Here is a 144,179-nt window from a genome sequence, read left to right on the forward strand (position 1 = left end):
GATCTTTATTGGAGTATAATTACTTCACAATAATGTGTTAGTTTCTGTTGCACAACAAAGCGAATCAGCCATATGTATATACATGTCCCTGTATCTCCTCCCTCTTGAGCCTCCCTCCCATCCTCCCTATCCCACCCCTCTAGGTCATTGCAAAGCACTGAGCGGATCTCCCTGTGCTATGCTGCTGCTTCCCACCAGCCAACAGTTTTATATTCAACAGTGTGTATAATGTCGATGCTACTCTCACTTCGCCCCAACTTTGCCCTCTCACCCCATGTCCTCAAGTCCATTCTCTATGTCTACCTCTTTATTCCTGCAACTAGGTTCATCAGTACCATTTTTTTTTTAATTCCATATATATGCGTTAGCATATGGTATTTGTTTTTCTCTTTCTGACTTACTTCAATCTGTATGACAGACTCTAGGTCCATCCAACTCACTACAAATAACTCAATTTCATTTCTTTTTATGGCTGGGTAATATTCCACTGTATATATGTGCCACATCTTTTTTATCCATTCATCTGTCAGTGGACATTTAGGTTGGTTCCATGTCCTGGCTCTTGTAAATAGTGCTGCAATGAACAATGTGGTACATGTCTCATTTTGAATTATGGTTTTCTCAGGGTATATAAAACTCTTAGAGGAAAACATAGGAAAAACACTCTTTGACATAAACCACAGCAAGATCTTTTTTGACTTACCTCCTAGAATAATGGAAATAAAAACAAACAAATGGGACTTAATGAAACCTAAAAGCTTTGGCACAGCAAAGGAAACGATAAACAAGACAAAAAGACAATCCTCAGAATGGGAGAAAATATTTGCAAAGGAAGCAACAAAGTATTAATTTCCAAAATATAAAAACAGCTCATGGAGCTCAATATCAATAAAACAAACAATCCAGTTAAAAAATGGGCAGAAGACCTAAATAGACATTTCACCAAGGAAGGCATACAGATGGCCAAGAGGCACATGAAAAGATGCACAACATCACTAATTATTAGAGAAATGCAAATCAAAACTACAATGGGGTATCACCTCGTGCCAGTCAGAATGGACATTATCAAAAAATCTAGAAACAATAAATGCTGGAAAGGGTGTGGTGAAAAGGCAACCCTCCTGCACTCTTGATGGGAATGTAAATTGATACAACCACTATGGAGAACAGTATGGAGGTTCCTTAAAAAGCTAAAAATAGAACTTCATCAATGTTTTAGTGAATTATTTTACAAGACATTGAACTGAAACTATAGTAATTTTTCATATCGTCTCACCAATTTACAAGGTCACCAAGTATAGAAAAGCCATGCAAATCATATTCTTAGGCAATACAGATTTTTCAAAGTTTTCACCAAATATTATTAAGTATTCTTAAATTCTTCACTCTACCAACATTCTCGACATTGAACATTCTCCTTAGAGCATCATATCTTCAGAAACCGTAAACATGCCACCAATTATGCACATAATGTGGACTGAAGAAAGTTCATTTTTTTTGTATCTTAACAAGTGATTCAGCAAAAGATTGATTATTCCAAGCAATTTCAAGGCTATAACCAGCCCTAATGTCCTTAAAATGAAGTAATTGGAAATTCAGCAACATTTAATTTGGTGATAAGACAATTTAATTTAGAACTTCCTGATTTCTGTGTCTTTAAAATTTCAATAATTTCAATAGTGAATTTACAAACTTTGTTTTCTAATAGAGTATATTTTTTAAAGAATAAAAGGGAAAGGAAATATCAAGATCAATTTAACAGGAGGGAATTTTGAGCTTATGTTTCCCATTTTGCACAAGTTCTCCAAGCTGGAAATTCCCTATCTTTCTACTTACAAGATATCACAAATGCTTAATTAAGATAAAATAACCCAAACACATAATTGCCCTTTAGAAATATTCCATCTCATGTAAAATATTTTTAGGTGATATATAAATAGATACATTTTAAATATAAATACTTTGATTCTGCTCAACAACTGTCCATAGATTTTTAATATTTAATAAGCATTTTATTTTAGAAAAGTTTTTATTTGCAGAAAATTTTCAAGGATGGTTCAGGCAGTTCCCATAACCTGATCCAGTCTGAGAATGCACTGATGTAAGGGAGGACAGCCTCACTAAATCTGGTATTGGTTCTTTTTAAAATAGGATTGCTGGTAGGGGAGGTAGTCACAAAGCTTGGCTTGTTAATAGCAACGCGGCTGACAGCTCCCCAAAGTAATAGAGGCCAAATGGCAGCCCTTAACTGCCAGAAGCCACAGTGACACATTTATCATAACAATGACAAGGTTGCAGGTGCTGCCATGGGCCTGCACCTGCAGAGAGTTCTGGAGATGGTTAATAGAACATGGTAGTCTGTTTCTAGGGCAAAACATGTGAAGCAAATGAAGATGCAGCTTAACATCTGCAAGTAGTAGAAAGCATACATTTAGGAGCAAAAAGTTTAGAGCAATTGCCATAATAATGTCACAATCCCTTTTTCAATTCCTTAGCCTGAGCCAATATTCAGATATGGAATTCATTGACTGAAAAGGTAGCCAGTTCCCAAGAGGAATGGCCCCACAACATTTCAGCAAGTATATCTCGTAACGATTATTCCAGCTCTGCCCCAGAGAAATCTACAGCCGTTTATTTTGTTGAATTTATTGTTTGGACAGGGAAACACCAGGACATTTCAAGACTGTTGCACAATGGGTCTGAGTTGATATTGACCGTTAGAGACATGAAACATCAATCCCACACCCTGTTAGAGTAGGAGCACACAGGGGCCAAGTAATAAATGGTGTTCCAGATAAACTTCACTGGTTCAATGACCCACCCACTTGTAATTTCCTTAGGCCCCAAATGAATAATCCTCACATTGGGTCTTTGGCATGCTGTATAAGATCTGTCATAGTGAGGAGGCCAAATGGAAGCCTCTGAATCTATTCCTCTCACCTGCCAACATAGTAAATAAAAGTAATATTGCATCTCAGAGTGGAAGAAAATGAAGATGATGGGCATAAGTACCACCTTTAAAGATCTGAATAATGTAAGGATGATTGTCCTTATCATATTTACATTTAGTGAACAAGCCTGACTTCTGCAGAAACCAGAAGGATCCAGGAGGGCAACTATTCAACCAATGACAATCCACATCAGAGTTATCCTACAGAACACAGTATTGTTGCTCAAACAGATTAATAAGACCTCAAGTATATGATAAGTGGCCATTGATATGACAAATGTATTGCTTTCTAGTTAGGAGAGAGAGTCAGAATCAGTTTCCATTGTGCTGAAAGGACAACAGTATTTATTCATGGTTTTGAACTAGGGATCGCTTTCCCTCTGCCTTAACATAGTCACAAAAGATCTAGACCACCTAAATATCCTGAGAAACATCGTAATATCACATTAATGTAATATAGCAATAACATCATGCTTATTGACTGGAATTAAGCAGAGGTGCCTTAGTATTCTAGATGCCATAATGCCAGATAGTGGGTAATAAACCCTGCAGTTTCAGGGACTTGCCCCCTAAGATTTTAAATGTTGGATTGCACTTGATACATATATTTTTTACAGTAAACCCTTAGAATAAAAATATCCATGTTCGGGCTTCCCTGGTGGTGCAGTGGCTGAGAGTCCGCCTGCCGATGCAGGCGACACGGGTTCATTCCCCGGTCTGGGAGGATCCCGTGTGCCGCGGAGTGGCTGGGCCTGTGAGCCGTGGCCGTTGAGCCTGCGCGTCCAGAGGCTGTGCTCCGCAGCGAGAGAGGGCACAGTGGTGAGAGGCCCACGTACCGCAAAAAAAAAAAAAAAAATCCATGTTCTTACACTTATAACAAAGGCAGAGTGAATCATAATCTTATCAAATAATATATGTGTGATCCACTAATTCATTTACTTGCTCATTCAGCTTTCTCAATTTGGATATGCAAATAAATAGATACAACAATAAAAGTATATCAAATGTCCTTCATTTGATTAGGGATATTATTTTTTGATATTAGGTTAAGTTTTAATTAAAAATTAAATTTACCTAATCTGAATTTTTTTGGCCTGATTGTCATAGAAATTCATTGTGCAATTTGTTAGAATCTCATTCTGTTTAGATCAGCAAGGACATAGATATCATTTATCGCTTTTAAAATTAATTTAACCAATGGAACTGTTATTTCCAAGTGAAATATTTTCCAGGCATTACAGAAGGTAGATCAAAGCATATTTGCTCTTATTAAAGCAAGGGTAGAAATTAATTTTTCTCTGGGGACTTGGGAATCTCTGGGCAATCCTAAGGCTCCTCAGACATTGATCAATTTCAGTGAGCCCATTTTTAAAAAACAATTTTTAATTTAATTTAATTTATTTTTTTTATACAGCAGGTTCTTATTAGTCATCAATTTTATACACATCAGTGTATACATGTCAATCCCAATCGCCCAATTCAGCACACCACCATCCCCACCACCCCGCCGCTTTCCCTCTTTGGTGTCCATACGTTTGTTCTCTACATCTGTTTATCAATTTCTGCCCTGCAAACCGGCCCTTTTTTGTCTCTTTTTTATTGCAATGATTCTAAGGGAATTAATTAAGTTTACCTTCTAAAATTTCTATACCCGTTTCTTCAACTTTCATTTAAGATTTTACGCCCTCCAATGAGAGTTATAATCTTTATTGCATTTCCACTTCTCTGCATCCTGTTCTCCTGTTTAATGAATTTTATTTTATTTATTTATTATTTATACAGCAGACTATCAGTTACCTATTGTATACGTATTATTGTATATATGTCAATCCCAATCTCCCAATTCATCCCACCACCACCACCACCCCACTTTCCCCCTTGGTGTCCATACGTAGGTTCTCTACATCTGTGTCTCTATTTCTGCCTTGCAAACAGGTTCACCTGTACCATTTTTCTAGATTCCACATATATGTGTTAACATATGATATTTGTTTTTCTCTTTCTGACTTACTTCACTCGGCATGACAGTCTCTAGATCCATTCACGTCTCTACAAATGACCCAATTTCATTCTTTTTATGGCTGAGTAATATTCCACTGTATATATGTACCACATCTTCTTTATTCAGTCATCTGTCGATGGGCATTTAGGTTGCTTCCATGGCCTGGCTATTGTAAATAGTGCTTCAATGAACATTGGGGTGCATGTGTCTTTTTGAATTATGGTTTTCTCTGGGTATATGCCCAGTAGTGGGATTGCTGGATCATATGGTAATTCTATTTTTATTTTTTTAAGGAACCTCCATACTGTTCTCCATAGTGGCTGTATCAATTTACATTCCCAAAACAGTGCAAGAGGGTTCCCTTTTCTCCACACCCTCTCCAGCATTTGTTGTTTGTAGATTTTCTGATGATGCCCATTCTAACTGGTGTGAGGTGATACCTCACTGTAGTTTTGAATTGCATTTCTCTAATAATTAGTGATGTTGCGCAGCTTTTCATGTGCTTCTTGGCCATCTCTATGTCTTCTTGGGAGAAATGTCTATTTAGGTCTTCTGCCCATTTTTGAATTTTTTTTTTTTATATTTAGGTGCATGAGCTGTTTATATATTTTGGAGATTATCCTTTGTCCATTGATTCATTTGCAAATATGTTCTCCTATTCTGAGGGTTGTCTTTTTGCCTTGTTTATGGTTTCCTTTGCTGTGCAAAAGCTTTGAAGTTTCATTAGGTCCCATTTGTTTATTTTTGTTTTTATTTCCATTACTCTAGGAGGTGGATCAAAAAAGATCTCACTGTGATTTATGTCAAAGAGTGTTCTTCCTATATTTTCCTCTAAGAGTTTTATAGTGTTTGGTCTTACATTTAGTTCTCTAATCCATTTTGAGTTTATTTTTGTGTATGGTGTTAAGGAGTGTTCTAATTTCATTCTTTTACATGTAGCTGTACAGTTTTCCCAGCATCACTTATTGAAGAGACTGTCTTTTCTCCATTGTATATCCTTGCCTCCTTTGTCATAGATTAGTTGACCATAGGTGCGTGGGTTTATCTCTGGGCTTTCTATCTTGTTCCATTGATCTATGTTTCTGTTTTTGTGCCAGTACCATATTGTCTTGATTACTGTAGCTTGGTAGTATAGTCTGAAGTCAGGGAGTCTGATTCCTCCAGCTCCGTTATTTTCCTTCAAGACTGCTTTGGCTATTCAGGGTCTTTTGTGTCTCCATACAAATTTTAAGATTTTTTGTTCTAGTTCTGTAAAAACTGCCATTGGTAAATTGATAAGGATTACATTGAATATGTAGATTGCTTTGGGTAGTATAGTCATTTTCACAGTATTGATTCTTCCAATCCAAGAACATGGTATATCTCTCCATCTGTTGGTATCATCTTTAATTTCTTTCATCAGTGTCTTATAGTTTTCTGCATACAGGTCTTTTGTCTCCCTAGGTAAGTTTATTCCTAGGTATTTTATTCTTTTTGTTTCAATGGTAAATGAGAGTGTTTCCTTAATTTCTCTTTCAGATTTTTCATCATTAGTGTATAGGAATGCAGGAGATTTCTGTACATTAATTTTGTATCCTGCAACTTTAACAAATTCATTGATCAGCTCTAGTAGTATTCTGGTGGCATTTCTAGGATTCTCTATGTATAGTATCATGTCATCTGCAAACAGTGAGAATTTTACTTCTTCTTTTCCAATTTGTATTCTTTTTATTTCTTTTTCTTCTCTGATGGCCATGGCTAAGACTTCCAAAACTATGTTGAATAATAGTGGTGGGAGTGGACATCCTTGTCTTGTTCCTGATCTTAAAGGAAATGCTTTCAGTTTTTCACCATTGAGAATGATGTTTCCTGTGGGTTTGTCATATGGCCATTATTATGTTGAGGAATATTCCCTCTATGCCCACTTTCTGGAGATTTTTTATCATAAATAGGTGTTGAATTTTGTCAAAAACTTTTTCTGCATCTATCGAGATGATCATATGGTTTTTATTCTTCAATTTGTAAATATGGTGTATCACATTGATTGATTTGCGTATATTAAAGAATCCTTGCATCCCTGGGATCAATCCCACTTGATCATGGTGTATGATCCTTTTAATATGTTGTTGGATTCTGTTTGCTAGTGTTTTGTTGAGGATTGTTACATCTATATTCATCAGTGTTATTGGTCTCTAATTTTTTTTTGTCGTGCATGCATATTTATAATTGTTATATCTTCTTCTTGGCTTGATCCCTTGATCATTATGTAGTGTCCTTCCTTGTCTGTTGTAACATTCTTTATTTTAAATTCTATTTTACCTGATATGAGTATTGCTAGTCCAGCCTTCTTTTGATTTCCATTTGCATGGAATATCTTTTTCCATCCCCTCACTTTCAGTCTGTGTGTGTCCCTAGGTCTGAAGTGGGTTTCTTGTAGATAGCATATATACAGCTCTTGTTTTTGTATCCATTCAGTGAGCCTGTGGCTTTTGGTTGGAGCATTTAATCCATTCACGTTTAAGGTAATTATTGATATGTATGTTCCTATGACCATTTTCTTAATTGTTTTGTGTTTGTTTCTGTAGGACCTTTTCTTCTCTTGTGCTTCCCACTTAGAGAAGTTCCTTTAGCATTCGTTGTAGAGCTGGTTTGTTGGTGCTGAATTCTCTTAGCTTTTGCTTGTCTGTAAAGCTTTTGATTTCTCCATCGAATCTGAATGAGATCCTTGCTGGGTAGAGTAATCTTGGTTGTAAGTTCTTCCCTTTCATCACTTTAAGTATATCATGCCACTCCCTTCTGGCTTGTAAAGTTTCTGCTGAGAAATCAGCTGTTAACCTTATGGGAGTTCTATTGTATGTTATTTGTCATGTTTCCCTTGCTGCTTTCAGGAATTTTTCTGTGTCTTTAATTTTTGCCAATTTGATTACTATGTGTCTCAGCATGGTTCTCCTTGGGTTTATCCTGTATGGGACTCTGCGCTTCCTGGACTTGGGTGGCTGTTTCCTTTCCCCTGTTGAAGAAGTTTTCAATTATAATCTCTTCAAATATTTTCTCTGGTCCTTTCTCTCTCTCTTCTCCTTCTGGGACCCCTATTATGCTAATGTTATTGCGTTTAATGTTGCCCCAGAGGTCTCTTAGGCTGTTTTCATTTCTTTTCATTCTTTTTTCTTTATTCTGTTCTGCAGCAGTGAATTCCACCATTTTGTCTTCAAGGTCACTTATCCATTCTTCTGCCTCAGTTATTCTGCTATTGATTCCTTATAGTGTAGTTTTCATTTCAGTTATTGTATTGTTAATCTCTCTTTGTTTGTTCCTTAATTCTTCTGGGTCTTTGTTAAACATTTCTTGCATCTTCTCAATCTTTGCCTCCATCCTTTTCCTGAGGTCCTGGATCATGTTCACTATCATTATTCTGAATTCTTTTTCTGGGAGATTGCCTATCTCCACTTCATTTAGTTGTTTTTCTGGAGTTTTATCTTGTTCTTCTCATCTGGTATGTAGCCCTCTGCCTTTTCATCTTGTCTATCTTTCTGTGAGTGTGGTTTTTGTTCCACAGGCTGTAGGATTGTAGTTCTTCTTGCTTCTGCTGTCTGCCCTCTCCATCTCATTTTTTTAAAATGAAGAAACCGTCTTCCTGAGAGCAACATAATGGATACTGACTGGCAGGACTGGGTATGGAGGCCAGATTCTTGCTTATTAATTCTAATATTTACATTATATCAGACTTGACAGGCAGTAATGATTTCAATATGATAAAAGTTTGAGGGAAAATTTTTCCAATATGTATCTCAAAATAATTAATTTTAAAATGTATTTATGGCTATAAATATCATTTCACACTCATAGTTTTACTCCCTATAAACATTTCCCAATATAGTAATCAGCCCCATGCAAATTATTTCCAGTATTATTTATTCCACTAAACTATAATTAATCCTTTACTTTTCTGTCATTATCTGCAGTAGAAACATAAAAAACATGAAAACTATTATTTCATGTTTTAACTAACATAGAAATTAGAACTTAGAGCACAAAAATAAATTTGTTTAATCAATTAATTAATCTTATAGTTTCTGCCATTTCTTTTTAACTTGTATATATTGAAGGGATATTGACAAGGAAAGTAATCATTATTTCTTAGTTTTTTGTTCAATTCAATATTTGAAAATTTTAATAGAAATAATTTTTATTTTATAGAGTATCAATTTATATGGCAGCTAATCTGTCCTAGTATTCCATTCATCCCGTGAGTCAAACTCCATTTTCAGACATAGTTTAAAAATACTACAGTGACTTGTATGCGAAATGCCCTTCCTGTACAGATCCTGAGCAATGACAAGGGAAAGCTATTTTACATTCATACTGGTTTCTGGAAGAATAACACAAAAGCAGTGTATAAAAATGTAGCTAATAAGCAGCTTTATCCTAAATTTGAAAGCCAACAAAGAAAAGATGAAATCCTGTTACTGGTTGTACATTAAGATTTAGGCATGTGTTTTGTATTTGTGTATGTATAAATATTAGTTAATGCACATGAATAAGACTAGATTAAATTAATGTGCTGGAGAATATTCAAAGATAGGAGGGATACCTAAGAAGGTGAATTATCAGTGGTCCAAAAATTAATGTCATTAAATTTTGAAAAATTCCAGATTGGTCACCAAAGGAAGACATGGCTAATATTGTCCTAATCATACCAGGGATCAGAGTATCCTCTTCTACAAGAAAGTTACTTTTCTTGTTCTCTCACAGCTTTCTTTGTTCATGATAATAGAATGTGTGAATTACCTTGGCAAATATATAAGTGCATTTAAAATTAAGAGTCCTTTACTTAGTAGTTCTTGCCAATAAATCAGTTCTATTTTTTCTCATAGCTATGCGTTTAGTGCTTTTTGGAAAGAAACACTTTTGCTGAAAATTCAAATGCATGCAAATTGTAGCATGGATAAAGAATAGTTTTGTATAGAATTATGACCTAATCTGTTTCTTGGATTTGGAAGAATGGAGTCTCATGGTGCTTAAAGAGAATATTATTTTGAGCTAAGCAGCACTTTTATTTTTTTTTCAGAATAGCTAGCATTCTAGCAATAAATTTCAATATACATAGCAAAACTATCCTTCTCCTACCTTACCCCCACCATCAACAACAAAAATCAACTATGGAAATTTAAACATGCTTTCAAATATTAGTATTTAAAGCATAAACATCCATCGCTGGGATACCACCTCAGCCATCTTACCCTATTGCCTTCCACCTCACTTTCAATTCTACTTTAGCTATCAGGAAGTTGTACCTTGGCATCCCTTTGTAAAATCAAAGAATGATTGGTCCAGATGCCATCTAATTCCACAGCCTGTAAATGTGTAACCCTCTCTTTGCATTTTTGGGATTTCTGGTGTTCATTTTTCTATGGGGAAAAATGTATCCTTGTATCCTGAGGTCTTCTTTATTTTCAAAATTCACCACACGGTGCAGTTGGCCCCTTTAGAGATGTTTGTGTGAAAACCACTTTGTGAGTTTTAGTCTAATTTATTTGTAATTTGGGGGATTAAGTAGAGGTACTGATAACTGTCTGTTCAGCCTTCTTTGGATTTCACTTTGCTCCTTATGCCTTCTTTTCATTTACCTCCTTTCACTTTCCAGGTGCTTGGAATTTTTCCCCCATTTTATGTATTTTATGTAAGAACTCTTTCCATTCCCTTGAAGCTTTGATATCAAGGGACACCAGGAATTTCACTGGGATTGGATTTTCGTTGGGAAATCCACTACTTTCAGATTTGTGTGTATAAACCCAATGAGGTGCTCAGCAAAATAGAGCTCTTCATGACATCAGTATCTTTCCTCCTATTAATTGAGTGGGAGATGGAAAAGCAAACCAAGAAAACAATGACAAAACTTTTTCTATCACAGGGGTGCAGACTGTAATCTTGAGATGTTTCTCTAATACTTTACATCAGCACTCCCCAACCTTTTTGACATCAGGGACCGGTTTCATGGAAGACAATTTTTCCATGGATGGTGGCGGGGGGAGATTGAGTGACGGTAGAGGCCGTAATGTGAGCGATGGGGGGGCAGAGGGATGGTTCAGGGGGTAACGCGAGCATTGGAGAGCAATGGGGAGCGAGCGGCAGATGAAGCTTTGTGTACTCACCCACTGCTTACCTCCTGCTGTGCGGGCTGGTTCCTAACAGGCTGCTGAAGATGGGGGGTTGGGGATCCCTGCTCTACATTCTGAGAACTACAGTTCTACTTCAGCAGCTTAGAAATTCTTGAGGATTCTCTTCTTTGTTTAGAGTTTAATTCTGTATTGTCTTATTCTGCATCATATTTCATTAAGCCTTATTATTTGTGCAACTACTGCTGTGTCCTCACATCACCCAATTCTATTTGTAAACGACAAGGATTTTGTTTTTTAAACTCCCTTCCTCTGACAACCTGATCTTCTTAGAACTTTAATAAACCCCTCTCTGTAAATATTAAATTCCCAATTTTTGTAAGTTGCCCATACCTCTTTATAGAATTCTGGGCAATTACTTTGAATGGCTTAATAAATATTCATTTAGTTACTTACATATCATATTTGAACTGTGTAGACATCACATTCATCAGTCTGTACTCAAAAATTCTCTTATAATCCTGACTTTCTTTTATAGTTCTAAATATTTTACCCTTGAAACTTCAGAATACCCATCAACACCCATGCTTTCTCTGCTGGTATTATACCCAAAATGTCCTTCTTCTCCTTTGTGGTCTAAATGACAATGTCAAATATATACAATATCTTTATTCATTCCACACATACATTTATGTTTCCCTTGACTATATTGTCAGCAGGGCACATGCTACTCATCTTCAGGATTTTCTCCTTGAGTATACAATGCTGTTTAAATTCTTAGAGGAGGGTTCTGAGGTGTCTTTGAGCATTCATTTTTCTATTAATTAGAGATATAGTAGATGCTTGAACTATATTGCCTTATTTAAATTTCCCAGAAATATTAAAAGATATATAGTATTATTTCTTTATCTGTAGTGCCAGAATTAAGGTATAAGAGAGGTGTATTCATTTGTTAGTTGTGCCATAACAAAGTACCACAGATTGGGGGACTTAAGAGAATTTATTTTCCTCACAGTTCAAGAGGCTAGAAGTCTGAGATCAAAGTGTAAACAGGGTTGCTTTCTTGAGTACTCAGTGTTTTGGTTTATAGGTGACCACCACCTTTGTGTCTTCACATGGTCTTTCCCTGTGTGCATATCCATGTCCTAATCTCTTCTTATAAGGACTCCACTCACGTTGGATCAGGGTCCACCCTAAGGACCTCATTTTACCTTTTTAAAGACTTTATTTCCAAATACAGTCACATTCTGAGCTGGTGGAGGTTAGGACTTCAGCATGTGTATTGCCCGGGGAGGTTGGGGAGGACGGTTCAGCCCATAACAAGAGATCAAATTTCTTCAACAAACTGTCAAAGACAGAAAATGGTAGAGCCAGACTGAGTCACAGTTCTTTGCAACAGTCCCTCTTGATAATCACTAAAGTACAGGTTAGGGTGTTTTCTCTTCATTAAGAAAAAAGTAAACTATCAATTATTTCCTAGCCCATACGTACTGGGGATATTTCTGCCAATTATTTAATGACAGTTTCTGCCTTAGCATATGCAGTTTATACTTTTCCGCATCAAAAAAGGCTAAAACAAAAGCACTGTATTTTGTTTGTTTGTTTTAAATATGCATTTCAAAATAGGACAATTCTTAAGATGACTTGCTCCATTGAATTCTGGCTCTGAAGTAGTAATTCATGTAATTACGTAGATCTCAATCAGTTTGTCATTCAGCTGAAGCAATTTTTATTTTTACTATGACATGTCCATTTGTTTTTTACTAAATTTCAAAACTTCATATTTAGATTGTAAACTGCAGCAGGCTTTGTATATATTATAACCACTTATTTGCACTTTTTTTTTTTTTTCCAAATTTGTTGTCATATTGGGTGGTTTTCTAGTTTTCTAGTTTTCTAGTTTACCATCATCTGACAACCACTGCATATTTCAGGAATTTATATATGGGCACTTTCAAGGACCTCAGAGGGTCTGAGATTTTACTTTACTTACAAGATAACATGTTACCTTGACAGTTTCATAAGGTACTGACAAGAGACGTGAGATTCCTGGGTCAGAGACAAAGATTTTTATTTCTCACTGCACAGCAAGCAGCATGAGCCTCATGTTCATGGTGGCTCTTCATGTCTCCTCAGTCCCATAGTGGAGACTCGGACGAAAGTATGTAGGTACTGTGCACACAATAGATTTGTGTCACAGCTAAAGAACCTAATGCAGCTGACAGACGTTTGATAATAGGCTTTGATAACACTGCCTGATCTTTACCCTGGAGGGAAATATGAGCCCTTTGGTCTGGAAAGTAACACTATTTCTATCATCCAGGTTTTCACTATTCAAAAGTTATTGAAAAGACAATGTGAAATGGAAGTTGTCAGTGCCTCTGCTTGTAAGATATGCATAAATGCAAGAAAACAATAGAGAATTGTGTCCCAATATGGAGAAGCTTAAATTAATAAAAGGTATCTTGTAACTGCTCATCAACAGTCATGCATCATCTAGTATTTGCCCACTCTGATTAAATTTGGTTCAAAAAAGTAAATAGCTTATTCTTCATTTAATGCTTCTTTTAGGCCAGGTTTGAATGATTTGAAAACCAAGCCATTTCTCAAGTATTCAACCAAAAAAAAAGTAATATATTACAACTTCAGTAATTGCTATAAAGAGGTTATTTTATTCATGCACACCCCTGTATAAAAGGCAAACAGGAGTTTCTCTGTATTTCAAAATTCATGTGTGTAGTTAATGCATCATTTAGTTCGGCTCTTCATCTGAAAGGTAATATTTGGATAAGATCATATGTGAATCATTTTTGCTCTAATAGTCTTCTTCTTACCTTTAGTTAGAGCACAAAATCAAATCTCTATTTATTGAGGAAGTGCATTCCTTATTTTGTCTATTTAACAATAAGCTGTAGTTTTTAATTAATTAGATATTTGGGAAAGAAAGCTACTATTTTCCCTGTTTCTCTGTACCCATACTCTAATTTCATATTGATTTCATAATGGGGTGTATGTATGCCATGCAATTAGATGCTTTCAACAGAATTGTTTTCTACTTAAAGCTTGTGAGGTCAGCAATGTAACTGCTTTAATTTGGTTGACCAAATGAGCCAACTAATTGGACAATGATGAATGATGCAATATCTCATTATTGGATGAAATTACTTGAGGCTGAAAAAGTTGTAGCTTTTTGTTTTTTATCTGTTTGTTTTGGGAGCACCTATAAAGCTCTTTTATATTGATGGGAGAAATTTGTTAGTATTCACTGCTGGTCTGTAGTAACATTTGTGATTTTTTTAAGTTCTGAAAAAATTTCTAACTGTAATTAATAGTTCTCATTTCTTTATGAGCCTCCAGTTCAACTAGAAATTTACATGTGTTGACTGAACCATATGTCAATATGTTGCATGGACAACTGTATGTTTTTTTAAATGTGAAAGTGGTTCATTCTGGGTGCTACTTTGTTCTGAAGGTAACTCAACAATATTTCCTCCGGTCCTTGTTTTTTGTACAGCAATTTACAAATTGTGGAAAAATTTTATCACAAACATGTCCCCTTAAATGTATTACACATTATTATAGGTTATTTGGCTTTCATAAATTTAAATATCATGCGGAAGAAAAGAAATACTTTTAAATTCCCCAATTTCTTTGAAGGTTCAATTATCTTTTAAATTATTGGGACTCAATATGACACTATAACTTTGATCTAAAATTTGATGGGTTACTCAGAAGCAGAAATGTTACAATGTTTATGTGTTTTACCACATAGATTTTTTTTTTTTTTTTTTTTTCTGTACGCGGACCTCTCACTGTTGTGGCCTCTCCCGTTGTGGAACACAGGATCCGGACGTGCAGGCTCAGTGGCCATGGCTCACTGGCCCAGCCGCTCCACGCGGCATGTGAGATCTTCCCGGACCAGGGCACGAACCCATGTCCCCTGAATCGGCAGGCGGACTCTCAACCACTGTGCCACCAGGGAAGCCCTACCACATAGATTTTTATCACTTTAATATGATAATGGGTCATTCTCCACTCAAACACTGCCAAAGCATGACATTTTTACAATCTCCATTATCCCTGCAGTACACTTAAATTTGATTTATAGTTAATGTTTTATGGCATGTTTGTCCTTAGGAGGCACTGAGCAATGAGATAGAGAATATTAATGTGATTAGCTTTCAGAATAAGTAAATATCTTGGTTGTCATAGTCTGGCTATGCAATGGTGACAGCAACAACCAAAATATCAAGTTGCAAAGCAAGAGAAAACCATCATTTTGCTTATTCAGAAATGTTAAACAATAGGGGCTAACACACAGAAACAGCTGGGAAAAAATGACTGAGTTATAAACAGCATTTTTTGAATTCTAATACCCTTTTCTTTCGTTGTCTCCCTGCTTTGTATTAATTTCCCTGTCTAATTACTTATTGGATTTTTATACTTACATTGAAAGTTGGCTGACTTAAAGGAGATCTATGTATTATTGGCTTACACTTGAATGAAATGGCCATGGCTTGGACTTTCTGTTTTTCCCAGTGGACTGTATATGAGCTCCATGTTTCCTGTAGCGAATTGTTAAGCGTTGTTTTTCATTCAGTCAACTTGACTAACAGTCATTGGTTTCAATTTAACTGATGCATATGCTTAGGTATCTAATAGTTACTTGTGAACAATATTTAGAACTACTAGGAGAATAGAGTCTTTGCTTTCGGAGTGTGCATTATGTTACAGGGAGTAACACATCTGGTCAAGGGTGAATGACAAACAAAAGTGAAAACATAAAGTGGGTTACAGTAAAATAAGGAACAATTTATCATTGGTTTCCATTTTAACACTGATTTCAACATCTGCTGTTATTTTGATCTCATATTCTATGATGAAAAGACATACCGTATACCTGAATATCTGTTTGCTAATTTATTGTGAAGAGTCCCTGCTCCTTGAAAAATGTGATGTGGATTTAACAAGATCATAAATATAGGTATAGGTATATGTAGGTATATATCTGTATTTCTGTATATACACACACTACCACAGGTCTGTGGCAACATGCTGATATTTAGATAGGTAGGTAGATAGATAAATAGATAGATAGATATAGATCTATATCTATAGCTATCAAAATATATCTATATATAAATATAGAGAAACAGAGAAAGAGAGAGCCAGACGGATAGATAGAAAAGGAGAGAGAGAGAGATAGACCTAGATATACAGAGATATGTAGACATAGATCTATGTGGATATAAATATATGCTTTAATTTTATTATATTGTATCTATGTGATTATATAATTAGTTTTCCAAATAAGACTAACTCCATAAATATAAAAACATGTCTAATTTGCTCACTACTGCATCTAAGTACTTAGCATATTGCTTCCAATCTGTGAGTAGATGATGAACACCTGATACCTGGATGAATGAATGAATGAATAAATGTTCACATGTATGATCAATAGTATATGAAACGGCTTTAGGAAAAAACAAAAACAGAAACAGAGAACCTTTCAGTTCCTCTAAATGGAATCTTTCATTTAAAAAAACTATTTTAGAAATCAGTCTACATAAAGTTTTTTTCTCTTAATGTGCATGTCTGTGAATAAGTGTATGCTAGTGTGTATGTATGTTTCTGTGTATGTATGTATATATATGTGTGTGTGTATACCCATTATATAGCCCTGAGGAAAATAATGTATATCTATGATCTATGCACACCAAACACACACACACACACATATACATACATACATACATGTGTGTATATACATATAAACATTTTTCTTCAGTGAGACAATTTTAAATTTGAGATTCAAATATAAAAATACCACCAACCCTTATATTCTAAATCTGTATGAATGCCCCTCCTCCTGCCCCAATTCTGGCTCCTATTCTACATTTACATGTTTTAGACACTTAAGTTTATATTTTTCTATTTATATATATGAAGTTATTGAAAGTGGCTTCAAATCATTTCTTGAAATTGAGTCTGGCATGCATAAAAGGATTAAATAATCAAGCACAACAAATAAATGCTCTCTTATTCCAGTTGCATTTTACCTACAGTAATATTGGAAATTACCAAGTTAAACATTATGAAATATAATCTGTTCGACTGTTAGATTAACCCTTCTACTGTGAATCTCTTTAACTCCTATGGTCAATAATGCATAAAATAAAATAACTGGAAGTACTTCCATACCAATAATTTATATTGTTTTAATTTTAAAATTTCCTGGAGTTCCTGTCTTTGGTTAAAACATAACCTACCCTCTCCTCTTTTAACTTTATTGAAGTGGCATCATCTAGAAAATGTGAGAAGTAAGAAAACCCTTTATCTTTGGGGTTTGCAGAGATTCAGTTTATGCCTGTTTTCTTCTAATCTTGTTAGTAAGTACTTTCTTTTATTTTCAAATGTGGTTTACACTGTGTGATAAATTATATGGTCACATTATTTATAACAAGTGCTAATTATTTTCTATCTCAATCTATCCCCCTTTCATTTTTTTCTCGCTATTCCACTCAGCATTTGTTTAATTTTCATTTTGAGGGGAAAGGCGGTTATAGTGCTGATTCACTGGTAAATCTTGAATAGTCAAGATGCACCATCTTGGAAGTATATCCTCCTAAAATAAAAATTTCCACCTGGTTCAAACTTCCAGCATAGTGACACCTAGTATGCTAAACAATAATTAGCAAAACAAGGCGAAAATCTTCTTTCAAGACTATTTTTTTTCTTAAGCACAAAATAAGAACATTCATACATAATTAGGCAAGTAGACTTTTTTCCCAGGAGCGTAGATCTATGTCTACACTTCAGGGATTCTGAGGTTAGAATGTAGCCATTGATAGCTCTGGTCCTTTGCCAGATCCAGATCCTTTGCCAGGTCCTTTGTCTTGTTGTTATTATCAGAAAATAATATTACTGGGTTGGCCAAAAGGTTCCTTCTGTTTTTTCTTAAGATGTTAAGAAAAACCTGAATGAACTTTTTGGCCAACCTCAGTATAATTGGAACTAAAATTATTTAAAACAAATTTATGTAGGGTTCAAATTTAGACCTAACCATATGACTGTTTTGTCATACATAAACTTAACAATATTATTTGGTAAAAAAAAGAGTACCACAGGTTTGATAGCATTAAAAATTTAGAAAAGTATAGAGAATTATTTAATGAATTACAGAGTATTGATTGCCCCAAATTAATGAATATTGATATTTTATTTTTTCAAATATTATTTAAATACATATTCTAAATATTGCAGACAAAATCTAAATAACACCATTTCCCTCCCTAAATTTACTCCCCTCCTATCAACCCCAACATAACCCTCAGGCATTGTAGGAGTCTTGCAAGCCCAATTTTGTATATTTAATACATAAAGATATATACATAAATAATAACAGTTACCATCTACTTTCCTTGCTACCTTTATTTATTTATTTTAACATTTGATATTAAATAAACATTTAATATTTATTTTAATATTTTCAGGGTTCTATTTGACAATGTTCCCTTTTCCTCTTTTATTATACTGGTTTGGAAGTCATTTGACTTATTTCTCATTTACAAGTTGTTATGTTTATAATTTTAACCTGAATATTTTAATCAAATTGCTCTCATCTTACTCAATTTATGTAAGGACCTTAGAATACTTTAAATCTGATCACATTCCTTCACATCATTTTATTAGCAGCATATCCCAGATACTAGTTATACATTGTTACACCAATATTAATTTAGGGTCCCCAATATTTGCCAGTTTTATTATCCACCACTGGTTCTTGTAATGGCTTCTTCCTCACTTGTTTCTTTCCCTCTGTGAATATTTGTTATTAGCTCCTTTAGCAAGGATCTCTGAGTAGAAAACTGTTTTTGTTAGTCTAAAAATGTTTTTATTTTTTTCTTCAGTCTTGAATGACAACTGGTATAGAACTGTAGGTCTATAATTATTTCTCCCTTCAGGCTTTAGAGGAGATTATTCCAATTTCTAGGCACATGGAGTTTTGGTGCAGAAGTCTACTGTGTTTGAAATGAGAGGGATTCTTATTCTTTTTGTCAGTTCAATCTGCCATATGAGTGGAATTGCTTATCAGTTCTTCAGTTTTCTATGCACCTGATATACTTAATATTTTTTTTTGATCAAATGATTAACTCAGTCACTTGAGCAGTTTGGATGATTAGGTTGAACACTGGCAGATGACAGTCACGGTACAGAAACATCTAATGTGAGATGTGACAAAAAATAACAAATACATACAACTAGTCAACATGAAAGTTGAATGTCTAAATAGCATGGCATCTAATAGAATAACATCTATTTACCATCTAAATAGCAATAGAAGAATAATATACAAAATCAAAACTAGAACCTGACAACTTTTATCCCTCACAGTCACCTGCATGCATGTGAGACTTGTAAGAGGAAATAAGGCAGTAGCTATAAGAAAAGCTGGCCTTTAAAGCATCAAGGTCTTCAATGCCCCCCCACCAAAACATGAAATCTACCCAATTATAGCACCTAAAGTTACTGAAACAAACTAAAATTAGAGTTCCAGTAAACTTTGGATATAGGGAACTCAGAAGGGATTAAAAGGAGATGTTTTATCTATAAAGTCACACATTCTTGATATGTTAACCAAATACCCTAGGTCCAGTGGTCAACTTAATGCAATGAACCATAACATTAATTGGTGGAAGGTATCCAAACATTGTCTATGGCAACATCAAGGGAACATAATAAAGTTAGTAATAGCTGTTACCTCCAGTAATGTTTTCTACTCAATTCCCTAACATTTACCATTACACTGTAAAATCTTGTATCAATATATAGGCTCTCTGAGGGAAAACGCTATGTCCAGTAGTCATTGTATACTCAGTGTTTAGTATGAAGTACATAATTAATCTCTGTTTAAATTAATTGAACCCAGGTTTCTTATCTTCCATCCCCAGAACCTCAGTTGTTCTCTTGCAAGGAGGGAAAGCTGAATACCCAAGTAATACTAAGAATTTAGAGGAGTAGTAGAGAAATGTATCAATAATTATTAAGAACAAATGTTAGCTGTACATTGTAAGTGCTAGATTATTTTTATTAAATAAATAAAAATAAAATAAACATGAGATTTAGAGTCTGCAGACATGGAAATAATTCTTGTCAAATCATTTTAAATTTCTGTGAGTTTTCTCATTATAAAAATAGAGTAATAATAATGTTTCCCCTGTGTAAATCTTAAAGTTATTACAAGAAATCACTTTGTAAATTATAATATTCTTGTTAAGTATTAAGTTGGATTTGTCTTACAGTTTGCCTGACAATGTTATTTACTCCAGAACCATTTGGATTTTAAAAATAGGATATCTGTCATGGGCACTGCTTAACTCAAAGCCACAAATCACTAGACAGTGAAGGACATACATCTTTTTATGTATTTCCATATGGCCAATATTGTGGCCATAAAATGACATAATTAGTCATATTGTCACACTCTTGCTTGAAACCTGCTTAAAAATGATTCTACTTCCCCTAGGTGTAAGTCCTCTTGGAACTTTAAGGTGCTCTAAGGCAGTGGGTCTCAAGCATTTGGTTTACTAAATCACCAAGAGGGTGTGTTAAACCTCAGATTGCTGTCCTCTCCACCCTGCAGTTTTTGATTCCATAGCTCTGAATAGGATCCAAATACTCCCATTTCCAACAGTTCCCAGGTGGATGCTGATGCTCCTGGTCAGGGAATTACACTTTGGGAATCACTGCTTTCAGGTCAGTATGATCACTTTGATAAACTAATAAGAGACAGTATTAATTGCCTGACAGTATTTTAAGAATTTTAAGAATTCTTAATTATTATTTTAAGAATTTTAATTATTTAATTAAATTATTAATTAAATTATTAATTAAATTTAATTAGATCAGTGAACCTTCATAACAACTTTATGAAATAGGTATGTGATTTTCCTACATTTAAATAACTTACCTAATTTTAGCTCGCTAGTAAATGCCAATGCTAAGAATGGAACCCAGCCAATCTGGCTTCAGAATCTTTTCAGAGCACAGGACTCCATGTGCTTTATCATGACTTTGAGCTGCTTTTCGTGCATCAGAAGAATTTATCTGAGTAAACCCCTCACTGAAGGTTACTCCCATGTGCTATTTCTCTTCCCTCTGATATCTCTAGCTCAACTTTGCACCTGGTTTCAAATTACCCCTGGAATGAATCACTTCAAAGTTTTTATTGACCCTTCACTGCCTGCCTAGGGCAATGGAGTTTAAGTCACATACTAAATCTGACTGTGATCAGAAAATTATTAATTCCCAAGCATGCTTCCAGCCTTCATTTCTGTCACATTCTATTTCAGTGGTTCCAAGTAATATTTCTGACCTCATTTTCTGTCATTCAACTTGATGTCCTTATGCTTGTAATTTCAGGACTTTTTCTTCAAGATACCATGCTGGTTGAGGTACCTCAGCTTCCACTTTATCTAAGTGATGAACTGCCACTTTTCTCTATAGCTTTAAACGCTATGTCATCTCATCTCTAAAGCTTAAGCCTTCTCTCTCAGGTAGTTATTTGTTACTGCTTCTCGATTCACACTGCAGATTCTAGAAGTCAAAGGCTAATATCAGAGCAGTGTGGCAGAGAAACATCAGAGAAAAGAGATTTGGTATCAAACTGCAAGAGTATAAAACAGACGTGATAGTGGGTCTCTAGGTCCCCTTGCCTTGAGTCCTTGCTACTTTTTCCTTTTTTAAAAAATTTATCTTCCCCACCTCCTTTATTTTTGAAATCCCCCCTCACTGCTTCTGAACTTTGATGAACCATAAGGCTTGTCAGAAATAAATAGATAGATAGATAAACATTTTTTAAAAGCTCTTGAAAGGATTATTCTGTCAATTAGCAGGATGGGACTGTGTCAGAGATACCAAGTAAGAGGCATGAAAAACTGGAAAAATACACAAACCTGCAAACATTTCAACCACAAGTTTCCTAGCAGTTAAAGATGAAAACTGCTACCTGAGCTATATCACCACAATAAGTACCCCTCTCTTCTCCTCATCCTGTAAAAATCCAACGCTGCTTCTACTCAGAGAGCATTATTTTCTGAATACATGCATGAGTTATGGATCATTCATCTCTGCCACTGATGTAAATAGTCCCGATACATATACATATAATCATTTAACAAAAGGAAATGTTGAAACTACTAGTTATTATAGATGTATATTCCTGAAATAAACTTATGTAACATTTATTGGGAAGAATTGAAAATGTCTTATTTAGTTTTCATCTCTTCCTTTCTATCTCTTTTAGTAGCAAAGGAAGCTTTCCAATAAGCAGCACCAATCCTTCCTGTCCTGCCCAAACATGCATAGATTCTTCTCCATTGCCACTGATTAGAAATTAATCACATGCTGAATCCTAAACCCATCACTGCACAGGCAAACCCAGGGCCATGAAGAGGAGGACAGGATTGTCCAAACACAACTGGGAAGGAGGTAAATTTAAAAAGCAGGAGGAAGGATCATACTTGAGCCCATAACACTCATTCGCACTTCCCACTTTCTCCTGGACAGTCTCATCTCTCCCTGTGTCTTCAATGACTGTGTATATGTACGCATTTGGATGATTTCAAAATCTACTTGTCTCATAATCACAACCCTCCTGGATTACAGATTTCAACTCCTGATTTGAACACCTTCATTGTCTTCCTGGAAACTAATTTTTTATTTTATTCGTCTTCTTTTTTATATTCTTTTATTGTCATGATTTTCAGTTGTACAACATAATGATTCAGCATTTGTATACATTGTGAAATGATCACAGTAAATCTAGTTACCGTCCAACACATGCTTAATTGACAGTACAAACAAAGGCATTGAATTAACAAATATCAAACTTAGCATGTCCAAAACTGAACTTATATTTATCTTTCAAATGTCATATCATCTACATATTCTACATCATCTGTATATCTAGATTCTGTGCCCTTCACAGATCTCTACTATCTTATTTCAGCCCTTTATCATTTCTTTTTTTATATATAAATTTATTTATTTTCTTTATTTATCTTTGGCTGATTGGGTCTTCGTTGCTGCGCATGGGCTTTCTCTAGTTGTGGCAAGCGGGGGCTTCTCTTGTTGTGGATCACGGGCTCTAGGTTCGCGGGCTTCAGTAGTTGTGGCACATGGGCTTGGTAGTTGTGGCTTGCGGGCTCTGGAGTGTAGGCTCAGTAGTGGCGCACGGGCTTAGTTGCTCCGCGGCATGTGAGGTCTTCTTGGACCAGGGATCGAACCTGTGTCCCTTGCATTGGCAGGCAGATTCTTAACCACTGCACCACCAGGGAAGTCCCTCAGCCCTTTATCATTTCTGACACGGTATTTTACAGTAATTCTCCAATCAGTTTCTCTGCTTACATTTAAATATAATTTAAATTTTGCCCTACTTCTCATTTACTATAGTTTCATGGTAACTCCCCCTCCCTCCATCCCTTTTAGACATAGTCTGTGTTCTGGTCATATTTATCTATTTAGGATTCCCTGAGTGTCTTGTGCCCTTTGACGAATTATGCCCATTAAGCAATGTTCCCACTGCTTGGCCTACTTTACATTCACATTCTGCTGGCAAGATTTCTAATTACCCTTCAGGAGTCAGCATTAACATCACCTTTCTCTGAAATGTTTCTTAGTACCCTTGGCAATAATAGTGTTTCCTTCCTCTGTATTCTCAGAGTAGTCTGTACATATATCTACCATGGAAACTATCAAAACACATCATAGTGGCTTGCTTATGCACCCTCTCCCAGTTTGACAGCTCTGCTGTTCTCTGAGGTTCTGGCATGTGTGGACTATATATTGTTCAACTTTTTCTCCCCAGGGATAAGCAGAGAGCTTCAGACAGAGTAAGCTCTAAATTAATGACTGAAATGTACATGAACACATGCCTGCTTTCCTCTCCCTAATATAGTCCAGTGTAGACAAACAGTGAAGCTCTTGAAAATCTTCACAAATTTTTTTTAAATAAGAAGGCTTTCCTATGCTATGTTATGGTCAAATATTCCTTCTCTGAAGCAATAGCCAACTTTACATGCATAATAAATGATCATCTTTCAGACAGAATTCTATCAATATCAACTTTATCTACATTGATTTTTAAGTTTTTCAGACTTTTATTTTAATCTATTTTCTAGAATAACATCCCAGATATATTTTATAACCTTTTTTATATTAATTTCTATATCAAGTCATGTTATTAAAATTACATTGTAAGAAATAAAATTTCACTGGACAAAAAATAATTCCTTAGAGTTTGATGTATAAAACTATAGAACTATTGCAAAGTTAGATTCCATACCACTGCCAGGCAAAAAGTAGTTCAGAGGGCACACAGGTGGCAACTGTTATCCTACCACAGACGTAACTGTGGATCTACTTAGACAAGACACAATCTCCTGGGCACTAATGCCTGATTGTGCTTGAAACATCGACTGTGGGAATTCTCTGATGATCCAGTGGTTAAAACTGGGCACTTTCACTGCCATGGCCCGGGTTCAATCCCTGGTCAGGGAACTAATATCCCGCAAGCCATCCAGCCGACGCCAAAAAAAGAGAGGGAAACATCCAGCTATGGACTGTTCCTGCTGCTCCTGAATGGGCTGTTTTGACAGGCAGCACCACCTCCTATGGTCATTGACCCTGCAGCTAGATAGCATTACATCCCCAGGTATCACTAACCTCATCCAGGAAGGTTCACCACTCCAGAGGTCAAAGAGAAGACTTCTAACTGCTTTGCAGAGCACTGGTGCATCACTGGTGCATCATACTAGGGACCATGTCTTCTTAGGCACCATCACAATGGCTAGCTGCCCTTTCTCTTTCTTTCTTCAATGCACCAAGACTCCTTCGGAAGACCAAGAGGTCTACCAAGAATCAGTACACCTGGTTCTAACTGCATGGTCCTGGGTATCTCAGTACTGTTGTTTGCTGCCAGCTTTCACTAGACATTCCACTGCTGTGCAGGACCTTCCTAGGTGCTAAGGAGATAATGTTCTCTGGAGTCATCGTTGTCCTGAAGTGGAGCTCTGCAGGGAAGCACTAAAAACCTAGCAACATTGGTCCAAACAGAGTTTTTATTTATTTATTCATATTTACTTCTATTTTTGGCTGTGTTGGGTCTTTGTTACTGCATACGGGCTTTCTCTAGTTGCAGCGAGCGGGGGCTACTGTTCGTTGCAGTGCACGGGCTTCTCATTGTGGTGGCTTCTCTTCTTGTGGAGCATGGGCTCTAGGCGAGAGGGCTTCATTAGTTGTGGCACACCGGCTCAGTAGTTATAGCTCATGGGCTCTAGAGCACAGGCTCAGTAGTTGCGGTGCGCAGGGTTAGTTGCTCCACAGCATGTGGGATCTTCCCAGACCAGGGCTCGAACCAGTGTCTCCTGTATTGGCAGGCGGATTCTTAACCACTGCGCCACCAGGGAACCCCGCAAACAGAGTTTTATAGCATCGCTTATGCCCCATCGTCACACAGTTCTATGAACAACTCAGTATCTTCTCCTGCTTTCCCCTCATTGCTTCTTCCTCCTGTAACCTGTACTCAGACACGAGTTCTTACAGGACTGAGTCAAGAAACACGTTTAATTCTTAAAAATCCCTGCCATGTTAAGACACACTCCATCTTCTATTGATCAGGACAGCATTTCCTAAATGTTGTCCTGTGACATACTATCCATCAGATCAGTTAGCTGGGATATGGCATACTATAGCCTAATCATGGACATTCTTTATACAAACACACACACATGTGCTTATAAAAACCTTTGTGAAATGCTGTGAGAGGAAATCAGAATGTCTTTGTTTCATCCATTACATTGCATAGTTATTTTATCCCAGAATGCTCTGTGTGTGTGTGTGTACCTAAGCATATTGATAGAGTCAATGTCTGTGGAAACACGGCACTAGGGCTTTTCTATGGAGCCTCATTGTCTTCTGGACAATTTTCTCTACTAACACTAATCTCTCATAGGTATATAAGCAATCTGTCCTGGAGAAAGACTTCTGAGAATTCCAACCCACAAAGCCATTCACCAGTTATTGCCCAGACATGGTTAAAACTTAAGAATTTAAACAAACTGAGATTTTCTGTATGAAATTTTATACATATATACTCTCTCTCTATGCATACACACACATATATATGTATGCATATGTATATATGTATGTGTGTACATATGTGTCTATATATATTCATATGTATTTGTCGCTATGCATATATTTATTTATATACACTAACACATATACTTATATACCCACACATGCAATGTATGTAAAAACACCCAAATAATGTCTGCTCTTTGGGGAACTACACAAAACAATAAAATTGATTTTTCTCTCTGCAGCTCACTATTGTTTTGATCCTAGATGAAGGATGGGGCAAAAAAAAACAAACAAACATGATTCTAATAGGATTCTTTTCCTCTTAAACTCACAGGGTTGACAGATTGCAACGTCAGTCCATTTAATATCTCAGCCTTTGGTGTGTTCTTTCTTTTTCTCTGCCAGCTGGGTATTGCATCTTTGGTTAGGTTTTACTTCCCATCATCGAGGAAGAAGAATCGTCCCTTTGATTCCATGCCAGCCTGGAAGGCCTGGAGTGCAGCGTTTCTACAGATGTCCATTTATAAGATGCAGCTGTCCCCACATCTTGCTCTGCCAGCTGGCCTTGAGTAAGCTAGCTGGCAGTGTGCACAATCTCAGGCTGCTGGCCAGCAGGCTACAGCCTTAGTGCCCTGGCTTCTAAGCCTTATGGCTCATATCCCTAAGGATATGAGGGGACTAGAGGAACTTGGGAACGTTTTAGAAATATTGGCTCCAGAGAAGTCACCTCATGTTACAGGAATATCAAGAAATATTGTCAGTTTGACCTGAATGTTGGCATAGGCACTGGGAACTATATTTAAAAAGCAATCCAGACCAATTGTTATAAGGTAGTTGTGCATGTATCACAGCTTAGCGCAGACAGAATCCTGTCATGACTTTGAGGAAAACGTCAAATGCATGTGATATGGAAAGGAGGCAGAGACATAACAAGGTTCCAGTGTCAGGCAGACATAGACAGGTGGTGTTTCTCCGGAGAGATTTCAGGATAAGCATCACAGAATTGTTGGCTCAGCCTTCTTAAGTGTGAGCCCTGACTCATCTTCTATTTTGCTGAAGAGCCAGAAACTACTGAACTGGAATAAAGTCCAAGGTTACCTTGACCATCCCATTGGCAGAGGCAGTCTATAAACTACATCAGGCAGATGGACATTTATGTTACTACCTAGGCTTCCAAGTGGAATATGATCCTCTCCCTTTACCCTCTTATTTGCCAACGTTACCTAAAGATGGTGTTCAAGAAACCTGTCTCTGTATTTCCTTGTCATATGCAGGTGATGATTCAATGAAGTCTAGTTGAATTTTATTCCCTCACTTGGTTGGGATATGTAAAGGACTACCTACTGCATGCCAGCTGGTGGCAGGAGAAGCTGAATGTAGAAGTTAAATACCAAATTTCAAGATCTAAGCCCTGTTCACACTCTAAATTTTCTGACCCATTCTCAAACATCACAGTAGTCTAATCTTAGTTTAGGATTAGCAAGTGTGCTTTTTCATTTGAAGCATTAATAAGCATGATATGCAAATAGCAAACATTTTAAGCCAAACCATAGCTTGGGCACAGCAATATCTCTTTTTGACCCAGACACAGATGTCCTCTAATCCTCTGTCTTCTATCATTCGGTGCACAGACTTCCCTAGGGCCACAAGGTGGCTTTCTGTTTTTTGGGGTTTTTTTTGTTTTTTCCTCCCAGTTAGCAGGGATGCTTAATTTATGTTGCTGTGAATTTAGTTGCAGTTTAGTTTTCACTTGTCACCGAGATGAGGAAAGACAGATGGACCTACTATTATTAGCCATTGACAATAACTAATCATGTCTTTGGACAAGCTCCAGAGATAGACCTGGGGACATTGGAAGGCTGAGATTGAAGAAAATTGCATCTGAAAGAATTTTGAATATTGCCTTAAACTTTGAAGCAAAAGTTTGCTGCATTTCTTTAAGTGGCAGGCACTTGGACTCATTCTTCCACCTTTCTGGGTTTCTATGAGGATGACATGTGGAAAGTCTTTATAGAGCATTTTTGTACAGCAAACTCTGTTACATAAAACTGAGAGGTAGCTTTTATTTTACATAAGAGGCCCCCATGAGGAAACTACCTTATCATATAGTTACTGTTTTCAGTATAATATAAGTGGGATCCCCAGCAGCATCAGATACCAAGAAGACGAAAGGAACGTTGCAAAAACTCTGAAAATTAAATGGGTCATTGGAACCACAGCACACAAAAGTAGGCCAAGACCTGTCTGCTAAATTTAAATGGGGTGACTTCCTCTTAAAATAAAAGATTTAAACAGGAGCCAGAGTCTCCTCTAACATAAGAGAAAAAAATGTCCAGTATACATAAAAAATCATCCATTATGCCAAGAACCAAGAAAATCACAGCTTGCATATAAGACAGTCATGCAAACACTAAGATGAATCATATGATGGAATTATCTGACAGAATTTTAAAGAAGACCTCATAGAAATTTTTCAGCAATGAATTACAAATTGTCTTGAAACACATGAGAAAAATAGAACATCTGAGCAAAGAAATGTAAAAGAAGCAAATGGTAGATAAATTAGGAGTTTGGGATTAACATATACACATTACTCTATGTAAAACAGATAAACAACAAGGACAGGGAACCATACTAAATATCTTGTAATAACCTGTAATAGAAAAGAATCTGAAAAAGAATATATATATATAGAGAGAGAACTAAATATATATATATAGAGAGAGAGAGAGAGAACTGAATCACTTTGCTGTACACCTAAAACTCACACAACATTGTAAATTATACTTCAATTAAAAAATTGTTTTAAAGATTAAATAAAAATCTCAAAAAAATAAAATGCACATTCTCAAATTCTGATTTAAAAAGAAGCAAATGGAAATTATGGAAACTAAAAAATATACTAACAGAAATTTAAAAAACAAAAAACAGAGCTTCAGGGACCTGTGGAGCAACAAAGATCCAACATTTATATCATCAGAGTCCCAGAGGAAAGGAGAAAGAGAGTGAGGCTAAAAGAGTATTGAAAGAAATAATGGCTAAAAGCTTCCCACATTTGGCAAAAGACAAAAGTATATAGATTTAAGAAGCTGAGTGAATTCTAAAGAGGATAAACCCAAAGAAATCCATGCCAAGATACATCATAATTACAGTTCTGAAAACTAAAGACAAGGAAAAAGTCTTGAAAGCAGTTAAGGAGAAACAATGTATTGCTTATAGGGCAATAGCAATTCACATAACTGTTGATTTCTCATCTGAAACCATGGAAGCCAGAAGGAAGCTCTACAGGAAAAGAACTGTCAATTGTGAATTCTATATCTACTAAAACCATCTTTGAAAAATAAAGAAGAAATAAAGACATTCTCAGGGAAAGGAAAATAAAAAGAATCTATCACTAGTAGAACTGTCCTTAAAAATTGTCTGAAGAGGGCTTCCCTGGTGGCACAGTGGTTGAGAGTCTGCCTGCCAATGCAGGGGACACGCGTTCGTGCCCTGGTCCAGGAAGATCCCACCTGCCGTGGAGTGGCTGGACCTGTGAGCCATGGCCACTGAGCCTGCACGTCCAGAGCCTGTGCTCTGCAACGGGAGAGGCCACAACAGTGAGAGGCCCGCATATGGCAAAAAAAAAAAAAAGAAAGAAAAAAAATGGCTGAAGAGAGTTCTTCTAGCAAATATGAAATGAAGAGAGAAAGAATCTTGTAGCATCAGAAAGGAAGAATAAACATTGGAAAAAACAAGGGATATTTGTACTTACAATAGACTGTTCTTTTTCCTCATAAATTTTACAGATTATATTTTATGACTAAAACAAAAGCAGAAGCATCATTGGATACTCAAAACAATGGTATTTAAAAGTGAGGAAGATAAAGGGACCTAAATGGAAGTGTGATTTCTACACTTCACTTGAAGTGGTAATCTGTTGACAGCAGGAGACTGCATAAGATATATATACATATAATATACCCAGAGAAAGTATACAAAACCATACACAGAGATATACTCAGAAAAGTCTATAAATAAATCAAGACCAAATACAAGGCAGAGGGGAGAGTTAAAGTAAGAAGAAAGCAAAAAGAGAAACAGGGGGAAAAATTACCAAAGGAAACAAACAGAAGAAAAATAATAAAAGGGTAGACTTAAGCACAAACATATTAATAATTACCTTAAATGAAAATGGTCTAAATGCATCGATAAAAAGACAGAGATTGGCAGAGTGAATGAACTCATGTGAGCTCTAACTTAGTAATAGTAGACTTGGCAGGATTTAGAACTGAATGCTTTATGGACATCTGCTATTCCAATCTTTAGCTTTTTCTGTCCTGCATCTGAGTAGATAGCTGTCTCTTTGAATCTTGCCAAAGGTGTCCCCTAAACACTTTTCAAAGACTAATTCCACTTTCCTAGACCTTATAGTTACTGTGAATAAAAGAAACGGTGGGGAGATAGCCACATCCACCAGAGGGCAGACAGCAGAAGCAAGAACTACTATCCTGCAGCCTGTGGGGAAAAAAAACACATTCACAGAAGGATAGACAAGATGAAAAGGCAGAGGGCTATGTACCAGATGAAGGAACAAGATAAAACCCCAGGAAAACAACTAAATGGAGTTGAGATAGGCAACCTTCCAGAAAAAGAATTCAGAATAATGATAGTGAAGATGATACAGGACTTCAGAAAAAGAATGGAGGCAAAGATCAACAAGATGCAAGAAATGTTTAACAAAGACGTAGAAGAATTAAAGAACAAACACCTAGAAGAATTAAAGAACAAACAAACAGAGATTAACAATACAATAACTGAAATGAAAAATACACTAGAAGGAATCAATAGCAGAATAACTGAGGCAGAAGAACGGATAAGTGACCTAGAAGACAGAAAGGTGGAATTCGCTGCTGTGGAACAGAATAAAGAAAAAAGAATGAAAAGAAATGAAGACAGCCTAAGAGACCTCTGGGACAACATTAAACATAACAACATTCACATTATAGGGGTCCCAGAAGGAGAAGAGAGAGAGAAAGGACCTGGGAAAATATTTGAAGACATTATAGTCAAAAACTTCCCTAACATGGGAGAGGAAATAGCCACCAAAGTCCAGGAAGTGCCGGGAGTCTGAGGTAGGATAAACCCAAAGAGAAACATGCTGAGACACATATTAATCAAATTGACAAAAATTAAAGACAAAGAAAAATTATTGAAAGCAACAAGGGAAAAATGACAAATAACATACAAGGGAACTCCCATAAGGTTATTTCTCAGCAGAAACTCTACAAGCCAGAAGGGAGTGGCATGATATATTTAAAGTGCTGAAAGGGAAGAACCTACAACAAAGATTATTCTGCCCGACAAGGATCTCATTCAGATTCAACGGAGAAATTGAAAGCTTTACAGACAAGCAAAAGCTAAGAGAAAGAAAAAAAAAAAACTAAGAGAATTGAGCACCACCAAACCAGCTCTACAACAAATGCTAAAGGAACTTCTCTAAGTGGGAAACACAAGAGAAGAAAAGGACCTACAAAAACAAACCCATAACAATTAAGAAAATGGTCATAAGAACATACATATCGATAATTACCTTAAACGTGAATGGATTAAATGCTCCAACCAAAAGACACAGGCTCGCTGAATGGATACAAAAACAAGGCCCTTATATATATGCTGTCTACAAGAGACCCACTTCAGACCTAGGGACACATACAGACTGAGAGTGAGGGGATGGAGAAAGATATTCCATGCAAATGGAAATCAAAAAACAGCTGGAATAGCAATACTCATATCAGATAAAATAGAGTTTAAAATAAAGAATGTTACAAGAGACAAGGGAGGACACTACCTAATGATCAAGGGATCAATCCAAGAAGATATAATAATTATAAATATATATGCACCCAACACAGGAGCACCTCAATACATAAGGCAACTGTTAACAGCCATAAAAGGAAATCGACACTGACACCATAATAGTGGGGGACTTTAACACCTCACTTACACCAATGGACAGATCATCCAAACAGAAAATTAATAAGGAAACACAAGCTTTAAATGACACAGTTGACCAGATAGATTTAATTCATATTTATAGGACATTCCATCCAAAAACAGCAGATTACACTTTCTTCTCAAGTGCACACGGAATATTCTCCAGGATAGATCACATCTTGGGTCACAAATCAAGCCTCAGTAAATTTAAGAAAATTGAAATCATATCAAGCATCTTTTCTGACCACATCGCTTTGAGGTTAGAAATCAATTGCAGGTAAAAAAACATAAAAAACACAAACACATAGAGGCTAAATGATACATTACTAAATAACCAAGAGATCACTGAAGAAATCAAAGAAGAAATAAAAAAATGCCTAGAGACAGGGCTTCCCTGGTGGCACAGTGATTGAGAGTCCACCTGCCGATGCAGGGGACACGGGTTTGTGCCCCGGTCCGGGAAGATCCCACATGCCGCGGAGCGGCTGGACCCATGAGCCATGGCCGCTGAGCCTGTGCGTCCGGATCCTGTGCTCCACAACAGGAGAGACCACAACAGTGAAAGGCCTGTGTACCGCAAAAAAAAAAAAAAAAAAAGAATACCTAGAGACAAATTACAATGAAAACACGATGATCCAAAACCTATGTGATGCAGCAAAAGCAGTTCTAAGAGGGAAGTTTATAGCAGTAAAAGCCTACCTCAAGAAACAAGAAGAATCTCAAATAAACAATCTAACCTTACACCTAAAGGAACTGGAGAAAGAAGAACAAACAAAACCCAAAGTTAGTAGAAGGAAAGAAATCATAAAGGTCAGAGCAGAAATAAATGAAAAAAGAAACAACGGGTTCTCTATACAGAGTGTCATATCATCTGCAAACAGTGACAGTTTTACGTCTTCCAATCCAATTTGGATAATTTTATTTCTTCTCTGATTGCTGTGGCTAGGACATACAATATTATATTAAATAGAAGTGGTGAGAGTGTAATCCTCATTTTTGTTCCTAAATTTAGCAGGAAGGCTTTCAGCTTTTCACCATTGAGTATTCTGTTGGCTGTGGGTTTGTCATAAATGACTTTTATTATGTTGAGATATATTCCTTCTATACCTCTTTGGTGAGAATTTTTATCATGAATGGATATTGAATTTTATCAAATGCTTTTTCTGTGTCTATTGAGATGATCATGTGGTTTTTGTCTTTTCTTTTGTTAATGTGGCCTACCACATTTATTTGCCTATGTTGAACCATCCTTGCAACACTGGAATGAAGCTTACTTGATTGTGATGTATGATCATTTTTATGTATTGTTGGATTCCATTTGCTAATACTTTGTTGAGGATTTTTGCATCTATATTCATCAGAGATATTGGCCTATAATTTGCTTTTTATGTGGTATCTTCATCTGGTTTTGGTATTGAGGTGATGGTGACTTCATAGAAGGTATTTGCAAGTGTTCCCTCTTAAATCTTTTGGAATAATTTGAAAATAGGTATATGCATAGGGAAATATATTCAATATTTTATAATAACCTATATTGAAAAATCTTAAAAAAGTGTGTATGTGTATATATATATATATATATATGCATATATGTGTGTGTGTGTATATATATATATATATATACATGAAAAAAATTTCTAGAGAGGGAGTAAGAAGCCTAGAGAAAAGAGTTTTAGTATGTAATCTACTAGATAAAGGTTCTTTCCACAGCCTTGGTATCTAGATATAACCACTTTGCCTAGCTAGGGTGTTTGCTCCTGAAAAATAAATACCGCTGATGTTTGTACGGGATGGATATCAAGTGTCATCTCCCTTTTAGAGTGTGGCCCACTAATGATAGAAACAGATCTTGGGAGAATATTTCTTATTTTTATACACCTGAAATAGAATCCAGGTCTATCATATGTTGAAAGGCAGCATAGCTTTCTGGCTGGCTTCAAGGGAAATATGCAGAGTAACAGAAATGAAAATGTGTATATCCTGCTATATTACAGGCTGCAACAGTGGCATATGTTTGCATAAGTGATACATCAGTCCCCACTTTTCTCATGCAGATTCAGTGAACAACAGTGTCCATTGTGCTTAAAATACAAAGAGATAAGGTCTGGAAGACAAAGGTAAGGTGAGGAAAGGGACTAAAGAAGGCTAATGGGAAGGAGGTACTTTTCAGACAGGACTTATTTAAGCAAATTTATCCAGAAAGGAAATAATTTAGAGAAGAGCTCCAGAAAGCACAATTCACTTCAGAACCTAGAGTGGCAGACCTCACAACCTGGTGGTACAAAGATGAAGTTACAGTGGAGAAGGGGTGAGATATCCTAATCTCCTCCTGGGTCCTGATAAGATGACTTCTCTATCAGGGAAAAGCCCTGGAGTGTTATCCAGCTGGAAACCGTAACCAGTACCATGAAAAACAGTCAGATTCCTTTTGAGGTCTCCCTGGATTCAGAGTTATGAGGATACAGGAAGATTTCCTAGGGATTTCAAAAGCAATGAAACATGGAAGAAGCACTAGACTTGATACAATAAAATATTAGTTCTAGGCAAAAAAAAAAAAAAAAAATGAAAAAGAAACAATGGGGCTTTCTTAATTTTAGAAGATAGGTATTTAGTTACAACAAGCTACAGTGCAACAAAAAAGTATAATTCTGTAAGTAAGGTATTCTTAATTGTTTTCTCTTGGCCTTCCCTGGTTATCCCACACCACAGAAAGTCAAGGACTTCCACAATTTTCAGACTGGACAGATTGAGTTCAGAAATTTTATCCCTAAATAGTGGGCAATATGGAAAGCGTAGTCCTCTTAATTGGTCACCCTAAATATGGCTGTATTTAACAGATTTTATTTTATCATTTTTGCTTGAAAAAGACTACTATGGAAAAGTGATGCTATTACTTTTACAACAATTAAAAGATAATTATGAATGCTTTCTGGAAGTTTAGAGCCGTCCTAGCCCTCTTTTACTACTCTGTTTTGTATAATTTCCCCATTCTTTTAAAGAAAGCTTAAATGGCGTATAGCAGGTGACATAGTACATCACTGGAATTCCACCATCAGTCCTGAGATACTGAGCTGCTAGAAATGTTGCTTTGACAGGCTTAGCCAAATTATTTTGAAACAGTCCAATTGAAAGACCACTTTCCAGTATACAAACCCGCTAGAGAGCAGTCCATATCAACTGAGTGGCCACAGTGTGGAGTAAAAGGGCTAAGCCCCCTGCACTGAGGAGGGACAGTTATGAACAAGATCAGGTGAGGTCTTTGTTAAACCTGCATCACAGTCCAATACCTACCTTTGCTCTGTATCCTTTCTGTCCCTTCCTCATAGGCCTGAGGCACTCCTCAGTATACCTCCTGCCTGTGAATCTTCATCCTTTTCTCAGGGAACTGAGACATACAAGTGGTATCAGACATGGTCTGGGTAAGCAAACTCTAAAATGGGATTTTGTGGATTTGTGTTGGATCACTTTCTAAATGAATGATAATGAGGACCATGTCATGGGTGAAACATGCAGTCCTGAAAGCCTTTATGCTGTAACAATGCATTAAAAATAAATAAATAAATAAATAAATGAATAAATAAAGTAGTAGATTATGAAAGGATTCCAGTGCAAAGAATGCACTGACAGACCGGGCCTCTCACTGTTGTGGCCTCTCCCGTTGTGGAGCACAGGCTCCGGACGCGCAGGCTCAGCGGCCATGGCTCACGGGCCCAGCCACTCCACGGCATGTGGGATCTTCCCGGATCGGGGCACGAACCCGTGTCATTTGCATCGGTAGTCGGACTCTTAACCACTGCGCCACCAGGGAAGCCCATCACTGACAGATTTTTAAAGCTAAAGTAAAAAGTAGTAATGTTAAATACAGTGGAATTTAGTGGCACTTACTTTGTAGATTTAATACATCAAAGATAGGCAACAAAAAACTGAAGGTGATTAGCTACCAACCAAAAGTAAAGTGTTTGAACTAGGGCCCTTGAAATACCATGAGGCAACATCAAGAAGAAACTTTCAGCATATTCCATCTTAGATCCTGAAATTTAGTATTAAATTTATTATTTATTTTTTCTAATTAGATCCATACAAGGGATATCACCAAGTTCACAATTTTAATTTTTTCCATTCAAAATTGTTTTGTAAAACAGAATAGAGTTATTTGGAATTCCATATCCAAAAGTAAAATGGATGAACATTTTGTTACTTTATTATTAATGAAACTCAGTTTAATTGATGCCTAAAATGGTAAATCTTTACTTTTAAGTGTGTATTCATTCATGTTAATCATTAAATTAAAAGTACACTTTCGGAAACAAAATATTCTATTGCTCAGAGAAGTTGCTCATAGTTTTTCATTAAGTTTCAATTGTTTTATTACCCTCTCATCACTTTTATCACGAGATGGAATAATATATTGAAAGCTCTTTTTGGGAAAACGAAGCAAAACTACTCAAATTGGATTTTAAAATGAGATAGTTTCAATTTACTTCAGATTTCCATCGAAAAGTAAATTGAGTTTGGTAAATGTGAAACTTTTAAGGAGTTTTTCAAAGTGGACAATTACTGCTTAACCTGCCAGAGGCAATTAGAATTAGCAAGCTGTGGCCTTATTTAATACCACATTCAGTCAAGGACTCAACAGCGTCTTAAACAACGCCCCTAACAAATCCTCATATTGATTCTATGAAAAAGGTATGGTTGTAATTCTAATTCTTAGCTTTGAGCATGAGGTCAATTCTTCTTTTCAAGGCATGTAAGGCAGTTGCTAATGATGGAATAAAATAAAAATGAAGTAAAATTATTGTATCCATATATAATATTTCACCTTAGTTCGTAATGCCAGGTTCACCTCATGTTCTTTCAAACTAGGTTTACTTTGTATGCAGATTAGTTAGGCCTAAGAAAAACTGAGCCATTCTTTTGAATGAAGCTAAACCTTTTTTCAGTGTTGTTTTGTTTAGAAAAAAAAGTAATAATAATAAAGAATGAAAAAAAAAGTAAAATATTAACCTTGGGCTGTAGGATCTGTATTCCTATTCCTAATCCTACTGGATTATACCAGCTTCTTGTCCAAGTGGGACACGTCACAATATCACATTTCCTTAAATGTTTAGAGGAGAGATGAATATAATAAATGTCTAGTTAAGATTTGTTTGTTGTAAGATGTATTTTACAGCACATTTTTGAATGGAAAATTTAAAATAGTGAGCTCAGTGACATCCCTTGTATGGATCTACAAGGAGATGGATCTACAATTGTATGGATCTACAATTCAGATCTGCATGGAGCTTTGCTTCTCTACTGCAAAGTTCCTTAAGAAAATTTTACTATTTGTCAGCCATGCAGACCAGAAATAAATACTTTTTGCAACCTAATTTAGTCTTCCCTCTGTTAACACTATGCATAATGACTGCTAATTATTGCTGAAATATTTAAATGTACAGATAACTTAAGGGCTATTGAAAAACAGGTATTATTTGAAAGGAAAATAAATATTTCATCTGCTTTCAAGGAATCAACAGCAGATTCCTTTCTAAAGTAGTGTATTTTGAACCCTAGCACAAGTTCTGAAAAAATGGGTAAAAGGGGAAAAAAGGCCATGTTTCTGTTAATATAAGAAAGAGTTCAAGAGCTTGGTAAGATTCAAGAAGGAATGGTCTATCCATGAAGGTTTTAGAGTCCTTACCATATTGAAGTCCTTAATAATTTTAGCTTAGGATGAAGATATATGTGTACTCTAAGGGGCTTGAACATCTGTGGAACAAGTTCCTTACAAGTACTTAAATCACCCCTCATAATATTAATTTTGTAACCAGTCTGAAGTAACATATAAATCAGAGCTGGAGTTAGGGTAAGACAAAGATAGAACATGTTTATTATATGCATCACTGGTTTTAAATACACAATAAAATAGCTTATATTAACAGGCCTGTTGATTTGATTTCTGGAGAGGAAATTCTTGTGCTTTTATTCATTAAGTTTTATATATTGATCTGGATGTTGGGTAATAGTGTTCTTGTTCATTAAAGAAGGTTTAATTTAATTACTCCAGGAAAGTCTAAATTCTGTTCTCCAAGTTTATTACCATTCTCAGTTACAAGCTCCACACAGCTGCCAGAGTGACCTTTATACAACACAGAGCTGATCATGTCACTCCCTAGCTAAAAATCCTTCAAGAGCTCCCACTTGCCTTCCAAATAAAGTGCAGATTCCATTGCTTGGCCACAAGATAGTTCATGATCTAACTCTGATGCCTGCCCTTTACTAGCTTCACAACCACTAGGGGCATATTATGAAATCTACCATGCTGGTTCTGTCATTTGCACTAAGCATTTCTGTCTCTCCTGGACTATTCTTATCCCTACACCATCTTTGTTTCTACTCTGAAGTCTTGCCTTGACTCCCAATCTCATTCTGATTCTGCCTTTGAATATTTGGAGTTTATCAACATCTCTCTTGTGTTTTGCACTGTTCTCTATTTTGTTTTATATTTCCCTCTTGACTTTTTTCATTGCTGACTACACCAGTATAACTCCTCAGCCTGGTTCTTGCCTTCAGACCCTACCCTTGACATTCACATAAAGGGAGCATTTTGATGCTATCTCTTTAGCCTCATCTTCCTGCTTCTACTTCAAGTTTCAAATGCACAGCAGAGCTTTCCAAATATAGAACAGATAAGTTATCAGGGATGTGAGAATCAGATTCAGGTAGCAAACCTGAAATTGTCAGTTAATGACTAACACTTATGATATTGGAATTGGAAATTGTTTGGTAGAGATTTCTACTGTTCAGTAGACATGGCACCATCACCATTAGTAGAGTTCCGTCACCATTAGTAGAGTTCCATCAACCTTAACAAAGGAGGTTCCTTATTATGTCCTCTATCAAAGTTAGTATTCATGGATAAATCACTTAAGTGGGGAATTGGAGAATCCTGGACCCATGCAGGAAAAGTTGAGAGGATAGAATATATAAACATGACTGTAATTTATAGTAGCTTAGGTTGTATTGTAATAAAAGAAACAAAAAAACCTCAGTGACTTAAAATAATAAAGATTTTGTCAAGCTACATATCTATTAAGATTTGGCCATGGTGTTGTTCCACATCTTCAATCTGGGACCTAAACTGAAGAGAGAAAATAGCAGCTCTTGAGAGTTGTACTGAGAGGTGAGACATGTCATTTCCCTTCATATTCCATAGCTAAGGCAATTCATGTTGTCAAGTCTTTTGTCCTTTCAGATAGAATCTAAAATTCTCTCCAAGGGAAGGAAGAGAATAAGTATAAATGATAATACTATCTACCATGAAATTATAAAACAGAATTTTCAGGAAACAAACTAACCAAATACAACAATTTTCATGAAGTTCAGAATGTGGTTTAATATTATTTCTTCATAATTTTGTTGGTTATATATTTATGATTTTAAAGGAATTCAGAAAAAATGAAAGAAATCTTCTCTTCCTGTTCTGGACCCACAGAGTGCAAACATTCCATATGATGCCAGGATTGTTGCTTAATGTTTGGTGTATTAGGGAAATTACTGATTGGCATTAGGCATAATGTATGCACATGACCTTGGGAAAGTATTGTGAGTTTATTTTCAGAAGGTATAAAAAAAATGTTTCCCATTGATTTCCTGTTAATATTTATCCAAATCAGTAAGGATGAAATTTAATGTTATTTTATAAATAAACTGAGATTTAAGCACTGGTTATATAACACTTGCATAATGAATTCATTATTAGATAGTAGAAAGTAGAAACTATCTACTATAGGAATATGAGATTAATATATTTAACTGAAATTAAAATTATTTGAGAATAATAATAATAATATAAATAAACATAATAAAGAAAATAAAACTATTAACTAGAAATTATGTATTTCAAAAGGTTTCAATAAAAATATAATTTCATGTTAAAACATAACTTTCAATAAATTTAGTAATATTATGTTTTCAAAAGTTCAGGAAGCTAAAGCTAATTAGTAAAAGCTATAAACTATTTCTAATTCTACAATATATGTAATTACTAAATTATTAAAATAGGAAAATCTGCATATTCCTTGATTTCTCCATTTTCCTCATTTCCCATATCTATGTCTATTATTTTTCTCTTCTTGTTTTTGAGCCACCTAGAGAAGATATGTCAGATGTCCAGAAAGCCAAGACCTAAACATTATTTAGTCCTCTAGAATGCACATTTTTCCTGAATTTAATTTCATCTAAGATATTTTTAAATGTTTGAAAATTTACTCAATCCTGTGTACCTGAGTTCAGTATCTCAATCCCAGTTCTGTCCTTGAATGAATCTCTAAATATCCCTGAGACTCGATTTGCTAATTTAAAAAATAACTAAGATAATTAAAGCAAACCCAAATTATATCAGAATATTTTGAGAATTAATCTAGAATTATGATCCATTAATTGCCAGACAAGTAAATAGGTCTTTATAAAGGAAAAGTTTAGCAGAAGACCTTCAATCTATCATCTTCTTTGGGATAGACTTTCTAGGAAGTAAAGGAAAAAAAGATCCTGTTAAATGACCTATAAATATGCTAATGACAGATCCCTGGCAAACTCTCCTTATTTATGGAATGCCTTGGCAGTGTGTACCTAGTTTGTCTGGATTGCTTAGGGTAAATAAACATGAATCTATGGTTTTGTGGCACATGACAAAATGTCAAGTAAGGTATATAACTTCAAGTTAGGTATATAACTTCATATAAAAATGGAGATTTTCATGATCAAAATAATACTCTTTTGATAAGCAATAACAACCTTAGAAATCTCATATTTGAATCTGAGCCAGAGCACATCCTAAGATGCAAGGGAAGATATAGGGAGATGTATTGGTGGTCCTAGACTACTTTCTGTTTTGTATGTTGCTGTAAAATACTTGTCTTTGTATTAGTAAAGCTTGATTTTAATTTTATATCTGGTTCTTGTAAGGCTTATTTCACAATCTAATTCTCCATGTTATATCGATATTTACAAAATATTCATTATTTTACTCCAAACTGGAACTACTGTAGACATTAAGTGAAAATAAAAATGCTGAATTTTGTGCTCTAAAATGTAAAATTATATGATTGCCTGAATTACTTTTTCAATTCAAGTTTATATATAATTTTAGAACAAAAGGATAAATGTTGGAAAAACCAGGGGATAGTGACTCATCCATTTATAGCAAGAAGTCTGTGTCTTCTATCAATAAATAAGGAAAAACAATGAACAGAAATGTTCAGATTGTTACATTGCTGATATAAGGTGGGCAAAGGACATAACACATAAGATTTTGTCATTTCATGTGTTTCTGTTCCTTTATGTTTAAAAATTTAAAAAGGGAAGAAAATGTTCTAAATTAAAATGTGAACGGCTTTATAAATGCTGGGTATTTTTGCAGAGTCATAGTTATATAAAAAATCTTTATTCATATTTACTGACAAGATTTTTGTAAGATGATTATAAAGCATATGCTGTTGATATATAAAAGGTTATCTGAGAAGAACAATATTTAAATTTCTACTTTGCCAATAGAATAAATCGCTAACTATTCATACTGTTAATTTCAGGGGACTTGCTGCCGTTATTAAAAAATATGTTCCTCTTAATGTTAATATTTTCAATTTCTCCAAAACATATATTAGCTGAACTAAGAATGAAAGGATAATTAAGCAATTGCACACTCAATAAAATAAGTAGTATAATTAGTTGTTCTTATATCAAGCTAAGATCCAATCAACAAAATAACAGCTTAGGCCGGCATTTGACAATGGAATAAAATAATACACAATTTGTCTTATACTAATTAAGATTTGTAATTACTTAAGCTGCATATGTTACATTTTAAGGATACAAACATGCAGCTAGAAATATTACAAACTAGACACAGAAAAAATACTGAAAGGAAATATAAGAAAATGTTCAAAATGCTTTTTTTAGTTTACTCATTATTTCATTTAACACAAAAAATGACTTAAAAAAGATTAAAACCATCTACTTTGAATATGTGCTAGTGCATACAAAGAAGAAATATACATCTGCTAATACAGGTGTGAAATAAGCAAGATCTTTATGCAAGCAGTTTTAGAATATCCAGTGTTTTATTATCTGACATGTCATTTGCTGGCCTCTGACATCTTCTGCTACCCATTCATTGCCCATTTTATTAAAATTTCCCAAGGTCATATATTTAAATGGAGGAAACACTGACTTCTCCCTTCAAAGTAGGATCAAGGAGCTAGTGGAAAAAAAGTTGGACAGGCTAACATAACATTTTAGATTAATAGCAATTTTCATTTAACCCAAGTATTCTTTTCCTGTAAACCCAAATCTTTGTTTAAGGCAATTTGATGTAGCCAACTATTTCTTAAACATAAACTGAGGTATACTAAAAATTTTAAGACTTTGAGAAAAAAATCGATTGGAAGAAGGTAGTGCCAAATCGGAAGTGGTTAGGAAGGCTCTACCTATAGGAGCTCCAGAAGACGCTTCTACAGAGAAAAGACAAAGGAAATTATTGATTGGCTGTAGCTTAAAGCCTGCTTGTCTGTCTGTTATTGGTTGACTTTAGATTTTGACTTTATTCTTTTGAGGCATTTACATGCTTAGATTTTGGTTTGCTTACAAAGGCTGCCATGGCATTAGAGCCACCTCAGTCTAAAGGCCTTATTTAATAATTTAGCACACTTCACCCCAAAGTCTAACTCCAAAAGCCCTAAGGGTTCTCCAGAAGCTAGTTTTCTTCTGAAGGTGGCATTGCAAAGTACAGAGGAAAAGCTTTAAAAGGGTCTTTCTCATTGTTCTATATTTTTCTCATTATAACTGCAGCTCTTCTCCTTATGCATGTCTCTCTCCTCAAACTCCTCTCACGTGCCAACATTCTCCTTCCTAACTTTTACAATCTCTCACCCTTTCATGAGCAGAGTAATCTCTCTCTCCCTCCTTACCATCCTGAAAAAGTTTGGCTTGCTGTTCTTAACCGGGATTCTTTCTTACAATACAGATTGAAGTGGAAAAAGTTACATAGAGCAAGGGAGAGCTGGAGATGAGAATCCTTGTAATTTAATTGTTTTATGCTTAGGAAAAATCATGGAAAATAATTCCCTAAGCTAAGTTACAATGATTTTATCTTGATTTCTGTAATTGATGATACTTTTTTCACTTTAGTTTAGTAGGAACCTGAGAGCTGAACTTAAGACCACTTTAATGTATGATAAGATTCTTGTTATTTCTCTTCTTTAAACCCTTGTTCTGTCATTGCTCTGGATTCATCATATTCAGTATTGTCTTATACAAACTGTTTCAAAATTAGTTTACAGTAAGTTGGAATAAAGATAAGCCAAATTAACAAAAGCACAAAGGAAAAAAGTGCTTTAAATATATGGAATAAAGTAATATCTGACATTAAAGTATTTATAATACATTCCAAATGATTCAAGACTTAATATCACTCACAAAATACTTAGAAAAGTGATCTTTATGTTAGAGTCACAGACCTCTAAAGAGTCTCATGGAAGCTCTAACATTCTCCCTTCAAAATGCATAATCAAAATTTGCACATAATTTTAAAAAAATCCACAAATATGCAGCTATAATTTCAATTTTGGCTTATAGATCAGCGATTAAGATCCTCAAAGATGAACAAATATACAAGTAAACATCTAATATTGGAGTGGCAAAGGATAATAATGTTGAAATGTGTCTTATTAAAAAGTACAGAGCTCTTCAATTCTAAACCCTTAATTAAAAGCCTTTTACTTGAACACCCCTGCCCACAAAAATGTACAGAGATGGCTCCATCTAGCACCGTATATTATTTAGATGCATCTATATACACAGTGAGATTAAAAGAGTGCAAGTATTAGTCTACTAAACAAAATCAATCAATCAGTCAATCATGGGCAATTTGCCGCCCTCCAATATAAACATTGTGCATTTACCAGGCACCCTGTTTTAGATCATTTTTATTTTAATCTGTCAGAAATTCCAGATTTTTACTACTTATATTAAATAACTTCTAAGGGACACTTGTAATTAAATGACATCTAATATTAAGAAAAGGAAATGTATTTGATCTGCAGTATGTAGTATTAATATAATCTGTATAATATGTTATTTGAAATTTCCACTCTATTTTCCAAGGAATAAAGCATTGATACTAAATACATTCTCCGTGTAACAAAACAAGTAGTAACTATTTAGTTTCCCATTTATCAAATAAGGAGAATAAATAATGTCACTAAGCTGACTCTTAGTTCTTTCCCCCATATCATTCTTTATATTAGATGGGAGAGCATATTTTTCTACTCTCCCATAAAATTAATACATTGAAAATGAAGTATGACATTTCATCCAGGGCTACTGATTTACATTACATTTACTTAATGGATTCTAATATATCTAGAAAAGAAAACTTAATGTATAGCCATAACCAGACTAGAAGAACATCTTTTTCTTCTGTTTACTTTATTGCTTGAATTCAGTGATATAATATGGCTTCATCTACTTTTGAGAATACACTTAACAAATACAGAGGCAATTTAGCATTTTCCCAATTCACATCTAATGCAGTATTTAAGAAGATTTCATCTAATTGAACACATGTTGGAACAAATTTAATAAAAGTGTTCTTGTAAATGCTTCAATGGCTAGATGGGAGACAAGGTAGGCAGGCAGTGAAGTGAACAACCTTCTGGTTGGGCTCTCCAGGCTAAGAAGTCATTTGCAAAATGTTTTCACTGCTGAGATGTCAGCCATAATCAATCTTAGAGATAGAAGGAGGCCGGAAATGCGTGAGGTAATGTTCTAATGCATTGAAAGATGACTAGGCATAATAAAAAGTAATGGATCTCACTGCCTTGCCTTGAAAGAATTTAGAGAACATTTAGGTTCACAAATGGTAAGTTTCTACATATTTGAGGAATGTAGTCAATGTAGTTATGAAATACAGTCATCACGCTCCAGATCTGTGTTTCTACCCTACATCCCTTAGGTTTGGGAAAGAACACACTCTATATAGAAGCCCACTAAACAGGAACTGTCTTGATTCTTAGTAAAAACACAAAAATAATAGAACTATGTATGCAGGCTTCCCTATATCTATTATAACAATAAAGTTGTGTTACTCCTTTAGTGCTTAATTCAAGTTTCTTGTTTAAGCAGATCCTTCCCTGGACGTTGTAAAAGAAGCATGTTCCCTTTTACAGATATATCAGGGCAAAGGCCATAGAATCTGCCTGCTTCACTAATATGGAAAGGGCAAAGGCCATTCAGAATATAAATAAGTATGTGAAACATTTACTTTTATTAAGTTCAAGTGTTTAAACCCCTACATCTGGACTTGAGTAAAGATGTTTCACAGAACAGACAGTAGTGATTTTAGAATATTACAAAGTTTTGTGTGTTTTTTGGGTAAGGAAGTGTTAGTTTTAAATTTAACAATGCATTTTCTCAACCACTTTAAAGATTTTGTCTGCAAACATTTTAAGCTAATTTACAGAGAAAGACCTAACATTCAGCATTAATTCAATAAATGCACAGTGTGTAACTACTTGGTGTAAGATACTGTACTGAGAATTGGGGATACCAAGTAACATCTAATCCTGGTCAATATGCAGATGAAAGCATAGCCATTTAGTAATCCTCAGCTCTCACCTGCAGTTTGAGGATGGTGAATTACATATTAATGATGGTCTACTATAGAATAGTGTTCACGGTTAGTCACTGGAACCCTCTAGGTAGTTTCCATTCAGTTATGCACTGAGAAAAATACTCGAGGCTAGACGGGTGGGATTTGGTGGTGGGTGGGAGTAGAGGAGAAAGAAGATAGTGGGTCATTATCTTTCCTCTCCTTCCTTTTCCTCTGAAACATCTCAATAACCATAGACTCAAGTCACTCTGTCTACCCTACCCCTGTCTATAAAAGGACAGAGGGAGCTATTATAAGGGAAAGATAACACTAAAGCATACATTAATAAAAGCTATTCTGAGAATTACTGGAGGTCTTAATCATTCTATCTTGTCCTAAGATATCATATGTTAAAGAAAATCACTAGTAAGCATTTACATTTGAAAAGTTCAATATTAATGCTCCCATTGTGTAATGGCAATGCCAGTTAAATAATAGTCTTTATATGACTCCCCATGACAAGTCACTAGACTTCTTTCTCAGAAGCAAATGTAAGAATTGGCTTACAGTGATTTCCTTTCATTTGATCCCATTAAATGTAGACATTCCTCAAAATTTGTGACACTCTTAGTTTCCTAAATGAATGCAAGTTTTGTTTTTGTTTTTCTATATACATTTATATTCCTTTGGTCATTTCAGAGGGTTTTTTCCCTTTTTCTTTTTCTTTTTTTTTTTGGTGGGGGACGGTGGCAGAGATTGAGTTATGGAAGGAGGGCTTCTTTTGTTTGTCTCTTTTTGGGGGGTGGGGAGACTCTATGTCTCCAAGTCCACATTATATAGAAATTACGAGCTGTGAAACTTGAAGCATTCAGCTGAAATCTCTATCCAAGCAATCTCATCTGTAAAATGGGCTAGAAAACCAAAACTTGCAGAGTTAATTAATAACAATGATTGTGCCAGAACTTTGCAGACTAGGGTGTTACTCAAAATGAGACTTATCTTCCTTGTGTACTGACTTCACTGATTTCAGAGAAAAGTAGTTAAGAACTGTGAGCTTGCTGTTTAGTACATGCCTTTGTACAACAAATACAGAAAACAATTTGTGGTTCAGCAACATACACCAGAAGGAACTGAATTCTGATGTCAAGACCTGATTTCAAAGTGTGTTTTGACTATTTACTAGTGTGTGTTTTTGACAATCTAATACACTTTAACTTTCATTTTGTTCATTTATAAAACTAGGATAACAATAAACTTCATAAGTTCTTGAGACTAAGAAAATGTACAGAGTACCCCCATAGTATACTTTTGTTTCATGAGCATAACATACTCAGATGTTTAGACTAGCAGTCTGAGCACAATATTTTTAACAATGACTCCAAAGCATCAGTGCGGTCATATGAAGAATTTAAATGTGGTACAATGGTATGACAACCAATTTTGCTTTTACTCTTGCCTTCAAAATTAATCAAACAAAAAAAAGCATCAGCCACATTAAATAGCAGGCGTATCACAGGAAACTCAATAATGGAATTCAAGTTTCTTAGAAAAAATTTTTATGTGTGTATTTCATAAGAAATTATACTCCTTCAAGTTTATACTTTAACTTTTCGATTTTCGATATTTTAAGGTTTAGCAACGTATCAATTCAAGTTGAATATGATTGTTGACAACTGCATTTTTACAAATAGAATATTTCTACCCAAGATAAAAAAGAGAAAAATTAGTTTTAGAATTTCAATTTTGCTGTGGGACACAGCAATACATTTCTATGACTATGGGATTCCATGATGAATCATTACAAGTGTTGATTGAAAATTAATATGTGAATATACTAAGCAGGATGAGCGGTTTTAGGAAAAAAAAATTCACATATGACCTAAATATTTCACTTCAGGGTTACTTTTTCATCATTTCTAAGATATTAGAATACAAAAAGTAATAAAATACATTATGAAAAATCAAGGCAAAGAATTCTTTCTTACCTTTAATAGTTTTATGTAGTGTTCACTATGAAAAATGAACATTAATATACAAATTCAGTTAATCCTTAAGATCAGTTATTTTGGTCTGAGCTCTCTGTTATTACAATTAAACAAACAAAAGCTATATTTCTTTCCTCTTTCCTCTGACAATAAAATAAATGCACATTTGGGGCAATGTTAACATTGTTTATGGAAAATTACACATGAATAACTAGTAAAATGGATTTTTAAAAGCACCATGTGGAAAACCAACTAATTTGCATTTTCCCTGAGGAATGTTTACTAATTTCTAATTAAAAAAAAAAAATTCTTGAAACTCTACCTTTATTCTTTCTTGCTCACTCTACACTCTTTGCCCATGTTGAAAATCCAGCTTGCTTGAAATTTTGGTCAGCTTTTCTTCCATAATACTGCACCTTTCTAATTCTACCCCTAATTCTGTAATTATGTATCACAATCTCTTTCACTAGTAGATTGTCCCCTACCATGTTTCTAAAGTATAAATATATCCAACCATTTATCATCATTCTCTTCTCACCTGTCTCTTGTAATTCTTTACCTAAATATAGTTAATTATAGAAGTATTATGTTTCTCTATTATAGAATTATTATAATTATAGATTTCTAGTTTAAATTCAGAAAATTTTCAAGAATTTTACCAGAATATATCCATTACTTTCCCTTATATTTAGTAACCTCATTATTCTATAAAATCAATGCTATGGTAGTCTTGGTAATTTGGTAATTTTTCCAGAAAAAGAATATTTTTAAAAAATTAATTTATTTATTTTTGGCTGCATTGGGTTGGGCTTTCTTTAGTTGCGGCAGTCGGGGGCTACACTTTGTTGCGGTACACAGGCTTCTCATTGTGGTGGCTTCTCTTGTGGAACACAGGCCCTAGGCGCGTGGGCTCAGTATTTGTGGCTCTCGGGCTCTAGAGCACCGGCTCAGTAGTTGTGGTGCATGGGCTTAGTTGCTCTGTGGCATGTGGGATCTTCCCGGGCCAGGGATCGAATCCGTATCCCCTGCATTGGCAGGCGGATTCTCATCCACTGTGCCAACCAGGGAAGTTCCAAGAACAATATTTAAAAAAATTTTTGTTCTGCTGCTCCTTAGGCATCCAGCTCATTATTTTGTTCTTTTATCATAATTTCCTTCCTACTATTCTCTTCTAATGTTGCCTGTCTTCTAATATCGTAAGTTGAATGCTTGGATTATTAATTTTCAGACTTTTTTCACTTCACTGTATTTCTGTATACGTCCTAAACACTATGTCTCTCAAGATGTGTTATGAAGTATCAAACACTCTGATATTCTGATTCAATCTGATTGCCCTGCAGGCAAATCTACAGGGTAGACATGGGGAATCCCTGTGCTTAAATACTCACTAGGCTATTCTGACATATAGTGAAGCTTAAGAAATAATGCTAAAATATAGCAAAAATTAGATAAAAGTTTAACATTCATCAACTATTAACATTGTGACTATTCCTTAAGTTATTTAACATTGCTGAGATTTAGTAACTTTACCTGGAAAATAAGGTCTTTGTGTGAGTAAAAAGACCTTACAAAATAATAAGGAAGCCAGAGGTCATGTCCTTTGATATAATCCAAATAGAAAACTCTGGGGCTAAAAGAATGAGTGCATCTGAGGGAAACACTAGTTCTGCTTTGGGTCTGATTATGTACTAATATTTTATTTACATGTTTTTTGCATGCCAATATTTGAAAACTCTGTTTCTCTAGTTAGGTCTTTGATTAATTCTATCTTTAACTTGGCATTAGTGTCACAATATCTTATAGAGATTTCTAAAAGTTTCTGTCATGTGGATGGTACATTTTCAGAAGTGACATTGATTTTTGTGTCCATAGTTGTCATTCTGTATAATTGCTCTTCTTTTCTGAAATATTGTCTTTGTGGAAATAGTAAATTAGTCAATAAAAATATTGCTATTAATAAACAGTGGGATTTACATTCAAGTAAAGGATGCGTTAAAATTGTGAACCTACTTTTCCAGTAGAAACAATTCTGTATTCTAGAGAAAAGAGTTAAAATTATTTTAGGTTAAGGTTTGTGTTTATATTCACTGCTATTTTTAAACCACTGGAGGTTCCAGGAGCTTAAACATGCATTATGCTTTGTAGTTTACTCAACTCAGTGGTGTCAAGGCACTAAAAAGAAAAACTTTATTAACAGTTAAAATTCTCTAAAGTTCTATTTTTGTTTCTGAAAATTAGGAAATGGGAGTCCAGGAAGAAAAGTAATTGATTTGAGAGGATATAGTCAGGGTAACAGTCTATAGGAGAAAATTCTCAAAAAATTACCTTATCATTTCTTGGCTTATACATAAAATGTTAAGTATTTTGTATTTGAAAAGAAGACTCCTAATAAAAATGCATTTTATATTCTGAAAACATGCCTAGAATATTCTGAATCTAATATAGAAATCTTAGGGAGCTGAAGGCAGGAATGTAGTGGGCTTTACCAGATAGTCAGAAGTTGTCAAAAAGCTGGGTCCCTTTTATGGCAAAAACAAAGAAAGTATAGGGTCTTTTTTTTGGTTTGTAAAGTATCACTTTATATGAAAAGTATTAAATGTGGACCTTTTCTTCAGAAATATTTTCTCCTTTAAAACACAGTTTTTCTAAATCATGGACCTTTTTTTTTCTCTTTAATCCTTACTTCATATATGTGATTGGTAGTATAACTGAACACACTCTGCCTTTATATTTTTGTGTAAATCAGGCAAAGCTTATTTCATATGCAGTATTTGAATTTAGATATTTTTATATATGTATATTTTACTTATACTATCCAATAATGTTATCATAATTTAAAAATCACATGTAATTCTGTGCTCCTGTAACCAATCCTTATTTGGCAAAAGATTTGATTGATAGATAGATAGATAGATAAATGTGTACTTGGGGAAAACACTGTGTGCCAAGTAATTCTATGATATAGTATATACGGTATATATATATATAATATATATATCACATAAAATATATACCAGTATATATATTGGTAGTCATATTTAAGAGATCATACAAAGACAAATAATTGGATCGCACTTATAACTTAAGGAAAGAGCAGTAAGAACTTAAGGAACAAGAGCTGTGTTCTTCTTCCATACACATGTGCATTTGCTTATAGTTTTAAAATAGTACTTTCTATATTATGTTGAGGATTATTAGTTAACATGTCTTCTCTTGTAGGTTGTATATAATACTATCACATACTCAAGGGTTTAGAATTTCATTTTATTTTTGTATTTTTGTTAAAAACATTTATTAATTTAATGTTAATTTGTGACATATACATAATTTTGGTAAGCTCATTTTTAGATTTCAAGTGCCCAAGCCTAATATTATCTAACTCTGCATACTTGTTTAAAAATTTAACATTTTAAATTATTATGGCAAAATTTTCAATTATGTATTCTCAACTCTTCACAATTCTGTATGCAAATCAAACAACTGCAGTCAAATATGAGCTACTCTTTAATATTGGTTATTAATTCAAGATGCATTAGCTAAACTGAATTAGTTTATAAAAATGCACAAGTCATTTATGATCATGTAAAGTTTAATTATTTAACCCTTTCACAAGATTGCTTTGTCTATTTCACACATACTCAACAGTTATGTTTTGATTGCACACTGCTGAGAGGCAATTCTTAATGTAGTGCTATAGTCCTTGTACAAACTTTTGTTCAGGACTGCCTTTTCAAAGATGTGTGTGTGTGTGTGTGTGTGTGTGTGTGTGTGTGTGTGTTAAGCACACCTGCTGTATTTATCCCCTGCTGTTACATTGATTTGAAAGATAAAGGGGACTTCTATTAGAGGTAAAGATGTATCTATTAATCTTGTAGTTATCCTATCTCTGCGTACCATTTTTACTGAATCACAAACCCTTAAGAAAAAAGATGATAAAAGACTAAGTCCCTTTTCAAGGTGAGATGGTTAGGGTCATATTCTGCCTGACCTGCCTGAGTGGGTGTCTTCTGCCTGTCTCCTTTATACCTGGCTTTTTAATACCTTTCCTAGTAGGAGTGATTAGAGATAGGTTATATTCCGATATCTAGGAAATGAACAGAGAATATCTTCCATTGCATCTTCTGTTTGCTAGATCATAAGGACAAGGATTCTTTGGAACCTGGGATGTAAGAAGTGTGGGTGATGAGTGAGGAATGAAATGGCAGACATAATTAATGTTCCTAATTGGTTTTTATCATCATGGCCCCAGACATACAGAAAAATAGCTTATGTATAAAGGTCTGGAGTGCCAAGAATATTTGAATTTAAATGGTCACATAGATGATAGGTTAGGAGTTATGAAAAGAAATAGTGTTTACCTCTAGAACAATTATGCCTACACATGCACTTACATTGAACCTGAAATAAGATACCCCAAGGAGGTCAGAGTCTCAGTCTGTGTAAAAGTTGGTGACCAGGAATGGGTAGAGGGGAGGGGTGCTATAGGGTCCCCAGAGGCACTTAAATTTGCATATTGGTCCAAGTCAGAATTAAAATAGGAAAAAGGATATTTTAAAAACTCTATGTTATTTTTTGTCTGCAATTTCCTTCGGGTGTCCGTATGGCTTTCTTCTGCTACTCTGTCTGATGTCACAAGAGGGAGGGAGACTGCTTCACTCTCAGCCTGTTATTTGACCAAAGGCTCATAACCAGGGCTCATTTATTTAAAAAACATGTCAAACAGATAATCTTGGGACAAGTTAAAACTATTTTATTTTTAGAAAAAAAGCTTTTAGTATATTTTAAAATTATGATCTGTTTGTCATTCTCTTTCCCAAAATAATAGTGAAACAACATAGAGCTGTTAAAGTATATTTTTAAAAATTTACAGCTGATAGAGAGGCCAGTTTGCTGTTTCTCATACTTGCCAGGCACACCTTCTGACCTCAGTTTTGCACTTGCTGTTCACTCTCTCTGGAATGTTCTTTCCCAGTATATCTGCTTAGTTCATTCCCTTACATAAAATCCTTCAGATAGTTTACTCCAAGTTGTCTTCAGTGAAGCCTTTCCTAACCACCCTATTTAAAATTACTAACCTTTTCTGATACACCCTAAATTCATCACTGCTTTGTTTTTCTCCAATAATATAGTCTAAAAACGTTATTTTGTTTATTTCTATCTCTCTCTAATAGATTTTAAATTTCAGAAATCAAAGATTTTTGTATTTTATGTTCAAGACTTTGTCCAGAACATCTTAACATATATTATTAGATAATAATCAAATAACTAATGAATAATTAAAGAAAGAATATTTTATATTAAAAGTCAAAATCCCAATCTTTGATTATAGCAGTCTGTCTTGTCACCCCTTTCCTCTTTCTATTCTCATTGCTCTTTGATTCCTTAGAGACTTCATACCCCTAAGAACTTCAACTTTTCACTAGGGTTGTAATATGCCTTGCTATTCTTAAAACTATCTGCTTGATCATTTAGACCATTTTTTCATCAGTATCCTCAATTCCTTCCTATCAGTGCCCATTTGCTGTTCCAAGCCTGAAAATTCCAAGCCTATAAATGAGTTTAAAATTAGATTGCTAAGTGCTGATGGACCAAAAACCAAATCATATATGTAGGCAAATCATGACCCAGGAAGAGGTATAAACAAAGGGACAAGTTTGTCTATAAGACAGGAACCCCATCCCCCACCCCTCCCCACACACACCCGTATAGAGTTCAACTGTAGAAGGGTGAGAGTGAGGTGTGGAAATGGTGTCTGTTAGGAACATGATAGAATGTCTCAGGTGCATAAAATGAGCAGTATTTCCTACCCCATACGTTCTATGTGCTCTTGGTGATAGGTAGAGAATGATCCATTTAGTCCCTCACCTTTCACTGCCGAGGGCTCCATTCCTGGTCTTCTATTGAATAACTTATTCAAACAAATACTGGGATTTGAGACGTAATCAGAGCATGGTGGTGATTAAATTTTCCTCATGCAGAAGAGAGTTCAGAGGACTATCTGAGGGAGGGTCAACAGAAAAATGAGGCATCTTCCCTGCTGTGAACAACTTACACCTTTCTAGTTAAAATAAATTGTAGGAAACAACTGACAGTTTCACAGACCCCCCCACCAAATCTTAAATTGTGCATTTCTATCTAAAAGTACATAGACTGTATAAATGTTAAAATATTTCCTTCTATTTTCCCTCACCACATTCCTTCTCATCCTGTGGAACTCAGTCACAAATAATTGAATTAATTATAATTCTTGGTAAATGAACTTTTCATATCATTTATCTTATTTTATGTAAATAATAATATGTTTTTATTTGACAACTATTCCTACAGTGCTTACAATATATGATGCACAATTCCAAGTGTTTCACAAATACTTTTTCATTAAATCCTTAAAATAATGCAGAAGGAAGTTATTACTATATTCACATTTTCAGGAAGGAGCCCAATTTAGAGAGATTACTAAACTTTCTGAGAATGTATCAACATAACTACTTAGCATAAACACTAGGGTTTTAACTCAGGGATCGAGGTTCCTGAGTATAATTTTAAAAATACTATGCTACACCTGAAGGATGATATTTTAAATGGCTGTATCACCTAATAACTAAGCTCTTACTAGAAACTTTTTATATTATACATGACTTTATTTTTTATTTCATCTCCTTATCTCTTCCCAGAAATAACCATTATGCAGAATTATGTTTTTATTAAACTCTTTTCAAACAGATGCACATTCACACTTTGGTCTCAGACTTCTAGCCTCTCAAAGTTATATTAGACATAATTTTTCCATTGTTTAAGCCACTTAGTTTGAAGTACTTTGCTATGGAAGCCTAGAAAATGAATACTGAGATATAGTAATAATAAATATCTGTTGCTCTTGTTTCAATGTCTTTATCTATTTATCTTTATTGAAATGTCTATTTATATATGTATCCACCCATCCATCCATCTATCCTATTTATCTGTCAAATTATAATTTCCTGATTACTCTATTATTAATTTTATAATGCTAAGTGAATCTAATGAACCATTATGTTCTACTCTCAGCTTTGCAGATTTTTAAATTATAGCCTATTAATTGTTTTTTTTAAATCATTTATTGTATAAATTAAACTGAACATAAGCTTTGGGAAGTCATATTATTCTGTTATTTTTAATATTCATTCTCTACTTTTAGACAAGCTCAATTTTTTTTCTGTTCTCACAAATCAAAACTCCTAATGTTTAGATGCATTTTCTATTATACAGCAATTTAAAAAATCAATTTCTATAATTTGAGCTGGTGAGTATGTAGTGAACTGTCATTTGATGATCATAGCATTTACAAATTAAGCACAAGTTTTTGTCATTTGGGAAAGCTGAAGATGATTATTTATGTAACGGGCTTGATTACATTTGACTGTTAGAAATACTTGAGAGAAGGAAAGGCAGAAAAAAGAAAGATCTATCAGGGACTATTGATGTTAACGTCTAAAGTAAGCCATAGTTTTTTCTTTTCTAAACCTCATCCACCATGATTTCATTCTTTTAGCCAACTGGTAAGTATGGTTTGTTACAAGGAAGCAAAAAAGTGGCTGTGAACACAGTGGATAGGGTCCGAATTTCTGGATCAAACAAGCTAGGACCAAGTGCTGCCTCCAGTGTTCATTTCTTTTGAGGCCTAGCACAAGTTATTAACATTTCTACCCCTCAGTTTCTTCAAATGTAAAATGTGGGATAATGGTTAAACTACTGATTACCTCATACAGTAACTATCACAAATATACATCTTAGTGTTCAGCATGTAGAAGAGTGCCTGGAACCAAGTAACTACCATATAGATATCATCTATTATCAGAAACATTTTGGAATTTGTAACACAGATTTGTTTTTTTATGATTCTACTGTCTTTTCCCCCAAATCACCTCCAGGACTATGACAAATTTATGGGAAGCTCAGGCTCTTTGCTGAGGCCTCTAGAGAAGCCTTCGATTCTGGAACTACAGATTTAGACTAAATCTCAGTCACAGGTGGTTTCCTGGCATGCTTATAGTTATCTGTATTTACTGCCTCTATTTATTTATCAACATGGACTAAAACTTATTTTCTATGCCCATTATTTTTCTATATTAGTGTCACCAAGGCTATCAAAGTTTTCTCTTAAGTGCTTGATATTGTTGTTCTTTTACCCTCAAAACACATTCTTCTGGCTTCTATAATGCTATTTTATTGTGGGTCATGTTCTACTTATCTGGATGCTAATGTGTTTTTTTTGTCAACCACAGCTTAAATATTGGTGTGTCTTGGGATTCTATTTTAGTCCAAGTTCAGAATTAATCGATATACTCCCTTTGGGTTATTTAATGGAGTTACCTGTTTATGGCTTATCTACTTCCTAATTCATATCTCTCTCATGAGCACCAACCTAGAATCCAGTTGCTTAATGGATATATTTACAATCCACAGACTCCTCCGATTGAGTTGTTCAAAGCTGAACTCACAGAATTGCCCCACAGACTTAAATTTTTTCATGCAGTCCTATTCCGGCAAATGTAAAAAATATCATTCTAACTGAAAATGGCAGATTCCAAGAAATGAAACTAGATTCGTCACATCATATTAATTTCTGCTACACACCTAGTTTTTTATACTGGAAGAAAACAATTTGGAGTTCTGTTTATTAAAAATACCTCTATAAACATTCCTTTATTTTTCCAAGCACTAAAGACAATGAAGAAGTTAGGATCATATGTATTTCCCTAACTGCTAGATTTATAGCTAAATTTAAAGACCTATATAAACAACAAAACAACAAAAAAGAAAAAAAAACCTAGTTGGATCTAACTTTTGTAATAACTCAGTTTAATGGAATTAATCAGCTTTACTTCTAGATACTAGTATATAATTCAGATTTTTTTCCCATCATGTCTGCATGAAATTATTCAATCAACCTATATGTGAGGACTGAAAGGAAGAAAGTACGTACATCAAAGAAAAAATTTGATGCTAAAAATATTTAATTTCTTGTTAATTTAAATAGAGCTTAAAAAAAACAAAAACTATTGATACATGTTTTAACAACATGATACAGCACACTATTACACACATTGTGGTTGCCAGTGTTTAAAATGCAGTGTCTTCATGGTATTATTGATTACACTGAAGCTCCTTTAATATTTTTATTATATCATTGTGCATTAAGGAGCTTTCAGTGACCATATCTCACTAGTTTACTCTTGAAATATCCAAACAAAATGTATTTGTAGGTATATTTTTATTGTTCATTAAAATATTCGATGGATCCTGAATATCTCAATAAATAAGTTAAAGGGTTTTTAGTCTGCTATAAATAAAAAACCCATTGTTATTATTCTCTGGATGTTACAACTATAGTGCTTACGCTATAATTGACATAAATTTTAAGGGAGAAACATAAAATTTACATATAGAATAATAGTGATTTGGTTTGAAATTCTAGGCATTATTTTTTTTTTTCTGGACCTACCCATGTTTATTGCTGGTCATGGAAAAAAAAAAGTCATGAATCACAAATAACAGAGTAATGTTTAGAACACTGAAGTTAGTTCTTTAATTCCACCAAGTCAGAGGTGTGTATGATGACAGCATACATATTTGGTTTCTTCCCACGTTATGCATCTCGACCTGCTCCAAATTGGTGTTCTTAATCTGTATGTCTGATTTACAGGATATGTGATATGCACTTACCATCATCTTAGGGATATTCTTTTGCTTGTCTCCTGTGTTGAACTTGGGTTTCTACATTTTGTACTTATCAATCTTGTTTTCTTTGTTATTTCGATTGATACTAACTTCCATTTGCTTTGTAAGAGAGGCCATATGTGGGCAGTCAATTTTCCAGAACTTGAATATTTGATAATGTCTTTAACCCTGAGACTTGATGGGATATTTAAGTTTAGAGCTCTAGATTCTGGTTAGAAGACATGCTTCTGCAGAACTTGAAGGCATTGTTCCAATGACCCCTAGCTTCCAATGTTATCAATGAGAATTCCAAGGTTAAAATCATTCACAACTCCTTCTATATATACTCTTTCCCTCTATTTTCCCTGAGGAAGTCCAACATACTTCTCTCTGAGGTTCTGTTTAATCAATGCTTTGAGCACAAGGTAGGTCCTTTCTGTCTGGTAACTTTTTACTTTTAATATTGTAAAGTTGTCTTGAATTATTTCATTGCTAATTTGTTTGTGTCCCCCCCCCCAACTTTTATTTTTGGAACTACTGAGGTTTTAAGGAAGTAATTTGTGTAAGTAGGATTTATTCTCTATTCCTCCTGTGCTGCTTAGTTTTTTGCTTAAGTGGGTGTTTTAACTCAGTTATAGATCCATTCCACCATGCAGTTTCCAAAAGAAAACTTTTGTATAATCCTCTCCTTTTCTTCTAGTGCTCCCAGTTCAGAAACGTTTATGCCTTTTTTTTTTTTTTTTTTTTTGCGGTACGCGGGCCTCTCACTGTTGTGGCCTCTCCCACTGTGGAGCACAGGCTCCGGACGTGCAGGCTCAGCGGCCATGGCTCACGGGCTTAACTGCTCCACGGCATGTGGGATCCTCCCGGACCGGGGCACAAACCTGTGTCCCCCACATCGACAGGCGGACCCTCAACCACTGTGCCACCAGGGAAGCCCCTATGCCTTTTTTTGTAGACATATAATCATTCTACTTTTAGTAAATTTTATATGTGTATGTTCACCTCAGCACTTTATCAGGAATAAGAAATATATTTTAAAACTTTAAAAAATGGAACTGCTGGGCTTGTATTTTTAGCTATTTCTTCACATTATATTTTTTAGTTTGGGATAGTTGCCACTCAGTTTTATTTACCACACAGGAAAGATTTAACATAAAATTTATGTTAAAGAAAAGATTATTCTTATTATAAATTAAGTACCCAATTTTTTAGTATTTCATGACTTCATATTTGGCAAATCATTAAAGTGATAAAGAAGTACAAGTTATTTATCCTTTAATATTTCCTAATGATACATTATATTTCCATTTAGATTTTCTTTTCTAAAACTTACATCATCAAAAGTGTAGCAATATATGATGTAGTTATTTTGGGGGACAAAATCTTTTATCTGGATAGAAAAGCTATCAAATGTAAGAGCAAGATGGGCAAGAATATCTTCACAGAAAAAGTTCTTTCAAGACAGAAAGGCACAGATTTGATTACATGGGGAAAAAAAGGATCTAGAGAGATAATGTGACTTGTCAAAACTCACTTAGCTAGGAGATCGCAAAGCTCCTATAATAAAAACCTATATAACCCTAGTGCCACATCATCATAGCTACATTTATTTTTTTCTGAACTTTATACCCCTTACATTCAAGGAGAATTAGATGGGTAGTACATTCTGTGGTCATATTATGAACACGTTTATTTTAGCTTGGTAGTTCTTAGCGCATTGTAACTGACTACTCAAAAATGAGGGGAAAAATAGCTAATATAGGATTAAAGTCAGTGTTACTGTTCTTCAGCAATTCTGCATAATGACTTAATATAAATGCAGCTGACATAACACAACTTGAGGGAGGGGCAAAGTAACTGTTATCATGAAAGAAAAATATCAAAATTAGTATTTTTAATTGAAATCAAGGGTTAAGTGATAGATGTAAGTAAACACATTCAAACACTTAAGTATTTTTTTTCAGTGAAGAGATCCATTATTCCTAAGGTATAACATAAATTGTGGATCAAAGGATCATACCTAGTTAAACAACCACATTAGGGCTCTTCATATTAAAAATGGAAAAGATATCTTATTTTCACATTGCGAATCATTTTGAAAACATGTTTTAAAATCATTTTTCTCATATAGACAAAATCTGTAAGTAAAGTATGTTACTATAATTAACCCCTGGGGGTGGGGCAGGGAGGGATATAAGATTTAGGAAAGCTAAGTAATTTAACTATTAATGTAACTCCAATCACCAGGCCCTGGACTAAATAACAAATGATATGATTTACGTTTCCTAGTCTTTATAACAGTCACTTTTGGAGTAATAGTTTTAGGATTATATAAAAAGTAAAAATGGCATATGCATATGATAGAATAAAAATGTTATTTTTAACTATAAATTGAGTGCAGATACCCTTTCCTCCTTATATCCTAATTTTTTATGGGATTAACATGACTATACATTGTTCTCACTTTAAAAAGCAATACCTTGTTAAAGAGGTTGCAGTTTGTTTCAGTAGGCTGTATCCCAAACATGAACACTGAATTAATCTAGTCTAATGAGTCCCCTATCTTTTGTTTCATGCATATTCGTGAAAAATTCTCTTGCTATTGATTGCTGAAACTAAATCTAATATGACGCCATGATATCTTTTGTCTCTTTTGGGCCTCAAATGAAAAATTTCTAGGCTTGCAATATATTATTTCTAAAAAAAAAATAGAGTATATAACTTTTTATTAAAAACAAGTATATGAAAAGTCCTTGCTGAAAATTTTGCTTCATTGAGTCATAATAGGCAAGGCTTTCACATTTCTAAAATCTGTTTGAGGAAAGCACCCTTTAATGGTGACTGAGAGAGTCGTAATTATAGGATAACTATATCTCCCCGTGGACCTGAATGATTATCTAGTGCTTACACTGGTAAGCAGTACCCATGTACTGCTAAGAGCCTAACTCTGCCATCTGTGTTGACTTCCAATTTTATCTCTAACTGAGGGAGAGGTAAATAAGAGACTACACACATTTCAAAGTTGTTGATAGGTTGTCTGGATTGTAACTTGTATTGATTTTGCCTTACAGAGAACTGCTCCTCTTTCCAAGCATTCTTCTATTTGTTTATCTTTGAAAACATAGAAAACTAAAAACTTAAAAATATGAAAACTTAGAAATTCAAAACTTGGCTTTTCTCCAAACCTATCTGAAACACTAGTTGTTTTACCTCTAAATGAAGTTAATATTATTTACTTATATGTTTTGAAATCATCGTGAAGTCCAATATTTAACACAAATATGCTTTATAAGCCTTAAAGTGCTCTAAAACACAAACAGTAATAGCAATAATAATGCAATTTTTAAGATGTGCCAATGATTTTCTTTAAGACTTTAAAAAACATCCTACAGTCCTAAAGAAAACCAGACTTTAAAATAAGTATAATAATAGCCTTTCATATGCAACAGAGACAGAAGCCCCAGAGTTTGTCCTAAAGTAATTGACTGCTCATTATAGAGTACAAGAAAATGCACCCTCATGAAATCACAACCAATTTTCAAATTTTCACTAAATCTAGTTATCTAAATTGCCTTTGGGGGTTTTTCATAAATGTGCTCTTTTAAGATTATGTTGTTTGAAGTTTGGAGATACAGTTAACAGTATGCCTTGAACACTAGAGAAAAAATTATGAAAAAACAAAAATAGAAAAGTCACAAAAGTATACCAAATATGCTATTTGACAGAGGTTATATACCATGGCATCTCCCTGTAGTTTATAACTTTGCTATCTTCTGCAGTCACCAACTTTTTGTCTTCTATAAATATTACCCCATCCTGGTTTCAGAACTTTTCCTTCAAGACTCTATAGTCAGTGTCATTCCTTTTTCTATGAAACAGTTGAGTAATAGTGCCATGGGATTAAAATGCCAGCTTTAATTTTATTCCTCTAAGAACAATAATTTCTGAATATTTCAATAAATTTCTGTTGTAAAGATTTAAATATGTGATATTTTAATGTGGAAGAGAAAATTTTCTGTACAATATATATTATATATATATTATACATTATATAATGTACAGTTAAACTGTGGATACAGAAGACATTATACCATCTTAGATGTACATTCATGCTTTATTGGCCATATATTATTTTGGTAATCTTTCTGTATTGCAAATATTGGTCTAGGATGCATCCTAAGTAATTTATGAATTTCATATTTAAACATTTTCTTAGCCGTGATGCCTCTCTCCACCACCACTACCAAAGCAGAGACATACATATGTGGTTGCATCCAGGTAGTTTGTTAGGAAGTGATCCTAGGAAACATGAGTGGGGGATTGAGGACTGAGAAATGGAGGAGACAAGGAACACTTTCACCAGGGGACCCTGAAGTGTTCCATTTAATTTAATCATGGTCGTGACAGGTTTCTTGTGGCGAGAGAAAAGCAGTCACAGAAAGGAATGGGAATGGTATGGATGCTGTTACACAATGTAAGCAAGGAATAACATGTTTGGTACCAAGATGATCTGTGGGGATGGGTTTTGTTACTTACTTATCCAAATGGACATTAGATGGACAAGTATAGTAGTTATAAACTTAGAAGGGCAAGATGACAGTCCTGAGGATCTGTGTCTGCATCTGAGTCACAGCAGAAGTAAAGTCACCCAGTCTTATGTAGCCTAGCATAGGTACTGACATAGGTGAAGGGAATTTATAATGAAGACAATCTAGAATAATGAAGGGAGATGACTGGTATCGATTGAGATGTCAAGACCAGATGCAGGGGTAGGAACACTAATTAATCCTCAAAGTCTTCCTTTTCTAAGTTTACCCAGAAAAAGAGAGCAATATGGATCCTGGAGGAGTTGTTCCCAGATGGGTGACTTTATTATATGTAGCAAGTGAATCCTAAATGGGAAATGGGTAGAATCTTGTAGAGGCTGTAGTTTTCCACACAGATCCCACCTAAGGACAGAGGCATGCATGTCTCCCAGCTAAAAAGATAGGTGTATGTGCTTCACAACTGACTCCTTATCCTAGAGTTGACCTTCACAGCCTCACCCAAAGTAAATCCTCTCCCCAAGGAGAGCTCACACTCAACAACTGGTCACTTCTCTCATGCCCTCATAGGTTTTATTGTCCAGAGCATTCTAAGTAAACTTCTTTCAGGAAAATCACTGTCTCAGAGACTGTTTCCCAGGAATACAAACTATGGCAAACTGCTTTCTTAAAAAATGCTTACAGTATATATTCATACTTAGTATATATTCTTCTCAAAGTAAGAAATAACACTCTTTCCTGCATATATATTAAAAATGATGTATACCATCTTCATAATTAGACTCTAGTGATATCAGTAAATAGTTGTAACCTCATGCAATAACTAAGGGCTTGAATGTGCCATACTGTTTCCTATATCTGCATTCTTATATATACTTTTATCTGTCTTCTTCCACCTACCCTTTACTTGTTTAGCTAATTTATACTTATCTATTAAATATCAGCTCCAGTGTCACCTCTTTAGAAGTCTTTACCTAACTTTTAGCCTGACTTAGATATATTGTACGTACTGAAAAATATTGTAAATACTTCTGTAATAGTATTTTAAACATTATAGTGTTAACAGGTACATCTGTTACTCTAGTGTGATGTAAGTTCCTTAAGGCAAAAGACCACGTCAGAGAGGGAGAAAAAGTAATTATATGCTTGCAGGCTCTGGAATTGAAATGTCTTTAATCTGTTGTGAGGAATAAGACTTAATAGTATAACTCTAAATTCACAAGAAATAAATCTATTCTTCTAGGACCTAGCTCAATGCCTCCCAAACAAATAATTATTTGTTGAACAAATAAATAAGTGAATTACTAAATGAATGATTGGCTGATTAAAGAAATGAAAGACTAAAAAAAATAAAAGGGTGAAGAAATTATATTTCCAATTATGGTCATATTTCCATAAGACATGCGTTTATAAAAATATTTTATTTAATCTTCATATTAGATTTTTGAGTTAGGTATTATTATTGTCACTTACTAGCTGAGAAAAATTAGTTTCATGGATTTAAGTAATTTTCCAAAAGTTATAGCTATTAAATGATACTTAAGGCCCTAATAGAATTATCGTTCAAATCTAGTTACTTTATAGATAAATAGATAGGTAGATAGATAGATAGATAGAGAGATGTGTGTGTATTTTTTCTAAAAGGACAGTGAGTTTAGGGTTGTAGGCAGAATGAGAGATGAATGATATGAATGTTGGTCGTGGCAGAGGAAATAGAAAGAATGAGATGACTTCAAGTGGTATTTTGAAGGAAAACTCAGTCAGCAAGATCTATTGGCTAGTTAGCTATCAGGAGAAAATGTTATGGACTAATCAATGCCAATAACACCTTTTTAGTATGGGTGAATTGGAGAATGGTGGTTCAATTAACAGAACTTTAGGAATCAAGTTTTGGAGTTAGTGAGAGGGCAAATACAAAATTACTTGTAGAAGGCTGATTTTAAGGTCAATTCAGGACCTCTCAATGGAAATTCACAACAGGAGTTCTGGGGAGATGAGAAGAGAAATAACATTGATGTTATTAATATATTAATGTTAGAAGTTTAAAAATACATGTTTGGGGGCTTCCCTGGTGGCACAGTGGTTGGGAGTCCGCCTGCCGATGCAGGGGACACGGGTTCGTGTCCCGGTCCGGGAGGATCCCACATGCCGCGGAGCGGCTGGGCCCGTGAGCCATGGCCTCTGAGCCTACGCGTCCGGAGCCTCTGCTCCGCAACGGGAGAGACCATGGCAGTGAGAGACCCGCGTACCGCAAAATAAATAAATAAATAAAATAAAAATGCATGTTTGGGAAGTTTAATTGACCATAAAATTTATAAGGGATTGTTTTGGCTTCAAATCAAAGACAGTTAATGCAGTGAAAAAAAAGCAGGTTGGAGCCAGGGTTGTGACTACAGGTTCTTTTATTTTAAATAATAATAGAAAATACACATGCAGTGCATCTATACTAACTTCAAACACTTATAATGTATGAATGAATTTGAGTGTAAATATTTTATAATCTAACAAAAGAATAAAATAAGTTGTTTTTGTCATCTATTACCTTTTGGCATTTTCTAGAATCATGCTTCATCTGACCTGGATCAAACCCATTATTATGTTGGAAAGGCAACATATAAAGCATAACCAACTTTTCAAAGAAGAAAAATATACTGTCCACAAAATAAATAAGGAAAACTTGCATCTTTCTTTTCCCTTTCGGCTTCCTCATAAATCTACATTCTAATACTAATAAAAGATAGAATCTGGATATTCTGCTTTCCTTTTTGGAAAGATTACCTTGTTAAAGTTCACTTCAGCTTTGGAGTTCACTGTTATAGTAGATGGAACAATGCTATTTATACAGTTCATTTTGTTCACATGACACATGTATCCTCTACACACAAACTATACATAGGAATAGGTTAAAATATATCAGCTGTTTGATATGTATAGCCACATGATAGGCGTTTAGAAGGAAAAAATAAACAAAACTTCTTTCCCACAAAAATAACATAACTGTTCAAAAGTAAAGACTTAAAAAAGTTGGAGTTGTTTTTCAGTAAGTAACAGCAGTTCCCATCTATCACATAATGACCTGAAATTATATTAATCGATAAGGTTGATTCCAGATGGCTCCAAGAATTCCAAGGATTATCAACAGCAGAATCCAGTGATGACAATGAACTGGTGGTAGTCATACTCATGACCATCACAGGGCAACCCTCTCCACTCCTACTGAGCTTTACCAATGGGGCCACGGGGCTTTCTTGGAATCATACCTGACTCTTCTGATTACATTTTTAGTTGGTTACATTTTAAGTCAGTACATCACAGTTTTCTCTACATTCTTACAGATAGGCAGATTTATACTTTGAGATAGTATTGCTTATAGATGAAGAACACCGTTGTTGGTTTCAAACAGACCTGCGTCTTCTATTTATCAGCTTCAAAACCTTGGACTTCTATTATCTTTATCAGTCAAAATTTTCCAGTTAATAAAACAGTAGTTACAAATTATCTGCCTTACAGGGTTGTGATGATTAATAGTAATTGTTCCTGGAAAGCATCTAGCTCATGGCTTGGCTCATAGCAGGGGACCAAAAAATGTTATTTTTTTTAATAGATCTTTATTGGAGTATAATTGCTTCACAATACTGTGTTAGTTTCTGTTGTACAAAAAAGTGAATCAATCATATGCATACATATATCCCCATATCCCTTCCCTCTTGAGCTCTCTCCCACCATCCCTAACCCACCCCTCTAGGTCGTCACAGAGTACCAAGCTGATCTCCCTATGCTATGTATTTCATTCAGATAAAAACTATACCTCTTAAAACTTAAAATTTATGGTGAAATACAAAGGAAAATACAAAAGTTTTAAAAAATGTAGGCTTTCTTGATCTTTGAAAAATTAAGACATCTAATGGACCTAAAATGATATCGGTATATTGCCAGTTTGAAATAAGTTCTATGGCTAACAGAGTATGTTGAAATAGTGAAAACATAATTTGCATGGAATATAAATCATATTTAAACACTCAAAAAGAATTTATTTCTTTAAGCTTTTTAAAAATCTAACTTCATTTACAGTGTTTCATTGCTTTGCATTGTTCATTATAATAATTTTACTGCACAAATGAATATTAAATGAAGATTCCTATTGAAAATACTCAACATTTCTCTGGAATAATTACTTATTAGGGTAAAATTTATATCTATAGCTCTATGTTATTTTTACATTTACTTCATTGACAGAAAATATAACTATCTTGCTTTAATGGTATTTCAGATCCAAGACCTTTTTTTTTTTCTTATGTGAACATCAGGCTTTCTTTGAAAAATTATTATCTCTAATAAATAAAATAAATTTTGCCTCTAAAATTTGTTTATATGTGACATAGGATTCTGAAAGCCAAAAATAATTTTGAGGGTTATTCATGGAATATCAGCATACAAGTATCTTCTCATTTTTACTTCTTAACCATCTTGGAAAAAACAGAGAGTAATTGTAAAGATGTTAAAGGCATTGACCGTAACAGAAATAGTAGGTTACACATTTAAGGAAGAGCAAGACATATTAAGATTTTGCTAAGGGGAATTCCAGCACATTTGCCCAGTTCTTAGCTGCAAACACTCAGCCCTGGACTTTGTGTGGCAGAGAATAGTTAAGAAAGCAGAGAGTAAATTAGAAAAAAAAGCCTGAGTTTAAGATCAGCTAACAACCTGAGGGCCTAGTCAACTACGGTAGCAGAATGGCCCATCAAAGATGTCCATGCAGTAATCCCTGGAAGCTATGAATATGTTATGTTACATGTCAAAAGGGACTTCGCAGATTTACTTAAGGTTGTAGACCTTAAGCTAGAACAACCATCTCTAGTAAGTTTACAATAAAACAAATTCAACATCCCCTTAAATTACACAATAAATATGTTTTTGAAAGTTCAGTTTACATTATGTCAAAATGTAGCAGATTTATGTTTTGCCTCCAAAAATTAGAGGCTTTTTTTTTGTTGTTGTTGTTTTGTTTTGTTTTTTTAACCTAAATGACTTTCTGGCTGGACACTGGAAGATCACAGAGGATATAGAACAGCTCTTGATTACATAGCTACAATCTAGCAACATTGTCCTCACCCAGTTACAGTCACTAAGTATCTCCAGTGATCATGATAACTAAAACCAACCCTCCCATTTTCCAAAACTTTTCTTGGAAATCACAGCTATCCTAAGTGAAAACCATACTAGTAAGTAATGAAAGAGATACACAGACAAAAATGTTACTTTGCTCTCAAGGATCTTACAGTTTAAATAGTGGTTAAACAGAGATATCCATGATACATAATATGAAATAATTATTTTTAAAATATTTGAGAAACATTCTGCAGTCAAAATAGTCTTCCCTTCATATGATAGCCCACATTACACTTTATACTAATAAATTGAATAATTTAAGATGAACTGCTTTAACGTTAAGAACAACTATTTTAAGATGTTCTGAAGTGGTCCACATTCTGACCTATTTGAGGAATTGCAATTTTTCTGTCTAAAGAGTCAAAACTGAGTGGATATTAGAGATATTTTAATTTTTCCAGAATTTGTTAAAACAAATGAATTTGAATGTCAACTTCATTTAGTTATCCACCTCATCCCCTCTATCTTCATATCTTCAGTTCTTTATATATTCATTGTGTGTCCTCTGAAAGCATTTGAATTGCTACTTTTGCAATCCCAGATCATATAACAAATTTATAATATTATTTTTTTCCTTATAGTTTCTTTTAGGGTTATTGTAAGTATTCAATGAGATTGTGCATGTAAGGAACTTGTACAAGGCCTGAACACAGAGTGATTGAGTAAGCATTGGCTATTTGTGTAGTATTAGCTATTATAATTAATGTTTCAGCACATATGCCTACTGTTATTCTTAAAACAAAGTGAACTTTTTATTGATCATGTTTGATTACTTGACAAATAAAAATTTGGCGTTATTTTAGGATAGTCACATATTGCTGGGATAACCCTGCTTCTTTTCTCCTTAGATAATTTTAATTTAATCATCCAGAAAGTTCTGAATTAATCAATTTTGGATATTTTTGAGATAATTTTAAGACATAATGCTGTTGAAGTTATCAGATTTCTATGGTGTTCCTTTATATGCATTAGCTTTCCTGCTGCGTTTGTCCTCTTGGAAACACTGCCATGACGATGATTTGGTTTAATGTATTTCACCTTGTGGTATCAATATGTCCTTCTGATGGTATACTTACCTTTATTTAGCAAGCCAAGTAAGTACTGTTAGACACAAAAGTCAGCTTGAGTGTACTAAATAGAGCCATGTTACATCACTAGCAGGATTTATCAGAATCTGTTTTGGTGATTCCATATTTGATTACATCTAAAATATACCCAATTTTCAGGCCCTTGCTGTTGTGTTTGGCCTTCTTGCTTTTGCTGTCTTTATTATACTCTCATCCACTCTCAGGAAGTGAACAAGTTTCTTTCTGGAACTCAGCCATCCTATTGACCCAAATATTCTTGACTCAGAAAATCTTTTTTTTTTTGCTTTTCATGGTAGTGACTTTTGTCCAAATTTTCTGTTTAATATTCAAACACTTCATGATGATCTTTGCAGATACCACATTCCCATAGATGTTTTTTCATCTTCTATAAGGAGTAAAGAGGAGGATTTACTTGCTCTGTGGTGTGTGGTTGTTTTCATTTTTTGTTACCCCAGAGGTCATGATACTTTGTCAGACATGAGAAGTTGTGCACTGATTTATGGTGGTCATATTTCTCCTCTTTCCTTCTCCCTTGGCCAAAAGTTTTCAATTCCTCTAGCTAGTTCAAGAGATTATCAGTGTGGGTTTTTAGGCATCAGTTTTTTCAGACAGACACAGAATCTTTCCTTTTTGATGCCTTGTTAACAGCAAACTGAATTTTCCTCTCCATTTCCCTTGCTATGACATCTAATTGCTCAAAAACATTTGCATGGTATTTATTGTTCCTCAGAAGCACCACATGCTTGGCCAAATACTCAAATTACAGTAACTGGTCCTGATCGATTGTGTACATCTGCTGAGGAGATATTCTTACACTCAGTAGCAAGCTGGAGATGTTGCTGGAGTCCTGGAGGTCATACAACATACAACGGGCTTGTCTTCCTTCATCTCGAATTCCTCCACCTGGGTCTCTGTCATCTCTTAGCAGGTTATTCCTGGAACAGCCATCTCAGCAGCTGCCTTCAATAAGCTCGCCGCTTTCGCTGGAGCCACACCTGGGCGGGTCCCGCAGACTTGCCTGATGAATTACCCAGCTCGCCCTGCGCGGCCCAGAGGCTGTTGGTTCCGTCCTGCCCGCGCCTAACGGCGCTGCAGGGCCCAGCGTCCTAATTTGGCTGGTTTGTGGTTCAAAGAGACCACAAATAGGCCGTTTGGCTCCAAGAATCCAACAAAAAGCGGTGTTTTGTTTTGTTTTTTCTCGCCATGTTTGGGAAGAAACATTATCAGCCTGAATTGGAATGGCGGAAAGGGGACTCAAACTGAGAGTCCTGAAATCCGGATTCCTGCTTACTAATTTAGGTAAGGTGACTTGTAATAAAACAGAAGTTTCACACATTATGACAGTGATGATTGCTAACCTTCTAATTTTTTTTTGATCATTATATGACTGGATATATATATATATATATATATTTTTTTTTTTTTTTGCGGTACGCGGGCCTCTCACTGCCGTGGCCTCTCCCGTTGCGGAGCACGGGCTCCGGACGCGCAGGCTCAGCGGCCATGGCCCACGGGCCCAGCCGCTCCGCAGCATGTGGGATCCTCCCGGACTGGGGCACAAACCCGTGTCCCCTGCATCGGCAGGCAGACTCTCAACCACTGCGCCACCAGGGAAGCCCTGACTGGATATTTTTTTAACATCAAATGTTTAAAAGTTTATATATATATATATATATATATATATATATATATATATATATATATAATTTTGAAAAATTACTTGTATAACTGGAGCAAAATCATGGGTTTCTGAAAATATTTATAGTTCAGTCCAACACAGTGCAGTTCCTGTGTTAAATTAAAATTGGTCATTTTTCATGGCTTGTGGTAGTGACCTGGTTTCAATGTAAAAAACTCTGAAGACATCGCATACCCAAAAGTAAGGTAATGCTGAGTGACAGTTTGATTAGTCTTTCTCATGCGGGAAAAGAAGAAAATGAGTATTATTTTGGGCAGAAGTAATTAAGCCTCACTTAGTGTTCCTGTTCAATGTCTGTGGAAGAGTTTTAGTGATATTAGAAGAACAAAAGAAGAAGGATGCTAGGTACAGACTAATGCCACTTCCAATTTTGTGATTGTTGTAGATGGAAAAACGTACAGCTTGAGTGTCAGATTCTAAAGGCTCTTCATATATGTATTGAACTTACTATTGGAATGAAACATACCTCAGTGACACAAATCTGGGAAGAATTTCATAGCATACACTTTGATGCTGGGATAGGTTTAAGTCTGATCCACAGCCAAACACCAAAGCTCTTATTTTGTGCATTTTCAAAATCAGCTCGCTTTCTTTACTTATATTTTCCCTAACCCTGTCCATTGTGCTTTATTAATATATGTCTGTTTCCATGTTATTTGATAGATGATAGATGCTATCTGCAGATGATAAATTTCTTTGAGGGGAGATCTATATAATTTCTCCTTTCTCCAATAGTAAGAGTTGATTAAGATGCTTCATGTTTTTAAAAAGCAATAAATAATCTTCAAGTTTGTCTTAAGTATTAAATAATATAAATATGTATTGTTATTCTGAGTGGCAATTTAATGCATATATTTTATCCATTAACACAAAAGGCAACAATTATAACTTCTGTACATCCTAAATGATTATGTAGCTTTGCCTTTTTTACATGTGGTTAGTTCTCCAATTACATATAAATAGAATGAATCCACATTTTATTTTTCAATCTGGGAATCAAATTTTAAGACTAAAAGGAGGAGAAATTCCTACTATTTTAGATACCTGGGAAGCTAGCATAACCCTACGTATAGAAAATGTCAGTATAGATATTTGTGATCAAGTACAGTATGCCCTCATTATATATACTAAGAATTTTCTATGACCATTTTATATAAAATAGCATTTCCCAAAGCTTCCCACTATTCTCCTTTATGCTTCATACTCCCTTTCTTTATAACTGTAGCTGACACATATTGCAGTATCAGTAACACTCAAAGTTCTGTTCTAAGTGTTTTGCATGTATTAATTTATTTAATATGCTCTATAATTGGGTTATTATTATCTGTGATTTACAAACTAGGAAACAGAAATACACAGAGACTTAGAAATGAGTCCAATGTCATGCATGTCATACAGCTAGTAAGTGAAGGAAGGGGGCCCCAGGTTTCAAAACCTGGCAGTTTGTCCAGAGTTTGTGCCCTAAGCAACTGTACAAAACTGTCTCTTCTTTCATACAACTTACTGCCACTTTGCATATTGTATATTTTTGTGTGTGTATGTTTATCTATTTATCTTCTCTCTCTCCCCAAAAGGATGCAGGCTCTTTAACAATACAGATTTTTCTTTTTCTTTTTTACACTGCTGACCCTCATTAACTAGAATGTCTGGCTCATAGTAGGCCCCAAATATTTATAAAAGCAGTCAGAGAATGAATGAACCATTACCAACTTTACATCTACATTATTTTCACACATATATGTTTTGACAATATCATGTTTATGACTTCAGAGTCCTGAGCCCTCTCTAGTAGGTCCATATGAAGCAAAATATGAATCTAAAATAATCCCATAAATAACCTGAAACTGAAGGTAAAATCACATGGACGTTCCAAAGTGCCTGTAAAGAGAGAGAATCCATTTAGGATAGAGCAGAAAGGAAATAAGCAGTACCAGAATAAAGCAAGAGAGCTTAAACATGAGCTTATGAGAAAAAGAGAGACCCCTGAGACTTCTGGAGTGGTAGTCTTCTATGTGTACTGTGTGCACATTTTGGCATAAACAAAGGAATGTGTAGGGGTTCTGGAATAAATCATAATTTTTATTTCATCTTAAGTTACATTTGTTTATAAGATTTTAATGTATATAATTACTGCACATGCAAAATTCATAAATAAATTGATATGGATTATAAAGACAGAGTGTGTTTAAAATCTAGCAATTAGGTGACCAAATAAAGTAGCTTTGAGGGCATCTGCAAGTGTCACCTGAAAAAGAAGCCGCTTTAAAACATGGCCATCCTCGGGTATTTCATCATTTCAGTAACCTTTCTCACAATGGCTTTCACAGATCTACACCAGTGAGGCCATAGCTTTGTGCAACAATTTTTTTCTATTCTGGATCTTGAAGCAGCAGAAATTCTGGGACCTATGTCTATGAACCCTGATCATACCACAGCAGCCTGACCGACATCTGTGGTATCTGGGCATTTGAGGTTAGAGGAGGGAGAGAGGTGGCCATAGAGCAAGAGGAAGAGGCAATGGGCGGCTGTTTTATCAGCACTGCCATCATGTGCAGCTTTAGAAATAGCCTAGCTCTCATATCCTCTCTCCTAATAACTTGCCAATATATTGTTGGTAGTCAGAAATGACTTTAAAAACAGGCCGCTCTCATAGAAAGAAAGCTAAAACTACATATTCTCTGAGAAATGTACTGCAATGAGTGAGTTTTTCTGTTTTGTTTTGTTTTGTTTTTTACGGTACACAGGCCTCTCACTGTTGTGGCCTCTCCCGTTGTGGAGCACAGGCTCCGGACGCACAGGCTGAGCGGCCATGGCTCATGGGCCCAGCCACTCCGCGGCACGTGGGACCTTCCCGCACCGGGGCACGAACTCATGTCCCCTGCATTGGCAGGCGGACTCTCAACCACTGCGCCACCAGGGAAGCCCGCAATGAGTGAGTTTTAATAAAAATAACTCTCAAATCCCATTCTGTTTTAATGTTGTATGGTTGGCCTCTGATGTTGCATGGAGCCTGACATAGTATGTAATGGATCCCAGTGAGGGAGCAGGAAAGAAAGGAAGCATCAGAGAACAATTTCCTTATTTTGTAACACTGTGCCTAGTCTTAACTGACTTTTGTGAGAGTAGATAGAAAGAAAAGGTGAAGACTTTCAGATCTGGTTGCGAATCTTAGGTGAATTAATATTAATCTCTCTGCGCCTAAGTTACCCTATTTGTGAAACAGGAATAATAACAGTACGTACCTCATAAGGTTGTTTTGAAGATTAAAAAGGAAGTGTATTTAAAGTGCCTATAATATAACCTGATACACATTTAAAAATATCTGTTATTTGTAGTAGTAGGAGGAGGAGAAGGAGGAGTATATTGTCTCAAAATGAGAGCCAGCTTTGATACTATGGGACGGACACACTAGTATTTCTACATGTAAATTAACACTTGATACCACGATGAATTAGAAAATTCTCAGAATAAGTTTTTATGTAGTGAATCTTATTTCTTTCATCAATGACAGATTCTACATCATTAATTTGCCTAAATTTATTTATTTCTGGTGACTTGAGAAAGAACACACTGTTATGATAGCAGCTGTCCTTTTAATTTTTTCTTATGATATTTCTGGAAAAAGTCTTCTTTTATATAAAGAATTTCCAAATATGAATTAATTGCAAAATTTTATCTCTCCTTTTTGTGTCCTATGAGGCCAAGTTGCCAGATATTTAGTTGAAGTTCATGCACCATTTACAATTTATTAAACATATTTGTTTCTAAAAAATTTGCAAATATAGATCTCTTTTTAAAACTTTTATGCTGGGCGTGTTTTAACTCTATTTGTGGTTATATAAGTTTATAACCCTTTTTGTGTCAGCTTTAATTTTTATGTCTTGTAGCACCAGTAACAGTTTCCTTATTCTTAATCTGCAAATTTAATCCACAGCACTGGGATAGAGTGTTGGGTATTTGCTGCCTTAACAAAATAGCATGTCCTTTATTATCCTCAAATCCTTGGAGTAAACATAGAAGAATGTGATGAAACATTCACATTCTCAGTTTTCTCTTTCTTGAGATGCAGTTGAAAAAAATCATTATTATTATAATTTGAGGGTATTGTGCTTCCTCTGAGGTACACTCTGCTAGTGTGAAGAACTTGGCTATGTCCCAGTAGATGACTGGTTATTCCCTCAAATGTCCTAAATACCTCCTGCAAAGGACCAAGGGAACTCAGCAGTCTGTATTAGTTCAGCAAGTTACAGAATATCTGTAAAAATGGCTTCTGATTCAAATATTACCCAGCATGGTCAATTATTGGACATATCTTTTTCTAAATTCATAATTCAAAAAAATCTCTTTTAGATACATCTGGGTAAGATTAAACAAACTTCCATAAATCACTTTAGGAATGATCTAACAGAACCATTGTACAACTGGTAAAAATAAGTATCTGCTTATTACCAGGTCAAAACTATATCTCCAAAATTTAGCTTTATTCTCTCACAAAAATATTTACTCTACTGAATGTCAGAATCATCGTTACACTAAGTCCTCCCATCTTAGAATAATCATTATCCTTCCTACTGAGTTCTATCCCTGTTTTACAATCTGCCAGAAACGGCTCTAATGAAAATGAAATGGAAATCATGTCTGTTAATATTGACCTTAACTGAATTTATTGGTCAACCAACAGAACAGTTTTTTTTTCATTTGTAGATGTAATGCACTACAGGAAAATCTCTATTTCCAAATAATGTGTGTAATACCGATGTTAAATACATATTGTCATATTTTCTCATATATGTAAGTGGGAAATGCTTTGATCATGAAATAACACTACTCTCTAGGCATCTCCTGGAGGAGTTTATTTTAAATGTTATAATTAATATTTTAAGGTTTTTAATGTAAAATTTTATTTAAATGAGTATAGACCAGTATATTAACTACAGTAAATTGAGAGTAAAGTTTTTTTTCTCGTTAACATCAAGGAAAATACAGAAGAAAACAATTACATGGAATATATTAAGTGCTTAAGGAAGTTTTTCTATTTAAAGGAAAGCAACCTTAAGTTGTGATCTATACTGGGAGTCAAGTTCATGTTGTACATTTCTATATTTATTGGTTTTCTATTGCTGAGTGACAAATTACTACAAACTTAGTGGCTTAAAACATTATTATCTCATATTTCCGTGTGTCAGGACACCAAGCACAGCTTAGCTAAATCCTCTGATCAGTGTCTTAAAAGGCTGCAATCAACATTTGAGGCACAGGTCGTCTTCCAAGCTCACTGGTTTCATTTAAAAACAAACCCAGACTTAGGTAAAGAAACTGTACTCAAAAAGGGTATTACTGATCTCAGGATCTACAAGTGTCTCAAAAAGCAAACAGGAGAAGGCTTTTCTTTTATAGAGAAAGGAAAATAGGGCTTACAGGAACTTTGTGCGGGAGAGGGACAGGTGATGGCCAAAGCAGTATGCTTTAACAGGAAATGTTTCTCCCAGTGGTTGGTTCATTCTTGGAGTGAGGTGTTAAGGGGGGGATGGGTGTTCTGCACCTTAGTGCTTGCTTAATCTTGGGGATGAGCCAAAGTTCCCGGGATTGCTAGAAAGTATAGAGAGACTGAAAGATGGCAAGTAAGAACTGAAGAAGGTAGAAAAAGTTTAAGATGATTTGTAATGAAAGTGGTATGTGGAAGCTAGTAATATTTTGTGAACTTTATAAAGGCTCCTGCAAAATAGTGTTTGTGAACTAAGGAAATTGTTTAAGGATCTGGGACCAAACCTAAACATGTAGATATGAAACATATAAGCATAAGAATAAAGTGCTGTAACTGGTGTAATTTCACTAGAGCATGGAAACTGTAAACATAAAGAAAATAAATGAAAAACTTTGAGGGACCAGACATTAATTAACTTTGAATTCTAGACTTCAGCATTTGAGCTTTACAACACACCAATCATTATAATGATTCAGACTCTGAATTAATCTTCTGTAAGAATACAATGATCCATTTAAAATTGTTCTCTTTAAAAATTGTACAGTGATAAATGAGTCACTGACTATGTAAGTTTTCCATGCTATAATCTAAGTTTCTTCATCTTTTCCCCACAAATATTTGGATATGGGCTAATTTTAGAAAAAATTACAAAGTGGTAAGGTACTTGTCTTTGGAGCACTCACTGTCTGATTATCTTTCTTGCTTTTTCAGCAAAACTTGGTAAAATGTCATTAATTTCAATAAAAGTAAACGTGGTATGTTATCTATATTCTCAATACACATATAAATGGTAACATTTTGTATTATTTTTACAATATGACATTTAATGAACATGTGCAATCTAAGTTTTTAACACATTAAAATTGACAACATATCCTGCATATGTTTTATTAGATAATTTCAATGCACTGTTTTTTCAAGACAGTGAAACAAAAATAATTCTTATCTTGATGTTTGAAGCCAAAATGGAAAATTATTTTTTCCAGAATTTAAGAGGCTTTCTTAGTGCTAAAGAAAATTAGGGCTTCTTTAGTGTTGTCAATGAAAATTTTTCAGATGACAGAATTCATTGAAATTGTAGGCAACCATCTGAATCATGTATTTCATATGCATTTGAATGTTAAAGTTTTAATGTACTTTTAGAAACCAGAGGTATTGTCTTCATAAGTGGTATGATCTGGTAGGATTTACTTCTGACCAAATGGTGGCAGTTTGGGAAGGAAATAATCCTATTCCAATTTGCTTCATATAGTCCTTTTCCTTAGGTTAACATGTTGAATTCTGAAAAGATAAGAAACATTTCACAGCATGTATAAAAACAAAAGATATTGTACAAGTTCATTTGGAATACTATTTCAATTTGCAGACTTTTAGAATGAAAAAAATGGATATAACTTTCTGCTGGGAAAACGAGATATAATCTTTAGAGTTCATCACAAATAAGAGGAAAACATACTTCCTTGCTGTCTAAGCTTATTGAACCCTGATTTTGTTCAATACTAATGTAGCAGTCTTCAGGAAAGATATTTTTTTCTTCACACCTCTGAGGGATAGGGATCATTATTCGACCTACTTATGGCCAATGAGACCTAAAGGGAAATTTAATAGGAAAGTTTGGGGATAGCCTTTGCCAAACTCTAACAGAGACAGATGCTAGAGAATTCTTCACTGGCACCATTCCTTTTCCTTCATTTCTGCCTAGTAAATGATAAGTTGCCTGGAGTTAAAACAGCTATCTTGTGATCATGAGTCGAAAATCTTAATGACTAAAAAAATCAACAGCTATTACGGTTGAAATCTGGAAAGCCTAGTTTCTTGGTAGTATTATTAAGTGATGAAGTCAGAGACAACCTTCAGACCTCTTCCTAAATAATATCTTCATAAATAATATCTGTATCAATTATGCCTCTTGATTAGGCTTCTATTGCTTGTAATTGAATGTGTCTTACTGATGCACAAGTTCAAGGAAAACTAGGAAGAAATCATAACAACAGGTTGACAAATAGGTAAAAGAGCTTTAACCATTTTATCTAATTGATCTAATGTCAATTAGATGTTGGCAAAGAAGGCGGAAGCACGGGTTCACAAAAGAGTGAGTCAAAATGAGAAGTGTGGGAGATTGAGTGTACTAGATACAGTAGATCCAACCCTGAGTCAAACCTAAGTTTGTAAGAAACTATCCAATCATTCAAACATTATTGTCTTTATAGTAGCTAAGAAATTATAAGAAACATAAATTTCACGTCTGAACATATATAATCCTGATTTCCTGCAACTGAAACTAACTTGGCTCATGGAATAATTTTGCTAGTTCATGGTAAACTCAGGCAGGTCTAGTTTATACTCACTGTCTCCTGTGTCCCTATTAAATAAGTCAGCATTCACATCTCTCTACAATTCATTTTCGTTCTACAAGGTGACATGTGGGTTGCCAGGAGGCCTACAAAGTAGCATGGTGTGAGGGGTGATCTACATGCCTGTCCATGGTTCTGTTCTTTCTTTGTTAGACCCTGCTCAGATCTAAGTCATCTTGCAATGCATGGATGGGCAGGTCTTCCTCTGTCCCTGTAGGGTTAGCTACTTATAATCTCTGTTCCTAGGTAACATCTAGTGGCTCAGAATACTCTAAATTATCTTCTTGTGAATTTTGAAAGCCCTTTTTCTCTTCCACTCCTTTCAGCTACTTATGCACTCCTTTTTGAAGGCTGGGATTTTCATAGTTTTCCCTATACTTCTTAAGCAAATGGTTCTAACAATTGAAATATTATGTAGCTTTTAAGATTTGTTCTGCAACCATTTTCAGAATGCTTATTGTAGGGTTCAAAAGAAAATGCATTTGCTTTTTGATTATCCTTTTATTAAAGCTAGTGCTTATATATTTGCTGCTGCTTTATTTTGTTGACAGGGGAGGGAAAACATAAATTGAAAAAACACATGGCTTAAAATCAACTAATTAGCCTGGTCTATGTACCATGTACCAGGCACTTTGTTAAGCTTAAAGGGAAGTAAGATGCAGTATCTGACACTAAGGTCCTTACTGTCTATTGAGACACTCAAAAACATATAAATAATATAAAGTGGTAAGAAAGACATTTGTGATTTTGCTTTTAATATTATTATTAAAGTGTTTTAGTAAAGTGTACTCACTAATTTGAGAAACTATTGTCTTGGCATGTAGTATCCACACTGATAATTATCAGTGGTTAGAGATTATCATAGGAATTGGAGAAAACCTAATCTACTGCCTCTGTTCCCTCTTTTCATATTTCTTTTGTTCCTTATTTCAAATTGTTCTTAATTAACACTTATTACCACGTGTTAATGAAGGTTAATGGAGATCTTTAAAAGGAAAACTGACCCCATGGGAAAGCACATGGGTAGAAAAGTTAGAAAGAAGATACTGATGTTAAGAAGAAAAGTAGAGGCAAATTAAAGTTAAATTTGAATAGAAGGTAAAGTTAAAACTAAGAAAAAAAAAGCAGCTGCAGAAATAAGAATGACTGAAAAAGAAAAACTTTGAACACTCAGTTATTTAGGTATTTCAAAACAATATTCTTGAAGAGAAGTAGGTTATGGCTGGAAGACTAATTGCCACTGAGACAGGAATATGGATCCTGAGCAGTTATGGCTTTTCAGTAAAGAGATGTATGACCCCCAATTTATTCACCTTTGAAAACCAAGCCCATGCGCCTGCCTCTCTGCAGTGTTCTGTCCACCCCTTTTCCATCTGGTTAGGTGTATCTTCTTTATATTCCCATAGTATCAGCCGTAACCCTAGACAAATGGAAGGGGTCCTGCGGTGGCTCCATGTGTTGAGAGGGCCCCTCTCTGGTTTTCCTCTGAAACAAGGGAGTCTGGGGTTAAAGGGACTTGCCCTGCCTTCTAGACCAGCCTCTGCGCAAACTATTAGAAACCCTGCCGTAAAGGCTCCCAGCCTGTTTTTAAGGCTTGTGTAGCCCACTTTCCGCTGTGCCATTTTTATCAGAGAGTAGACCAGAGAGGGGCTAATGAGTGCAGCATGTATACCTGAGGAATGAGTAAGGAATAGTTACTTTCACAGATAGGAAGAGAGGCATTGAATTCTGTGTAATGAGCCTGATGTGGGAAAAGTAGGGAACCTGGAATCTGCTCTATACATACTACCATATTCCTATGCAAAATTGCAGAGGAGTTCAATAATTCTAAACTTGAATTTGGTCTTGAAGCTCAGATTCCTTTAAGGCACTTTAAAGAATGATGCTAGCAAGGATGGGAGGAAGAGTTTGAAGCAACAAGGACAGACTAATCAGCAAGCAGAGAAATACTTTCCCCTCTTCTCTTCCAACTTCAGCTTAAAAACTGCAGCTTCTCTGAGGAATGGGTCATAGTTTTTGGAAGGGAAAAAAGAAAATAAATTAATTTTGAAATTGTGCTGGACTATACACATTATTTTGGTATAAGTTGCTTTAAACATAACTTGAAAACGAATCTCCCTCCTTCCCCTACATTTTTCCCTTTTCTTCTTCCATTTGACTGAACATTGCAATAAAAGGAACAGTGTCTTGGATGCAGGGATAGAAGCACATGTTGAGAATGGCAGAGTTATGCTACTAGCCTTGGAATCCCTTCCTACCTTTGGATTACTATTTATGGAAAAAATAAATATCTCCTTAATTTTTGGCCAGTGTTTTCTGTGATTTCTTTGTTGCAGCAACTTATTCTGTCCCCCAACTAATTACTTTCCAGCTGTCACAACATGACCATTCCAAGGGCATGGCTAAACATATTGAGATCTGAGGAAATGCCAGGCTGCAAAAACATTATGCAAAGTAGAGTTTTGTGATATGCAGTGAAGTTTGCACAAGTTTAAAAACTAAATAATCCTTAACTGGCCTACTACAATTACAGGTCCCTTCCTAGTTCAGGAATCCTTGCATTGTGACCTAGCAAATCTGTGGAAAAATAATTATTCTAATCTATTAAATACAGGTATAATAGTTCAGACATACAAAAAAAGGAAACATTTTCTAAGATTTCCTAATAAGAAAATAACCTGCAGAGCACATACTGCACTGTTTTTGGGTGGTTTTACTCTTTTTTGATCATTGGTATGTTCAGTGGGGAGCCGTCACTGATTAAATAAAAGAAAAACCAGTATTCTTTTGTCACCTCTCAGAAATCCTTATAATATTTTTATGTTTGTCCTCTTTCCATCTAATGATAATTCTTAACTATGTCCTGACATAAAAGTTTACAAAATAATGTAGATTTTAGACTGAAAAGAGTTTTCTGGAAAATTCAAAATATCATAATATATTCTCCAGTATACTAAAAAACAATGTGAAGGACATGCAGCTAATCTGCTTTTGATGAATTTTCTTTTTTCTTTGGGGAATCACTGTGATTTGTTCATTTTGGGTGGGACTGATGCAATTATTATTATTTTTGTTTTACAAAAAAATTATACCATATGGGAACATGACTAGGGAACTTCATTTTGGTAGCAATTTTTATGTTTTTTCTTCCACTCCTTCACATGTCAATACACAAAAAGAAATAACAGCATTTTATGCAGTAGGTATTTCATCCAAAGTTAACCAACATATCATTAACAGAATTTTAATAACCCACATTTCACTACAATTATAATTTAAATTAGTTACACTTATTTATTTTATTCATGAACAGATTAAAGAAAACTCTATTCCATAATTTAGAATGCTTTAAATAATTGCTATCAAACAGTTGCTTTCTTTGCAAAGAGGATATTTTGTCATGCTAACACATACATATTTATGTAATATTTGAATTAGAAAAAAATATTCATTTTTACATAAGAAAATTTCAAGTTAGATATCTTAATCTAAAAATCATACTTTTTGTGGATTTTGTGTTTATATTTGTCAAAGCTCAAACACTCAAAGAACATACAGAACTAACAAAACATAAGAGAAACAAAGTGCCTCAAAGCTCCCCAAAATAATTTCTTTGTGGGTTTAAAATCATATCAAATTCAATGAGAGGTAAGCAGTGTATCTTCTCAGTTACTACCATGTTTAGCAGTTCTGAGTCAATTTTTCTTAGAATCTAATTTTCTCATTCACATATTTTTCATATAAAAATGGAGCACAAATTGAAGCACGCCTCATTTATTTAGGATTTGATATCTGTGACTAAAACAAACATTTATAGTAAAATAATTTAAAAGAGACCAGAAATATTTTAAAAACCTATTAGATTGTCACTTGTAATTGATTTATACAGTTCTTAATATTAAATAATATCTATGTGACATTTGAAATATTTTTCTATTTGCAGACCCCTTATTTCACTTTCTACAATGCTCCTTTTTCCACCATTGATAGCAACAACATAACAGTGGCAGTGATCACAAGAGTAAGTGATTCTTAAGGAACAAACATATCACAGCCGGCTGTGACATCTCTTGATTATCTGCTGAGTGGCTGCTCCTTGGATTGTCCATTGCTGATTATTAGCTATAGGTTGCTGATTATTAAATTAAACCAGTTGTGCTGGTGGCTTATTCTCAGTGTTTCCTCTTTCTCTGTTCTCAAACTGTCTTAAAACTGACTGTCACATAGGTTCTTCTCTCATCATTCTACTTAAATGCTCCTTACTAAATTGGGCAGTAAATTTGTTAATGTCATATGGAATGAGTCTCACTTGTGCTTCACCGTGTGAGATTATTTACCATTCCCATCTTCTTAAAATTCTATATTCTGTTTCCCCTTACATGTATCTAAACATTTCTTCTTCTCCTTAGGCTTTTCTTGCTCCTCCTTCAGCTTTCTCCCCTTCAGTCTACCCTCCTTCTTCCTAGTGCTTCTTATGCATTGGCCCCTCTTTATGCACTATTGCTTGCCCTTATATATAATTACTCCTTAGTATTTTATATTAGGTTCTGTTCTTCTTACACCTCATTTCATTTCACCAGTTACCATGTTTTGCTGTTTACCTCTTTATAATTTTATTTCCAACATCATTCTTCATAAATTTATAAAGATCTTTGGAACAGTATGTCCAAATCTCTTATTATACATTTATACTTTGATTGACAGGCATTTTAAGCTGGAAGTATCTGAAATGGAATGTATCATCTTGCTCCATCCTTTTCTAAACCAGTGTTTTCTCCTTGTTACCCAAGATTGAAACATCAGAATCTCTATTAAGTTCTTTTGATTTTCTCACCCATCCAAACCAATTAATAATAAAGCTCAGCTGCCTTTACGCTCTATGTGTCTGAAGAAATATCACCTCCTCTCCATATCTCTTACTAAGGTCATGATTCAAGTCCCCCACCTTTGCTTGTCGAGTTCTGTGTCACCCACCCGAATGAATTGTCTTTCTGTTGTCAGTCACACCACTGTCAAGTCTATCCTCCGAAACCTGAGTGAATGGTTTTCAGATGCAAATGACACCAAATGGATGTCGTTTCCATCAACTACAGTTTAGATATAAAAACTATTCTTTTTTTCTTTTCTTTTTTTGCTTCTATTGTTTTTTTTTTTAATCACTCTTACCTTACACTGTTCACTTTGGCAAAATTGAGGAGCTTGGGGTTTCTCATACCATATTCTCAGTTTCCTCTTTTTTTGAATGATTTCTCTTTCAAAAGCCTCTTGACCTGGGTAAATATTATTCATAGTTTAATATGAAGCTCAGGAGTTATTTCCTCTGGAAAAATGTTTATGATCAGAAGCCTTGCCCCACCACCATAGAATGGATTATAATGAATTAAACAGCTGTCCTTCTACTCTTCAATAAAATCATGTAATCTGGGAATAAAGGTAGTTTTTATTCTCTTCCAGTTAATTTTCCATTTCTTTATTTACCTTAACTTATTGCACTGCCTAGGTCCTCCAGTACAATGTTGAATAAAAGTGGCAAGGGTGGAGCTTCCCTGGTGGCGCAGTGGTTGGTAGTCCGCCTGCCGATGCAGGGGATGAGGGTTTGTGCCCCGGTCCGGGAGGATCCCACGTGCCGCGGAGAGGCTGGGCCCATGAGCCATGGCCGCTAAAAAAGTGGCAGGGGTGAACATTCTTGCCTTTTTCCTCATCTTAAGGATAAGATGTTTAGTCTCTCACCACTAAATATGATATTAGCTCTAGCTTTTCCATATTTTGTATCTTATATTTCATATTTTAATTTCTAGTTTATTGAGAATTTTTTCATAAATCAGTACTAGATTTCGTCAAATGTTTTATTTGCCCCTGAGATCTTTATTTTTTTCATGACATTCTTGGGTACTGATTTTCCATGGTCATCTCTGAATAATGTCAGCCCCTTAGGCAGGACCATGGAGCTGGGGTGGAGTGAACTGAGATGGGAATTTTACCTGACTAAAATGGCAGCAACACTTTTCACCAGGATGGAGTAGATTTTCTTGAATGAATACTTCTCAATTTGCTTCGTGTCTTTAGCGAAGATGATTTAAATGGTTTTTCATGACAATTTTGTCAAAATACACTGCTGTTTCGGGGAGAAGAGACTTGTCATATTCTTCACACAGCCATTCTAGGAGTCTTTCAAATAACCAGTTCTTATTGAATAAAAGGACAGTTTCAGTTTTTGGGTTTATTTTTAATGAAAATTTTGTTTTGAGGAAATTGAGATAGTCATAAGAAATTTCCCAAGTAATATAATAGTTCCAGATACTATAGTTATTTTCTAGACAATACAATATGAAGGATGTAACATTAAAATACACACCCCCACACACATATGCCTTATAGTTAAATTGCCTTATATGCAGCCTTGATAGTTATTAGCCTTGTGGTAGAGTCCATGTCTTTTAAACTTTTTCAGCTAAAGTATCTATAACTCTGGAAATGACTGTATCCAATTCACAGAAATTGTTAAGGCTTGAATGAGATAATATATATATAATATCTGGCTTAATGGTTTATATTAAACACTCAGTTAATATTCATTAAATTGTTTTTTAAAGTTTATGTTTATATTTCTTATGGCTTATTTTGGGGATATAATTGACATAAAACATTGTATAATTTTAAGGTGTACAACCTGTTGAATTCATACATTCATATATTGTAATATGATGACCACCATAGCATTGGCTAACACCTCCATCATGTCACATACTTATTGTTTATTCTTGGTGATGAGAATATTTAAGATCTAGTTTCTTATCAACTTTAAATTATGTAATGCTGTAATGTTAAGTATAACCATAATGCTAATCATTAGATCTCTAGAATTTATTCATCTTATAATTGCAAGTGTGTACCGTTTGGCCAACATTTTTCCAATTCTCCTATTCCTCAGCCACTGGTAACTACCATACTACTCTCTGTTTCTACGAGTTCAGATTTTTTAGATTCCACGTATAAGTGATAACATACAATATTTGTCTTTTTTTGTGTAACTTATCTCACTTAGCATAATAGCCTCAAGGTCCATCAGTGTTGTTGCCAGTGGCAGGATTTCCTTCTTTCTCGTGGCTGAATAATATTCTATTGTGTTGAATATACCACATCTTCTTTATTTATTCATCCATTGATGGACAGTTAGGTTGTGTCCATATCTTGGTTATATTGAATAGTGCTGCAGTAAACATGAAGTGCAGGTATCTCTTTAATATTCTGTTTTCATTTCCTTTGGATATATACCCAGAAATGGGATTTCTGGGTCATATGGTAGATCTATCTGTAGTTTTTTTAGTAGCCTCCATACTGTCTTCCATGTGACTGAACCGCTTTACATTCCCTCAAGCAGTGCACAAGGGTTCCCTTTTCTCCACATCTTTGCCAAATATTATCTCTTGGTTTTTTTTTGATAGCCATTCTAACAGGTGTGAGGTGATATCTCATTGTGTGTGTTTTTTTTTAACATCTTTATTGGAGTATAATTACTTTATAATGGTGTGCTAGTTTCTGCTCTATAACAAAGTTAATCAGCTATATATATATATCCCCATATCTCCTCTCTCTTGTGTCTCCCTCCCACCCTCCCTTATCCCACCCCTCTAGGTGGTCACAAAGCACCGAGCTGATCTCCCTGTGCTGTGTGGCTGCTTTCCACTGGCTATCTATTTTACATTTGGTAGTGTATATATGTCCATTCCACTCTCTCACTTCATCCCAGCTTACCCTTTGGCCTCCCCATGTCCTCAAGTCTATTCTCTATGTCTGTGTCTTTATTCCTGTTCTGCCCCTAGGTTCGTCAGAACCATTTTTTTTTTTTTAAGATTCCATATATATGTGTTACCATGTGTCATTGTAGTTTGATTTGCATTTCCCTGATGATTAGTGGTGTTGAGAATCTTTTCATGTACCTGTCGGCCATTTTCATGTCTTCTTTGGAAAAATGTCTATTCAGTTCCCCTGCCCATTTTTTTAAATCGGATTGTTTGATTTTTTTTTATTATTATTGAGTTTTATGAGTTCTTTACATATTTTGGAAATTAACCGTTTATCCACTTTATGGATTGCAAATATTTTTTTCCCATTCTGCATCTTGCCTTATCATTTTGTTGATTGTTTCTTTGGCTATGCAGAGCTTTTGAGTTTGATGCAGTTCCATTTATTTATTTTTGTTTTTGTTGGTTGTGCTTTTGGTGTCATATCCAGAAAATCATTGCCAAGACCCATAACAAGGAGCTTTTCCCCTATGTTTTCTTCTAGGAGTTTCACATCTTATGTTTAAGTCTTTAATCCGTTTCAATTTGATTTTTCTGAGTAGTGTGAAATAGAAGTCCAATTTCACTTTTCTGTATGTGGTTATCAATTTTTCCCAGTACCATGTATTGAAGAGATTCTCCTTTCTCCATGGAGTATTCTTGGCTCCCTTGTCAAATATTGATTGACTGCATATAGAGGGGTTTATTTCTGGGCTTTCTCTTTTGTTCTGTTGGTCTATGTTTCTATTTTTATGCCACTACCATACTGTTTTAATTACTATAGATTTGTAATATGTTTTGAAATCAGAAAGTATGATACCTCCAGCTTTGTTCTTTTTTCTCAGGATTGCTTTGGTTATCTAGAGTCCTTTGTGGTTCCATACAAATTTAGGATTGCTTTTTTCTATTTATGTGAAAAAAATGCCATTGGAATTTTGATGGGGATTACATTGAATCTATAGATGACTTTATGTAGTATGTACATTTCACAATATTAATTCCTCTGATCCATGAACATAGGATGTCTTTCAATTTGTTTGTGTCTTCTTCAACTTTTTTCATCAAAGTTTTATAGTTATCACTGTACAGATTATTCATTTCCTTGGTTAAATTTATTCCTTTATTGTTTTTAATGCTGTTATGTTGCTATTTTAATACTTTTATTTTGTAATGCTGTTGTGAATGGGATTGTTTTATTTCTTTTTCAGATATTTCATTGATAGTGTATAGGAGTGCAACTGATTTCTCTATGTTGATTTTTATAGCCACAACTTTGCTGGATTTACTGATTAATTCCAACAGTTTTTTGGTTGAATCTTTAGGATTTTCTGTATAGCAAATCATATTATCTACAAAAAAAGGCAGTTTTACTTCTTTCTTTATGATTTGCATGCCTATTATTTCTTTATCTTGCCTAATTGCTTTAGCTAGAATTTCCAGTACTATGTTGAATATGGGCACTCTGGTCTTGTTCTACTTAGAGCAAAAGATTTCAGACTTTCACCATTGAGTATGATGTTTACTGTGGGTTTGTTGTGTATGACCTTCACTGTGTTGAAGTTTGTTACTTCTGTTCCCAATTTGCTGAGGATTCTTGTCATGAAAAGTTATTGTATTTTTTAAATAATTTTTTTCTCTACTGAGATGACTAAATGATTTTTATCTTTTATTCTATTCATATAGTATAACGTTTAGTAGCATGCTTGTGTTGAATCATCCTTTCATCCAAGAGACACATATGATCATGCTGTATGATCCTTCTAACATTCTGTTTAAGTCGGTTTGCTAATATTTTGTCAAGTATTTTTGCATCTATATATCAGGGATATTTTCTTGTAGTGTCCTTATCTGCCTTTGGTATTAGAGTAATGCTGGCCTGGTAGATGGGGTTTGGAAGTGTTCCCATCTCTTCTTTTTTTGGAAGAATTTGAAAAGGATTGGTGTTAATCTTCTTTAAATATTTGGTAGAATTCACCAGTGAAACCATCTGGTCCTGGATTTTTCTGTTTTGGAGATTTTCCATTACTGATTCATTCACCTTATTCTTTATTCGTTCTTTATGATTCAGTCTCAATAAGTTGTATGTTTCTGGGAATTTATCCATTTCTTCTAGGTTATCCAAGTCATTGGCATATTATTGTTCATAGTATTCACTTATGATCCTATGTTTTTCTGTGATATCAGTTGTAATATCTCCTCTTTCATTTCTGATTTTATTTTCTTTCTCTCTTTTTTTCCTTTGTCTAGATAAAGGTTTGGCATTGTGTGTATCTTTCCAAAAAAGCAATTCTTTGCTATTTTTCTTCTGTTGTTTGGTGTTTATTTCATTTTTTCCATTCTGACCTTTGTTATTTCCTTCCCTCCTTCCTAACCTTGGGCTTACTTTGTTCCTCTTTGTAGTTCCTTCAGATGGAAAGTTCAGTTATTTATTTGAGATCTTTTTTTTCTTAATATATGCATTTATCAGTATAAACTTCCCTCTGAGTACTGCTTTTGAAGCATACCATACGTTTTGTTATGTTGTGTTTCCGTTTTCATTTGTTTGGAGATTGTTTTTTGAAAATCCCTTTGATTTCTTTTTTGACCAGTTGGTTGTTCAGAATTGTGTTGTTTAGTTTCCACATGTTTGTAACTTTTCCAGCTTTCCTCTTGTTGATTTTTAGTTTCATACTCATTGTGGTTGTAAAAGTTGCTTGGTATGATTTTAAATCTTTTTAAATTTGTTAAAGTTTGTTTTGTGGCTGATAGTATGATCTATCCTAGAGAATATTCTGTGTGCAATTGAAAAGAATGTTTATTCTTCTTCTGTTGGGTAGACATATCTATTTATGTTTGTTAGGTCCATTTGGTCTAATTTATAGTTGTCATACTGTACATTGGAACTCTAGCTTTATTCATCCTATGTAACAACTTTGTGTCCTTTGACCAATATCTCCTCATTTCTCCCACCTATCTATCCCTGAGCACTGTTCTATTATCTGCTTCTCTGTATTCAACTTCTTAGATCCCACATTAGAAGTGAGATCATCCCATCTTTTTCTTTCTGTTTGGTTTATTTTATTTAGCATAATGTCTTGCAGGTTCATCCATTTTGCTGCAATGGCAAGATCTCCTGTTCATTTAAGGCTAGATAATATATATATACACATGCACATTTGCTATCCATTCATCTGTTGCCAGAAACTTACATCGTTTTCATTTATTGGCTATTGTGAATATTGCAGCAGTGAACATGGGAGTGCAGATATTATTTTGAGGTACTGATTTCATTTCCTTTGGTTCAAAATTGCTATATCATATGGTAGTTTTGTTTTTAACTTTTTGAGGACTGTATACCCTTTTCCACATTGGCTGTACCAATTTATATTCCAATGGGATTGTTTCATTTAGATTCTTTTAATTAGTCAGTTGGAATCATCTTAATGATTATAAGTCATGTACTCATCTGGAGCAACAAATAATCATTACTTCAGAATTTTCAAAAATTTGGGTATAAAAGACTAGTATTCTGGCTGTCTTTATGTAGTGGTGTTATTTTATATAATGTTTTCCCTGTGTTCTTTTCTGAATCCTCTAAACATTTTAATTTACAGGCATGTAGTTCATATTTCTACACTTTCTATCACTTATTATTTTAACCATAGATAAAAATACATAGAAGATCAAACTTTCATTATGTACAGATGATATTTAACATATCTTAACATTTTTCTATGTCTTTTTTCAGATTTAGAAAATCTGTTTAAATAAATGCAGTACATACAACTGAGGTCCACCTTTTCTCCTCCTTGACAGCCTACTCTCCTCCAGTCTCTTGGTAACACTTTCCTGAAGTTTGCATGCTCCATACATATTTATGATATAGATATATATGTATGTATCTATATGACTATTTTCACTCATATATATGTACTCATACACATTTGTTTTGGTGGGTTTTAAATGCTTTATCTTTTGGAGTGTCTCATGCTGTGAAGGACTTGCCCCATAAGTAAACCTGTTAATGCACTGCTGAACTTAGTCTCATTGTGTGCTACTGTCCCTTCAAGATCATATTAAAAAATTTTTTTAAAATATTTATTTATTTTCTTATTAGTCATCCATTTTATACACATCAGTGTATACATGTCAATCCCAATCTCCCAATTCATCACACCACAAGCCCAATCCCCTGCTGCTTTCCCCCCTTGGTGTCCATACATTTGTTCTCTACTTCTGTGTCTCAATTTCTGCCCTGCAAACTGGTTCATCTGTACCATTTTCTAGGTTATACATAATATGCGTTAATATACGATATTTGTTTTTCTCTTTCTGACTTACTTCACTCTGTATGACAGTCCCTAGATGCATCCATATCTCTACAAATGACCCAATTTCTTTCCCTTTTATGATGGAGTAATATTCCACTGTATATATGTACCACATCTTCTTTATCCAGTCATCTGTCGATGGGCATTTAGGTTGCTTCCATGACCTGGCTATTGTAAATAGTGCTGCAATGAACATTGGGGTGCATGTGTCTTTTTGAATTATGGTTTTCACTGGGAACATACCCAGTAGTGGGATTGCTGGGTCGTATGGGAATTCTGTTTTTAGTTCTTTAAGGAACCTCCATACTGTTCTCCATAGTGGCTGTATCAATTTATATTCCCAACAACAGTGCAAGAGGGTTCCCTTTTCTCCACACCCTCTCCAGCATTTGTTGTTTGTAGATTTTCTGATGATGCCCATTCTAACCGGTGTGAGGTGATACCTCATTGTAGTTGTGATTTGCATTTCTCTAATAATTACTGATGTTGAGCAGCTTTTCATGTGCTTCTTGGCCATCTGTATGTCTTCTTTGGAGAAATGTCTATTTAGGTCTTCTGCCCATTTTTGGATTGGGTTGTTTATTTTTTAATTATTGAGCTGTTTATAAATTTCGAAGATTAATCCTTTGATGATTCCTTTGCAAATATTTTCTCATATTCTGAGGGTTGTATTTTCATCTCGTTTATGGTTTCCTTTGCTGTGCAAAAGCTTTGAAGTTTCATTAGGTCCCATTTGTTTATTTTTGTTTTTATTTCCATTACTCTAGGAGGTGGATTAAAAAAGATCTCACTGTGATTTATGTCAGAGTGTTCTTCCTATGTTTTCCTCTAAGAGTTTCGTAGTGCCCAGTCTTACATTTAGATCTCTAATCCATTTTGAGTTTATTTTTGTGTATGGTGTTAGGGAGTGTTCTAATTGCATTCTTTTCCATGTAGCTGTCCCATTTTCCCAGCACCACTTATTGAAGAGACTGTCTTTTCTCCATTGTATATCCTTGCCTCCTTTGTCATAGATTAGTTGACCATAGGCGCGTGGATTTATCTCTGGGCTTTCTATCCTATTCCATTGATCTGTATTTCTGTTTTTGTGCCAGTACCATATTGCCTTGATTACTATAGCTTTGTAGTACAGTCTGAAGTCAGGGAGTGTGATTCCTCGAGCTCTGTTTTTTTCCCTCAAGACTGCTTTGGCTATTCAGAGTCTTTTGTGTCTCCATACAAATTTTAAGATTCTTTTGTTCTACTTCTGTAAAAAATGCCATTGGTAATTTGATAAGTATTACATTGAATCTGTAGATTGCTTTGGGTAGTATAGTCATTTTCACAATATTGATTCTCCCAATCTAAGAACGTGGTTTATCTCTCCATCTGTTTGTATCATCTTTAATTTCTTTCATCAGTGTCTTCTAGTTTTCTGCATACAGGTCTTTTGTCTCCCTAGGTAGGTTTATTCCTAGGTATTTTATTCTTTTTGTTTCAATGGTAAATGGGAGTGTTTCCTTAATTTCTCTTTCAGCTTTTTCATCATTAGTGTATAGGAATGCAAGAGATTCCTGTGCATTAATTTTGTATCCTGCTGCTGTAGCAAATTCATTGATTAGCTCTAGTAGTTTTCTGGTGGCATCTTTAGGATTCTCTATGTATAGTATCATGTCATCTGCAAACAATGAGAGTTTTACTTCTTCTTTTCTGATTTGGATTCCTTTTATTTCTTTTTCTTCTCTGGTTGCTGTGGCTAGGACTTCCAAAACTATGTTGAATAATAGTGGTGAGAGTGGACATCCTTGTCTTGTTCCTGATCTTAGAGGAAATGCTTTCAGTTTTTCACCATTGAGGATGATGTTGGCTGTGGGTTTGTCATATATGGCCTTTATTATGTTGAAGTAGGTTCCCTCTATGTCCACTTTCTGCAGAGCTTTTATCATAAATCGGTGTTGAATTTTGTCAAAAGCTTTTCTGCATCTATTGAGATGATCATATGGTTTTTATTTTTCAATTTGTTACTATGGTGTATCACACTGATTGATTTGCATATATTGAAGAATCCTTGCATCTCTGGGATAAAGCCCACTTGATCATGGTGTATGATTCTTTTAGTGTACTGTTGGATTCTGTTTGCTAGTATTTTGTTGAGGATTTTTGCATCTATATTCATCAGTGATATTGGTCTGTAATTTTCTTTTTTTGTAGTATCTTTGTCTGGTTTTGGTATCAGGGTGATGGTGGTCTCATAGAATGAGTTTTGGAGTTTTCCTTCCTCTGCAATTTTTGGAAGAGTTTGAGGATAGGTGTTAGCTCTTCTCTAAATGTTTGATAGAATTCCCCTTGAAGCCATCTGATCCTGGACTTTTGTTTGTTGGAAGGTTTTTAATCACAGTTTCAATTTCATTACTTGTGATTGGTCTGTTCATATTTCCTATTTCTTTCTGGTTCAGTCTTGGAAGATTATACCTTTCTAAGAATTTGTCCATTTCTTCCAGGTTGTCCATATTATTGGCATAGAGTTACTTGTAGTAATCTCTTAGGATGCTTTGTATTTCTTCAGTGTCTGTTGTAAATTCTCCTTTTTCATTTCTAATTTTGTTGACTTGAGTCCTCTCCCTCTCTTTCTTGATGAGTCTGGCTAATGGTTTATCAATTAATTCTGTTTATCTTCACAAAGAACCAGCTTTTAGTTTTACTGATCTTTGCTATTGTTTTCTTTGTTTCTATTTCATTTATTTCTGCTTTGATCTGTTTTATTTCTTTCCTTCTGCTAAGTTTGGATTTTGTTTGTTCTTTTTTCGCTAGTTCCTTTAGGTGTAAGGTTAGATTGTTAATTTGAGATTTTTCTTATTTCTTGAGGTAAGCTTGTATAGCTATAAACTTCCCTCTTAGAACTGCTTTTGCTGCATCCCATAGGTTTTGGATTGTCGTGTTTTCATTGTCATTTGTCACTAGGTGTTTTTTGATTTCCTCGTTGATTTCTTCAGTGATCTCTTGGTTATTTAGTCATGTATTGTTTAGCCTCCATGTGTTTGTGGTTTTTACGTTTTTTCCCCTGTAATTCATTTCTAATCTCATAGCGTTTTGGTCAGAAAAGATGCTTGATATGATTTCAATTTTCTTAAATTTACTGAGGCTTGATTTCTGACCCAAGATGTGATCTATCCTGGAGAATGTTCCATGTGCACTTGAGACGAAAGTGTAATCTGCTGTTTTTGGATAGAATGTCCTATAAATATCAATTAAATCTATCTGTTCTACTGTGTCATTTAAAGCTTGTGTTTCCTTATTAATTTTCTGTTTGGATGATATGCCCATTGGTGTAAGTGAGATGTTAAGTCCCCCACTATTATTTTGTTACTGTCAATTTCCTCTTTTATAGCTGTTAGCAGTTGCCTTATATATTGAGGATCTCCTATGTTGGGTGCATATATATTTATAATTGTTATATTTTCTTCTTAGATTCATCCCTTGATCATTATGTAGTGCCCTTCCTTGTTTTTTGTAACATTCTTTATTTTAAATTCTATTTTACCTGATATGAGTATCGCTAGTCCAGCCTTCTTTTGATTTCCATTTGCATGGAATATCTTTTTCCATTCCCTCACTTTCAGTCTGTATGTGTACCTTGTTCTGAAGTGGGTCTCTTGTAGATAGCATATATATGGGTCTTGTTTTTGTATCCATTCAGCAAGCCTGTGTCTTTTGGTTGGAGCACTTAATCCATTCACATTTAAGGTAATTATCTATATGTATGTTCCTATGACCATTTTCTTAATTTTGGGGGGTTTGTTTTTGTACGTCCTTACCTTCTCTTGTGCTTCCCACTTAGAGAAGTTCATTTAGCATTTGTTGTAGAGCTGGTTTGATGGTGCTGTATTCTCTTAGCTTTTGCTTGTCTGTAAAGCTTTTGATTTCTCCATTGAATCTGAATGAGATACTTCCTGGGTGGAGTAATCTTGGTTGTTGGTTCTTCCCTTTCATCACTTTAAGTATATCATGCCACTCCCTTATGGTTTATAGAGTTTCTGCTGAGAAATCAGCTGTTAACCTTATTGGAGTTCCCTTTTATGTTATTAGTCATTTTTCTCTTGCTGCTTTCAAGAATTTTTCTTTGTCTTTAATTTTTGCCAATTTGATTACTATGTGTCTTGGTGTGTTTCTCCTTGGGTTTATCCTGTATGGGAGTCTCTGCACTTACTGGACTTGGATGGCTATTTCCTTTCCCATATTAGGGAAGTTTTTGACTATAATCTCTTCAAATATTTTCTCTGGTCCTTTCTCTCTCTCTTCTCCTTCTGGGACCCCTCCGCTGTAATGTGAATGTTGTTGCGTTTAATGTCCCAGAGGTCTCTTAGGCTGTCTTCATTTCTTTTCATTCTCTTTTTCTTTATTCTGTTCCACAGCAGTGAATTCCACCATTCTGTCTTCCAGGTCACTTTTCCATTCTTCTGCCTCAGTGTTTCTGTTGTTGATTCCTTCTAGTGTGTTTTTTATTTCGGTTATTGTATTGTTCATCTCTGTTTGTTTGTTCATTAATTCTTCTAGATCTTTGTTAAACATTTTTTGCATCTTCTCGATCTTTGCCTCCATTGTTTTTCTGAGGTCCTGGGTCGTCTTCACTATCATTATCCTGAATTGTTTTTCTGGATGATTGCCTATCTGTGTTTCTTTTCCTTGTTTTTCTGGGTTTTATCTTGTTCCTTCATCTGGTACATAGCCCTCTGCCTTTTCATCTTGTCTATCTTTCTGTGAATGTGTTTTTTTTCCCCACAGGCTGCAGGATTGTAGTTCTTCTTGCTTCTGCTATCTGCCCTCTGGTGCCGTATTTTTTAAAATTTTTGATCAGCCTCAAATCCTTTTATATCATTACAGCATGTAATTTAATTATAACCAATAAGATAGAGTTTTCTCGGTGATCGTTCAGAAAATATTTTTCTCTACTAAGAAAAACATGAAGACAGTCTCTTATTTCCTAGGTTTTGCCAAATCTGGCATTTTGCGTGGAATTTTCATAATCAACCTGCCGAAGTGCCTTTAAGTTTAATTACAAATTTTTTCATTATTAAACTGATTTGGGGTGTTTTTATTTCTATTATTGGACAAATGAAACTATTTAAGAGATTATACTATTTTATTCATTGAATATTCCCACGGTATTTATAGGAAAATATATACAACTTGTTTCATTTACTTTATTTTATGATACTTTAAATATCATAAGAGTTTTCAGTTTTTGCTAACTTTCAAGTTTCATTAAACTTTAGTGAGGTAAGCATCCAATTCTTTTCAGTGCTACTTCTTGATGTTTTAAGTGAATACAAAGTCTGTCACATCTTGTTTTAATTCAGAAGATGAGCATTTGGCTTTTTTTCAACCTGCCACCACCCTTTGTAAATATTTACTTTCTTTCCACCCTCTCATTATATTTATATCACATCTTCAGGTTAATATCATATAATGAATAGGGCATGATGTTAATAATTTAAGTCTTATCATTCTTTCCCTGTAAACCACAAAACTACTATTATTTGTATATTGACCCTCCTGGACTGATTTTTTTTTTAAATATTTTTCTTTACTATTTTATAGTTTTTTTTTTCTGGGAGTTTCTGGAAACACAGTTTTTAAAATGTCTATGAAATTACATTTTGTCATCATATTCTTAATTTCCAACAGTTCTTTTTATTCTGTTTTTTATTTTATTATGTATTTATGTATGAAAATACTTCCACTGAAGATATTAATTTTTATTTTAAAATGTGTTTTACCCTTTGCATGTTTTTTAAATCTTGAATTACTTTTATCCATTTATTCTTATAGTCCTGTCTTTCATTCATAGATTTTTATAAATATTTGGCAGTTTTAAACTCTGGCTTAATTTTAAGATTGAAGAACAAACATAAAATTTGTATGTATATATACTTTCTTTGGGGGTGGATGGTAAGCCTCACTGTTAGTGAATTAGGTTTTTTATTTTATTTATTTTATTTGATCAAACCCTAGTGTCAGGTGTTTTCATTTAGGCAGATCAATTTCCGCTGAGAGGAATCTTCTAATAATATATCTTCAGTAATCTTATATCTTCAGTAGGCTTGTGTTGAGATTTAGGTGCTAATAAGTTTCCTGACAGTATTTTCAAAAGCAGTTGGGGAAAAATGACTGTTGCCCTAATGTTAAATGCAGAACCTTACCCCTGATCTCAGGCTAGACATGGTGTCCACAATTGTGCAATTTCTCTAGTTAGAAATTGTGCAGTTTCTCAGGAGACCAAAACTTTATTCTGAGGATTGCAAGAAAATATGGGAAAATAGACATTTCTCATCAAAATGTACAGTCAATCTTAGTTTCAGCTACAATGGAGCCTCATTTTCAAAAATATATAGTGCTTCCAATTCTTGAATACTTCTAGTGTTATAAAGCATGCAGAGTCCTACTAATTGGTGCCACTATTCCCTACTAGGCTTTTTCAGAATTGCTATTTAAGTTTACAGCTTTTTAATATATTTTATAGATTCCAAAATATGGCTATCGTCTTTTCTTTTTTTCATTTAGTTTGTTCCTATGGGTTCATCCCCTTTTACCTTTTTACTTCTACTTTTCATGTGATTTTGTGAGACAGCAGCAATAAATGTATGCATTTAATCTGCCATGTTTAATTTGAAAAGTACTATTTTAAAAATGTAACAAACATATCTAAGTCAATACTTTTATAACTATTTAAATGTATTAAATCTTTTAAAAATAATACAAATCAAATGTTTTAATTTTGGTGTGAACATGTCCTATTAATTTATTTTAGGATTCCATTTTCCAATTTTAACACAAACATCAGTTATAGTTTATTAATTTTATAATCAATTATGTTTCATCTTATCTACCTGTTTATCAGTTTCTTTCCTTGACATTGTTTCTAAAATCCCTCTGAGCTTACTCTTCTTACCTTATTCTCTGTTAACTTTTTCAGTGAGGTATTGTGAGTGGTGACCTCTCTTAACAATTTTATATCTGAAGTGTTTTATTTTTTCTAGACATAGAATTTTAGGTTAACCAGTTTCTAATTTTTGTTTTTGTGTAAATTTTGTTTATTTTCTCTGGTATCTGTGTTTTCTGATGAGAATTCTGCTGTTATTCTCAGTGTTCCCTTTTAGCTAATCCATCTCAAGTTTTTTCTTTATACTTAATGATCTTCAAATTCAGCTCTATGTGTAAAGGTGTGGAATTATTTACTCAGTGCTAGTGGTGAAACTTTAACATGAAGTTTCAAGACTTTATTGAATGATAGTCCCACTGCAGTATTGATATTTGGGCCAGATAATTGTTTGTTGTGGGGGCTGTCTTGTGCCTTGTAGGATGTTTAGTAGCGTGCCTGGCTACTAAAGTTGTCAGTAGCAACTTTCCAGTCATGACAAAATGTCTCCTAGGACAGGACCAAACGTCTCCTGGGTTGGGGAGAGGGAAGAGGGAGACAATATCACTCCTCATCGAGAACCACTGATTTAAACTATCGATACATAAACAGAAGAGAAAGAATTATAATTTTTCTATAGACTATCAAAAGTCTCTGAAAAGATTGTTTGTTATGAAAAAGTATTTCTTTAAAAATTATGTTTTCTTATAACTTGATGACTTTAATACAAATTAAATTAGAGTATTTCTCACCAGATTTATGCCATAACTCTTGCACTATTTTGGTAATTAAAATATTCAAGAATTTGCACTTAATTTGATGAGCATCATGGAATGTCTACTTGAACATGTCCTGAATCCAAAGAGATTCTTTCTTTACTAAATTATTGCTGATGGATTTTATCAAAAGCTACATTAGAAATATAAATAGTTAAAAAAATAAACTTTACAGTTAAAATTTTTTCTTCTGTCCCTTTGAGATGCATATGGATCTCCTACAACCCAGGAATATCTTTCTCAAGGACCTGGCAGCCATTCCTTTGAAATACCATCATCAAGAAAGACAGGGCCCCTCTCTCCCAGTCTCCATGGGAGCATAGGAGCCTACCTTGCACATTACAGTCAGCAAACCCAGATGGCCTAATTATATCCACCAAACCCCTTCCCGCTTGTTTATAACTTTCCACTCCCCTGACTTTGCTGAAGCCCCTGCTCATTCATCCTCCCTACTCTTCATTCTCTGGTTAAAATACCCAGTCATCTCTGTAGAAACTGGAATTGAGCTCAGCTCTTTCCCTTGCTGCAGTAGTTACTGAATAAAATTGGACTTTTCCACCTTAAAAAAAGAAAAAATGAAATATAGATTGTAGGTTTTCTAGCTAAACCCAGAACTCATCAAGAGAAATTGATTAGGAAACTCATTATTAGGAGTCTGGAAATATGAAATTTAAATAAAATCTCTTTTTCTGTAAAGTATTAGAGATAAAGTAAAGGACTTTAAAGTGTTTCTACTAAAAAATATTTTTATCTTTCATACCTTTTGAGCTTTCTATAGGAATCCTACCTTAATACTTTAAAAAATTGACTTGTGTTATTTAAGTTGGCATATATCACAAGTCACATAAAAAGTGTAAACATGATTTGTATGTATGTTAACGAGAAGGCCACAGTAGTATGGGGTATCATGCCCATTTGTAAAGGAAGTCTATAAAAATTAAAACATTAATGTTAATCTAGTGATTCAGAGCTGATAATTTTTTTTCCAAAACTGACTAACAATTTCTATTATTTCCATATTTCTCTGCTTATATCTGAATAAAAGATAATTCCTTGATCCTGATAAAAGGCATTTTCTAGAACACTTCTCTTTTGGAAGCTTATGCTTTAACAAGTAGATAGATATGGGTCATGTCACATGCAACATGAATTTTATCCCACAATGTATCCTAGGAAAACAGAGACTTTCAGTCACTAGAAGTTCCTGAGCTCACAGCTGTTTACCTAATGTACCTAAGAATTAGGGAAAATAATTTTGTTTTAATATATCAAGTTGTGTTATATCACTTTCAGAGCTTGGTAGGCCTTGTTTAAATTAAGGTCTATCTTATTCGACCATTGTGTGCATGTGTGTGTGTGTTCATGTGTGTATGCATGCCTGTAGGAGAGAGGGTTTGTTTGCGAGAGGGAAAGAGCAAATACACGGATTATGTCATTTATTCACTCAAAATATTATTTGAGGATTTTCTATATGCTAGACACCCTTCAGTCAAGAGAGAAGGAACCTGGGCCTTTGAGGGACCTTGTACTACCATGTCATCTTATCTTTCTGGACTGCCTTGCCAGCTCAGATTTCTATTTAGCCTCTGTTCAAGTAAGCAACCAATATCCTAATTAATACAAGGTGCATGAGTAGGAGCTTACATTCTGTATGTGCCATACCATTTTATAGAATTCCATGAGGAAAAAGAGAATGCTGACTATTGGATGTCTGGAACACATATCTCAATTCCTAATTTGTAATTTGTTTGCTCATGTGTTCATGGTTTGTATTTACCACTAGCTTATAATCAGTGTAATGACAGGACCATGTCACTTTTGTTCCTCTTTCCCTTTCACAATACTGCAATGCAGATATGGTGGTGTTGACCTAAATTCAACAATGTGGCGAGGGAAACTACTTCTGGATGAAATTTTTGGAAGGTGTCATTGGTAAAATTTCTTCAAGGCTGTGGAAATCAACACTCAATCTCAAGTACTGTTTTGTTGCCTGACCCACTATACAGACCATTAGGTCTTCCTCCAATAACCTTCTCTAACCTTCTCTTCTTCCCCATGGAGCTCTTTAAAGTTTGGGAACCCATATTAAATTGACTGTGAACTCAGGCATTGGAATATGACTTAAATAGTACATGTTTTGTGTGTGAAATTCTCCTGGGGCTATCTGGAACCATGGAAGGTTGAGAATAGACTTAAGCAAAACACTGTGAAAAATGTCTTAAATTGAAAATAAATATGTATCACCCAAAATATACATAGATATTAACACATTGGTAATTTTCTAGTAACAGAAATGCTGCCATCTTAACACAGTGGACTGTCTAATAAGAATGACAAGTCCTATCCTAGTCATGAAAAGAAATGAAGTAACAGTGACGTCATGAAAAAAATTAAAAATGATTCACTACAATGATAGGGATGTCATATTTCTCATCTAGCAAAGGTTATTTAGTTATTTATATTCATTATACATGTTAATGAAACTTAAGTTGTGCAGAATGGCTGACAAACTAGCATGTGGCCATAGATACTGACCTCTCATGCCAAGGCAGGAAATTCATCCAATATAAATGGCCAAAAGGTTCTAACCAGGCATTGTATTTAAAATTTCTTATTCTGTTTTCTCCCTTGTAAGTCCCTCAAGAATAGTGGAATTGACATTATACCATTTTCTTGTGTTCTAAAACAGAATCCGTTTTTGCAGGGTCTTATTCATACATGGTTGGCATTTTACTAGCTTTTATTAACGAGTGATATAAATAATGCTGTTATTTAAATCTTTGTTCAGTAGGTATTAACTATGAAGACAAATACTCAGTTATTTAAATAATACTGTCAGCAATTTTAGAGGAAAAAAGAAGCTTTTCTCGGAATTATCATTGTATAGTTTCAACTTAATAGTATAGCTTCCATTATGCTTATGATCTGTAAAATTACTGTGCATTTAATATTTCTATTACTCAGTTTGCTTTAGGCTTCAGGCATGTTAGGGCCTCAACAACATGGTCTGGTGAGGAATAAGAAGGATGGTGCTGGACAGAGTTTGTTGGGCTAAATTGTAAGTTTCTCAGACCGTGGAGGAGTGCAGTTAGCCTAGCCACCCAATGATTCTTGAAAATTAATCTATTCAAAGAATGGACAAGATCAGTTCATTAGGAAAATGGAGAGAAAATATTGCTTCCCAGAGAAAGAGTTTAGCTTGGTAGGTAATGTATTACCTACCTAGGATACTCTTCCAGGGGTCTGAGGTTCAGACAGGAATTTCTACCTAGCAAAAAACTAAATTGTCTGTGGAAAAACTTAGCAGAAGCTTAGTTGTTTGGTTTAAGACACTATGGTGAGGAATAGGAGCAGGCTAATGAGCAGGCAGCATGGGGATAAACAGGACTCCATATGAGCATTCCCCATTTCAAATCTGAATTAAACTTACCATGAGATCAAGAGTTTTGCTACAGCTCATACCTTAACCAGGATTTGTTCTAGAATCTATAGGGTTTAGCATTTGTGTGAAAACCATCAGTTTTGTGCAAATAATTGTGTCATAGGCCAGAGTCTGTCAGAAGTAGCCATTGAAATATATTACAGTTTTGGAAATGCAATGTGAATTTAAAAAATAGAAACATACAATCACTGTCAAAAGTGGGTGGGGGGCTTCCCTGGTGGCCCAGTGGTTGGGAGTCCGCCTGCCGATGCAGGGGACGCGGGCTCGTGCCTCGGTCTGGGATGATCCCACATGCCGTGGAGTGGCTGGGCCCGTGAGCCATGGCCGCTGAGCCTGCGCGTGCGAAGCCTGTGCTCCACAACGGGAGAGGCCACAGCAGTGAGAGGCCCGTGTACGACAAAAAAAAAAAAGGAAAAAAAAGTGGGTGGGGAAAATGTTGAATTTTTGTTAAATATGTGATGTGATTCCCAGGGACACATAGGTGTTGGAGATGATCCTTCGAGTCATCATAGCAAGATATGTTCCCATCCTCCTCCTCATCTCTCTTCCTTCATCTTTTCAACTCACTTTCCCTCTGTCTTTCTCATTTTGAGGAAATAAACCAGGAGGTATCTGGATAGCCATATGACCCAGTAAACACTTTAAATAGATCAAATCCTACACCATTGATACACATAATTTAAGAACATAATGTTTTTCTCTGGATTTCATTCGGAAGGTTTACTTCATAACAACTAAATGTAAGCATAGTACAGTGGTTTAAATTAGTATTGCTGGAAATTATATCTAGCAGCCCAAACATTGCAAATTTTACAATTGAAAAATGTATTTGCTTTATGTTCTCTGACTTTTTTCATGCTTAATGTTACTAAGGTTGTCATTTGTTATCTGACATCACGTTCACGTTTTTTATATGAAAGCATCACATGGCATCAACCAAAGCACCACTAGACATTAAAAGTCAGTCTGTATTTTCAGTGTATATTAGTGCTTTTATCTGAACATTAACTTTTACATTTCTTCACTTTGTACTGAAATTGATGACACTGACATTTCATTAACATGTATTATGTTTCCTGTTCACTATTTTTTCTCGTGTTTTCTTTGTAACTTACACTGTGTTCATCAGTCAGCATTCTCATATCTTATCTATCCATCCATCCATCCATTCATGAAATTGGTTCATGTGATTGTGGGAGCAGGCAAGTTCAAAATCGGTGGGGTAGGCATTCAGGCTAAAAACTCAGGATTTGAAATAAAGACAGGATTTGAATCTATAGTCCTGAGGCAGAATCTTTTCTTTGGGAAACCTCAGTTTTTGTTCTGAAGGCCTTTCAACTGATTGTATGAGGCCCACCCACTTTATCAAGGTTAGCCTGCTAAAAATCAATTGATTGTAGATGTTAACCACAGCTGCAAAATTTATTCATGGCAGCACCTAGATTAGTGTTTGATTAAATAGCTGGTTATTATAGCCTAACCATGTTGACACGTAAAACTAACAATGATCACACTTTGCAAACTCCCCTTTTTTTTTTTTGATAAAAGCTATGACATGGGAACAGTTTAGGATTTAAAGAGTGTTACATTAACAATTTCAGATATATTTACCCTTGAAATCAGAGTACTGTAATTACTTTGAAATACAATCTTAAAACACAGTGAAGGAATATAGAATCCCAAATTACCTTAGGAATACCTAAATTATCCCCCTTCCTGAGCCTAATCTAACAGATGAAAAAATTATATGTAAAAGTTATATATGTATAACCTTAATTCTCTCTAAGAAATAATAAAATTTTAAAGCTGAGAGTATCAAGGGTCACATAAAAATATTAAGTTTGCGTAGGAAGTGCCAGGTATCTTCTAGGGTAAAAAAATTATTAAGATAAAGACAATACTAGTCTCTCATAGCTGACTATCAGGTAATTATAGTAAAATATGACTAAGTAATTATATAATTATGAGGATACTAATAAAACAGAAAGGAAAAAAAGTGTATAACTTAGCCTGGGGTATCAGTTGAAGCTGCCAAAATAAGGTGAGTCTGGAAAGATGCTTTCTTAGGTAAGCAGTGTCAACACAAATAATCAATAAACAGTCGATAATAGGAATAGAAAAGAGCTTTTTTGAGCTACACTGAAGACTATATCCTGGGAGACACAGATTCAGGAAGCACTTGAATTGTATTCCACTGGGCTACAAAATGGGGGAGGCTTATACGGGCAAAAACCACAAAGTTATATAAGATGTTTGTCAAGAATTAGGATTGGAGCTGGCAAGAAGTAAGGATGCTCATTAAGAAAGGATTCGTTGGTGTCTGAAATGATCGTATAGTTACAGTGGGAGACCTTGAGACCATAAAGTTGCAGCTGGCAGCTGCTAGCAGATATTGTTTTGAAAATGGCTGGTGGTGTATTTGAGTTTGATACAGTTCCGAAAATTCAAGTTCTCATTGATGCAGGAACATGACTGAAAGCACATCCACAATGGCCACCTGGCTCCATTTTGAATGCCTGAATCAGCTACTCCATTTTGACTTTTTAAGTGCATTATTTTCTTTAATGGTTAAAGCAGATGTACAATGCATGTTTGACAGGCCATAAGAAAGGCTGTTCTAGTTAGCATAAAGTTCAAGCCACATTATGCTGAAGCCAGGATGACTTCCTCATATCTCTGTATGTGAAAATTTCTTCCATCAGCAGCATGTATAAGGATGGTAGCATTCTAATTACAGAGAAATACTTATGGATAATTTGGATGTATGAAAAAACACAGAAAACACAATGCCTTGGCAGAAAGGCAAGCAAGTGACATAGTTGCTAGAATTGGTGAAGCTCTCAAAAATTGATGGGAGGTGAGTCCCCTGAGGTTAACACAGTTTGAAAATCACTGCACTCCAAGATGCTGCTTTTAAGTCATGTGTACAACTGGTATACATCTCCGCTGTGTAACAGAATTTTTGTAAGAAATTGTATTGTACTCTGCTGCTTCCTGTTCTTATAGGTACAGTGGACTCTCTCTTCACTAGGACAAACATGCTGTTAAAGGTTTTAATTGCAGTTACTGCTTGGCCAGAAATAGTCTGATCTCTACATTTAGTGTAGGAAGCAGGATAAACAAGTCTTGGTCAGTGTTGTGCTGGTAAGAAAAGGAGAAGGTAAGGAAGAAGAAAAGGAAGAAAAAGGAAAAAGAGGTGGTGAAAAAAATGTGTTTAGAGTAAGGAGGGAATGAAAGAAATAGAGCAGAGGTGGAGGGGAAGGGGGGAAAATACAACAGTAATAAAAAGCAGTAATAATTTAACGTATGGAAGAGCTTTCCATCTTCAATTAATTAATACTCATTATATTCTCTATTTTATGAATAGAAACTCTGTCTTAAATATTTAGTGGTTAAATGAATTGGCTGATATAGCACAGCCAATAAATATAAGAGCTGGATAAATTCCAAAGGCCATGCTTAGCACTATTTATAAAGTCAAATCTGCAAAAATTTTAAAAACACCTCTACATCTTTAATGGTGTTACCTTTGGTGGTATCATTGTGGATTGGTCTTATTATGGTTATTTTGAGTGAGTGTTATACTTCCCATTATTTTATAAAGTTCCTAAATTGAGCATATATTCCTCTATACTTTTTAAAATTAAGGCATATTGAAGTATTAAGAGGATTTCTACCATATCAAAATTAAAATTAATGCCTTTAAAATATCTATTTCTAAACAAATTATGATTTAACTTAAATATACTTATATTTTATTTGTTTTTGACTTATAAGAATCTAACAATTGATCATTTATCTTTAGGTCCATGTTTTATTCCTTCTGTAATATATACAGAGACATATAATGTATTGACTTTATTTGTGTAAAGTCACTCAGATTTTCTTTGCTTTCTTCCTTTATTCCAACACTGTCACAACGGAAACTCATGAACAAAGGGGAGAGAGGAATTAATAGATATATGTAAACTAGCTTAGTTAACCAGAAAGGGTCAAGCATTCAATAAATTGTTAGGGTGGTATAATATAGAAAATATAAGACCTGATTTGTTAGATAGAGTAGGGCAGTGTAAGTATACTCTGTTCTAACTGCCTCATAGAACTTTAGGTGGTTAATTCACTGTAATATAGTGATCAACTCAGAGCCATCCTGATGTCATTCTATGCAGAAAACTGAGTTGAACAGGTAAATCAAGTGAAACATAGTCTTTCTTGACCCTGCAGTTCAATTTAATGAAGATGTACATTTTCCTAATGACTCATCAAACAAAATTTCTGTATATTAAAATGACATATTACAGAAAATGTGTGAAATACGAATGTGGGGAAGAGTGAGATTCATTCTGACCACTAGGCCTAGAAAGATGCAATAGAGAAGTTAGAGCTTGGGTAATTCTTGAAAACAACTAGAATTCCCATGTTTATCCTACTTTTTAAGATCAGAATAGTAATAAAATCTTTCACCAAAAGAAGTAATGCCTATGTTTCAGATAAAACAAATACAGTAGCCAAAAATGTTGCTATTAGATGATATACAGAAGAATGATGGGGAAGAAGAGGTGGGTTATGGAAGTACAGCCCACAGCTAATTCACATCAACCACCATACATGACATTAGAATCAAATAAATCTTCAGAATTCAACAGGGCTTCAGTGGTCCACTCATAATTAACAAACTGTTTTGATGGCTTTTGGAGAATTATTAAATATATAAATTTGAATTTCATTGGCAAACTAATAAATGAAATCGTGCAAATTTATTAACCCTGGGCATATTAAATCTAACCCAGTTGAGTTGTATCTATAGAATTCTAAGATATTTACATGTGCATCTTGCAAGCTGCTGTACAAGCAACAATTGAGTATTTTAGTGCATCTCCCAAATGAGTAGTTCCCTTTACTGCTTCATTAATATAACTGGAACTAGGACTTATTTAGCTCTAGCCAAGTGATTTGAAAGGGGCTGATTATTTTGTGACCCCCTTGGAACAGCATTTAAGAGCAAAAGAGGGATGTGCATGAAGAACACAACTGCTGATGCAGTTGAAATTCCTTACAAATGAGAAAATTAAAATTTGACACTAATAAGGTGGTTGTTGAAGCCCTAGTTTTTCAAATTAGTAGCCCATTCTTTTTCTATTTTGTTTCTTTTAATTCAATGCCAAAAGTTAGGGGAAGTAGGACCTAGTGGATGAAGCATGGCATAATGTGTAAAGTGGGAGAAAGGTATTTTATTAAAAGTTCATACTTCCAATCAAAGTTCTATAAATATATAAACTATGAATACATCAACCTTGATTTGAAGTCTGGGCTTGTTTCAAAGAAATGCGTAATAGATAATGCTTAACAGTCAGTAGATGCTCTGAAAGGTGCCTACAAGATAGTATACTAAATCAAATCCTTTACTCTTTTAATCATTCATTATTTTAAATTTTTAAAAATACTTGTTGATTACATACTATATACCAAGGAGTATTGTGGAAGGAACCATGACAGTAGCTTTAATGTCTTTTTCTTTCTCTCTTCATATTCTCTACTTTGTGTTCCTTTAAAATATGCTTAAAGGGTGTGTACATGTAATATGCATATATATATATTTAAGAACATATATTAATGAACTGGCAGGTTTCACAGAATTATCAGTAAGACAGATAGTAAGCAAGGAAACACAATGGGTATGGTCTCAGCTAATGGATTTTTCCTATTATTTCAGTGGTATTCTATGTCAATAATAGTATAAATATAACTTTTTAATATATATAAAATATTCTGTACCTTGAGTTTTCCAATGTGTTAATCTTGGAGATTACAGATAGGAGTCTCATTGTGTTTTACCTTCTTTATAGTATTCCTTTTCATAGATGTACTCCTATTTATTTCCCTAGTCTTCCATCAATGGACATTTCAGATGTTTCCAATCTTTGGCTCTTAATATTAGAATTAATATTCCTTAATGTGTCATATCACACTAGTATATTAAAGATGATAATTTCATACTTTTCATTTTGTTAAGCTTCCAACATGTTCTCCTGGATCCTTGCTCTCCATTGATTACCTCATTGCAGGGAATAAGGAAGGAAGTTCTTCCACCTGGGCAAAGGAAAGGAAATAAAAATGGCTTTAAAGTATAACAAAATAAAAATATGTAATCATATTCATAAGAAAAAAAGTATTTTACTAAATCTGTCAATTTAAGGGCATATGTCCCCAAACATTCTGCCTATGCTTCTGTCAGTCATGCTATGGGCTGAATTCTGTTCTTCCGAAATTTGTATGTGGAAATCCTAACCCCTATTGTTAACAGTATTTAGAGATGGGGCTTTTGGGAGACAATGTGGTTTAGATGAGATCGTGAGGGTAGGGCTCTCATGATGGGATTAGTGCTTTTATGCGAAGAAACACCAGAGACCAACCAACCTTCCTCCCTCTCTCCATCCTTCCCTCTCTCTCTTTCTCTCTCTCTCCCTCCCCCGCCCCCCAAACCTCTCTTTTTCTTGTTCTCTCTCTGTCATGTAAGGCACTGTGAGGACGTGGCTATCTGAAAGCTAAGAAAACTCTCACCAGAAACCAAACATGTGGCATCCTGATCTCAGGCTTTCAGTCACCAGGGCTATAAGAATATGAATTTCTGCTCTTTAAGCTACTCAATCTATAGTATTTTGTTATAGCAGCTGAAGCTGACTAGGACAGAAGACTATCTCCTCTACTTGCCCTGTGAATCCCATCCTCTTTTGCCTAATCGAGCACTCAGTTATGGTCATAGTCCTCTCTCTTTGAAGCACCAATTTTCCCTCCCTGCTGGATTGTTCTAATCAGAATGCAAATTTAGAAAAGCATTTACTGACGGCAAATTATTCTTTGACTTCTGCCCCATTCTCTGCTATTATTTGCATTTACTGAAAGCAAAACTCACTGAAAGACTAATCTATATGTGCCAATTCCACCTCCCATTTTCTCCTCCACCCAGTCCAATCAGGAATTTAGCTCTATCACTAGACTGAAACAGCTCATGGCAAGTCAGCAGTAACCCCCACATTGCAAAGGTCTGATCTTACTCAATTCCTCAGTAGTGTTTAGAGACAGTTGATCACTCCCTATGTTAAAACAGAGACAAATAAATGAAAAACTTTTCTTACTTCAGCTACCAGGATATCATATTCTCATGTTTGTTCCTCAACTTTTGGCCACTCCTTCTCAGTCTCTTTTGCTGGTTTCTATTATTATTTCCTTTCCTTCAAAGTGTTCGAGAGTCTTAGGCTTCTGCCAATGAGATTTTTCTCCTCTTATATACACATCTTCACTGGATGTTCCCACATAGCTCTACCACTTTAAATATTTCTCCCATGAATGAGCTAACCATTCATATATCAAGCCATTTATTTTACATCATCATCTGGATCTATAATAAGCATTTAAAGTTACTTTGCATAAAACTGAACTCTTGTTTCTCCCTACAAAGCCCACTCAGTAAGTGGAGCCACAAGTTTTTCTAGAAAAATTATTGGTACTAGTTTAAATTCCTTTCCTGCTCTCATAAACTATATCCAATCTATCATCATATCAGTTCTGTAGTACATTTATAATATATTCCAAAATCAACCACACCCCACCTCTTAGTACTATCCCATCCTAACCCAAAATGTCTGTCTTCCTAGAATAAATCAAAAACCTTCTAATCCATCTTCTTTCCTCCACTCTCAGCTTCCTTTGATCTTTTCTCTACAGGCTAGAGAGGTCCACTTAAAATCACTATCTGACTCTAAGTCATCCAAAATGTTTTGTCATGTTAAAATGCAATCCTTACCATGACCTTTTATTCGTCCCAACATGGCCTAATCCATGGGTAATATGTCTAATTTCATCTCCTATTATTGTATACCTTGTTTTATGGTGTCCAACATGCTGAACTGCTTGTCAATTCTTGTATAAATCAAGCTCATTCCATCCCATGACATTCTATTCCCATCACCTTAGAAACTCATTCCTGACTTCATTTGTATCACTGCTTGAAAGTCTTCTCCTCAGAAAGGAGTTTTCCCTCATCATTTTATCTCAAGCAGCACTTTCTAGGCTTTTTAATTCTCTTACATTGCTTTTCAACTCTTCATGTAACTATAAATATTGTTATATAAAGAATATATACAAAACATGTATATAAAATATCCCTCCCTCTCTCTCCTTCCTCCCCTCCCTCCCTCCCTCTCTCTCTTTCTCTCTCTCCCCTGCTTCTCCACTTTTAAGTAACATGCATGAAGACATGACTTTTATCAGTTATTTTACTGGTAAACAAAGGGTATACATGTTGTACACTTTGATAAATATTGCCAAATTCCTCTATTTAGAGGTTGAAACCATTTTATTTGCACTATCTATGTAAGACTAAGAATCATAGCCTCCCCTCAGTCATGTAATGGATCATTTATTCTTTGCTAAACTGTTGAATAAAATAAAGGTCTCTCATAGGAGTGAGGTTAAACATTTTCACAGGCTTAAACATTTTTCTGTTTCCTTTCTTTGTCCAGTTTTCTACTTTTTTGTTATTGGCCTTTTCTTGTCTCGAGGAAGTCTTTAACTTTTTACAAAGTTGTAAATATTTTATCCTTGACATTTAAAAAGTAAATTTTTGAATCAACTACTTAGAGGTGTAATATATAAAATAAGATGAAATATTTAAAGTGTATAGGTTGAGGAGTTTTGACAAAAATATACATCTGAGTAACCAAACCTATAATCAAAGTATATAAGTTTTTTACCACCTCAGAAGGTACTTGTTTTTGTCAATTTGGTGTGTGTAAAAAAAATACCATGCACTGGGTGGCTTCAGCAATAAACATTTATTTCTCACAGTTCTGGAGGCTGGGAAGTTGAGACCAAGATGGCAGCATAATTGGGTTCTGGTGAGGATCCTCTTCCTGGTTTGTAGATGCCATCTTCTCCTTGTACCCTCACATTGTAAAAAGAGAGAGGGAGAGTGTGCTCTGGTCTCCTACTCTTCTTATAAGGGCACTAATCCCATTACTGGGGCTCCAATCTCATGACTTCATTGAAACCTAACCACCTCCCAAAGGCCCCACTTCCAAACATCGTCATGATTGGGATTCAGGTTTCAACATGTGAATTTTGAGGGAATGCAAGCATGCAGTCCATAATAGTACCCTTATGCTAGGACCCCGGTATAAGAATGGTCACAGAAGCTTTATTCATAACATCAAAAAACTGGGGGAAAATATAATCTAAATGTTTAGCATCCAAATTATCAAGTGAATAAGTATATTGATTTTTCTCTTAACTATGAATCTCATTTTCCTGCTTATTTGCAAGTTTCTTAATTTTTAATATGTGCTAGACATTGTGTCTAAAAATAGTTAATGTTGAAGTATATACTACACACAGACATTATATATATGAATATGTATATGATATACATATAGCACATATTTTTATATACAACATATATGTACATGTAGTATGTGTTATAATTACTTAGAGATGTTTCAGTGTTCTTCTGGAAGGATACTCCATGATCTAGACCAGCAGTCCCCAATCTTTTGGGCACCAGGGACTGGTTTCATGGAAGACAATTTTTCCATGGATGGGGTGGGGGGGATGGTTCAGGGGGTAATGCGAGAGATAGGGAGCAATGGGGAGCTGCAGGTTAAGCTTCTCTAGCTTGCCTACTGCTCACCTCCTGCTGTGCGGCCCCCCGGTTCCTAACAGGCTGAAGCCTGAGGGTTGGGGACCCCTGATCTAGACTACAGGAATAAAAGATTTAACAAGAATTTTGTTTGTAGTATTGCTTTCCTAAAACTTTAATAATCTAAATATGAAAAAATTAGGACGTGTTTGAATATATTATATAAATACTTCATTTGCATGTTAAAAATCTCTCTATTGATGCTAAAGTATGACCAAGTTACTATCATAACTGGTCTTATCTTTGTATGTGTGAAAATTAGTAGTATTTAGACTTGTATATCTTTGTAAGTACAGAGGAAAGTCCTACACATAATACCTATTAGTATTCAGCTGCTAAATATGATATCTGGGACTCTCAGTGGCAGCATTTTGACTGCTGTATTTTCAGAATACTGGTCACACTTTTCTGTTTCTCTGATATTTCATATTTCTTCTAGTTGTTGAAAACTGGGCATTTTAGATAATACATTTAAGCAATCCTGGATTTTTTTTTCTCTTCGCTTCATTGTGTTTTTATTTTTCTGGATTTGTTTGGATTTGTTTGTTTGTTTTTTATTTTGTTTTGTTTTTGTAAATTTACTTGTCTCAGTCTACCCAGTCTCTCTCCTCTGTAGTGTATGGCCATTGAAGTCACTGTTCAGTTTATTGTTACTCTTGTTTTAATTTTTAAACTTTGGAATCCTAAGGGTGGCCTCCTAGCCTAAATTGCTTTGTGGTCCACCAAAAATTGATCAGAGTTTGTGGCCCAACATTTTGAACAAACTAGTGTTTAGCCTTTTCTGATGGATCTGTGTGTGGGTTGGGGAGATCACTCTGATTTAGGGCAGTTTAAGATCCTTAGTTAACTAGGAACTGGACAGTTTGAGCTCTCTCTAGTTTCCCCTCTGTGTATATGCAGAAGGCACCATAGATATATGGAGGGCTTATCAATCAGGGATAGGACATTTTATAAACAAGTGTGTCTCCTCCATTCTCTCATTTTCCTTGCTGGTGGCTTGAATAGATACAGATGGGCATGAGGTCCTCAGCATAAAGTAGCATAATTCTGTGAATCACTACATGGAGAAGAACCAGTCAGTAACAGGAATTGGTACATGACTGAGGGAAAACTCCTTATTCATTTCATCTCCTGTGTTTTTTGCTTCACTTGTACCCTGTCATTGCCTTTTCTAATACACTTGCAACATATGATTTTGTCAAGTGTTTTAATATTTCCAACCTGAAAGGAGAACAAAGAGAACATTTTCTACTCTTTTAAAGTTGATACATCATGCTTTAGTGTTATGTATGTATGTTATATATGAAGATATTTTTAAATATAAATTTTTAATTTTAGGAAACTATAGCTAGAAAAATTAAACTATCAATATTCTGACATAGGACTGTTATAATTGTAATTAAATATAATCCCATGCTCTGTATAAGCATATAAAAGCCAGTTGGCTACAGAAATACATTTTACTTTTTTCAGAAAAATTATCTGGGAATGATTGATTTAGTTTCTTTATTTTTTATAGAAGTATAGTTGATTTACAATATTATGTAAGTTTCAGTTGTACTGCATAGTGGATCAGTATTTTTATAGATTATACTCCATTTAAACTTATTACAAAATAATACTTCCCTGTGCTGTACAATATATCCTTGTGGCTTATCTATTTTGTACATAGTAGTGTGTTTTACTTAATCCCATAACCCTGTCTTTCCATACCTCCTTCCTTGTACCCACTGGTGACCACTAGTTTGTTATTGATAGCTTTGAGTCTGTTTCTGTTTTACTATATATATTTCTTTGTATTATTTTTAGGTTCCCCATAAAAGTGATAACATATATTATCTTTCTCTGTCTGATTTACTTCACTAACTGTAATCGTCTCTAGGTCCACCACATTGTTGCAGGGGACAGAATTTCATTCTTTTTTTGTGCTGGAGTAATATTCCATTGTTACAGTTATATATAAAACCTCTTCTTTATTCATTTCTCTGTTGAAGGACATTTGGGTTGTTTCTATATCTTGGCTATTGTAAATAGTGCTGTTGTGAATGATGGGGTGCATTTATTCTCTCAAATTAATGTTTTTGATTTTTTTTTCAGATATATACCCAGAAGTGGAATTGCTGGATGATATGGTAGTTCTATTTTTAGTTTCTTAGGAACCTTCATAATGTTTCCCATAGTAACTGCATCAATTTACATTCCCACTAACAGTGTACAAGGATTCAGTTTTCTCCACATCCTCACCAACATTTGTTATTTTTGGTCTTTTTGATGATAGCCATTTTGACAGGGGTGAGGTGACATCTCATTGTAGTTTTGATTTGGATTTCTGTAATGATTAGTGATGTTGAGCATCTTTTCATGACCCTGTTAGCCATCTGTATGTCTTCTTTGGAAAAATGTCTGTGTTGGCTTTCTGCCCATTTTTTGGTTGAGTTGTTTGTTTTTTTTGATATTGAGTTGTATGAGCTATTTATGTATTTTTGGGTATGAGCCCCTTGTTGGTCATATAATTTGAAAATATTTAACTCCAACCAATAAGTTATCTTTTTGTTTGTTGATAGTTTATTTTGCCATCTAAAATCTTTTAAGTTTAATTAGGTCCCATTTGTTTATTTTTGCTTTTATTTGCTTTGGGAGACATATCCAAAAAAAATATTTCTATAATTTAATTCTCTTCTAGGAGTTTCATGGTCTCAGGTCTTACATTTAGGTCTTTAATCCATTTTGACTTTATTTTTGTATATGGTGTGAGGAACTGTTCTAATCTCATTCTTTTATATGTAGCTGTCTAGTTTTGCCAAAACCACTTATTGAAGAGACTGTCTTTTCTCCATTGTATAGTCTTGGTTCCTTTGTCATAGATTAAATGACCATTGTTGCATGGGCTTATTTCTGGACTATCTATTCTGTTCCATTTATCTATATGTCTATTTTTCTGCCAGAACTATGCTATTTTGATTACTGTAGCTTTGTAAAATACTCTGAAGTCAGAGAGTATTTTTTTTTGCTTTGTTCTTTTTTTGCTTTTGTTTTGTTCTTTTTTTCTCAAGATTGCTTTGGCAATTTGGTGTCTTTTGTTGTTCAGTATGAATATAGGAATTTTTGTTCTTGTCCTGTAAAAAGTGTGATTAGTATTTTGATAGGGATTGCATTAAATCTGTAGATTACTTTGGGTATTATGGACATTTTAATAATGTAATTCTGTCAGTCCAAGAACACAGGGTATCTTTCCATTTCTTTGTATTATCTTCAATTTCCTTTATCAATTTTTTATACTTTTCAGAATACAGGTCTTTCACCTCCTTGATTAAGTTTATTCATAGATATTTTATTCTTTGTGATATGATTGTATATGAGACTTTTTTTTGCTTTCTCTTTCAGATAATTCCTTGTCCTTATAGACAAGGAACAGATTTCTCTATATTAATCTTGTATCCTGCAACTTTACTGACTTTATCTCATTTTCATGAGTTTTTTGGTGGATACTTTTGAATTTTTTATATAAAGTATCATGTCATCTGCAAATAATGACAGTTTTATCTCTTCCCTTCCAATTTGGATACCTTTTATTTTATTATTATTTTTTTCTTTTCTGATTGCTGCAGCTAAGACTTCCAATTCTATGTTGAATAGAAGTGGTAATATTGGGCATTCTGGTCTTGTTCCTGAATTTAGCAGGAAGGCTTTCAGCTTTTCAACATTGAGTATTATGTTGACTGTGGATTTGTCATAAATGGCTTTTATTATGTTTAAGATATGTTCTCTCTGTACCCATTTTGGTGAGAGTTTTTATCATGAATTAATGTTGAATTTTTTCAAAAATTTTTCTTCATCCATTGAGATGATCATGAGATTTTTATACTTCCTTTTATTAATGTGGTATATCACAATCACTAATTCGTGAATATTGAATCATCCTCGAATCCCTGGAATAAATCTCACTTGAGCATCCTTTTCATATATTGTTGTATTCAGTTTGCTAATATTTTCTTGAGGATTTTTGCATCTATATTCATCAAAGATATTGGCATGTAATTTTCTTTTTTTGTAGTGTCTTTGTTTGGTTTTGGTATCAGGGTTATTGTGGCCTTGTAGAATACGTTTGGGACTCTTCCATCCTCTTCATTTTTTTTCAATAGTTTGAGAAGGATAAGTATTAGCTGTTCTTTATATGTTTGGCAGAATTCCCCTGTGAAGCCATCTAATCCTGGGCTTTTTTGTTTGGTTGGGGTTTTTTGTTGTTGTTTTAATTACGGTTTCAATTTCTCTACTAGTGATTGGTCAGTTCAGGTTGTCTATTTCTTCCTGCTTCAGTCTTGGCAGGTTTTATGTTTCCAGAAATTTGTCCATTTCTTCTAGGTTGTCAGTTTGCTGGGATATAACTGTTTATAGTATTCTCTTATGATTGTTTGTATCTCTGTGTTATAGGTTGTTATTTCTCCTCTTTAATTTTGTATTTTGTTTATTTGGGTTTTCTTTCTTATATTCTTGATAAACCTAATAAAGGTTTATCCATTTTGTTTATATTTTAAAAAAATAGCTCTACTTTTCATTAATCTTTCTTTTTGGTCTCTATTTATTTCCTTTTCTGATTTTTATTTCCTTCCTTCTGCTGACTTTGGATTTTGTTTGTTCTTTTTCTAATTCCTTTACATGGTAGGCTAGGTTATTTGAGACTTTTCTTGTTTTGTGAGGAAGGCCTGTATTGATATAAACTTCCCTCTTAAAACTGCTTTTGCTGCTTCCCATAGATATTGTAGTACTGTGCTTCCATTTTCATTTGTCTCAAGGTATTTTTAGGTTTCCTCTTTGAGTTCTTCATTGACCCATTGTTTTTTAGTAGTATATTGTTTAGTCTCCATGTATTTGTGCTTTTCACATTTTGTTTCTGTAATTTATTTCTAGTTTCATAGTGTTGTGGTTGGAAAAAAAAGCTTGATATAGTTTCTATCCTCTTAAATTTGTTGAGACTTGTTTTGTGACCTAGCATATGATCTATCTCAGAGAACACTCCATGTGCACTTGAAAAGAACATGTATTCTGTTGTTCTTCATTGGAATGTCTTAGAGATACTTATTAAATCCAATTGGTCTATTGTGCATTTAAGACCACTGTTGCCTTATTGATTTTCTGTCTGGATGATCAGTTCATTAATGTAAGTGGAGTGTTAATGCCCCCTACTGTTATTATATTTTTGTCAGTTTCCCCCCCTATGTCTGTTAATACTCACTTTATATATTTAGGTGCTCCTGTATTGGATGCACGTCTGTTAACAAGTGTAACATCATCTTCTTCTATTGATCCCTTTATCAATATATAATTCCATTCATTGTCTTTGGTTATAGCCTTTGTTTTATAGCCTACTTTGTCTGATATGAGTACTGCTACCCCTGCTTTCTTATCATTTCCATGTGCATGAAATATCCTTTTCCATCCTCTCTCCATCTGTGTGTCTCTTTAGCTGTGAAGTGACTCTCTTGTAGGCAGCATATAGATGGGTCTTGTTTTTGTTTTTTTTTAAACAATCAGCCATCCTATATCTTTTGATTGAAGCATTTATTTCATTGACATTTAAAGAAATTATTGATAAATATGTACTTATTGCCATTATATTACTTGTTTTCCTTTAGTAGTGTGCTTGTGTCCCTTTCTTTTTATTTTTGTTTATCTATTTTATGTTTTTGGTTTGTGGTTACCATGGGGTTCAGATATGTTGACCTATATCTACTTGTTTTAAACTGGTAGTCATTTAAATTACACACAATCTAAAAGATTCAAGTTTTTTACTCCTCTCCCTCATATTTTGTGTTTTTATGTCATATTTTACGTATTTATGTTTATCCCTTAGCTATTTATTGTAGCTAAAGTTGCTTTTACAGTATTTTGTCTTTTAATCTTAATACTTCCTTATTTAAGTTGTTGATCCTCAGCCCTTACTCTGTATTTGCCATTCATAGTGGGATTTTCCCTCTCCTATACATTCTTTCTTCTTTTCAACTTGGAGAAAACCCTATAACATACTTTACGGTAGGTTTAGTGATGAACTTTTTAGTTTTTGCTTGTCTGAGAAGTCTCCCTCCTTCTATTCTGAATGATAATCTTGCTGGTTATAGTATCCTTGGTTGCAGGTTTTTCCTTTCAGCATTTTGAATATATTGTGCCTCTCCTTCTGGCCTACAAAGTTTCTACTGAAAATCAGCCAGTGCCCTTCTTAGGGTTCCCTGGTGTGTGATTCTTTGTTTTCCTTCTGCTGACTTTGGAATTCTCTATTTTTAGCTTTTGTCACCTTAATTATGATAGGTCTTTGGGTTCATCTTGCTTGGGACCCTCTCTGCTTCCTGTACCTGGTTATCTGTTTACTTCTTCATGTTTGGGAAATAATTTCAAATAATTTCAGCCATAATTTCATCAAATACATTTTCAATCCACTCTTCTCTTTACTCCTTCTAGGACCCCTATAGTGTGAATCTTGGAGTACTTGATGTTATCTCAAAGATCTCTTTAACTATTTTCATTTAATGTATTTTTCTGTTTTCTGTTCTGATTGGATGCTTTACATTATTCTATCTTCCAGGTCACTCATATGTCTATCACTTAGTCTGCTGTTCATTCCTTTTAGTGTGTTTTTTCAGTTATTGATTTCTTCTTCTTTTTTTTTTTTTTTGCGGTACGCAGGCCTCTCACTGTTGTGGTCTCTCCCGTTGTGGAGCACAGGCTCTGGATGCACAGGCTCAGTGGCCATGGCTCATGGGCCTAGCCGCTCCGCAGCATGTGGGATCTTCCCAGACCAGGGCACGAATCTGTGTCCCCTGCATCAGCAGGCAGACTCTCAACCACTGCGCCATCAGGGAAGCCCCAAATTCTTCATTTTTGATTGGGTCTTTTTTGAGATTTTCTAGTTCCATGTTTAAATTCTGACTGTGTTCACCTATTCTTTTCCCTAATTCAGTTAGCATTCTTATTACTCTTTCAATTTTTTATCTGGTAAATTGTTTCCATTCCATTATTTATTATTTCAGGGATTTTCTCTTTCTTTTTCATTTGAGAGCAGTTCTTCTGCCTTTCATTTTGCTTGACTTTCTCTGTCTCTAGAATTTAGGTGAAACAGTTACCTATTGGAGTCTTAAACTGATGTCCTTGTGTGGGAGCGTCACTATACAGTCTGCTTGTGCCAGTGCCCTTGGTTGGAGAGCTGGATTTGATTTGAATCAAGTCACATCTTTTCTTAGGGTGTGCCGGCTGCTATCACTTTGGTGGGAAGTAGGGCTGGAGTCTGGTGTGAGGTGGGGCTTCCCCTCTCTCCAGTGGCTGTCACCACTCTATCGGGTTTTGGGTCTGATCCCATGTTGCTGGAGCAGAAGTCCTGAGGGTCAGCTGTGAGCTGTCTCAGTTCCCTTTAAGTGTGTGCTTTCCCCTCTCAGCACCAGGATCTTTGCCCCAGAAGGGAGAATTGCTGGAGCAAGAGAGTCCTGTTAAGGCTATTGGCTCATGGTGGGGCATGGGCTGTGGTGGATTGGCTGCAGACAGAGGTCTGAGCTAATTCTGATGCACCACCTGTACAGGTGCCAGCAGTAGTTCTCATCTTGCTCAGACACAACCTCGGGTCCAAATTCCCTTTGTGCCTCACAGCTGATCATTCCCACCAACCTCTGTTGCCCCTGCCCTGTTGTGGAGTCACACTGCAGGGCAGTCAGGGCCCATGTTGACTCTTTACATGTATTGTGGTATGGGCTGTGGTGGACTGGTCACCGTCAGTGTTCCAGGCTCCTTCTGACACAGTACATACCAGCAATGGCCACCCATGACCCACCCAGGTACTGCCCCAGGTGTGCCTCTGTGTCCCACAGCCCAACTCTCTCACTAGTTGTGGCAGCCCTAGATCCAGTGTGACATGGAGTAAACAAGGCTGGAGTGTTCACTTGGCTTAAGCTGGAGAATGGGCTGGGGTGGTCATGGGAAACCAGGCAGCCCCTGGATCAGTCTTCAGTATCTCTTCTCCACACTGCCTTGGGGGCAAGTCAGCATGTGTGTACTCTTCATGAACAGTGTCTAGGCTTTCCACAGCCCTCTTGTTAGTCCTACTGGTGCTCCAACCAATCAAGGGGTTTCATCTTCCCTGTGTAAGACCCCAGAACAGGGGCATCCAATATGTCAATCAAACCACTCACTCCACAGGGTGAACTGCTGCTTGTGTAATCTCTCTTTTTCTCTGAGTCCCCCTCCCATGGGGCATAGGTCCCTACCTGATGGCTTCTTTTCTCTTCCTGCCCAATTCTGTGTCTATCTTTCCTAAAGCCTGGTTGCACAAAAGTCTTTCTGGCAATTTCTAGATAGTTTTCAGTGAGGATTTTTCCACACATGGATGTATTTTTGATGTGTTCATGAGGGGAGGTGAGTTCCATGTCCTCTTACTCTGCCATCTTGATCGATCTCTCCAGTTTAACTCTTTGTAAGCAATTTGTCTCATAAGTAGACATACTACAGTGTTAGTGTTGCCAGTCAATAAAATACAGTAAGAAAAATATAGGAAATATAATGCAACTTTAAGTAAATATCTTTTTTCCCTCTGTTAAAATATTAAATCAAGATAGGTTCAATGAATTACACATCTCCAATATTTATATAATTATTAGAGCGAAATCTTTTAAATGTATTTAAAACTATTTGTTGTATTGAACCCAAATATAAACACATAAAATATGCTAAATCCATAGCTAATAACACTTTAAAATCCTATTGAATAATATTCATTCTTCTCTTATAAAAAGTTTTCCTACCTAATCTTTGCTAAAAATAATGTAATCACACATTTTATATTTGTGAATAACCAAATATATTCTGAAATATAATTTTTATTTGGCACTTTAATGTGTCCACTTGCACTCATAAATAATATTCATTTGTATTATCAGTTCTAATAAAGAGTCATATAGAGACACTTTAACTTTTTACTTACTGTATTCAGTTACAACAGAATAAAAACTGCTAAAGATATCTTTAAATAGAAAATAAATCACCTTACCCATATCAGATCAATAAAATATCAGGCTTATCCCTCTGGATTTTGTAGCCATAGCATGTGCCTCTTTATTTCTCTGCTCAGTTTCCTAAATCACAATAGATATGGGGGATTACATTTTCATTGTATTTTATACTTTCTCTGTAGCTGGCAGTTGACTGATAGTGAGTTTATAATTTCATTGAGATCAGAGATAATATTATCTGTGTTATGTATCCTATATCCAGTAAAATTAAGTAAATAGGTAGCTTTTATTTATGTTTTACTTTAATTTTAGTAACTCATTTTTAATTATTTCTTTAATTTTTCTCTCCTTATTCTCAAAGATTAATTGAGGATAGGAACTATTTAAGCTTATGGTGCAAATCTCTCCTGACTAGTTGTATGATCTTTAGCTTTCAGGGTTCTGTAGGTGCTTCTCTGTGTTGCCACTAATGCTGAAGTAAGTCACTCTGTTGTTTTCCCTTTACCTTTTTCTAGGAGTCTTGTACACATCCTGTCCAACTTCCAGCCAGTAACCAAAACCATGTTTAATGAAGAATTTTGTTTCAAGGAGTAGTTTTTTTTTGTTTGTTTTTGGTTTTTTTGCAGTACGCAGACCTCTCTCTGTTGTGGCCTCTCCCGTTGTGGAGCACAGGCTCCGGATGCGCAGGCTCAGCGGCCATGGCTCACGGGCCCAGCTGCTCCGCGGCATATGGTATCTTCCCAGACCAGGGCATGAACCCATGTCCCCTGCATCGGCAGGTGGACTCTCAACCACTGTGCCACCAGGGAAGCCCCTAAGGACTAGTTTTAATAGCAAAATTTTGATAACATTAATCCACTAGAGAAACATGTTTAATTTCTAAGACAAATCCCATACTTGACTGTGGAGACTGCTTTACAAGGACATGCTCATTGATAGTTTTTACGTTTACATTTACATCTATACAAATAGGAGCAAGCCAATATCTCCTCTGAGCACGTACTTTCAAACTAAAGAATGTCTAGCTATTTAGGTAATAACTGTCTCCTAGATATCCGTGTCCTAAAAAGTGAGCCATACCTAGACAAAAATCTTGATAGCAGTTGTTCTTTGACTGACTTGATATAATTTGCTTGATCAAAATATCTGCCATTTTTGCATCTTTTGGTGTCTTTGGTGGCAAACACTTTAGTTATCCCTCGTTAAAAAAAATTGCCCTAAATATATATTTTATACAGTTTTAATGAACCCTGTATAGCTGTAATTTTGGAGTATGTGTGAACTAGTAGTAGACAAGCATTTCCAAGTGTTACAGTTCAACTTTGGATTATTTCAGTGCCCAAGATAAGACTAAGTTGAAACAAAATGTAAGAAAAAAAAAGTAAGTTGATAGCAGAAAGATACATCAAAATGTGTGAAGTACTAAAATAGCTGGATAGCTACATGCAAAAAAATAAATTGTGATGCAGACCTTACACCATTCAAAAAAACCTGAAAATGAATTACAGGTCTAAATGGAAAGCACAAAACTACAAAACTCCTAGAAAACAACATAGGAGAAAACCTAGATGACCTTGGATATGGTGAAGACTTTTTAGATTTAACACCAAAGATATGATCATGAAATAAATAGTGGGTAAGGTAGACATCATTAAAATTAAAAACTTCTGTTCTGTAAAAGACAAGGTCAAGAGAATTAGAAGCCACGCCACATACTGGGGGAAAATATTTGTAAAACAGATACCTAATAAAATACTTTTATACAAAATGTACAAAGAACTTGTAAAACTCCACAGTATGAAAACAAACAACCGATTAAAATATGGGCCAAAGAACATAACAGATACTTCACTAAAGAAGATATACAGATGGAAAATAAGCATATATTAATGCTTAATTAAGATGATAATATGTCATCAGAGAAATGCAAATTAAAACAAAAATGAGATAGCACTGCACACCTACTAGAAAGGCCAAAATCTGGAACACTGACTGGTAACACCAAAAGCTGGTGAGGATATAGAGCCACTGGAGCTCTCATTCATTGTTGGCAGAAATGCAAAATGGTGTGGCCACTTTGGAAGACAGTTTGCAGTTTCTAACAAAATGAAACAAGCTATTTTCACAAAACAAATAAGCAAGCTATTTTCATATAACAGACAATCATTTTCCTTGGTATTTACCCAAAGGAGTTGAAAGCTTATGTCCATGCAGAAACTCACACATGCATATTTATTGCAGTTTTATTCATTATTGCTAAAACTTGGAAGCAGTCATGGTGTCCTTCAGTAGGTGAATAGATAAGAAACTGTTTTATATCCAGACAATGGAATATTATTCAGTGCTAAAAAGAAAAGAGCTCTCAAGCCATGAAAAGGAATGGAGGAAACTTAGATGAATATTACTAAGTAAAAGAAGTGAATCTGATATAGTTACATACTATATGATTCCAACAATGTGACATTTGGGAAAAGGCAAAACAATAGGGACAATAAAAAAAAAATCAGCGATTGCCAGGGAGAGAGATGAATAGATAGAGGATTTTGAGAGCAGTGAAATATTCTGTATGGTATTTTAATGATGGATACATGTCATTATACATTTGTCGAAACCCATAGAATGTACAACATCAGAAGTGATCCATAATCAAACTGTGAACTTTGGGTGATGATGACGATGTGTCAATGTAGGTTCATCTAACAAATATACCACTCTAGTGGGAAATGCTGATAATGGGGGAGGCTATGAATATGTGGTGGCAGGATGTATATGGGAAATATCTGTATCTTCACTTCAATTTTGCCCTGAACCTCTCTAAAAATTATCTTGATTAAAAGAAAGTGTGGAATGCAGCTAAATTAGTGCCTTGAGAGAAGTTCACAATTTAATTTTATATTTTAGAAAAGAAGAATATATAAATATAATTTCTAACTTCTCAATAAGATAGAATATAGCTATTAAAAGCAAAGAAATCAGGAGAAAATAAATATGTAAGCCAAAATAAAATAGAAAACAAAAATATAAAAGAGATAAAATCAACAGACAAAAGAAGAGTAAATGGATAAATTTTCAGTCATATTGATTTTAAAATTGGAAAATATAAATTCCAATATCATGAAAGTTAAAGAGGACAAAATTTCAAGCCCTTCCTACAATAAAAATGACAATAAAGAAATTTATGTCAATACATATGAAAATCCAGAAAAAATAGATACATTTCTTTAAGAAATATCTTACCAAAATTGAGAAGAAGAAATAAAAAGTATGGATAATCTCATAGCTGTTGATTTTTTAATTTTAAAATTCCCCATGAAGAAAACCTACATACACTAAAAGAAGATATACTACCAATCTTAGTTAAATTTTGAGGCCAGTATAACTCTTGATACTAATCAAAGGACACTACACATATAGGAAAATTAAAGGAAGATAAACCTCATGAACATAGATACAAAAGCTCATAAACAAAACTTTAGCAAATTGAATTGTCACAATAAATATAATAAATATGATTTATTTAAAGAATGCAAGTTTTATTCAAAAACTGATTAATATGATTACTTATTACAAACAGAATAAGGTACAGAAAACAATTATCTTAAAAAAGAATGAAATTCATTTGATTAAACTGTCATTTCTTAAAAGCACACTAGAAATGGAAACATTCTTAATCTTTTAAATTACATCTACAAAACAACTACATTACACTCATTGTTGAAATATTATTTGTGAGGTCTGGTACAAAACAAGGATACCCGATATATAAGTATTTTATCATGGTAGTAGACTCTGTTATGAGTTATGGAATAAATTATTTAATATGGGAATTAGAACTCCACAGCTGTGGGAGGAGCTCTACATGTATGTGTTTTTTAATTTCCATATATTTGTGAATTCCAATTATTTTTTCTGTTTTTTTTTTTTATTTTTTTTTATTTTTTCTGTTCTTGATTTCTAATCTCAGTAATGTTCAGAAAACAAACTTGCATTATTTCAGTGCTTTCAAATTAATTAAAGAAAGAAAGTGCTTAACTTTATTTGCTAAATAGCTTTCTTTAATCCTGTTGATTCAAGTGAGCATCAGACAATATTGTACTCACAAAAAACCAAAAACATACTTGTAAACACACATGGGACCATAAAATAAGGATTTAACACAGTGGCGATCAAGTAGCAGCACAGTGTGAATAGATACTCTCTTTGTATGTTTCCAACAATGTCTGTTAAGAAATTAAATATTTCTTTTAAAACATATTAAAATTGGATATTTTAGAATATTTTAAAATATTATTTATTTCTATAGTTTAATTTACTGGGGATTATTTTTTGTGTTTGCATGTACATATTGAACAGTTAAAACAACAGTATACATAAAACTTTGCATAGTATGATTCAAAAAAGTAAGTACAAATATTTTTCATTTTCAATATCTATTACAAAGTAGAGCATAGCAATATGGAAAGCATTAGTCCCTTGTTTATAAATTCCAGTATATCTAGATTTCTGTCTAATGTAGCTAGAACACTGACCATTGTGATAGAATTTTTTTTTCACATGAGATTGGAATTATTATTATTTTTTAACATCTTTATTGGAGTATAATTGCTTTACAATGGTGTGTTAGTTTCTGCTGTATAAAAGTGAATCAGCTATACATATACATATATCCCCATATGTCTTCGCTCTTGCGTTTCCCTCCCACCCTCCCTATCCCATCCCTCTAGGTGGTCACAAAGCACCCAGCTGATCTCCCTGTGCTACGTGGCTGCTTCCCACTAGCTATCTATTTTACATTTGGTAGTGTATATATGTCCATGACACTCTCTCACTTCATCCCAGCTTACCCTTCCCCTCCCCAAGTCCTCAAGTCCGTTCTCTACGTCTGCGTCTTTATTCCTGTCCTGCCCCTAGGTTCTTCAGAACCTTCTTTTTTTTTTTTTTAGATTCCACATATATGTGTTAGCATACGGTATTTGTTTTTCTGACTTACTTCACTCTGTATGACAGACTCTAGGTCCATCCACCTCACTACAAATAACTCAATTTTGTTTCTCTTTATGGCTGAGCAATATTCCATTGTACATATGTGCCACATCTTCTTTATCCATTCATCTGTTGATGGACACTTAGGATGGTTCCATGTCCTGGCTATTGTAAATAGAGCTGAAATGAACATTTTGGTACATGACTCTTTTTGAATTATGGTTTTCTCAGGGTATATGCCCAGTAGTGGGATTCCTGGTTTGTATGGTACTTCTATTTTTAGTTTTTAAGGAACCTCCATACAGTTCTCCATAGTGGCTGTATCAATTTACATTCCCACCGACAGTGCAAGAAGGTTCCTTTTACTGCACACCCTCTCCAGCATTTATTGTTTGTAGAATTTTGATGATGGCCATACTGACTGGTATGAGGTGATAACTCATTGTAGTTTTGATTTGCATTTCTCTAATGATTAGTGATATTCAGCATCCCTTCATGTGTTTGTGGGCAATCTGTATATCTTCTTTGGAAAAATGTCTATTTAGGTCTTCTGCCCATTTTTGGATTGGGTTGTTTGTTTATTTGATATTGAGATGCATGAGCTGCTTATATATTTTGGAGATTAATCCTTTGTCAGTTGCTTAATTTGCAAATATTTTCTCCCATTCTGAGGGTTGTCTTTTCATCGTTTTTATGTTTTCCTTTGCTGTGCAAAAGCTTTTAAGTTTCATTAGGTCCCATTTGTTTATTTTTGTTTTTATTTCCATTTCTCTAGGAGGTGGGTCAAAAAGGATCTTGCTGTGATTTATGTCATAGAGTGTTCCTCCTATCTTTTCCTCTAAGAGTTTTATAGTGTCTGGTCTTACATTTAGGTCTTTAATCCATTTGAATTTATTTTTGTGTATGGTGTTAGGGAGTATTCTAGTTTTATTCTTTTACATGTAGCTGTCCAGTTTTCCCTGCACCACTTACTGAAGAGGCTATCTTTTCTCCATTGTATATTCTTGCCTCCTTTATCAAAAATTAGGTGACCATATGTGCCTGGGTTTATCTCTGGGCTTTCTATCCTGTTCCATTGATCTATATTTCTGTTTTTGTGCCTGTACTGTACTGTCTTGATTACTGTAGCTTTGTAGTATAGTCTGAAATCTGGCAGCCTGGTTCCTCCAGCTCTGTTGTTCTTTCTGAAGATTGCTTTGGCTATTCAGGGTCTTTTGTGTTTCCATACAAGTTGTGAAATTTTTTGTTCTAGTTTTGTGAAAAATGCCATTGGTAGTTTGATACGGATTGCATTGAATCTGTAGATTGCTTTGGGTAATATAGTTATTTTCACAGTGTTGATTCTTCCAATCCAAGGACATGGTATATTTCTCCATCTGTTTGTATCATCTTTAATTTCTTTCATCAGTGTCTTCTAGTTTTCTGCATGCAGGTCTTTTGTCTCCTTAGGTAGGTTTATTCCTATGTATTTTATTCTTTTTCCTGTAATGGTAAATAGGAGTGTTTCCTTAATTTCTCTTTCACAGTTTTAATCACTAATGTATAGGTATGCAAGAGACTTCTGTGTGTTAATTTTGTATCCTGCTGCTTTAGCAAATTCATTGATTAGCTCTAGTAGTTTTCTGGTAGCATCTTTAGGATTCTCTGTGTATAGTATCATGTCATCTGGAACATTACTTCATCGTTTCCGATTTGGATTCCTTTTATTTCTTATTCTTCTCTGACTGCTGTGGCTAAAACTTCTGAAACTATGTTGAATAATAGTGGTGAGAGTGGACAACCTTGTCTTGTTCTGTATTTTAGAGGAAATGGTTTCAGTTTTTCACCATTGAGAACGATGTTTGCAGTGGGTTTGTCATGTATGACCTTTATTATGTTAAGGTGAGTTCCCTCTATGCCTGCTTTCTGCAGGGTTTTTATCGTAAATAGGTGTTGAATTTTGTCAAAAGCTTTTTCTGCATCTTTTGAGATGATTACATGGTTTTTCTCCTTCAGTTTGTTGATATGGTTTATCACATTGATAGGTTTGCATATATTGGAAAATCCTTGTATTCCTGGGATAAAACCCAATTGATCATGGTGTATGATCCTATTAATGTGCTGTTGGATTCTGTTTGCTAGTATTTTGTTGAGGATTTTTGCGTGTATGTTCATTAGTGATATTGGCCTGTAGTTTTCTCTTTTTGTGACATCTTTTTCTGGTTTTGGTATCAGGGTAATGGTGGCCTCATAGAAAGTTTGAGAATATTCCTCCCTCTGCTATATTTTGGAGGGGTTTGAGAAGGATAGGTTTTAGCTCTTCTCTAAATGTTTGATAGAATTCACCTGTGAAGCCATCTGGTCCTGGGCTTTTGTTTGTTGGAAGACTTTAAATCATAGTTTCAATTTCAGTGCTTGTGATTGGTCTGGTTATATTTTCTATTTCTTCCTGGTTCAACCTCGGAAGGTTGTGCATTTCTAAGAATTTGTCCATTTCTTCCAGGTTGTCCATTTTATTGGCATATAGTTGCTTGTAGTAATCTCTCATGATCCCCTGTATTTCTGCAGTGTCACTTGTTACTTTTCCCTTTTGATTTCTAATTCTGTTGATTTGAGACTTCTCCCTTTTTTACTTGATGAGTCTGGCTAATGGTTTATCAATTTTGTTTATCGTCGCAAAGAACCAGCTTTTAGTTTTATTGATCTTTGCTACTGTTTTCTTCATTTCTTTTTCATTTATTTCTGATTTGATCTTTATGATTTCTTTCCTTCTGATAACTTTTAGGAGTTTTTTGTTCTTCTTTCTATAATTGCTTTAGGTGTAAGATTAGCTTGTTTATTTGAGGTGTTTCTTGTTTCTTGAGGTAGGATTGTATTACCATAAACTTCCTTCTTGGAACTGCTTCTGCTGCATCCTATAGGTTTTGGATCGTCGTGTCTTCATTGTCATTTGTCTCTAGGTATTTTTTGATTTCCTCTTTGATTTCTTCAGTGATCTCTTGGTTATTTACTAGTGTATTGTTTAGCATCCATGTGTTTGTATTTTTTACAGTATTTTTTCCTGTAATTGATATCTAATCTCATAGCGTTGTGGTTGGAAAAGACACTTGATATGCTTTCAGTTTTCTTATATTTACCAAGGCTTGATTTGTGACCCAAGATGTGATCTATCCTGGAGATTGTTACATGAGCACTTGAGAAGCAAGTGTATTCTGTTGTTTTCGGATGGAATGTCCTATAATTAAGTCCATCTTGCTTAATGTGTCATTTAAAGCTTGTGTTTCCTTATTTATTTATTTATTTTTGCGGTACACGGGCCTCTCACTGTTGTGGCCTTTCCCGTTGCAGAGCACAGGCTCCGGACGTGCAGGCTCAGCAGCCATGGCTCACGGGCCCAGCCGCTCCGCGGCACGTGGGATCTTCCCGGACCAGGACACGAACCTGGGTCCCCTGCATCGGCAGGCGGACTCTCAACCACTGTGCTACCAGGGAAGCCCTCCGTATTTATTTTCATTTTGGATCATCTGTCCATTGGTGAAAGTGAGGTGTTAAAGTCCTCTACTATCATTGTGTTACTGTTGGTTTCCCCTTTTATGGCTGTTAGCATTTGCCTTATGTATTGAGGTGCTCCTATGTTGGGTGCAAAAATATTTACAGTTGTTATATCTTCTTCTTGGATTTGTCTCTTGATCATTATGTAGTGTCCTTCTTTGTCTCTTGAAATACTCTTTATGTTAAAGTCTATTTTGTCTGATATGAGAATTGCTACTCCAGCTTTCTTTTGATTTCCATCTGCATGGAATATGTTTTTCCATCCCCTCACTTTCAGTCTGTATGTGTCCCTAGGTCTGAAGTGGGTCTGTTGTAGACAACATGTACACGGGTCGTGTTTTTACATCCGTTCAGCCAGTCTGTGTCTTTTGTTTGGAGCATTTAATCTATTTACATTTAAGGTAGTTATCGATATGTATGTTCCTATTACTATTTTCTCAATTGTTTTGGGTTTGTTATTATCGGTCTTTCCCTTCTCTTGTGTTTCCTGCCTAGAGAAGTTCTTTTAGCATTTGTTGTAAAGCTGGTTTGGTGGTGCTGAATTCTCGTAGCTTTTGCTTATCTGTAAAGCTTTTAATTTCTCTGTTGAACCTGGATGAGATCCTTGCTGGTTAGAGTAATGTTGGTTGTAGGTTCTTCCCTTTAATCACTTTATATATGTCCTGCCACTCCCTTTTGGCTTGCAGAGTTTCTGCTGAAAGATCAGCTGTTAACCTTATGGGGATTCCCTTGTATGTTATTTGTTGTTTTTCCCTTGCTGCTTTCAATATTTTTTCTTTGTATTTAATTTTTGATAGTTTGATCAATATGTGTGTTGGCATGTTTCTCCTTGGATTTATCCTTTATGGGACTCTCTGTGCTTCCTGGAGTTGGTTGGCTGTTTCCTTTCCCATATTAGGGAAGTTTCCAACTATAATCTCTTCAAATATTTTCTCAGTCCCTTTCTTTTTCTCTTCTTCTTCTTGGACCCCTATAATTCCAATGTTGGTGTGTTCAGTGTTGTCCCAGAGGTCTCTGAGACTGTCCTCAATTGTTTTCATTCTTTTTTTTGGACGCTGCTCTGCGGTAGTTATTTCCACTATTTTATCTTCCAGGTCACTTATCTGTTCTTCTGCCTCAGTTATTCTGCTATTGATTCCTTCTAGAGAATTTTTAATTTCATTTATTGTGTTGTTCATCATTGTTTGTTTGATCTTCAGTTCTTCTAGTTCCTTGTTAAACGTTTGTATTTTTAAATACAACCCTTGTATTTTCTCCATTCTATTTGCAGCATTTTGGATATCTTTACTATCATGACTCTGAATTATTTTTCAGATAGACTTCCTATTTCCTCTTCATTTGTTTGGTCTGGTGGGTTTTTACTTTGCTCCTTTATCTGCTGCATGTTTCTCTGTCTTGTCCTTTTGCTTAGCTTACTGTGTTTGTGGTCTCCTTTCCACAGGCTGCTGCTTTGTAGTTTCTGTTGTGTTTGGTGTCTGCCCCCAGCAGCTAAGGTTGGTTCAGTGGGTTGTGTAGGCTTCCTGGTGGAGGGGACTCGTGCCTGTGTTCTGGTGGATGAGGCTGAATCTTGTCTTTCTGGTGTGCATTACCACATCCAGTGGTGTGTTTTGTACTGTCTGTGACATATCACGATTTTAGGCAGCCTCTCTGCTAATGGGTGGGGTTGTACTCCTGTCTTGCTAGGTGTTTGGCATGGCGTGTCCAGCACTGTAGCTCGCTGGCTGTTCATTGGAGCTGGGTCTTAGCACTGAGATGGAGATCTCTGGGAGAGCTTTTGCTGTTTGATATTACGTTGAGCTGGGAGGTCTCTGTTGGACCAATGTCCTAAACTTGGCTCTCCCACCTCAGAGGCACATGCCTGGCATCTTGTCAAAGCACCAAGACACTGTCGGCCACATGGCTCAGAAGAAAAGTGAGAAATAAAAGAACGGAAGAAAGAAAATAAATAAATAAAAAGAAATAAAGCTATTAAAATAAAAAATTTAAAAAATTAAAAACTAATAGCAAAAAAGAAAGAAGAGAGCAACCAAACCAAGAAACAAATCCACCAATGATAACAAGCTGTAAAAACTGTACTAAACAAACAAACAAACAAAAACACTATCAGACTAAACACTAGGGCAAATGATAAAAGCAAAGCTACACAGACAAATTCACACAAAGAAGCATACACAAACATACTCACAAAAAGAGAAAACGGAAAACAAATATATATACATATAAATAAAAAAGGAAGAGAGGAACCAAATCAATAAACAAATCTACCAATGATAATAAACTCTGTATACTAAAGTAAGATAAACATAAAACCAGAAACAAATTAGATGCAGAAAGCAAACCCCAAGTCTACAGTTGCTCCCAAAGTCCACCATCTCAATTTTGGGATGATTCTTTGTCTATTCAGGTATTCCACAGATGCAGGGTACATTAAGTTGATTGTGGAGATTTAATCCACTGCTCCTGAGGCTGCTGGGAGAAATTTCCCATTTCTCTTATTTGTTTGCATGTCTCCTGGGGTTCAGCTTTAGGTTTGGCCCCACCTCTACATGTAGATCACCCGAGGGCATCTGTTCTTCTCTCAGACAGGACGGGGTTAAAGGAGCAGCTGATTAGGTGCTCTGTCTCACTCAGGCCAGGGGGAGGGAGGGGTACGGAGTGCTGGGCAAGCCTGTAGCGGCAGAGGCCAATGTGACATTGCAACAGCCTGAGGTGTGCCATGTGTTCTCCTGGGGAACTTGTCCCTGGATCATGGGATTCTGGCAGTGGCAGGCTGCACAGCCTCCCAGGAGGGATGGTGTTAATAGTGACCTGTGCTTTCACACAGGCTTCTTGGCGGCTGCAGCAGCAGCCTTAGCATTTCATGCCCATCTCTGGTGTCTGTGCTTATCGCCACAGCTTGTGCCTGTGTCTGGAGCTCGTTTATGGGGTCCTCTGAATCCCCTCTACTCGTGCACCCGAAAACAATGGTCTCTTGCCTCTTAGGCAGGTCCAGACTTTTTCCTGGACTCCCTCCCAACTAACTGTGGCACACTAGCCCCCTCAGGCTGTGTTCATGCAGCCAACCCCAATCCTCTCCCTGGGATCTGAACTCCCGGAGCCTCAGCTCCCAGCCCCCACCTGCCCCAGTGGGTGAGCAGACAAGCCTCTCTGGCTGCTGAGTGCTGGTCACACCAAACCCCTGTGTGGGAATCTCTCCACTTTGCCCTCTCTACCCCTGTTACTGTGCTCTCCTCTGTGGCTCCGCAGCTCCCCCCACTGCCACCCCATCTCTGCCAGTGAAGGGGCTTCCTAGTGTGTAGAAACTTTTCCTCCTTCACAGCTCCCTCCCAGAGGTGCAGGTCCCATCCCTATCCTTTTGTCTCTGTTTATTCTTTTTTCTTTTGCCCTACCCAGGTACGTGGGGAGTTTCTTGCCTTTTGGGAGGTCTGAGCTCTTCTGCCAGCGTTCAGTAGGTGTTCTGTAGGAGTTGTTCCACATGTAGACGTATTTTTGATGTATTTGTGGTGAGGAGGATGATCTCCACGTCTTACTCCTCTGCCATCTTGAATGTCTCCCTCTGGAATTATTTTTGACAGATAAAAAAAAATCAAACATACCTCTGATACCACTTCAATTATCTAGGTTGTGAATTCTTGAAATTTTAAAATAAATGTAGAAGTTCTTTAAGACAAAATATTTCCAATAGACTGAGAAGGCAGTGTTTGTCATATCACATAACTCACTTAAATCTAAAGCAAAAACTTGGAACTTTTCATGATAGAAATTTGTTAGATTTTGAAACTGTTAGAAAACTCTTCTATGAGAAATAGTTCAATAGCTTATTGAAAATACTTACTTTTTAAAAAAGTTCTCATAATTTTCTAACAAAATTTTCATAACTGAAATATTTTGTTTTACTGACTGTACATCTGTGATATCTTTTTTATAAGCCAGGTTGGCTAGTCTAATTTACCAGTTATTCAATCAAACATCGATCTAGTTGTTTCTGTGGAGGTATTTTGCAGGTAAAATTAACATCAATTTAACTAAGGGAAATTACCCTGGTTGATTTTGCTGGGCCTGAATAAATCAGTTAGAAGGCTTTACAGTATCACTGAGTTTTCGCCAAGAGAGATAGAGAGGAAGAGGAAAATAAACAGACAGAAATTCTACCTGTGAACAACAGCTTTCACCTGTACCTATAATTGTAAGTTCCAGTCTATTTATGATTATCTTCCCTATACACACACACACATACGTGCAAACAGACACACATACATGCCAACACACACACTATATATATCTCTATATAGTTTATATATACACTCATATATACATATCCTATTGCATCCCTTTCTGTAGTTGGTTGATACACCATCTAGGAATGTTTTATGCAATAATGCCTACAATTTTTTCCATCTCTACCAAAATTTGTACCTAGTTTTTTCCATTCTATTTTTGTTCTTACTTTATAGTTTTAATAGTAGCTTCTGCAGTACCATTTGGCCTACATTCTGCAGTTGGTCTATTTTGTTAAACTAGAAAGTAACTTAAACATATTTTAGCTAAAATAATATTTCAATTTAATTGTCAATTAAAATTTACATAGGTAAAACTGTAACTTGTGCTGTGTTCATAAAATGTTCAAATAAACACATTATAATGGTATAATAGTGCTTAGAAAGCATTACTTGAATGGAATCAATTTATTTACATTGACTAGTTTTGTGATATGTTTATTTGTAATAATAGAAACAATGCAGGTCCACGATAATGTAACACTAATATCTTACATGATTCAGTAGAGGGAAATGTATTTCCAGCAAAACAATGAACTCTTGTTTCTTTAGAAAAATATTTACATTTCTTCAGCTTTTAAATTTAAATTTAAGTAAACAAAAAGTAATAATTTTGTTCCTCCATCAAGGTAGTTACACTTCTGTTGCTCAGTTGACAATAATAAATGCTTTCTACTGTATTGAACAACACAGACTTAGAAGATAATATTGGCTTATTATAATTATACTTGGTATTTTAACAACTGATTTCGTTTGCCCTCCCAACTTTGTATACAACAACTACTAGTATTGTTAAAAGCATGCAATCTGGAATCTGACTTCCTAGGACCAAATCCAAACTCCACATATTAGGTAAAATTATGACTAATATAATTGCTACTATTAAATAATGCACTGATGTATTCCTAACTGTAATTTTATATGAGAGAGATCAAATATGCCAAATATAGAAAAAAACTATTGCTTAAAAATGTCCACGTGATTTAAATGAAAAATCATTAGAGTGATGTCAAGAATTCTCAATTAATCCTTATTTCAGTTTAAACCTAATTAGAATCATAACAGGATTTTGTCTCTGAGTGAAATTCACAATCCTAAAATTATTTTAGGAAGCAAAAGCAAAATCAAAGCAATACAAAGACAATTTGGAAGGAGTAAAAAGGAGGAATGATTTGCAAGAGAAATATATTTAGATATAATGATTAAAATCATTTGATAATGAAATAAAAATGGATCCTTGGGATTATGAAAAAATACATTATGTTATAGCAGTTAGCAACTTTGTTGGGGAAGGTAAGGGAATAAAACACTTCTGCCTCATCCCATTCACAGACATAAATTTCAAATCACTTAAATATCAGAACAATGACAAAATTAAAAAACAAACTGATGAAAATATGAGAAGATTATGGAAAACTATGTTTAAAATCTTGGAGCAGGTTATAATTTGTTAATTAAAAAAGAAAAGCTATAAAATAAAAGAAATAGAAAAATAAAGGTTCCAGTATCAGGAAGGAAGGATAACCTACAACTGTTGATCCTAAAGATGTTAAAAATACAAAGTTATATTATGATTGACTCAATGTGAATAAATTTGGTAGTTTAAATGGACAAATTCCTAGAAAGATGCTACCAAATCTCACTGAAGAAAAAATTTGATAACCTGAATATCCATATATTTTTTTAAAAATTAAATTTATAATTAAAAAATCTTCCAACAAGGAAAGCCACTGCCCAGATTGCTTCATGTTGGATTCTACCAAACATTTCAGGGGGAACACACACACACACACACACACACACACACACACACACACACAAAAGCTTCCAGAAAATAGAAAAGGAAAGAACACTTTTTGACTCATTTTATAAGTTAACTTCATCTTGATACCAAAATTAGACAAAAATAATATAAGCAAACCGGAGACTGATATGCCTCATGAATATAAATGTAAATATTCTTAACAAAGTATTAAGTCAAATATAGAAATTTATAAAAAGGATCATATATTATGATCAAGTACTTGTTTCCTCTAATGCAAGGTTCACTCAACGTTTAAAAAATAATTGTTTTGCATTATATGAGCAGACAAAGAAAGACAATTTATGACTATTTCACTAGGTATAGATAAAAACATTTGACAAAATTCAACAGCAATTTGGTCATTTTGGGAAAATTAACACAGATATACGTTTATGCACTTTTCTGAATATTTACTGTACTTTTTAACAATTCAAAAAATAGGTAAGGTGACTGATAAATGACAGTGATGGATGGATGTCTAGTTAAAATATATGAAAATGTTATGTATAAGGCTTTGCTCTCATACTTGTTTTCTCACTTGTAAAACTATGTTCACAGAGGAATTACTTTCTCAGAACGTACCCGGAAGATCAGTAAGTTTTTCTTCTTTGGGAAGGTAGTGAGTTTGTTGCAATGTGTTGAACCTGAGGTACCTGTGGAGAATTAAGTATTCAGGATATTAGAGATGTAGGACTTGGAAGAAGGTTGGAATGCGGATATCTATATCATATGTGTCATTCTATAAAATGTGTGTTTAGAAAAATGGATTTTGTTTCAATTGGCTAAGGAAAGTACTTAGAATAAGAGAAAAAGAAGACCCAGAGGTAAATCATTAAAATGACCAAAAGTGAAAGGAATATGACAGGGTAAAAAAAGTGTGAAGAAGGCATAGTGAAATAGAAAAATATAAGTTTTAATCTTTTGAAGTCTAATAAAGAGATCATTTCAAGGGAAAGACAAAACAAACATTAACATCAAGTGAAGTAATAAATATGTAAAGGCTATAATTATGTAGAAAGCAGACAGATTTAAGCACATCTATTTCAGTGGGATGGTGTTGAGTTTGGGGTGTGTTGAGAAGTGAGAGGATGAGAAATAATGGAAGTAGCAGTAGTTAATGAAAGTCTCAGTAGTTAGATTTTAAGGGAAGTTTTAACAAATGAATTTGATAAAGGTAACTTATGCACAGAAAGTTATTTTTTTCCTTTTCTTTGAAAATTTTGTTGTTACGAAGGGAGACTTCTTGTTAAAAAGCTAAGTTTGTATTGATTTAATTTCTCTAAGCCTCCTCTTTGAAACTTTCTTATAGCAACAAATAAAGGAAGAAATAAAGAAGGAAGGGAGGGAGGGAGGGAAAAAGGAAGGAAGGGAGAGAGGGAGGGAGGAAGGAAGGAAGGGAATAATTTTAATCTTTTAACAAACAGGAAAAGAGCTGTCATCCAGAATCACAGTTTTATTTGTATGTGCCATATACTGGAGTTGATGTATCAAAATAAAGCAGATACTGTGATAGGACACATACTGCCTCAGGTCTTAAACAGTAAAGCCAATTATTATACAATTAAATGTTAACAAACAGAAATATATATCCAACGATTATTGATTAGAATAGATCAAGGAGCATGGACAAGACCCAATGCAAAGATGTAATTCTACATGAATACATGACTGGGAAGGGGAGCTAATACCATGTTTCATAGTCTCTGACTCAGACTTCCAGACGTTCCCAAAGTGAACAAAGGAAAGATAAGGCAGCATTGGCCATATAACAATATCAAAGGTTTGTGGATACAAGAAGCTTTTCCAGAGCCACAGTGAATACTTGAATACTGAAAATTGAGTGAAGATGTGCTCCTAGGGCAAAGGAAATAATATTTGGTGAGAAGCTGTTGGATATAACAATGTGAATTGAAACTGTGATATATCTTCCCACCCTTCATCAGAATAGTTTTGAGGAAAACTGCCCTCATTCAAAAAACGAGTAATATTGACAAAAGCACTTTCAAGAAACTTATGCAGTGATGTTAAAGGGAAAAAGGCGGGAACAAACACTTGATGAAAGAAGTGAAGATGAAAAATATTTTTTCCCATTATGATTTTCAGTGAAATAGGAGCAGAGTTCAGAGAAAACGTCTCTAAAATTTCAAAGAAATTCTAGGCTTAAATTTTTTTTCAAAGAAGAGTTACATGGCCTCAAAATGAGATTCTGAGAAAAAGAAGTAAAGGTGAAAATATAAATATTTATATAAAAATTAAAATGTTAAGAAGAGCTGAATGGGAAATTGGGAGCAGTAAAGCACATATGATGGTAAATACAGTCAGGAGTATGGTAGAAAGGACAGAGGAAATTATAAGACTTTAAATGGGGGAAGAGCAACCTATGTAATAATTAGGGGTAGATAATAAGTGTAGAAAACTACAAATATAGAATAAATACAAAACTGGTGTTCTGAAGAAGAAAGAAAATGAAATTAAAAATATGTATATTTAAAGATATAAAAGAGAGATGTTACTGGGAATGGTGGAGTAAGGACCTCCGGATTTCTCTTCTTTACAAAAAGCAATGAAAATATTGGCAAAAATTGTCATAATCAACTTTTTCAGTACTTGGGAAGTTAACCAAAATATGCAACAATGCTGGGAGCATTTCTTCAAAAAATGGTTAAATCTAGGTTAGAATAGTGAGCTTTGTAACTTTTGTAATAGTGGCATTGTAACTGTTTCTATTCCAATCCCTGTCTCCTCAGTTCTGGGATAGGTTTGAAATTAACACATATATGTGGAATCTAGAAAAATGGTACAGATGAACCTATTTGCAGGGCAAGAATAGAGACGCAGATGGAGAGAACGGACCGGTGGACACAGAGTGGGAAGGGGAGGGTGGGATGAATTGGGAGATTAGGATTGACATATATACACTACCATGTGTAAAATAGATAGCTAGTGGTAACCTGCTGTATAGGACAGGGAGCTCAGCTCAGGGCTCTGTGATGACGTAGATGGGTGGGATGGCTGGGGGAAGTGGGAGAGAGGTCCAAGAGGGAAGGGATATATGTATACATATAGCTGATTCACTTTATTGTACAGCAGAAACTAACATAACATTGTAAAGCATTTATACTCAAAACCCCCCCAAAAAACAAAAAAAAATCAACAGCCTGAAATGATTATGAAAACCAGCAGCTTAGAAGCCACTGGAAGGAATGGAACAGAATTGGAGCTCCTCCAAACTCCCATATCCAGAGTGTAGTCATTACTAGACCTGCATAACAATTTCCTGTAAAACCCTGCTCACCAGGCTTTTCTTTATTTGACCTTACTGAGAGATGTTCCAGAGCTAACAATAGCCTTTATCTCGGGTGTGTTTTTTCAAAAGCAGTCAGTAGTAACTGGTTAACAATGCAGCTGCCTGAGACAGTGATAACAGTTGAGGAAAATGTAAGGCTGATGATTATTTAAAATGAAAAAAACTCTGGAAAGAGATGTCTAAAGGGGCTTGGAAAAGTTTCAACATATTCCTAGGAATTTAGAAGGTCACATTCATGTGTAAGACTGTGCATTTCCAGAGGTATGTGTATGCTGAGGAAAGAACTGAGAAGAACCTTAGCTCTCCTTTCTGGCTGACCTTGAGTGTCTGTGCAGGCAAAAAGTGAAATCTAACCAGAGCCATAAACTGCCTGTCTGAGCATTGAAGGTACACCCTAAAATGCACACAGAGTCTCTTGGTAAATGCTAGAAGAATTATTTGATTGAGGCATTTAGCATAATCTCGGTTCAATCACTAGCTGACCCTTAATCTAAGTTGAGACTTCAGTAGCTCTAGCTGACAAAGAATATAGACTTGACAGAATTAGTTCAGGAAAGCACCCTAATAAGTAAACAGCAATAACAACAAATCCTGGGGAGGGGGGAGAATCTTCATTCCAAAATTGCCACATGTTATTTAAAATTTCAATTTTTCAACAAAAGAAAAACATGTGAGATAGGTAACAGAACAAGAAATTACGGCCCATACATAGGTAATAACGTAGTCAATGGAAACTATCCTGGAGGAAAGCCAAATATTAGACTTACTAAACAAAAAATTTTAATTGACTGTTTTAACTATGTTCAAAAACTAAAGGAAACAATTTCTGAAGAACTAATGGAATATAGGATTATCTCAATAAATAGAGAATATCAGTAAAGAGATAGAAATTATAAAATAGAGCCAAGTAGAAATTATTGAGTTGGAAAGTACAAAAGCTAAAATTAAAAATTCACTATAGACTCAGCAGTAGATTTGAGCTAACAAAGAATGGGTGACCTTGAAGATAAATCAACTTATAATATCCAGCCTTAGGAATTAAGAGAGAAATAATGAAGAAAAATGGACAGAACTTCAGAGACCTATGGGACAACAATGAACATACAAACATATGCACAGTGGAGTCTCACAAGAAGAAGAGGGGGAGAAAGGAACAGAAAGAATGAAGAAAAAAGGCTGAAAAATTGCTAAATTGGATTGAAAGAAAAAGGATAGAAAGAATATATAGCATGCAAACAGTAATTTGAAAAAGAGCTGGCATAACAATATTAGTGTTAGACAAAAGAGATTTTAAGACAGAGTTGTTACTACATGCCAATAGGATATTTTAAAATGATAAAAGCGTCAGTCAAGAAGATATACCATTTATAAACTGTATAAGTGCAACCAACATCAGAGTACCAAAATATATGAAACAAAATTACAAAATTGAGGAGAGAAATTGAAAATTCAGTAAAATTCAGTACACCACATTTGATAACAAATAGAATAAATAGGCAAATCAACAGCAAACTAGAAGACTTGAGCAATACAATACTCTAACACAACTAAACCTAAGGGACACATATAGAACATTCCATGCAATGTCACCAGGGTACACATTCTTGTCAAATGTACATGGAACTTTCTTCAGTATAGACTATATGTTAGGTCATGAAACATGTCACAAATATAAAAAGATTGAAATTATACAAGGTATGTTCTCATCCCATAGGGTAAGGAAGTTAGAAAATAGCAGAAGGAAATTTGGTAAATTTACAATTATGTGGACATTAAATACAACAATCATAAAAACAATGAGTCAAAGAGGAAATCACAATAGAGATTAGAAAATATCTTGATATTAATGAAAACAAAACACAACATACCAAAACATATTGAATATACTTAAAGTAGTGCTGATAAATTTATTTTTAACTGGCTTTATTAAAGAAAATAGATAAATCGATAATCTAAATATCCATGTTAAGAAACTAGAAAAATAAAGGCAGACTATACTCAAAATAAATAGAAGAAAGGAAATAATAAAGATCAAAATTTAAAAAAACATGAAATAGAGAATAGAAACACAATAAAGATGTCAAGAAAACAAAAGTTACATGAAAAATTAATGAGGTTTACAAAGCTTTAGTTAACTGATAAACACTTGTGTTTAAATAAATGGGATAATTTGCAGATGTAGGTACATTTACATGTTTGGTGGTTGAGGAGGTTTATATCTCACAACTCCAGATAACTGTATAAAAGATAATGTAAAATAATTCTGTGCCAGTAAGAGATATATGGGGTGGGGATCGGGATGATACATGGAGATTCGACAAGAGTAGCTAAGTGTAACAGCCATTGCACTTTGTAATTCAGGGACCCCAAAACTGTAGTAGAATTTATAGGCAGGTAGGTTAATGATCATGAATCTGTAGCTTCTACTCATCTGTTGTGGGATTTTACCCATCAGTACAAAACTGCCCTAGTATGAGCACAGAAATATTAGGTATTCGATGTTTTTTTCCCAAATTTCTTTTCCTTAAAAAAAATTTATTTAATTATTTTTCGTTTGACAAGATGAGATGAAAGGAGTGGTAGAGTATTGCTATTGAGAAACTGAGACTCAAGGATTAATTTGTAGAAGAGCATAGCTAATAAGTGATGGAGCTGAAATGTGAATGTAGAGACTGACAAAAAGAAAAAACCACATAAACACCTCGCCACTCTTCTTCCAGTAGGAAAACAGCCGTGGATTAACGTGGCAGCTACTGCTCAGATTCCATCATCATGTTTCTTTCTCTGTTTAAGAACACAGGCAGGTAATTGTTTTGATAGGATCTCTCACCCTGAGTGTAGAAAACACTTATCTTTATGATGGTGCCAATACAGTGATTCACCCATACTTTTCCAAGGCCATTTGTGAGTCATGATGCAGAAACATAATGCATAGAAGTAAGTTTTTGAGCAACAAAGCAAAAACATATGAATAAATACACTGCATAGGAATGTCAGAAGATCAGGGACAGCAGATGTGCACAATAGACTATTAAAACTACTTTTGGAGTTCTAAAGTGTAATGTAGAAGATACAGTATGCATTATTTTAATTAAATAACATAAGGAAAATAAACCCTACACCGGAACAGATTCATCTTCCAATAGAGCAGCTATAAATACGTTTGTATTTCACATTATTTTATGTAATAATATTGCAGCATTAAAGTCATAAGGAATATTATAGGCTTTAGTTCTTGAATAGTCATTTTGTAATGCCTATGTGATCTACTTAGCTTATTCAGTTTTGTATTAAAATAATCAGTTAATAATGGAGATTCCCAATAAGCTGTCTTGACGTAGTAGTAGGTATAATGTAAGTATAAATCAATTCTGCAAAGCTCTATTAAAAAAAGACCAAAGAGTAAGGGTTTACAGCTTGCCCATGCAGTTATTTATGGGTGGATAGTTTATGTTTTAGGGGAAGAAAATAACAAATCTTTCAGTAGACATCTGGACCAATTACTCTCTTTATCCCCCTGTTTGAACCACAGCCCAGGGCATCTTTTGATACTTTTTTTTTTTTTTAGAAACTGACATGAATATTCACTTAAGGAGATAATTAGATGTACAAATGGTCAATTTGGTGCAAAATTTCCTGTGCTTCTATACATATGCTCACTTTATGTGTTATCTTTCATTCTTCCTAGGATTCAAAGTAAATATAGGATATAGAACTGTGATAAATTGGAATGGATTAATAGGAGCTCAGTAACAAAAAAATAGAGTGAAGGCAATATAGCTTTAGGTACAGGGTGTGACTCCAAATATTCTAGTGCCATCAGTAAGTTTAATGTGCACATTTTTTTTTTTTTTTTTTGTGGTACGTGGGCCTCTCACTGTTGTGGCCTCTCCCATTGTGGAGCACAGGCTCCGGACACGCAAGCTCAGCGGCCATGGCTCACGGGCCCAGCTGCTCTGCAGCATGTGGGATCTTCCCGGACCAGGGTACGAACCCGTGTCCCCTGCATCTGCAGGCGGACTCTCAACCACTGCGCCACCAGGGAAGCCCTGCAAATTTTATATTATAAATATCATCAAATCTCAATATACCATATTTGGAGGGATGGTGCTGTGATGAAATTGTTTCTAGTCATCAGCTGTTATTTGTATCATTAATTTAGCAAAGTAGCACTACTATTTTTCCAGGCTTATTGATATATAATTCACATATAACATTATAAGTTTACAATGTACAGCATGTTGGTTTGATATTGTGAAATGATTACCAGAGTAGCATTAGCTAATATTGCCATCATATAGTCACCATTTCTTTTTTTGTTGTGATAACATTTAAGATCTCCTCTCTTAGAAACTTCCAAGTATGTAATATAGTATTATAAATTATAATCACCATGATGTATATTAGATCCTCAGAAATTATTTGTCTTATAACTCGAAGATTGTACCCTTTGACCTACATCTCATTTCTCTTACCTTCCAACTCATGGCAACCCCCCCCCACCAATCCTACTTTCTGATTCTATAGAGTTTGTCTTTGTTTTTTTAATTTCCACACGTAAGTACTTACAGTATTTGTTCTTCTCTGTCTAACTTACTTCACACTTATTTCATAATGTGCTCTAGGTCCATCCAAGTTGTCACAAATGGCAGGATTATCTTCTTCTCAAGGCTGAATAATATTCCATTGTACATATATTCCACATCTTCTTTATTCATTCATCTGTAGATGAACACTTAGATTGTTTCTATATATTGGCTATTGTAAATAATGTTTCAGTGAACATGAGAATGCAATATCTCTGAGACAGTGATTTTATTTCCTTTTGGTAATTACACAGAAGTAGGATTTTTGGATCATATGGTAGTTCTATTTTTTTTATTTATTTTTTTTAGTAGCCGCTATGCTATTTTACATTTTTTAGTGGCTGCTATGCTATTTTCCACCAACTGGTGTAAGGTGGTATCTCATTGTGTCTTTTAGTGGCATCTCCCTGATGATTAGTGATGTTGAGTATCTCTTCATGTAAATATCAGCCATTTGTATGCCTTCTTTGGAAAAATATCTATTTGGTTTCTCTGCCCATTTTTAAAAATCATTGGTTGCTTCTTTGTTATTGAGTTATATGAGTTCCATTTTTATTTTGGATTATTAACCCTTTATCAGGTATGTGATTTGCAGATGTTATCTTCCATTCTGTAGGTTGCCTTTTCATTTTGTTAATTACTTTCAATGCTTATACTTTCAGTGTTATATCCAAAAAATTTGCTGCTAAGACCAATGTCAAGAAGCTTTTGCCTTATTTTCCAGTAGGAGTTTTACAGTTTCAGTTCTTATGTTTAAGTCTTTAATTTATTTCAAGTTAATTTTTGTGACTGTTGTGAGATAGGGGTCTAATTTCATTTTACTGCTATGATATCTAGTTTTTTAGCACAGTTTACTGAAGAGACTATCATTTCCCCATTGAGTATTGTTGGCTCTCTTGTCAAATTTTTATTGACTGTATATGTGGGAGTTTAGTTCTGAGATCTTTTCTCCTCTTTTCTCCTCTATGTCTATTTTTATGCCAGTACCATACAGTTTTAATATCTGTAGACTGGTAATATAGTTTGAAATCAGGACATGTGATGCCTCCAGCTTTATTTCCTTTCTCAGCTTTGCTTTGGATATCTAGGATCTTTTGTTGTCCTTCACAAATTTTAGATTGTTTTTGATTCCTGTGAAAAATGCCATAGGAATTTTAATAGGAATTGCATTGAATCTATAGATGACTTTAGATAGTTTGAATATTTTAATAATATTAATTCTTCTAATCCATGTTCATAGAGTATATTTGCATTTACTTGTATCTTCATTAGTTTCTTTCATTACAGTCTTAAAGTTTTTAGTGTACAGAACTTTGACCTCCTTGGTTAAATGTATCCTTAAATATTGTATTTTTTTATGCTACTATGAATGGAATTGTTTTATTTCTTTTTCAGATACTTCTTTTTTCTATATTGAAACAATTGATTTCTATATGTTGATTTTAATACCCCACAGCTATACTGAATTGTTGATTAATTTCAACAGTTTTTTGATGGATCTTTAGGATTTTATATATGTTAAGATGTTGTTTGCCAACAAAGAGTTTTACTTATTTTCTTCTGATTTTGATGCCTTTTATTTCTCTTTCTGGTCTGATTGCTCTGGCTGGGATATCCAGTACTATGCTGACTACTAGTGATAGGAGTGGGCACCCTTGTCTAGTTCCTGATCTTAGAAGAAAAACTTTCCACTTTCTAACATTGCATATGGTGTTAGCTATGGGCTTGTCATATATGGCCTTTATTATGTGGAGGTACATATATTCTATACTCAATTTATTGAGAGTTTTTATCATGAAAAGATGTTGAATTTTCTCAAATGTGTTTTCTGCATTAATTGAGAGGAAGATATGATTTTTATCTTTCATTCTCTTATTGTGGTATATCACATTTATCAACTTGCTTATGTTGAACAACTGTTGCATCCCAGGGATAAATTCCACTTTATCATGGTGTTTTCTTTGTGATCTTTTCAATGTG

This window comes from Delphinapterus leucas, chromosome 6, assembly GCF_059928025.1.
Source record: "Delphinapterus leucas isolate spDelLeu-1000000601 "Yukka" chromosome 6, BTC_Dleu_Yukka2, whole genome shotgun sequence".
Classification (NCBI taxonomy): Eukaryota; Metazoa; Chordata; class Mammalia; order Artiodactyla; family Monodontidae; genus Delphinapterus; species Delphinapterus leucas.